Consider the following 144,179-nt stretch of genomic DNA (forward strand, 5'->3'; position numbering starts at 1 on the left):
TCTTCCAGTAGTGAGAATAGCTGCTACAAATTTCTAGGAGCCAAGGGCCCTTGAACCTATGCAACATTTTTTGGAGACATGAGAGAAGTTACTACTGGCTTTTGTACTTCACAACATTTAGGATCATATAGTGATGCCCAAATTAACAACAACAATAGATACTTGGGATCCTCACAGGGAGAGTGTGCCAATACATGCACGATTACATCATTGGTTTCTATTGTTGGGCCAACCTATGGAGCCTATATATTGAACCATTCGTTATAAATTGGGGAATGCGCTTCATGCCTAACATTCAAGTAACACATCTACACATGCAATTTTATCACCTTGGAAAGCTGTGTTTGATCCTGCTAGCTGAGAACAATTGATTGTTCATTTTATCGTACCTAATCTGATGACAGTTCTATAGGAATTTGTAATCAACCTAGCTAATCAACAACTAGACCAATGAATTGCAGTGACAAAGGCATAAAACTTGTAATTGAAGTCCCTAAGAAAAGAGATTTAGACAATGAACCATTTGAGACGGTATTGAAAAAAAGGGAAAAAAAGAAAAGATATGATCATGACCACGATAGTGAAAATAAAAACTATGGACATACTAAAATGAGTTCAAAGAAATATAATAGAAAGTCTATGAAAGATTATGATCAGAGGAATGTGATTTATGGAGGTACCAAACACGATGATATTATATATGATGTAGAAGAAAAATACAAGAACAAAGATACCGAAAAGAATTTTTCTGATTGTAGAACTAGTGAGCATCATACCTTTGTAAAAAGTCAAGATGATACATAGCCTAGAAGGATTGAGACAATGGAAGGAATAAGTAATTGGGGTAGAGATGTTGAGTGTGATAGGTGGCATTCTAGTATGTCGTATAGGCATGTGGATCGTAGACCTTGAACTTCTCATCATGGCACAAGAAGATATGAAGATAGTGGTGGGAATTCTTGTAAGACTAAATTTGATGATAGAGATTCTCGAAACCCTGACATGAGGTGACAAAAATATGACTGTAAATGATGACATTGATAAGTTATTCCATTTTTTGGAATCTAGGACTACTTTTGTATTCCACATATGTGAGACAAACAAGTGAGTTTGACCTTTGTTCTACATACATACATATATACACATATATACATACATACATACATACATACATACATCCTTTGCATGGTTTAGAGGTAATACCATTGTGGCAGAGGCTTCTGCAAGGGAATGAGCCTTGTGTGTTAACATATAATGTCTTAAAATAGTTAAGTGTTACCTAACTATGTCCAAGGTGTCTGCACATTGGAGGCATACTCCGCCTACCAAGCTGCCTACATACTCGTGTCCACGAGATCAAGACCCTTGAACTTCTCACTCTAACAAATATGAAATTATGGTTTCTAATTGTTTTGATGTAGTTGTATTCCTATAACCATTGGTGAGCTTTACTCACCTAATATAGCTCTTCGACATCATACACCCACTCAGGTGAATCATGCGATTTTCTATAACTACAATACTGTAATACTTTGGGACAACCTTTGTGTTGTAGTCTATAGTTAATGTAAGGTTAACCTATATACATCCTAACTCACTCCTTATATAGTTATGTTTAAAATCTTGTAACAATAATCAATGTGACAAAAGTGTGTTTAAAAGCACATATTCCTTTTATTAAATGTAAGGTTGATTACTTGAACATCCATACATGTATAAGCATGGTAAATTACCTAGAATGTCATGAGATCAATATTTAAAGTACCTAGAATGTCCTCATCACCTCTTGCTACTCTTATGGGAAGTTCATCTTCATTTCTCACAAGTAATTCATCACACAGGTACATCCAAGAATGTCCTCATCGCCTCCTACATAAAATGAATCCAATAGTACAAAATGCCCCTTAAGAAATAATAGTTCAAGAGAAATAAACACATGAAAAATGAGAAAGAGAAATAGGAATTTACTTACCAATTGAGTGAGTTTTATTCTTTTTTGGTTGTGCCAAGATCTCTATTTACACACCCACACACACACACACACACACACACACACACACACACACACACACATGTATATATATGTATATACATACATACATACATATACATAGATCACAAGGGCACGACAACGAAATCCTAGATCTCCACTAATCTCCACAATTCGCAAGATCTCTCTCTCTCTATATATATACATACATGCCTACATACATACATCTGCATATGCAATTTTTATCACCTTCAAAAATTGTATTTGATCCTACTATGCTAGCTAGGAACAATTGATTGTTCATTTTATTGTACCTAATTTGATGAGAGTTCTATGAAAATTTGTGATCAACCCAACTAATCAAAAACTTGACTAATTTAACTAGGTTATGGCTTGTTTCTTTCTAAAAATATTTGCTATAATATGTTTTTCTAAAATTTCTTGCGAACTCTGCCCATTTTTCCTGGTTTGTATTATTTTTATGCAAGATCTTGAGCTAAGTCACTAGCACGAGTTAAGTGAGTTTTATTGTTTTATTATTTGGATTCTAGAATATGTATGCAACTGGATCAATTTTGCTATTGTACTAATATGTAATAGCACCTTAGAAAATATTTCTTTTTATATATAAAGACTACAAGTTGTGCAATTTCTTATGTATTACATCTACATTTTCTTTTCCATTACTTATAAGAGTGTTTCAAGGTTGGGAACCACTTCAACATCTTTTGCATGCAAGTGATGCATTTGCATATGCAATTTTATCACTTTGGAAAATTGTATTTGATCCTACTAGTTGGGAACAATTGATTGTTCATTTTATTGTACCTAATCTAATGACAGTTCTACAAGAATTTGTAATCAACCCAGCTAATCAGCAACTAGACCAATTTAATTGGGTTATGGCTTGGGCATGTGTTATTCTCATTTATCATATGGTTGCAAGGTCGGAGGCAACAGTTTACCCAAAGTGGTAGCAGGTTTTGTATCATTGGCTTTGTTCATGTCCTGATTTTAATGAAGTAACAAAGTGGTTTTCAGGGTGGAAAGGACTATATAGTGAAGAGGAAACTTGAAAACTTGAATGTTGAAATGTTGAATTGAAAGCTATCAAGGACCAAACACCTACACCAGAGCTACAACACAATGTGAAGTTGATTTTAGATATAAACAAAAAAAAATACGACATAAATCATTCCCCATTTGTTTTGATTGCAGAGAACTGTGCATGAAAGAGGGTGAAGAGCTCTGAAGGAGGGTGGAGAGTTCTGAATGTTGGTAGAGATTTCATTGTTGTGCCCTTGTGATCACTACATTTCATTATCATGCCCTTATGATCTTTTCATTTTTTTGTCATGCCCTTGGTGGAGATCTATGATTTCATTGTTGTGCCCTTATGATCACTACATTTCATTGCCATGCCCTTGTGATATATGCATTTTTTTTTGTGCCCTTGTGATCTTCATGTCCTTTCTCTATGATTTTGTTGTCATGTCGTGTCATTGTGGATTTTGTGCCCTTTCCACTACAACATTTGGGGTTAAATTGCGACAACAATTTGCGACGACAGTGTAATTTGTGGTGTATTTAGGCCCAAATGTAGTAGTGCTTTCTTTGCAATTTTCTTCAAGGGGAGAAGAGGTAACTATGTAGATGTTCTTTTCTTTTCCTTCTAAACATGTATCTCTTTATATTTACCCCATCAGCTGATTAGAGAAGCTTCTCTTTATGTACATGTATGTGTATATATACATACACACACACATGTATGTGTATATACACACACACACACACATGTATGTGTATATATACATACACACACACATGTATGTGTCTATGTATGTATGTATGTATAAATACACACACACACACATATATATATATATATACATATACATATGTATATATACATACATACATTTATAGAGATCACAAGGACACGACAACGAGATGCAGAGATACATATATACATGCATATATATATATACATATGTACATACATACATACATACATCTGCATTTGCAATTTTATCACCTTATAAAATTGTATTTGATCTTTACCAAGAGATAATATAATTTTTGAGTATAGATTTCTGCATACTTAATTTGGTATGAATGGTTTCGATTGAATTCGTTTGAGGAGAGTGAGTCTACTCATGATGATAATGGTTCCATGTATTGGGTCTTTAGAGCATAGAGACTTATAAAATATTAGATGTTAATATATCCTCCTCCATATTGAATTTCTATATCATCAAATTGCTAGATACAAGTCACTGGACTTGAACTTGTGAAATGGTATGGGTTACATGGAATTGTCAAACTTGAACCGTTGAACTGTACATTCAGATTGATGAACCAACAAGGGTTGCGTGCTTTGGTGGGGTAGGAGGAAGATGGTTGTGTGAATGGCTGATCCGATAAGTTGTAGAGAATCAAGGTGTCAATTGCAAGTAGTTTCATTATTTTGATAAGGGAATCAACTTTGAAAGTGTGATGATCAAAATTGGCATGTCCATCCTTATGATAGATGTCTCTATCTCATAATAGAAAATTACCTCAAACGACAAGAGACAAGTTATTAAATGTATGGAAAATCAGAAGAATGTTCACCTATAACATTTTTGAAGGACAAAAATATAATAAAAATACAATTTGGTGGAAAAAGCCATAAGCTATGTGTCTCCACATTGTGGCTATTCCATTGTCTAGTAGTGGAAACTCTTCATATTAAATATGAAGATCTTGAAATTAAAAAAGATAACTATCAAAAATCTATATTTGTGTTTTAGTGATAACAAATATATAGTCTAATTTTAAGAAAAATAATAGTCTTAAATGTATATGATTAAATAAAATAAACAAGAGTACCTATTGTGGCTTAATGTGAATGCATCTGATCATTACCTTGACGATATTATGCACGAGATCTTTACTCAATCACCAAGAGATAATATAATTTGTAAATATATAATCTATGTGAATTGAATACATGAATGATTAATTTAATTTAGCACAAGTATTATGCAAGTGTGTATTTATGCATGTAAAGTAGTTCACATAGTGAATTGATATACATACATACATGCACATATGCATACAATCATCATGATTAGTTATTCACCAATCTGACCAAAGCTATTATATATGAACAAGAGATAAATGTTTAGAAGGAAAAAAAAAGAACTCTTGAAGAAAATTGTAGGGCAAGGGCATGAAGATCGCAAGGGCACAACACGACAACGGAATGCAACGATCACAAGGGAACAACAACAAAATCCTAGATCTCCACTGATCTCCACCGATCTCCACCAACATTTAGAGCTCTCCACCCTCGTTTGAAGCTCTACATCCTCTTTTGCGTGCAACTCTCCACAATCAATCAAAACAAATGAGGAATGATTAATGACATGTTTTCTTTCTTTTTTGTTTATAATCCACAATCCACTAAATCTCTCTGTATATACATACATACATACATACATATACATATACATATACATACATACATACATGAAAACAACAATGCACTTTCTAAGAGTATTCACAATTGTTCAACAAAATTAATGTTTTACAAGAAAATGTCATTGAAACAGTACAAAAAAAGTGCTTGACATGAGAGGTCTGCAAGTGAGGGTGTTGATCAATCTAGAAAACTTGAATGTTGAAGTGAAAGCTATGATGATCAAACACCTATGCCAGAGTTACAACCCATTATGAAGTTTGTTTTGATAAGGTAGAGCTAGATATAATGGGATCCACTGGATAGAATCCAAGAAAGTATTGCACTGGTTACTATGACATTGGAAACACTAGTTAAATTGGTCTAGTTGTTGATTAACTGGGTTGATTATTTCATTATTATATGATCCAATAGTAATGTTAGTTATTATTTTGACATACATGAAAACATTATTATTATTTATTATTATATATACATACATACATGAAAACAACAATGCACTTTCTAAGAGTTCACAATTTTTCAACAAAATTAATGTTTTACAAGAAAATGCACCTAAAGAACAGTTAGCTTAGAAGCAAGAACATGGTGTTGAAACAATACAAAAAGTGTTTGACATGAGAGGTCTGCAAGTGAGGGTGTTGACCAATCTTGAAAACTTGAATGCTGAAATGAATGCTATTGATGATCAAACAACTATGCCAGCATTGCAACACAATGTGAAGTTGATTTTAGATAAGGTAGAGACAGATATTTAGAAGTTTGATAATCAAAATTTAGGGCACAAGAGTGAATGAGAAGGAGTGGCTTTAGAAAGAGACTGCACAACAGAAACAACATCTAGACAATGTTGAGGATATTATGGGAGCCATTGGATAGAATCTAGGAAAGTGTTGCGGTAGGTATTGTGACATTGGAATCACTTGCAAGTGTCTTTGAGAATTTACAGTCCAAATATCAAATGCTTATAAGAGTGTTTCAAGTATTGGCACAGTTTCCCTTCGATGATCCCAAGTATATCAAATGCTTATAAGAGTATTTCAAAGTTGGGAACCACTTCAACATCCTTTGCATGGTTTAGAGGGAATGTCATTGTGGAAGAGGCTTCTACAAGGGAATGAGCCTCATGATTATGACATTTACATAGAAGTAGAACTTGCTTCTTCAACTCCTTACACTCAACTCTTCACTGAAGTTATTCTTCCAGCAGTGCGAATAACTTCTACAAATTCTTGGGAGCCAAGGGACCCTGAACCTATGCTACATTTTCTAGAGACATGGGAGAAGTTACTATTGGCTTCAGTACTTCATAACATTCTGGATCATATAGTGATGCCTAAATTAATAGTAGATGTAGATACTTGGGATCCTCGCAGGGAGAGTCTGCCAATATATGCATGGTTACATCCTTGGCTTCCATTTTTGGGCCAATGTATCGAGCCTTTATATCCAACCATTCGTTATAAATTGGGGAATGCGCTTCATGCCTGACATTCAAGTGATGCATCTGCATATGCAATTTTATCACCATGGAAAATTGTATTTGATCCTACTAGATGGGAACAACTGATTGTTCATTTTATTGTACCTAATATGATGACAGTTCTCAAGAATTTGTAATCAACCCGACTAATCAGCAACTAGACCCAATTTATTGGGTTATGGCTAGTTTCTTTTAAAAAATATCTACTATGATATATTTTTGTAAAATTTCTTGTGAACTCTACCCTTTTTTCCTGGTCTGCATTATTTTTGTAGATGATCTTGAGGTAAGTCACTTAGCATAGCTTGAGTGAGTTTTATTGTTATATTTGGATTCTAGAATATGTATACAACTAGATCAATTTTTCTATTGTGCTAAGATGTAATAAGCACCTTAAAAGAGATCTCTAAATATACATGTTTAGAAGGAAATATACCTATTTAGAAGGAAAATAAATGAACATTTACATAGCCCCAGAAGAAAATGATAGAGTTAGGGCATGACAACGAAATTGTCGAGCAATTGCACAACACGACAAAGAAATCACAGAGAAAGGGCACAAAGATCACAAGGGCATGACATGGCGACAAAATTGTAGAGCAAGTGCATGACAACAAAATCACAGAGTAGGGGAACGACAATGAAATACAAAGATCACAAGGGCACAACAACCAAATTGTAGAGCAAGGGCACGACAACGAACTGCAGAGATCACAACAACGAAATTGAAGAGCAAGGGAACGAAAATGAAATGTAGAGATCACAGCAATGAAATACACCAATCATAAGGGCATGACAATGTTCACAACTCTTCACCCTCGTTCGGAGCTCTTAACCCTTTTTTGTGCGCAACTCTCCACAATCAAAACAACTGGGGAATGATTTATGTCATTTTTTTTTTTAATACTCATGGTGGCGTCACAATTACAATGCCAACCTCAGTATTGTGACGACACCAAGGACAATTGCAAAAATAAAATAAAAAAATCACCACAAATTACACCACCGTCGCAAATTGTCGTCGCAATTTGACAACAAATGTTGTAGTGTGGAGAAGGCTTATCTATGAATTTGACTCACAAGTGGTGATACGACTATTGAATCAACAACATTTTGAGGCTGTCAGTTGGAAGTTAGCTTTGATTGTCAACCAGATTCATAACTTGTGTACTTCTGTGGAGTCTGTTACTTTCACTCATATTCCAGGGAATGTAAGTGTGAAGATTGTCTGGCGAAGTGGGCTTCTAAACATATGCATAATTGGAACATTGTTAATAAGTCCCAACTTCCTATGGGCTTATCCCATCATTTAGATCATTTGGTGGATCTTGATAGGGTTGTTGTAAATAATAACTAGATGCCTTCAAGAATTAACTAAAACAAATATTTCTAGATACATTTATTTGGTTATTATCAAGTCTTTTCATCAAACTATGTACCTACTGTTGCCAATTTTGTTTGATAAATATGCTGAAGAATCTACTTGATTCTTCCAAGCCCATCTAGATTATATCCTTCACTAACAAAAATAACATTCCAAACGTCTATTCTCAAAAACCAATCTGAGAGAACTTTTCAAATGAATGAAATAAATTCTCACAAGTTCTCAAATCATATCTAGCACTACTTCTTAGAGGACCGTAATGACATTCTTGTATAATTGATATTTGATTAATTTACTTTCTAAAATTTTAAGTAATTATTTAATACTTATCATTTATTTGATCAAAATATTAAATAATTAAATAATTAAAGACATGTTTAAACTTTAGAAATTAATTTATTTTTCAGACCTTTTCAAATGGGGACATTACAGACATGAGCTTCTTGTGCTTTTGTAGGTGCTCTATTATCATTAAGCTTATTATGAAAAAATGATGAACTCGTCTAGATGTGCATTATATCCAAATGGATTGACTTCCCAATTGCATGTAGGAAGACATATCAAATAGTGTAGAAGTGTAAAATTCACACGAGATCCATATGTTCTCAATGATCTTAGACAATCATGTCCCAAGACAAGTCAACATGTTACAAGGAACAATTCAAAGGTAGCAAATGAATGAACATGTCCCATTATTGCCTCTCTAATCAAAGACATATTGTTGATAAGATCTTTAGTCAAAGACATCCCAGAGAAAAAGGCATGTCACCAAAAAAAAAAAAAGCAAAAGGACATCAAACAAACAATCATCATGCTTTATGTTAGTCTGCTAATGATCAAGATATTTGATTTCAAGAATGATTCATCTTGTATAAGATAATTGATTGATCATAATAATGTCTATTGAAGATATGCAATAACTTGATAGAGATTGAGGGTAACAATATTGTAAGGTAGTTAGGTAGGTTGTTGGTTGATTCTTGTCCATAAACTGTCTTTGAGATAAATTTACTAGATGTTTATAGATTTTTAAAAAAATTAACTTTTAGTGGATTTTTTTAGGTTAATGATCTTTTAGAATTTTAAAATGTTTCGATGAACACTTATTCTCAAGCAAAATTGCATTAATTTGCCACTGATGTCTAGCAAATTATAAGACATTGTAAATGGATGCTTAAAATGAGAGGCTAGAACTGAATATGGGTAGGACCAAGAAAGTTTAAAGTAACTATCAAGGACTATCTTCCAATGGAAAAGCACGTTAATCCAAGCTAAGGGACTAAATATAGCTTTGTAAAGCCATGACATGGTGCATTTGAATGGTATGTGGTTCAAAGGAATTGACATGTAAAGAAGATTTTGAAAACATGTTTTCCATTTGATGTCCTCAACATAGAACAAAAGAATTAAGGGGAAGCTAAATGCCTCTTGTTCCATAGTTTTAAATAAATATGATTGGTGGAGATTGAAAAGGGGCGATAATTGCATTTATGAAAGAGATTTTATTTACAAATGGAGAAAGGGAAGATGGAAAGAGGAATGATGATTATTTATTTTTAGTTAGATGATAGAAAAGGTTAATAAATCATTTAAATAAATAACTGTATTTTTTAAAATAATAGAAGAAAATGAATATTGAATTAATCAAACAAATATATATAGAGAGAACTTAGTACATTTTCAGATGTATACATTTTTTCCTTCTTTGAGACAATACAACTTGTCGCATTGTTCCAAAGAATTTTTTTGATTGTTGATACACATGACTTGGTTAGACTTGGTTAGGTAATAGGTATGCCTTGATGACAAATTGGCCAAAAATAATTATATACAAAAAAATATTGGACAATGTCTAGATAGGTCATGGGTGAGATTTAATTTGGTGATGTTAGATGACTGACTAAGCTACATAAAATGCTAGAAATACTACATTGAGCAAATGCTAAGAAGTTGTACACACGATAAGTGTAACTAACCAATTGATGGAAATAATTGGCATAACCAAATAAATTGAGATGATCAAGTCGATTGGGCTAGTTGATAGTGAATTGAGCTGATAAGGCTAGGTGGTCGCCAATATGATAAATATGAGCTAGTTAATTTTTTATTGCACAAATTATGATTGATTTGTAGGCAGATAAGCTGAGATTGATGCTGACCGATTAGTTGATGCAAGATTGATTAGTTGTAGGCAAATAAGAAGAGTTGATGATTAATATTAAGGAACAAGTTTATTGGACAGATACTGATAGGATTGACATGTATCAATTAGGATGCCACAATCTAAAAATGAGATGATTATGGATGATGAAGGAAGTAGGCAAATGCAAAGTGATGGAAATAATGAAACGAGGGGAAGTGATGAGATTATGTATTGTAAGAATTTGGCTTAGGGCAGAATTCACCCAAGATCAAGGAACTCAAACACAAGCACAACAGTAGACCAAAGAGAGTATGATCAGAATGACGATATATTCATTCAATATGCCATATATGAAAGTACACTAGGAGTGCCTGTATATAAAGGCCTCTGGAGAGATTCTAGAATGCATAGAAGTCAGCATCATGATAAGTCATACAACTAGGCACATGTCCACCAAATATGGGTTATCCTCCATTAAGCACAGAAGTAAGTGTGATGATGTGAGGATAAACCTACAATGGTGTAGCACGTAAATTAGTGGTGTAGACAACATGTGCTAAATAAGAAGTACAAATAACTATGTTGTCTACATGACAACTCAGTGAATGACGCAAACTCCAGTGTTGTAGACACCATGTGCCGAACTAGAGTTGTATACTTCTATGTTGTCAACATGACAACTCATGAGAGTACACAAACTCCTAAGTGTCTCACCTAAATAAATAAGAAAATAATGAATTAACTTAAGTAAACTTAAGTAAAGTGTAAATAATAAATACGTATTTACACCAACACCCCCCCTTAAGTGCAACTTAGGGGAATGCCCTTAAGTTGACGAAATCTAGGATGAAGTGCATGATGGGTCCCAACTACTAGGCCATGTTAGGTACCCATGTACATAATGAAATGCAATCTCTCATAAAGCGGAGAAAGAGGGAAAACCCTCCCCCAAAAAGAGAGATGAAAAACACATACAATGTATGGATGGATAGAGTAATTTAGACCCCCCCATTACGACATACATCCAATATATACATAAGAGAATGATGAAAAGAGGAAGAGAGAGAATAACGCCCCCTTATTTATTCTACTTTTCTCCTTTTTCCCTTATTTTATTTTATTATTATTTTGCCTTCTATTTTCGTCACTTTCTCTCTCCACAATTTTTTTTTTTGAATTTTTAAATTTAATTTTCCCATGCAAGATGCCCCTGCATCACTCGATGAGGAGACCTGTTAAGAATGTGAGTGGCACTACTAATTGCTTCAACTTCAAGTGATGGATCTAGAGACTTGGCTTATATCATGCAACTTGCTATAGACTTAAGAGTTTGGATCCTCAATGCTACAACATATGTCTTATGCGGACTAAATGCTGGTGGAGTCTGAAGATCAATTCTCTCAAGTTTGTGAAAGTCTAAGTCTTTTGTTCACGTGTTTGCTTCCATTGTCCATTCGTAGAACTTTGACGGCTTTTCTGGATTTCTATTCAACATGAGTTTTGTAGGCTAGAAATTTGTCAAACACTTCATTCTCACTATGAAGAAAGTAGACCCAAGTGTATCTGGAAAAGTCATCAATGAAAATCAGTATGTAGAGACCCTGGCTAACTGCAAAAGGACCTGCTAATACCATGTGAACCATCTGTAGAACACTTGGTGCTCTTGAAGACTTCCCTTTCTGTAACTTCCCCTCTGGATGCATATCCACTGAATCTGTTGAACATTCACTATGGGAAAAGTTGATTTTGGGTAGACCTTTGACCATTCTATGTGTGCAAAGTTGCTAAAGATAGCAGAAGGCAAGATGTCCAAACCACTGATGCCATAATTGCGTTTGAGAATTTGATTGTGATAACAAGGCCTTTGAAGGAGACTTGGGCACAAAATGGGAGAAAGAGTACAACCTTTTGTCATGATTCACTTTCCCCACTGCAACCAAGGAGTCATCTTTTAGACTGTGCACTTGTACTGAGTCTGGAAGGAACTCAACTCTATGTCCATCTCTGAGGTGAGTGATTTGGTAGATTGATAGGAGATTTGAACTTAGATTTGGAACATAGAGAACATCTTGAAACTCTCTATTTTCCATCTCCACATTTCATTTCCCTTCAACTTCCATTTTCTTATCATCTCCCACAAAGATGTGTGGTACCTTTGACTGCTTCATTGAAGAAAAATCCTCCTTTGAAGAACCCATATGATATGAGGCACTTGAGTCAAGTATCCATTCCTTTGAAGAGTTTGAATTTGCCATGAGTGTTTGCCTTTTGCCCTTTGAATCTGAAGAAGATTCTTTCTCCTTGTAAGCATTAGGCAATGGAACATTATGTTTCTTCATGATGTTAGTCAATTCATCAATCTTTTTAAGATAACACTCATGTTCTTCATGACCCATTTTTTTGCAATAGGCACATTTTTTCTTCTCCTTATTGTTGTTGTCCCCCTTCTTGTTGGAATTTGAGGAAGACTGGCCTTGTTGATTGGATTGTGGTGTTTTCTTTTCTGCATCCTCTGATTTGTTCTTCCACTTATTTTGCTTACCCTTTCCTTTATTTGAAGACTGTCCAACTGAATTTTGAGAACCCTCATTGTTGGCCACCAATGCTTTAGACTTAGGTGATTTGAGAATCCCCATTGATTTCAACTTTTTTTCTTATGTATCCAACAGATCAACATATTCATCAAAGGAGACTTTCTTATAGGCAGACCCTAAGGTAGTCTTTGAGGTGTTATAAGAAAAAACAAATGTGGAATACTCCGATGGCAGCTTGTTATGAATAAGATAGATTAGTCTATCATCTTTGATAGAACTCCCACAATCAGTAAGCTTTGTCCTTAGTTCATTCACCTTGATGATGAAATCATGTATAGCATCAAAGATTCAAATGACTTAGGATCTAAGGAGAGAAGCTCATCTTCAATTTTGAAAACATCCTCTTCAGACACTTTACCATATAGGCTTTCGAGGGTATCCCAAGCTTCCTTGGATGTAGAACACTTCTTAATTTGATGCATGATCTTGTCATCAACCCCCAAACATATATCACCTAGGGCTTTCGTATCCATTGTCACCCAAGCTGAAATATCACTTGCTAATACATTACATTATCACCTGTTGGTTTAGGAAAAGTACCATCTACATATTGAGAAACTCCATTATGCATTAAGTGATACCACATTTTGATGGACCATGTAGCATAATTATGTGGAGTTAATTTTAGAAACTTAAAATTTTCCATAATGCAGAAAATTGCAGAAAATTGCAGAAAAGAGAGAACACAACACCAAGAACACCCCCGTGATACCACATTTTGATGGACCATGTAGCATAATTATGTGGAGTTAATTTTGAAAACTTAAAATTTCCCATAATGCAGAAAATGAAAGAAAATTGCAGAAAAGAGAGAACACAACACCAAGAACACCCCCGCCCCCCCCGCCCCCACTTTTCACTAAATCGAGAAACCCTCCAAAATAGATGCTTTTGGCACTTTATCAGTAGTGTGATTACAATAGCCACTAGCCAATTTTGGCCTTCGTGGACTTCTGATTTTGCTTGTTACAACGTTTTAATAAATTACAAATCTGAAACTTTACAATGTACAACAATTTTTAAAGAATACAAAGCAAAGAATGGCCCTAGTTTTGAAAGTGACACTTTTGTCCACACAACCCTACAATCTGATTGTAGATCTGGAAAGTAGACGAAAAATAACACACTTTCAAAAAAACAAAACTTGTTTTCAACTATAGATGTGCCCGTACAGAGCGTTTGAAGTTGCAAAATGCAAGATTATGTAAGTACAGTCACCAAAAAATGCAATTTTTGACAAATCCATGCACCAAAACTAGAAAAGAGTTGCACCACTGAAAAATTTAAGAAATTCTACCTAATTTCAAAAAATATCACACTTGATTTGGAGTTTGGATGACTGAGATATGGCCTCCCAAAGTTGGATTGCAAAATCAAAAATCAATCTGGAGAGGGGTCGCATCAGCAAAAGACGAGGTTAAATTTGATGGTCATTCGACCATCGCAGCAGTTCAAATTTTTCCTAGGATGACGATCAGACGGTTGTCAAATTTAGACTCATGGATTTGATGACATTAGTGAAAACGAGTCCCCTTGATGACATCAACGGACGTCAACTGTATGGATTATGACGTCACGTCGTTCGGAACCGTACGCAAAATGATGACGTGGTCGGGTGAGTTGGCTGCTGACTATGCAATGATTTAGCACTGACTAGATTGCACTTGTACATTGACATGGACGATAGATAGGCACTGACATGGCTCTGTGAGTATGCTGCGTGGCATGACAGCGGGCAAGCGTGGATTGGTCCACATGTCTTCCTGACTGCGCAGGGGGCTTCAGTGTCGGTAGCTTACTGGGATGACAGCTGGGTCCCCCTTGGTACTCACTGTGCAATGCCTGGGCGAGTAAAAGGTCGTCATGTGGCGGGTTCTGTAGGGTCTTTGACATGGACACTTTTGTCGATGTCGTGTGTCACTTTACTGCGCGGGTGCCGAATGTTCGTTTAGTGGGCGTCGGTTTTAATAAAACGTTATTGAAGTTTTGGTTTAAAAGTCCCACATTCGTGGGAAGTTAAGTCTGCACATTGTTTAAAACACACAACACACAGTATGGAAATAACGAAGCATGCCGAAATTGTAATGATGACAACCAGTGAATGGGAAGGTTGTCGGGTTCAATGCGCTCAGTAGTGGAAATCTTCGATCGTCGGATTTGTTGGCTTAGCCACCCGGATTTGAGATGAAGGTGCCTGCAAAATATTGAATGTTCCCTGAGAATTAATACAAAAATTTTGACGAAATTGCAGAGCTAGGTGGTGACTGCCCGGTTTTGCAAATTTTTTTTTTCCCTGCTAGCCCAACTGGGCGTAAAAGATTTCCAAATATAAAATTCAATTTTTTTTTGCAGAGATGAAATAAAAATGCAGATCTAAAAAAAAAAATCAAATTGATTAAATGACCATACCGATTGCAAATCAGTGCCTTTGGGTGTCAATTTGCAATTTTTTTTGCCTCATGATCAACTTTAACCCAACATAGACAAATTTATAGTCGATCTTCACCGAATTGACGTTCCAGACACAATGGTGACATCAGATTTGGCTCTAGACGCTCCCAATTTTTGCAGATTTTATGGATACGGGTCGAGATTTTGAAGCATGAATGGTCTCGAATGGCTATGTGTAGAGAATCTCCCTGAGAGCTCTGATACCATGTAAGAATTTGGTATAGCTCTAATACCATGTAAAAATTTGGCTTAGGAAAAAATTCACCTAAGACCAAGGAACTCAAACACAAGCATAACAGTAGACCAAAGAGAGAGTATGATCAGAATGATGATATATTCATTCAATATGCCATATATGAAAGTACACTAGAAGTGCCTATATATAGAGGCCTCTGGAGAGCTTCTAAAAATGCATAGAAGTCAACATCATGATAAGTCATACAACCAGACACATGTCCACCATATATGGGTTCTCCTCCATTAAGCATGAAAGTAAGTGCAATGATGTGAGGATAAACCTACAATGGTGTAGCACGTAAATCAGTGGTGTAGACAACATGTGTTAAATTAGGAGTGCCAATAATTGTTGTCTACATGACAAATCAGTGAATGATGCAAACTCCAGTGTTGTAGACACCATGTGTTGAATTATAGTTGTGTACTCCTGTGTTGTCAACATGACAACTCATGAGAGTACACAAACTCCTAAGTGTCTCACCTAAATAAATAATAAAATAATGCATTAACCTAAGTAAACTCAAGTAAAGTGTAAATAATAAATATGTATTTACACCAACATGTATCATGTGTAAACTGAATCAAAGAAATCTAGTCCATGTGGCTCTATACTGGTGATAGCACAACTCCTCCATCAAGATCAAGATCATGCATGGCGAGAAGAGTTTGAAACAATAAAAATGCATATTTTACACTATTATGTTCTACACATTCTAGGCATGTAAACTATTTTAAATTACATTGGGGTGTCAATACCCCTCCTAGATGCCAGCTCCTCGTACGGATGACATGTCATTTGAATGGTAACATGCCAAGTGGATGCTAGCTCAAATCGTGGAGCTCCAAGCATTACTTTAATCCTAGCAAGACCATTGGATGATAGTGCAAATCATGGGGCTTGCAAAGCTAAAACAATACTACAAATTAACTCAAAGCATTAAAATTTTAGTGTACCTCATCTGAACTCAACAAAATCCCTCATGAAGAGTAAAATATTAAATTTAGATCTTTCTTTTTATTCGAGGTTTTAAATAAGTTATTCCAGAATGGCAACGAGGGAAATTCCCAATTAACTAGCATTTCAACATCTAAATTTTCAAAAAGAAAAATTGTAGATCAATCAGATAGAACATGGGAGAGAAAAATAAAACTAGCAACTGAACCTTTTTGTGAGCCACTTGCATTTTAGAGCCATGCCCACATTCAGACACCTTCATTTGTTATTCATTACATACCAATGGATGAAGCAAATGCATCAAACTATAGTTGCGAATATTGAGTTATAGTTCTGGTAAACCATGTTAAATTTAGACTAGATTATAGCAATAACAAACCAAAGCAAAACAAAGAACCAGATGTCTGAGCATACGCTAATGCCAAGACTAAATGCAAATCACCACAAAACTCATTTGAACAAGCTCGAGCACGAAAATTTGTAGCAGGTGCGATCACAAAAGAATGAGAGAGCATTCGTTGATAAAGGAACACCAATAGAAAAAAAAAAAGAATACTCCATTCACTTCTTTTTTTAAATATATTGTCGATGAAGTTTAACATATATGAACGGTCCCCCACACAAGTGAAATACATAACGTAGGCCTTGAAGCATACGAATGCGGAAGAGTGAAGCCGTTACAAGAAAGCAGCTACATATTCATTGCCGGTGACGAGGACAAAATACTTCCACGTGGAAAGCCAACAAGGTGGAAGGAGAATAGGGCACGACGGACTATAAGGATAACTTAAAGCTGCTCCACTGTTAACTTCAACAAAATTACAAAATTTGTTAGAAGCTTGAATTCAGTATAAAATACCAAAATTGCTAGAAGATTGGCTTCGACGATGCACACCAAAAATTGCTATAAATATTAAATACTGATGACTTGTAGTAGACATAACAGAGAGAAGATCTCTCTAAGCAGCAGCTACTCCAAATTCTCAACAAACCAAAGTTGAAAAAATTTGTTACAAGATTGTCCACTAACAAATTTGCAGTGTATTACTATCATGAAACCAGAGGGAAAATCAATTGCTATTCTAGTTTAAAGGTAGAGTTTTGCAAACTTTCCTTTTGCAAAACATAGTACAATAAAATTCAAGAAAATGGGTTTGCACCAATTCTAGGTCTTCATTAAACTACGTTTGATTTTCTTAACAGACAAAAGTTAGATCTGCTGGAAGATAGCACTGCATATTAAAATTGAAGACAGAGACCTATGTCGATAATCAGTTTTATTAAATTTCTAGGTCTACAATATAGATATGTGTTCCCTGACACAGGTTCCCACATGTTTGCCAGATGCAAGGATTAAAATAAATGCATCCTTGTGATTGCCTACAAATTTAATCACAGATGACTACTTAAAAAGCATTAATTTCATGCAAAGAAACATAATATTTGTATATGGTTACATAATGGATTTATCTACAATTCGAAATTGATCTATGAATCTGAACTTTCCAAATGCTTAATTATAAATGATTTATAGGATCTTGTAGAAGTAAATTAACCTCGTTTTTTCTAATTTACTAAAAAAAAGTTTCATAGAGAGAATGTTCGTTGCAATTTCTGTTTGTAAATTGTAACCACGTGGCAAGCAACACCAGCCCGTATATATTTGAGAATTGTATTATCACTGCTAAATAGACTAAGAAAATTGTGCTAATAGACTAGATGGAATACGTTATCCACACTGACAGTGAACTGCTTTATGGATCAACTGTAATAAGCATTGCAGCAGTGTCCCACAGAGATGTGGAACATATAGATAGCCAAAATGTGTTGCCATGCATTTCACAAAATCTGATTAATTTGTTCATTCAGAAATATATTACTAAATTGAATTGTCCTTTGTTTTAACCCTTCTAATAATAGATTGAAGACAGTAATTGACAAAATTTTGGATATATAACACTTCCACATTCTTGCAGGAAGTGTGCTTGGCTCCAATAAACATTCAGATTCACCAATGCACACATCTTTATAGGGAAATCGAACTAACTTTAGCTAAGTTACAAAGATCATGAATTTTACATGTTTGCATGATCGAGGCAGCATACCTGCCTAGATAACTTCAAATATTCCAACTTGTGAGTAGACCATATCCTAACAGGTAAAATAAAAAATTAGTTTTTTATTTTATTTTAGGTGTTCGGTTAACGGGAGATGAGGTAATGCAACAACTTTAATACAAAGTGAGATAAACTCATATATTTACTATTACACCATAACCTTACTACATCACCACTAAAAAGTAAAATGATATGCTGCCTTACAGCCATGAGGAAACTGTGAACCTGGAGTTAGATCTTATGAGGGCACCCACTACCATTATGCCTTAAACAAAATTGCACAAATTTGTGCATTATTATGAATGTTGTAGATCCTTTTTGAGATTTTATATGAAAACGAGAGGAGAAAACCTAATAATTATAGAATCTACAAGTATGAAAGTGGCCTAATGATATAAATATCACAAGACCAGTATCATATCACAAGACCAGTATCTAAGTACTATGGTTTGAATTCTGTGAAAATATAGTTTGACAAGGCTAAACAAAAGTTTAGAACTCAAAAGAAAGCTTGGCTTGTGGAAACCAAAAATAGCAGAGCTCGTTAACATCTCAAGCAGACCTAAGAAAATATTAATAGCTCTAAGAAACCTCTTACCTACAATGAGTTTTGCAACCTAAGATTAAATGCTTCAACTGTTGTTAGTAAATTCTATATTGTAGCCGACAGATAGAATTGTATGCAAACGGGCGCATGATGGTTGAGTCACCCCTTTGGAAAAGTATATGTACACCATCCGAAAGGGACTTTGGAATCATCATTGTAATCATCATCATTGAAATAATATAATTAGCATATTGCATATATGAATAAAGTATTTGTTCTGTGTTATATCTTACTGTACTACATACGATAAGTATCCTTTTACCCTGTACGGTAACATTTGGTGCCACTGCCAGTCGAACCTAGAACGAAAGAAATGTTATTAAGATTAATGCCAAATTTGATTAACAATGATAGAAATAAGATAAAAGATAAGGATGAAATACGCATAGCACAAGAAGTTTTAATTTTAGCACAATAGGCAAAGCGTAGACAGAAGCCTCAGCAGATTGATGACAAACACCGAGGGGGTGAAGGGGCACAGATGGAGGGAGTGCATTCACCTAGCAGGCCGAGGAGTGCCGAGGAATTGCTAGAAGAGACTCGAAAGCGATTGAATTTGGTGGAAAAAACAAGGGAGGAGTTCCTTCACTTGTATACGCCAAGGGTAGAGCATCCAAATAGAAAGGAAACAACTTGCATGGCTTGAAGTGCCAAAGGAACACGGGCATGGAGTGAACTCTTCGTTCCCGATACACCCAATGAACGGATATAGACAGAGAATCGAACAACTTCGCTTGAGGAAGACTTTTTTTACCAGGTAATGCAGTTGTTGGAAGCAATGCGGTTGTGCAGAACAACGCGGGTGCTCAGAACAACGTGAGTGATTAGAACAATGCAGATACACACCAAGTACCACATAATCAAAAGAAAGTAGCAATGGCAAGACCAAAGGAGAAATTGCCTAAGTTTAATGGTGACAGAACAACAAATCCAATCAGACACTGCAAGACATGTGAAACAATATGGAAAAAAAATGGTGTAATAGACAAGGATGATTGGGTCTAGCAGTTTCCAGCGGCCCTGCAAGGTGTGGCAATTGATTGGTTTGCGGATGCCGACCCTCATAAATTGACTACATGGGCAGACGTCAGAAAGGAGTTCATAGCAGAGTTTCGACTGCTACAAGACGATAACGAAATTGTAGCAAAAATATACAATACAAAAAAAGGAAAGAATGAAACAATTTGTGCCTATGCAAGATGGCTGAAAGAGCTGGTGGGGAAGATGGAGAGCCAACCGGTTGACGAATTGAAGAAATGATTCTTTGTTAAGGGGCTACGATCGGCTCTAAAGAAGAAAATGAAGATTGTACCTCTAGCATCGTAAGCAGATGCATATAATTAGGTGATGGATCTGGAGAGCGAATAGAAAACAAGCAAGAAGAAGAAGCACAAATTGTTGGACTCAAATGATTCATCGACCGAAAATAGTAGCAGTAATGAAGAATCAAGCAAGAAAGTTCAAGTGTTATAGAAGGATATGTTACAGATGATGAAAGAATTAAAAAATTTGAAAAAGAATCCTGATTTGATGAAGGGGAAATTGTGGTGTACGAACTGTAAGGAGGAAGGCCACACAAAGGGCTCCTGCCCGAAAAAGCAATTCTGTGAAATCTACCAGGTTGCGGGACATTCCATAAAGGAATGTTTATTTAATATGAAGTCAGAAAGACACCGAAAAGTGTTACTGACACAAGAAGTGTCTGTCGGAACAAACACGAACAATGATGCAACCTCAGGAGGTTATTGCAACAATAACTGATGCGGAAGGGGTGGTAATAATAATAACAATAATAACAATGGAGGTCGGAGTTGGATACAATACGACGTGAATGGACAGCCAATGATACAGTATCGTACATGCAACCTCTGGGGGCACTTCGCCAAAAATTGTACCACGAAGGAGATGACACAACTGTTATGCAGATGTTGTGGTCCGAGAGACCACGAAGATTCAAAATGCTCGAAGCAAAGGGTAAATTTGTTAAGCATTGGAGCATGTGACGAGAAGATACTAGCCATTACATGTGACCAAGCTAAAAAGGCAAAATAGGGTGATGCAAAGGAAGAAAAGAAAAGGTTGCAGCAAACATGAATGGAGTTGGAAAAACAAATGGAAATAGGAAAGTTGCAAACTACCGACACCTCGAAGAGGAACTTAGCTGAACAAAACACGATAAGACAGATAATGCAAATAGAAGTCCCTATAAAATTAAATGACCTTACAATGCCTTAGCTATGGATGGCAATTCTGAATATGACATCGCTCTTGAAAGCAACAGAGGAAATAGGAAGGGACGATACTACAAAGATGGTAGCAAACCCAATGCTACTGGCACTCACAACGAGAAGGCATTTGGCAATAGTTGATATGGGTATTCTAGGAACTGTACTTACAGACACAATTGCGGATGGAGGGTCGGGCGTGAATGTGTTACCAGAAGATATATGGAAAAAGTTAGGACAACCTACACTGTGGCCACCTACATTCTAGTTACTCAAGGCAGATTAGCACGGAATCGAAACATTGTGAACCTTGATGGCACAGCTAGTAACTATTGTAACACAACCATTTTTATTAGATTTTATGGTCATTCCACTGAAAAGAAAAGGGTATGATGCTATCCTTGATGCAAATGATTCCTAATGATGCATTAGAGGCCAAACCGGGACCACTCGCACCAGGCGAACCAATGATTATGTAGTGGAAACATCTTGATACACTTGGCACCAAGACCATCGGGTAGAAAAGATCGAGACTAGATAGAGAAAATACTGACAATAGTTGGGAGGAGACTTCTTTGGAGGAAAGTGGGACCGATGGGGAGGAGGAAAAGGACGAGGAGGTAGAGGTAATTATAGCTACACCGTTGAGATTCCCACAACCTGCACTTTCAGCTACGACACATTTGACTCCTGTTGGTATACATAGCATTTTGGGTTTTGGTCAGCTCAGGTAGCCAGTAGTAATGATGCCAACTTCAGTTGCAATTCAACCTACCACATAAGTATGAGCGGAGACATGAGCTATTCCTGAGGCATTAGCAGAGGCACATCTGACACCAACAGAGACAGCCTCTTCGGAGGTAACGATGGAGCTTGCTCGTGAGGCTTTACCAGAGGTTGGGGATGAGGTACTTGTACCTGATACAGAGATGGACACAGAGATAGGCGTAATGGAGATACCGATAGATGAGGGTTTGAGGGCGTTGGGTGTCCAATTAAACATAGTAGGTTCAGATGCAATGGTTACAGTGGATACGACATTGTTATCATCACCTGAACGAAATAGAGAGAACAGAACCCAGAAGTTGAGTACATCCTTGAGTATGCGGTTCCATCGTACCCCAACACCTCGAGTGTCGTACCTGCAAACACCTACACAAGAAGTGATTCCAGAGGAAAACCCTTTGCAAGCATAGGTAGAGGAGCCGACACCGGATGAGGAACTACCGCATAGCGTTGTTGAGTGTATGGCGAAAGTAGTAGAGAGGGCTATGAGTGTGCAGTAGGAACATCTAATAGCGCCATAAGCAGTGATGAAAGAGACATTCTTCGCTAATATAGCAGCTCTAGCTACTCGGGCTCACTAGGTGGTGGCCTTTGCAAAGATTCAGGCTTTGGATTTAGTAGTGAAGGAGTTGGAGGGAGTAGTATCCTTCATGAGATTAGGATGCCCGGCTGCCTTTATAGTCTGTTTCAAGGAATGGGGATGGCCGAGTGTGGAGACTGTAGAGATGTGACATGATTGGGCCATGATGAGAGGACCTGATATGGAGAGCCAAGTAGAGGCTTTGACTCACGAGATAGTGGAGATACACAAAGAGGCATATTACACCCTTTGGAGGAGCCAGCGAGGCAGATCAAGTAGCACCTAAGAGGGCTCAGGAGGAGTCAACTGTCGTGTTAGCCACAGAGAGGGCAGCCTGGGAATCCAAGAGGGCAGCCTTGTTAGATAGACAGAGTCAGCTACAGAAATTGGCAGCGGAGAAGGAACAAATAGCAGCAGAGGAGAGAGTAGTAGATGAGGAGGAGAAAGAGCTAGGGGAGATTGCTGGGATGATGCAATCAGCTTTAGAGCTTCAGATGGAGGCAGAAGTGGAATTGAAAGTTCGGAAGGAGCAAGTCTACAAGTTGCGGGCGGAACCGAACGAACTGAGGGCACAGACGGCCACTACACTAGGGACACATCCCTCTGTTTAGTATCTATACATTGATGTAATTAATTGTTTATTTTGGATTTTGTTGTATTGTCGTTCGGAGACAGACTTTTCTTTTGAGGGGGATGATGTTGTCGATAAATTCTATATTGTAGCCAACAAGTAGAATTGTATCCAAAAGGGCGCATGACGGTTGAGTCACTCGGGAAAGTATATGTACACCGTTTGGAAGGGACTTTGGAATCATCATTGTAATCATCATCATTGGAGTAATTGTAATGAGCATATTGCATATATGAACAAAGTATCTATTCTGTGTTATATCTTACTATACTACATGCAATAAGTATCCTTTTACCCTGTACGGTAAACATCAACGACATGGCCTTTAGTGTTGCTCTGGTATTCTCTTTTGCTGAACTAGATTTGGACCTAAGAAATCAGGTCTTCTCCCATGGCCTTTAGTTTTGCTTGGTATTCTCTTTTGCTGAAGTAGATTTGGACCTAAGAAATCAGGTCTTCTCCTCTCCCATCTTTTGTCTCTTTTACCTTTTTAACATATTGACAATCTTTTATTTAGCAAAAATGGAAGAGATAATCATCCAGCATAATGCATATCCTCTTTCATCCCTTCACAAGTAATCACTAATTTCCATGTACATGGTTGTAGAGAATCAAGTTGAGCATCATGTCAAGCATCACATACAATAAACAATAGAATCCTTGAGTTTAAAGACTCTTCGTAAGTAAAAGAAAAGGCAAGAAGAAATGAGAGGCATAGACTGCATTCAATCTGTAAACCTTCGAAAATCAGCTGCCAAGCCACTACTTTGTATCTTAAGAACCCAATAGCATGAGCTCAAAATAGATTACGCTTTTTAACTCAAACTCTGTATAATAAACTCATATATATTGTACATGTACCAATGCACTGAACAATGAAAGTCTGTAGTTTTCAGTAACTGTTGTCTGTTTTCAACATAGAAGCTCTGTTCTGGGTAAACAACCAGCTAGTTAAATAATTAATTGTTTCCTGTTTTTCAGTATGTTGTGATGTGGGGTTAACATTTTGTGTTCAAATTGAACAGTGTTCACCTCCTGAGAAGAGAGAACAAAATACCAAATTTCTGCAATATTTCAGTGAAGACATCAAAAATACAGTTGTAGAGAACCCATGAAGTTGAGATTTTTCAGTGAAGCCTCTGTCATATGTCAATTATCAAACTATGAATAAAAGGACATATACATTTTGAGTCATAAAAGATATTATTTTCAAGAATCAACTCCACATTGAATGTACATCAAGGTGATAAACTTCTTTGATGGTAGATGGCATTGCATTTCGTTCCTCTCTGTAATCCACTATCAAAATTCAAGTATGTATCAAATCTACATGTATAAGGCATTGCCACTCTGAAATGTCTCAAAGTATGCAGATTAAAGAAAAAAAGTAGAGCTACCTGTAATAAGAAACCATCTCTCCTCTTCAAATGTATGTCCCATGGCACTCATTTCTCTTCTTTCTTTTCTTCTTTTGCTAGATTGGTGATATCTTCATTGGAAGGTGATTTTAAAGAATCTTTTGAATCCATTGTCTCTGCTATACCTTCTTTATAGCCTTCAATAAAATTCTTGAGGGCCTCTTTATAAGCTGATGCCCTTGTCATGTAGACTCGTTGTAGTACGGGACGCAGTGTCTCCATACCACCTCTTGCTGCCACAGCTGTTTAGCCACCAATAAAAAAACAAACTAGAGTTGTAAACACATATATAAGTGCAATATCGATTTTTACCTACCTTTACTCTGTATCTTAACTTTGTAAGTATTTCTTGTAAAAATATCAGATTTTATTATGCGCATATTTTAGAAAAGCTAGCCATTTATGGGAATTGATATTTAAAATTATAAATTGCATAGCATAGCTGCTGCTTGTCAAAATAAAACAAATTGATGCCAAAGTGATGTAATTTAAACAGTATACATCATACTCTATTTTGGGTGTTGAAAGCTACAATGCATGACAAATAAGTTCAACCCAAGCTTATTCTATTTGAATGAAAGGATTAACTTGTTCTTAGTAAATTGAAGCTCAAGAACTATATTCAGGGCAGACAAAAATAGGTAAGCTATACAGTTCTCCAAGGTATAAGGTTGCCAGCTACAAATAATCAGATGCATCCAAGAAACACCTTTCAACTCTCCCAATAAAATACAAGTAAGTTTAGTGCATTCTTTACCTATATTTTAATTCTGTTTGCATCTTGTACATATTAAATTCTCTGTAAAGGAGTGAATTAATTGATTACACTAATAGGAATATTCTGCCAGTCATTTAATCATTAAACTTGTCTCCTCCATTGGATTGAGCACTAGCAATTAAATGGGCCAATACTTCAATGCCACTTTCGTAATTGGCCACACCACACTAGGAAACTACAGTCTTGATCTCCCTATCTACAAGGAAGGGATAAAATTTATTTGTAGTTAGAACTCTGCAGTGTACCTCAGGTACATATCCCCAAGGTTTTACCGATGTACCTCCATCCAGGACATTTAAAGGACAGGAACAGAGCGTCCCTCTTTATCCTCGATCTGCAGAAATTCAGGGGAACACTGGGGACATTTCCTGAGACATCCCCTCAATGTTTCTTAACATGCCTTCCTTTGGACACTTGCTCTAGTTTTAAACAGTGAAAATAGAAAAATCCATGTAGCACCAGATGGCAATGCAATCATCAAAACTGCAAATCTTCCTACAGGTATTTGCCACTTCTTCAAACAGTTGGTGGAACATTAAATCCCTTTCAATATTTCTAACTTTTATGAGCAAGAAGAACTACAATTGCTCTTTATTCTTTATAGGCAAATTAACAAACAGTTGGTAAATAATAAATAAATCATTAAATTGTTAAGAAACAATTGGCCACCATACATACATGCATACATAGATAGATCATATTATTGCAGTGGAATGATGCTGGATAATACAAAAATATAATGTTGATCACATTCATGGCTATAGTTGTTCTTGCAGATGCAGATCCAAACGTTAAATGCCTTAGATGATGTTGATGGTAATGATATGTTATGTCCCCACCCCCAAGTAAGGAACCAGGATATGATATGAGAATGAACAATGATCGTAAACCTATTATAAAATGTAATTGAGGTAAATAATGCTGATTACGAACAGAAAGATAATTTGAAGAGATACATCCCTATTGAGAGGGTAGCCACTTTCCCAAAGGGCACCTCCCTCCAAGTAGTCACCAAGGTACATAAGGAGGAGATTCCAAAGCAGTAAAGGGCATTGAATTAGTCCGTACGCAAATAATATCAGTAGATAATATAAGTATTCATTTAGAAAGGCAAATTAATACAAGATCAATTTAAACAAGTCTAATAGCAAATAAATCAAAAGGATTAATCTTCAGATCAGGCATAATTCAGCAGTTTGTGTAATATGTGTGTGTGCATTATGCATAAATAGATAATACTTATCTCGTATGCGTATATGAACAGCACACGAGTATGCTGAGGGGGTGTGAATCAGTATAAGAACAAATTTGCCACTTTAAAACTTTTAAGTTTTAACCAAACAATTAACTTCAAATACTGAATTGAACAATAATGCACATAAACACAATAACACAAGATTTACATGAAAACCCAATGCAAGAGAAAACCACAGCAAATAAATGCTTTTTAAATAAACTTTGTTCTTTTATAATGATTTGTAAGCTACAACCTACTAAAGGCTATGACCTCTATGTTTATGAGCACTGACTCAGTGAAAGCTCCAACCCCCACACTTCGCAAGCTCCGACCTACTGGAAGCACCTACTCCCAATTTTGTCAAAAACTGAATATTCCACCTTTATGTAGTTGCTGGCTCAACCTGTTGATGGACACTGTGAAGCTTCTCCTTCAAAGTTAGTTATAATCCTCCTATTTTATGCCTTCCCGACTGTATATATACAAGTCCAAATTTTAACAATTTGAATATATATATATTTATATATATAACTTTTATTCTCTTTTTACTAAAAATAAATATAATAATCTTTTATATACACTTCGTCTTTTTGAGATGGCCAATATATTTTGCTAATATAATTTATCTTCTGGACTTTCATATATCCTTTATGTTTGATAAACATAAATATCAAAGATGAATATTTATATTTACTTTAATACAATTCTCGCTTCTTCTTTCTTCCTACTCAATCTGACCTATCAACTTCTATTTAATTCTCCATTTCACACATTCCATTTTTTATTTCAAAAAGTTTGCCCTCTTTTTATACTTGTCACTATGAGAAATTGTGACTTTGATTGGAAGGATTGCACCTCTTTAAATAAATAACACTCCTTTTTAATTGCATCTTTTCATGAATAATCATCGGTTTGTATTAGATATTTTTTATTTGCAATATCTCCCGTGATTATTAGCATTATGAAAAGGTTACCATACGAACACAAGAAAGGAGTATTGTGCAGGATGCTTAGCAATGCATTCGGACCAGTCGAACTGTTCTGACGCACACAGACCTCCGTCTTTTTATTTGTCTTGACACGGCTTATTTTATCATAGTCAGATTCGTCGATTCTTTCCTTAGAAGTTCTTCCTTTGACTATGACAGGCAACCAAGACTTGAGGATATGCCTCAAGTTTGTCAATGAAAAATTTCACAATATTCTATGGACAAGACGCATAGGACGAAAAAAATTCTATTACATTAAAGAATTTAATCCCACTTATAGTCATGATGAAAAGGCCTATATAAGAGCACCTATTAACTGGAAAGTAAAAATGTTGATGGCACAACTTAGAACTAGTTCACATCAGCTGCGATGTGAAACTGGTAGGTGGCAAGTTCCAAAGGAAGAGTGGGCAGACAGAACATGTTTATTTTGTAATATGGGAATAGTTGAGACAGAGCAGCACTTTGTCAAGGACTGTCTGGCTTACAATGACATCAGATTTGGTTATACAAAAATATTGCAGAACAAGGACTTCAAATATTTATTTGAGGAAGATCAAGTGAAGAGAGCAGCGGATTTGATTACCAAACTTCAGAGAAGGAGAGACAAGTTATCCAAAACTTTACAACTGACTAGTTCCGCTCCTGACTCGAGAGGGTGATTGCATGGGTCCCATAGACTACTTTAGTCTCGTGGACGTCATTAAAATCTATCATATCATATCATATCATTCGCAGCCTCCACTAATTCTGCTGAATCAGACAAATATGGATAAAGGGTCGATGACGCCTTTCATTCTGTTAATTATCTATGCTTCCATCCAAAACAAAGATACCTCAACAGGATGATATCAACTGCTCTTTGCGTGCATAGGATTGAACGTATAATGATTTTTATGTGTCGGTTTGTTCATATATCTTTCAGAGTGTTCGACGGAAGTATACAATTTTTCTATGCTATCCAGATACCATCGTTGTCTTCATAAATAAACTTTCATTGCTATATGCACTTCTGAATGACACTTACTATCTACGTTTTGTCAAACACACCCATCCCTATATCTTTTATCGGGCTCCATACACAACTTTTGACCATCATTTAGCCAGAGTGATCGTGACCTTAGCGTGTGCCTTTATCTTTTTAGAAGTCCGTCTGTTTTCTGACGCACCTCCATCCTACAATTGAATTTATTGAACAGCTCTTGTCAGTTCGCATGTTGCCGTGTTCTGTCACTTCATTTATGTGATCGCTGTATAATGTGGAACTTCTTTCCTTATATTATAACGCTGCCTTATAAACTTCATACTCCATAACATGGTCAAGCACGTTAGCAATCAAACTCCACGTCTAGACTTCCGTTCCTCAATCATGACTAACACATAGGAGCACGATATAATATGGTATGGCATATAATGTTATTACTGTTGCGTTGTCTTCATTACGGGCATTTACATGTTCTATTTTTCCTTACTGAGATATATCACATTGTTGTTCCATTTGAGACCTGATAAAGTTTCTGTTTTAAGTGGCTCCCCTTAACTTTCATACGCTGACTTTCTCTATGGTTGGGGACCTTCATTTTGTATGCTGCCTTTGTAAACTCATCGCTGCTGATTTGGAAACTCACGGTGACTCACCTCTCAACATAGTTGCTGTTGCTGAAGATGTAGATGTAGTGCATGATTCAAGGGTGTTGTGTAGTATATTTTTTTATGAAATCATTCTTTTAGTGTTGGCTGCATACCCACGATGTCTTTTATCTCAGTCACCCAATTATGATGACTTGGTACGACTTTACCTTGCATGGCTTCCTTACTGTTATTATTATATTGCTGCAAACTGAAAGTATAGTATATAATATATGTCTTTAGTTTTAATGTCACTCATAACTTGAAATCTTATCTTTTCACATATCGGTTACATCTTTTTCAAATACCAACATCACTTCGATATCATTGTTTACTACCTTTTATATGTCAAGTCTTTAGTTAATAACCTTTGACTTGTATATTTGCTGTGCGTGCTCAATTATTATGCCATCAATCCTCAAACATCAGAATCCACAACACTGTATATACTCTTCTATGCCCACCAAAACACCGTATATACTCTTCTATGCCCATTGCATGTATTGTATTTGATTTGTATAAATGTAATGCACAATTTTACATCCCTCTATATTTAACTTTTCAAGAAACATATAAACTTGACTTCTCTTTTGGTCCTTTTGGATCTTGGGAAGTTCTTTTGACATCAATAAATAATATTCTTTATATGCTATTGGAAGCCTTAAAACTCATCACACATCATAGCTTAGATTTCTTGTGATTTCGTGTTCATACCAATGAATGACTTCCATTAGTCTCGCGCACGCCTTTCACATAAATGACAATACTTCCATCAGTATATTCGTATGATAGAATATATAATAAACCTGCCTGTCTGATATTCATCTTGTACGAAAGATCCAAGTGTAATCACCCAAAATTGGTCTAACCTTATAATTGACCCAAACCTAAATCAGGTGATCAAAATCCTGATCAACGTAATTAAATCAAATCGATCTCAAGCTTAGCTGTGTAATTGATTTTAATTAAATTAATTGCTTAGTTGATGAATCATTAATCAAAGAACATTCATTAATTATACTTAGCTTATTAAATAAATCAAAGGTGAAAGTCAAATGGCTGGGTATATTAATTACAATTTAATTAAATGTCCTAAATATTTCATGTCACCTAAACAACTCACAGAAGAACAAAACACTTGGCACGCATCAACCAATGGGTGAAAAGCACAATAATTGGTCATTTCCCTTTGCTATCTCCACCATCTATTTCAAATGGATGAATCCTAGCCCTCCAATTCAAATTGTTTCATTTTCCCTCCAATGCAGGATCTATAAATAAACCTCAATTCCAGTCATTTATCAACTAGATCATTTGTGTATCAAGGTCGTGACAAATTGTGTTTTGAATTGCATTTTTGACTGAATTTGCATGATTCATAGCTAAATTACCTCATCTAGGTCATCATTTATACTAGAATTCAATCATGTAGTAGCATTATCATAGTATTTAGATCAGTTAATAACTTTACTAGATTTGCATCCATTAGGTCCATTAAGAGCAATTGCATCATTATCTCATCCATAGTTCAAAATCTTGTTCTCTGTCACTCATTGGCGAAGCAAAAAATAAAGTTCTCGACAAATATTGGAGATAAATCAAAGCAACTTCTCGGGAAAATGTCAGGAATTTTAAAAATGACATTGAATATAAGTAGAAATGCGTCTTTCTACAAAATTCAATAAGGATATGCATCTAATGAGTCAGTAAATGAGTGAACAAACCAATCAAGTTGATCTAAATATACATAAATGTTATTTGCAACAAAATTGCATCCTCATGTGGAATGTCGATGATTGGCAGCCATATTCAAAGACTAAACTCTAAATAAAGCATACTAGAAATAGCAAATTGTCTTTGTAAAAAGATAAGCAAATACAAATGCAAAGTACAATATGAACCTAATCTACATCATCCTCTTCCCCTTCCCACTGAAACCTAATATGAACCTAATCTACATCATCAGAGCAACTTCTTGGGAAAATGTCGGGAATTTTTAAAATGACTTGAATATAAGTAGAAATGCATCTTTTTGCGAAATTCATAAGGATATGCATCTAATGAGTCGGTAAATGAGTGAACAAATCAAACAAGTTGATCTAGATATATATAAATGTAGTATGTAACAAAATTGCATCCTCGTGTCGAATGTCGATGGCTGGCAGCCATATTCAAAGACTCTGAACACTAAATAAAGCATACTAGAAATAGCAAATTGTCTTTGTAAAAAGATAAGCAAATACAAATATCAAGTACAATATGAACCTAATCTACATCATCCTCTTCCCCAATCTAGATTTGTTTGAAGAAATCTCTTTGAATTCGCTTTGAATCCACTTCAAATCCACTTGTAATCAATCTACAAGGCTACAATTTCTTGATCACCGGAGAATTCATCTTGAAGTAGTCTACTCCCTCTGAATAACTGAATAAATATGATAAAAGTCAACTAAAGCATATTCTATGTTTGCTCCCTCTGTTATGAAAGCATACCTTGATTCATAGTAACATGAATGAATGTACTAAACTACAAAATTATCCTCAAGCTTGACAACATTAGAAATTAAGATAATGTGGTTCTCTTAAGTACATGTATCAACCTACTGACTTCTTCGTCCAAGGTAGCCTCTAATGAAATGTCAGATTCCCTCTTGATATAGAAGGATACTCATAATCTCAATCATCAAAGATATCTTGCTTTAAGAGTCTCACTTTATCTAGCATGATCATCAGATGACTTATGAATCCTAGATCAAAACTGCTTTGGACCTACTGTCATATGATTGAGTCCTGCACAATATTTGGTAGCATGCCTAATGTACCAATCTTCCTTTCCTGTAAGAACATCACTAGAGACAAAGGAAAAGATCAAGGAAATAGCTCTTTACAGTACATATAGAAATACAAATTAAAGGGAGACTACAATGAGTAGATAAACGTAATACTCAAGAACAACAAATACTTATCTGCACATCAACATCCTTGATACAAGTTGCTCCAATGAAGATCCATACGTAACAAATCCAAAAAAACACCTTCATATAAACACTTGTCAAACAATAGAAATGGAACATTGGTTATTATTCCCCCCCACAATATAACATTCTCACTAACTCCATTTCATAGAGTTTTCAGTCACTATCAAGTCCAATGAGATACAATCAATAAGAATTTGTTGCCTTTTGATATTATAAATAGTCTCTCTTAATAACCAAAATGCCATGAAAATCCTTCATATGTACTGTGAATCATCAATTGGTTTCTTATAATTGTTGCCTTAATATGTCTTTTAATTACTTGTAATCAATTAATTTATGAGTATGCATATATCTGACCCTTCAAATGATTAATCCATTGAATAACTCAAATTGATTCTTCAAACCTTCAATTGACTAATATGACCGGAAGGATCATTAAATTCCATGGCAAGCTTTTACTATCTTTTGAGACCAATCTTTATGACTAATATGACCAGAAGGAATTCCATGGCCAGCTTTTACAATCTTTTGAGACCAGCCTTTATATTCCTCATGACAATTCTTTGTGAGAGAAAAAAAATGCTAGCTGAATAACTCAATGTCATGGGCATCTAACAATTTATCAATGTAATAAATCTTATCTGTTTGTTCATATGAAAATTATTGATCATCTCAAGATGTTAGGATGACCCTGCTGCCAGACGCACACTAATTTACATTGAATGCTTCCTGCTGCTTTGAGCAGTTGATATCATCCAAAATAGCAAGTGCTTGAAAGGTTCCTGCATTCGCTTTCACCAATGACTTTCCATGTTCAACGTTTTTCACAGAGATGTTGCCTCCTAAAAGATCCTTCAAAACTTGCTCCTGGATTTTACATGTGTCATCTCCCTTAACATCAGCAACAAAACTACCATTGATATGGCCACATACCTTGGCTATGATGCATAATTATGTTTGGGCGATAGATCAAAAATAGTCTCTGCTTATTACTGTCCCTTATAATAAATGATTCTTTCTTTTTAATAAATGGTGGTACTTTGGTTTAAATGATACCTTGTAATTGAGTGGCCCCATTTACTACTAAGTTTCCCTTTTAAGTTTTTTTATCAGCCATTTTCAAATGGCTTGAATAAATGCTAGGATGGCCTACGCTGGTGCCACCCTACATACTCCATGTCCTCCCTTTGTTGTTTTTCTCCTTAGGTCTCCCCTCGATGATATCCATGTAGGGTAATGACCCATTCGAAGTTTGTGCCTAAAGTGGGTCGGACTAATGAGGAATCGTCGTCGTTTGTTTTGAGAGGTATAGACTTATTCTTTATACCACATAATCATGGGTCGATACAATCAGGTTTCTGCATTCATAGATGCTCCAATCACCCAGTGTCATGTCAAGGTATTTTGCAATTGTCATTTGATGCCCTTTCTGCCAGTGTCTACAATCATCATTTAGTGCCCTGTCTGCAATCAATATTCTTTACTCCAGCTAATCCATCATGATTTCCGTGTGTTTTCTGATCTCATTTTCAAACTCTGCAACTAGTTAATGTTGATAAGACAATTTCTCAACGAGTAGTCCAAGAATAGACAAAGGATAAAAAAAAATCTCCATATATATTTTCAATATTTATTTCCCACAGCAGGTATTATACAGATTTTTCCAGATATAATAGTCAATATGACTTTGTTCAAAATATTAATCTTGCTCGGAGTAAATTATGCAGATTTTTGTTGAAACAATAATATTTTACTTCAAGAATAAGCAGCACCAGAAAGATCCCTAAGACCAACCTGCTCTAATACCATGTTAAAATTAGAGGATTGCTGCAAATGAAATAATACTGCCCGTGATTTCTTTTCTTTTTTTTCTAAATGCAGCAATCCCCCTTGTATTTATATTGGGAATAAGATTATGAAGAGACATGTCCAATGAAGGGATGTGTCTATTCACTAATTTCATAATTAATATAATAGCAAATATATATATATATACACACACACACACACATATATACACACACACACATATATACACACACATATATACATACATATATATCATTATTAATTTATCTCATATAATAATAACCTTATATCTCATATAGAATGAACACATTATATCTCATATATAATTATTCATAGGTTTATCTGACTAAAGCTACAAACATTAACAAATAACATTTGCTATAGGAGTGCCCATACAATTTAAAAGTTGGGAGTGCCCAAGTACTCCTAACAGCCAAATAAGCCACCCTGCATACCACACTACCAAGGGCCATAATCTTAAATGCCTACCCAATAGGCTACCAGAACAATAGGCGTGGAGGCAACAACAACAACTACAAGATGCAACGAAGCTGCATCAAGTACGACACTAAGGGGCAACCAATGATATAGTGCAGGAGATGCAGTCAATATTAGAATATTATATATAAGAAGCTTTCATCTCCTATGTTTAATACAACTACAACAACATCGATTTATCATAACATGGTATCAGAAAAGGTCAATCAGATTTCATAAAATTTGGCAGATTTTTAAAGAAAAAATTGAGCCTCTTTTGATCTGGAATTTTTTTTCCAAAAAATTACTTTTTGATTTTTAGAAATAAATATCATGAAGTATTCTATGGAACTTTTGTGTTTCGTCTTCAAGGATTTTTGCTAGAAATCATAAGCCTGGTTAAGGGTTTTGATCTGGTGATTTTTTGGTTGCAGCAAGTCTATCATTATTTAGGGTTGCATGTACTCGCATGTTGCTTGCATGGGTATTTTGTTACTTGCATCTGTTGTTTTACCATGGAGTCTCATGTTTTGCTGCATGAAGGTTTTACTTGTGGGAATGCCCAAGAGGATCCTGTACCCGCCGAACCAATATTGCCCACAGTTGGGGTAGGAAGGATCCCTTTTGTGGTAGAAATGGAGATTATGGGGCATACCAATACCATCATGGATGGAGGATCTGAAGTAAATGTACTCCCAAAAGAGACATGAAAGCCACCAGACAAACCCAACATTTCTTTTGGTAGGAGAAAACCAACATGGCATAAAGCATCTTGGGATACTCATGGAGCAAAAATTGATCGTGGGAACATAATAATCTTTTCTTGACTCTGTGGTCATTAATTTGGATAAGAAGGGGTACGATGCCCTCCTCGATAGAGGTTGGGTCATCACAACAAAAGCCAATCATAACTGAAAAAAGAATACACTATCCATTGAGAGCGATTGGAAGAAATACATCACTGACCTCATAACCCAAATAGTAAGCCAAGGGTTAGCATCCAACTCCAAACCGAAGGAAGAGGAGTATGGCGAGAATGGGGGGATGGAGTCCGATGACTAGGGCATCCTAAGATTAGGAAGTTGCTCAGAAGATGAAACCAACTCCCTTAATGGGTTGTTCCATTGACAAATGGAGGATTATGAGATATTTTAACCCAATTGCCACATGTTGGAAATTATAGAAATAGAGGGGGACGGAGATACATGCCCAACAAAATATAAGGAGTATAAGGGGTAGCCAAGATGCATGATATTCCTCCCATTGATTCAAGAAGGATGAGAAAGTTAAATACAAGGAACCAAGTATAGAAAAAATAAACTTAAGAAAAAAGGAAGACTTGAAAGTGATCCTAGTGGGGGATGATTTGGAGTCTGATCCAAAGGCAGCAGTGTTTAAATTTTTTCTAGAATATATTTATGCATGTGCTTGGACATGCAAAGACTTGAAGGATGTGCCATCGGAATTGTGTATACACAAATACCCCTAGTCCCAGGAGCAAGGCAGGTATGGAAGAGGTTGTACTGTATGAATAAAAACTATGCTGCTAAGGGAAAGGAAGAAATTGCAAAGATATTGGAGGCTGGAATTATTTTTAAAGTATAGACAAGTGAGTGGGTGATGCAAGAGCATCCTGGGTGTGAGAGCAATCTTGCATCACCCAAAAATATTTTCGGTTCCTTTTTCACTAAGGCATATCTCAATGCAGCATTGCTATTTTTAAAAGCTTACTATTCTTAGTAAGTTGGTAATATGAGCCAAGAATGTTCTAATTTCTTCCTTGAAGGTTCATTTTAAATATATCAGTTTGCCAATAAAGTTTCATTGCAATATCAAGTTTATTTGTGATGTTATTGAATTTTTTTGGTATTGGCAAAAGGGTATAAAAAGTTTGAGCTTAGTTTTAAAGGTTTTAGATGCCTTGAAAAGGGGTCAAACCTCGGCTGACTCAAGCTTGAGCAAATTATGAGCTGTAAAGCAGCTCATTGCATTTTTAAAATGGGGTCATAATAGTCAATCGAAGCAACTAGCAATGAGTTATGGTCTTTAGAAGTTGTGCCATTTGAAATGGACAAAAAAGAATTTCTTTTAAAATTTCTCGAGTTTTGAAAGTTGTTGAGGCCTACTCTAATGTAATAAACTATGAACAATAATAATAATATTTCACGGTTGGTCGGCCTTAGGGTCTAGGGTTAAAATTTCTGGAACCTTGTTGGGTGGTGGAAAATTGTCTATATAAAGAAAGCCCAAAGATTTGTCTAGAAAAGTTCTGGGAGATGTGTACAATGGCTCAGACTTACATAATATTGTAAGGAGAATGCCCATGAAGCTATGCATGTTATATTTATGGAATTTGTAATTCAATACTCTTGGAGATAATTGTAGATAATAAGAAGCCAATTTTTTGTTCTTGAAACTTGTTATTTCTCTATTTTTGTTTTGTGTTTATGCCCTTTATCAATGTTGCAAGAGCACCTTAGGGTTTACTCCAACCCTAGTCTACAATTTTTGTTTTTTGGGTAGATCAGAGTCGAATAAACAGATTGATAATTACCAATCCAAGTGAATTTTTGCTGGTCGCTAATCTGATGGGTTGAGTCTATGGTGGCGATTCGATTCTGGGTGACTTTTTGGTCGGGTGTGAGACTTTTCGTAGAATGCCCCGGAACAACGACATGTGGTTGGTCATTGATCCAATGGGTTGAATCTACGGTGGCGATTTGATTCCGGGTGGCTTTTTGTTGAGCACGAGACCACCCGTAGGGTGTTCCGAAAAGTTGACACATGGTTAACTGTGGATCGCGTCATTGCCACTAAAGTTAAAGGATTGATCGTAAGGTCGTAAGAAATGCTTTCGTCATTAAGGAAATACTTCCAACAGTATGCTAGAGTGGGTGAACGAAGAAAGAATAGTTGCAGAACTAACAAGCAGTTGCAAAATTTAGTTTCACCTAATCTGAGGGAAATGTGGAGGAAGTGGATGAGCTGGGAAATTGTATAAAACCCAGTGGCATTTCTAATGCAGGGTTGGGAGTTATAATCAATAATTTTGAGCAAGTGGATTCACAAATTACAGTCCAGTTTTTAGTAGTTCTAGAATTCCTTGATTGCGTGTATGGACTAATGGATTAAAATACTCATTTTTGTGGTGGGTCCTTATTGGTCGTGTTATTACACTACTTTTTCATTCAGATTGCCAGTTTGTAGGTGTTTATTTAACTAGCTTTTGAAATTCATTTGTAAATATTTTGTGTGCTGGTCAAGTTTTGACCATCTTTGCAAGAATGGCTCCCCAATGAGTTCCTACTGTGAGTTCTTCATAGTTTTAGGGGAAATGGGAGTGGAACTAGTGTACATAATGTACATAGTTTTTTGGGGCCCTGGAGAGTTGGTTGAGCAATTCAAATGCGATGCCCTAGGCAAGTCATTGATACTTGGTTAGGCAATCACAATATTGGCAGGAAGGTTTTGGGGTTTGAATGTGAAGGATACTTCAAACCAAGAGTTGTAGAAGGGGTGAATATTGTGACTATATGCCAAAGGAGGTCTCGTAACAAGTTTTGTTGAGGGAATGATCAAGAAAGACTAAGAAATGAAGTTGGCAAGTCAGCTTGCAAAGGCATTTGGCGAAGGAAGAAGCTAAAACCATTGGTGTAAATAGGTAGTGAGTAGCTAGAGGATAGGATAGAGATCTTCTAGAGATTAGGGCACTAAAGGAAACCCTAATAGACTAAGAGAAAGCCTAAGTAAGTCATTGAGAAAGTAAGGACTAAAGAAGCAAACTACCTAACATTACATCAATCAAGTGGTGTCAGAGAAGAAGTTCTTAAGCATATAGACAGATCGTCGAACGTGAAGCAATTTGTGCCAAGACTATAGTTGTGGCTTTAAGTAAGAAGCGCGAAAATGTCTCCACGAAGGAACTGTGGTGAAAGAGCTAGAGGTGTGACGAAAGAGGGTTATAGAGCCCTCTAGAGATAACTGCATGCATTGGAGATTTGTAGAGGAATGAATAATGTGGCAAGAGATGAAAGTAATGATGAAAGTGAAGAAGGCTATGTTGATACATTGTATATCTCATATATTGGAGGGCATTTGTATGTGATGGAACTAAGTGCACCTCTTGCAAACATAATATGTCAAAGGACATTACGTCACATTGTTAATAATATCATTTGTATGGGCTTTTAAGCTATGAGTCTTTAATATGCATAATAAAATGTGTGATTCCTAAATTGAATAGGTCGTATGATTTTCAAGTTCCCTTTGCCCATTTGTGTGAAGCCTAGACATTTCATGGAAAAATTTTCCTCTAACTTTAATTTCTTTTAATCAAAAAGGCTTTAATAGAAATAGTGATTCAATTCATCCTTGTTCGTGAAAGTATTGTGTATGTTAAGCTTGTTCAACGCATATGTGAACAGGAAATAAACACATAACAAAGTAAAGTATTATTCATTCATCAAATGCTTTCGTACAAAGTAATAATATTCAATACCAACATGATGCCAATTACATAAGTGTATGCCATATTTATAACATCTGACACGGTGCCAATGAAGCGACACAATCATGCCAATACCCATAACCGTCTACCTACCCAGTTCGCCGGACAACATCAACCCCCCCAAAAAAGAAAAGTCGTCTCTTGGCAACTCAAAACTGACAAAATTAGGAGACAACATACAAATATAGAAGCAAGCATAGACTAGGGAGGAGGTTGTGTCCCTAAAGTGTTCAACAGCTAGCGCAACTCATAAACCTGATCGGTGCATATACGTAAGTCCTTTTGTGTCCGTGTGTTGACCTCCACAGCCTCCTTTAGTAAAAGTGTTGTCTCCATAGCCTGAGTCTGAACCGCCTACAATCCTTTTTCAACCTTTTCCTTGTCTTGCAAGACTGTTGCTTGCTCTACCGCCCATGTTGCCTGCTAACTAGACAATTCAGCAGCTAGCTCCTCTCAAGCCTTTGCCTCGACTGTCCTGCACCTCGCAGCTGCAACCCTCTATGCTTCTCTATCTGCCTTTGCATGTCGATGAGCATAGTAGATGTCTTTATATGCCCCTACTATCTCATGTGCCAGCTTTTCCATAGCAGTGTTGCACGGTCCCAACTCAGGTTTTGTAGTCCAATCAGCCAACATCTCTAACATTTCCACCGTTGGCCATCCTCTGGCATCAAAGCAAGAGCAAAAATGCTCCAGAAAACCCCTCTAGATATAGGCTCGGATCAACTGCAACTCCCTTCTATGAGTCAAAGCATGCTGTCCAATAATTCAACCTCTCTCTAGCACAACCTCCATGGCTCTAATGTAAGCCATGGTCCTCTCCTCATCCAACCCATAGTCTAGTCCTTCTTTAGCCTCAGCCTCGGCATCCTGCTCGGCTTGTGGGTCAGTATCCATCTCCATTCCCGCTATGGCAGCAACTGCCACCTCCGATGCAACCTCCTCCATACTAGGCACATCCTTGAATCCTCCCCCCTGGCGGTGCTGGAATGGTTGATACTCCTATCAAACCCTCTCCTCGTCCCGGGGACTCAATGGAGGAACCGACATCTGCAGGATTGAGTTGGAATTGTTGTCTCAAGAACATACTGGCTCAATCCATCACTTCAAAACCCTCATCCTCCAGCTATGCTAGCTAGGCCATTCCAACACTCTCAACCTCTGGCTGTGCTGGCTGGGCCACACTCACGAGTTCAGCCAACACGGATGAAGCTATAGTGACAACAACCTCTATGCCAATCACATCTAGTTGAACTTGAGGGTTGAGCTCTAGTGCCTGGTGCATCTCCATGAACCCTATCGTTGGAACTATAGCTACTAGATCTAGGGCAACTGAATCAACGAGGACATCCACTACTGGAGTTCCCTTAAGGGTGGCTAGCTGGGATGGCTCCTTGATAACCTCCATCTGAGTCGATACATTTGAGCTCTCTGCCATGGCCATGGGTGGAGTCATAACAATGGGAGCATGTCTCTGGCCGAATGGAGGAATAAGCGGCATGGGGTTGGTGGCTATCAAGTGTACCGAAGTTGGCAGCTGAGGAGTGAAGTGTCTTAGGTGGGGACCCTACAAGTGCCTCATCGTTCCCAACCTTTGTCGAGGTACTCTCTTCCTCTGAATCGGTCCCACTACTCTTCGTGGTATCCTCTTGTCCACTATCAGTGTCTACGTAGGCATCTAAACCTTGCACTACCCTCTTTTGGTCGACCATCGTGTCACCCGTGTCCAAATGCCTCCAGTAGAACATTTGAGGGTTCTCCTGCTGCCAATCTTCCTCTCGATGAGACTTCAAACTCATTTGTTGGAATTTGATGGAGTGTTGCTTCAAGAAACAACTCGATAGCATGGTGCAACATATAGAATGTACAATGCTGCATTGTCATGAATTCCTCCATTCTATCAGGGAGGATGGTCGCCCAATCATATACTATACCATTCATAATGCCATTCAGAAGGTGATCTGTGGCAGGGCAATATCTAAAGCCCTACTCGCCCCGGTTAACCTGCTCTTTATCATGTCCATGGCCTTCCCAAATGAAGTCCCGCCGCAGTCCTTGATTCTTAGTACCATTTATGATGGAGTCCAATTCTTCTGTAGTAAGGTCACACCACACCAACTTCACCCAGTACTCCTTTCGTTCTTGTGGAAGTTTGTGGTTCATAGTTAGCACTTTGCGGCCTCCTTGGCCAGGAATGCCAAGAACCCTAGTGAAGTCATGAGCTTTGAAGGAGATCGTGAGACGATGTTTCTTGTACACAAAGTACTTGCTCTGCTGTGCCTGTTGTATGTTTCGATCATAGTTCTTAATATTGGCTCAAACAACCGTATGGAAAACATTGAAAGTTGAGTCGCCCAGTGTACTTGCGCATGGACTAGTATTTATTTGATGATGGTTGTGTCTGTCATTTCTTGCCACCATCTACAACAATCACTGCCATTCAACCCTTCAAACTATACTGTGAGATGAGAAATGTCAGTCTTCTGTGTAGATGGCTGCACTTAGGACGCACCTTTTGCTTCTTGCTACTCGATGCTCCTGGCCTTACAACACAGACTCCTAAGGTCAATACTCTTACATTCTTGTCCATCTTGGCACTATTCTCCTTAAACTGATCCTTCCACTGTCTCTTTTTCCTTGCAGACTGCATAGTCCAACTGATTAACAATCTCTTCTTTTGTCTTTATGCACAAAACGGTTAGGTTTTCTCTTTGCAGTTGCTTCTCTTTTTACTTCTCTGCAACACGTCTTGCTTCAGCCCCTTTGGTAAATATGTCTTCCAACCCTGCGGTACCTCTTTTCTCTTCCTTCTGCGGTATGTTTTCTTCTCCCCCGGTGCCCAGGGAATGCTTCCTTCTCCTTCTCGGCGATAATGTTTCTCCGGACGACAATGGCTTTTCTTTTTATTTCTTTCTTCTTTCCCGCGACTATTCTTTACCAATAGAGTTTTGTTTCTTCTTCTCTTCACGAGATGTGCTTGTTCTTCCCTTCTTCCCCGCGGGATGTACCCGTTTCTCCTTTCTTCCCCTCGCAGAATGCAACCCTTCTCTTACCCATGGATGCTTCCCTTTGGTTTTCTTTTTATTTCCTACTCCTGCGGGACACTCTATTTTATTATTTTTTCCCTCTCCGGGACACGGCTACAATGTGTCTACGGGACACTCATGCCCGCGGTTGCAATGTGACGTGGCACGCTTTCCAAGCTTTTTTCTTTTTTCTTTTTTCTTCAACTTCCTAAGTCTAATTTTTGGCAAGTAATACCCCTTACCTCACCTTCTTGTTGTTCATGATAGATCTTCAGCTTCAATCCATTAATGGTGTCAAGAATTTCTCGCCCATCCAAGGTCTATAATTTTATAAAACTAATATCACCAACTTCTCTGATTTTATATGGTCCAAGACATTTGACCTTGAATTTCCCCGATTTTATCTCATTGCGGCCATTATACCGAAGCACCAATTGTCCTGGTTGGAACCTCGTCGTTTTCAAATATTTATTGTGCCATGCCTTGCGAAGAGTTTGCGCCACCTCTATCGCCCATTGCACTATTAATCTTCATTCATCCAATTTGTTCAATCAATATAGCCGCTCTCGTAGGCTTTCCATATCTTCGAGTCTATTTTCAATTGCAGTGCGGAGGCTCGAGACCATGAACTCAGCTGGTACCACGGCCTCTTGCCCAAGCATTAACTAGAATGGCCTCTATCTAGTTGTGACTTTGAACGTTGTGTGGTAGGCGCATAGCGCCAAAGGCAACTTTTCCTCCCTATCTGCCTATTCTACTCCTTATGATTTATATATGATAGCCACGAGGATTTTGTTTGTCACTTCCACCTGGCCATTGGCTCTTGGGTAATATGGACTTGACAATGAATGAAAAATATTGAATTCAGTTGTCAATAATCTAATGACTTGATTCACAGAGTGACCTCCTCTATCACTTGTCAACTGGATGGGTATGTTGTACCGCGTGATGATCTACTCATATAAAAACTTTGGGGTGCTTATTGTAAAGTTGTTTGGTAGTGCTTGTGTCTCTACCCTCTTTGTTAAATATTTAGTGGCCACTACCGTGTATCGGCAACGTTGGGCCCTACTAGCCTTTAGCCAACCCACGATGTCCAATGCGCAACTTTCAAACAATTCCTGAGCATGGGACGGGTTTAACGGCATGAAGTCCCGCTTAAGTAGTTTGCCAACTCTTTGACATGTATCATGGCTTAACACCCATTCTTATGCGTCATTGTAAAGTGTGGGCCACCATAATCTGGTAAGCAAGACCTTCCATACGATTGTGTCAAGTCCCATGTGGCCCCCTGCCAAACCTTCATGTGCCTCCCTCAAAACACTTTGTACTTCCTCTTCCATGACGCATCGTCTTAGTACTTGGTCTAGGCCCATCTTATACAAGAGGCCATTTATTAGTTGGAAGGTCCAGCTCCTTAACACTAGCTTTCGTCATTCACCTGGCAGCATCTCCCTCGGAAACTGGGACGTGGATAGATATTCCCCAATAGACTTATACCATCCTGGAAGGATGGCGATCATGAACAAGTGTGCATCCAAAAAATCGTCATTGACCCCTTCTGGTAGCTCTCCTGACTTGATTTGGGAGAGTTGGTTGGCAATGACGTGACTTTTCCCTCGATCGCACAATAATGGTAGAGGTGAACTCCTACAGGAGTAACAACCATCTACTAATCCTTCCTTAAATGATTGGTTTGTTCACAAGGTACATGAGTGCCTAGCGGTCCATGCAAAAGGTGAATGGTGTAGCCAAGAGGTAATGTCAAAACTTTTGTACAATGTACACCATCCTGAGGGCCTCCCTTTCAATGGTGTTGTAATTCTTCTCGGCTTTTGAAAGTACCCGGCTTGCGAAATATACTGGGTGATCAAGGCCATGGTCGCCAGTTTGTGCCAATGTTGCACCTATGGCAAAGTTAGAAGCGTCCACATGGACGTGGAACTCCTTGTCCTAGTTTGGATATGCCAACATAGGCACCCCCAACAATCTATTCTTCAACTCTTTGAAGGAAGTCTCCTAGTCGGAACTTCAGACATACGGTTCTCCCTTTCGTGTCAATTTGTCGACGGGAAGAGCAATTTAAGCATAGTTCTTTATGAACCATCTGTAGTATCCAATGTGCTTGAGAAAACATTTCACTCAAGTTGACTCCGTCAGGGCTTCCATTTCCACAATCACCCACACTTTGTCTGGTTTGGTCTTCAATCTTGTCTTGCGCACAATGTGCCCAAGTAATTTGCCTTGAACCATGAACCGACACTTTTTAGGGTTTAGTGCCAGCCATGCTCATTGACACCTTTCCATACATTCTTGGAGTGCTGCCAAGTGGTTGTCCTGTCCACTAAAGATGGACCAATCATCCAAAAATGCTCAGAAGTTGCCTACTGACATTTTGTCAAAGATGTGAAATGATTCTCTGAAATGTGGCATGTGCATTACATAATCCGAAAGGCATCAGTTGTAAGTGTATACTCCATCCTCCACTACAAAGGTAGTTTTCAATTTATCTTCTTCAGCAATGGAGATCTGGTTAGAGCTAGAGAATCCATCGATGAAGGAGTACATCTCATGTCCTGCCACTTGTTCGAGAATTGTGTCTTGGAACAAGATGGGTAAGGGATCTTTTATCGTGACAGCATTCAGGCATCGGAAGTCCACACATCTGGATTTCTTCCCATCCTTCATGGATATTACGATTGGTGACACTCACTCACTTGTTTGGACTTTGAATATTATATCGGCTTCCAACATTCATTGTATTTCCTCACCTACGTGTGCTGCGTAGTTCTTATTCATTTTGTACGATCGCTTCTGCACAGGTATGGCTCCGAGCACCAAAGGTATGCGGTAAATGCACATCTTTGGTGGGACCCCTTTTAAGTCCTTATAAGTCCAAGCAAATACTTCCTTATACTCCATGAAGATTTTAAATGCTACAGCGTTCAGTACAGGGTTTCAGTCGTCTCCAACAAGTATGTTCCTCGGGTTTTCCGTATTGCCAAGATTGATGGCCTTCACTGATGGTTTTTCATATCTAATGGCTTTCCCTTTAAAGCAATAGGCAAGACTCTCATTGATCTCTGTGTTACCTTCTTTGTATTCCACAAACTTTGGTGGAAATACCTCCTTCCCACCTTCAGGTTCCTCAATGCCAAACATGTAAGAATGGAAGAGCTCATAGTCTTCCATCCGCCAATGGAAAAGTCCATTCATTGAACTAGTCTCATCTCCTGAACATTCCTCCAATTCCAAAATGCCTTTGTCGTTCAGATCCATGTGGGCTCTTCCCTCATCCATTTGATGTTCCCCGTCTAACTCGGACTCCTATGACAACGCCATTTCTTCACTTACTATCTATGTTTAGAGATCAATGGTGAACTTCCGCCCTCCACTTTCCATAGATAAAGTGTTCTTTTTCCAATTGTGATTCACCTTGGCTGCCACCAACCATCCTCTTCCAAGAATGGCGATGTATCCCTTTTTCTTTAAGGGAATAACAATGAAATCGAGCACAAATGGTTGTCTCCCGATGGTTACCTGCTAAGCCAAAAGGGTCCCTAGTGGCTTTATCCCTTGTTGGTTGGCGCCAAGCAAGTTGAATGTGGTCGACCACAGGGTAGGCTTGCCAAGTTTCTTCCATGTCTCCTCAGAGGAAGGACGTTCACCCTAGACCCACCATCCACAATGGTGTCCGTCAGGATGGTTCCGAGGATTCCCATCTCGACCACCACCGGGTGATGATGATTGCTCACTTTCAGCAACATGGGGTTTGTGGCCGACCCTCCTGGTAAAGTCAGTTGTTCATTCTTCTCTGGTACCATTAGCAGGTTTGTGTAAGTGTTTAATAATGTCGTCCTTAATTGTGGTACTGTTTGTAAGAGGTCTTGAAGTTTGATGGGCACCTCCATTTGCAACATCTGGTTCAATAAGTTGTTCTCCACCTCTATTCATCCAGAAATGGTTCCATTGCTATCTTTTCTACCCTTCATCGCCCTTTCAATTTCTTCTCATGCCTCCCGCAGTCTTTACTTCTCGATGTGGGGATCTGGATACATTGTTTGCTTGGCTTGGTTGCGGATGAGGATGAGGACTTTCTCCTCCTCAATGTTAAGGAGGTTCACTTGTTTTGGGCAATTGGCGTCTTCATGGTCCCCTGGACCACACCATCGACATAATTTCTGAGGAGTTTGGCAAAGTGGCCCCACTGGCTACATGCACGACATTGGATTATGAGCCTTCCCTTGGAGTCATACTGTATCTAATTCCTGTTGTCATTTCCACCTCATCCCTCTCGACGATTGTTTTTGTAGCCGCCGAATGTGGCAATGCTTTTGTTCCCCTGCGTCTCGTTATTACTACTAGAGGTGGATGGTTGTTCCTGCATGAAGAGTATTTGTTGGCTTTGTGTCTTCATGTTATAAGGGCACTACTTTGTAGAATGACCCAAAACCTAACAAATATTGCACATCGCCTTCTTAGGACATGCTCCCCTCGTCTGTCCTTCCTCTTTACAATCGGTACACCATATTTCTCCCTCCTTTGTATGGCTAGTGGTTCCCTTCATGGACCTGAACTCCATCATCCGCTCCATGTCCTTTTGGAGGGCCTATACCTTCTTGTTGGGTTCTTCTTCGCTGTTTGCACTGCTTTTCTCTTCAGAGGACTCATCGCTCTCAGAGAAGGATGAGGATTTACTCTTCTTTTTCTTTTTCTTTGTCATCTTGCCCTCACTTTCCAAGTTCATGGCACGGTCGTAGGCATCTATGTACGATGTGGGCGGGACTATCTTCATCTTCCTTCTCAATGCCCCGTGGAGTCCTACGAACTACCAATTCTTTAATTCATCGGCAAGTTGAGTACCCATTCTACTAAGAAGATCCTTGAGCCTTCGATTGTAGGCTCGTATGGTTTCCTTTTTCCCTTGTTCGCAATTGTAGATCTCAATGACAACCTCGTCATCTCGTAGCAGTCGAAATTCTGCTTGAAATTATTTTTTGAGATTGTCCCATGTGTTTATCTTCTCCTTGTCTATATTAGCAAACCAATCCACCGTCATTCCTTGTAGGGTGGCTGGAAACTGTTACAGCCACTCATCCGCGTCTGTGACCAAGTTGGCGGTCCATATGGTTTCACATGTACAACAATCTTGTACAGGGTCTTCCTTCCCATCACCTGTGAACTTCAGGAGTTTTTGTTTTTGAGACGTGTTTCTTGTCCCCTAACGACCAGTTGTGTGCGTACCACTCGATTGTGTCCCGGAACTGTTAGGAATTGGTCCTGGCACTGACCACCGTGCAGTGTCCCTCCGACCCTTCCTTGTGCCTTGGTGTCCTTTGTTGGCCTCGCCTTCTTTCCTACTTCTTCACAGGTTCCCTCTCGCAGTAGTGTATGGGATGAATGTAGAAATTGTTCCCTTGTCTCCTCGAGCACAATTAATCTGTGTTGTGTTTCCTTGAGCAACTCCTTGTTGGTTCGTAACCGTTGTTCAAGTGAACTGTGGCACCCTTCGGTGGTTCCTACACCACCCGTCTGGTTGCCTTCTACCACACTTGGTGATTCTTCCAACTGCCCCATAGTCCATTCTTCAGCAAGTTGTCTTAGTCGCTGCCTTCGTTCGGCTTGGATTAAATCTCCACGCACATATTGTAATTCATCAATATCCTCCATCAAGTTCCTATTTTTTTTAAGAGGTTGGGCATTTGACATAACCATAATATTAAAAAACCAAAACATAACACTCTTTTATTTATTCAATCTACAGACATATGTGGTCCACTCATGCAAGAGTTACAGACTCTTGAGTGCTCTTGGTACCATGGCTCAAAAAGTCATGGTTCAGTTTTATGATGTCGTGCGTCTCTCTCCTCATAGAAATTCTTGAGGGTTTGTTGATGACGTTCCTCTAGTTCCACTTCTTCCCTACGTCTCTTCTGCGATAGGTATGCTTGTGCAATTAAATTGGGGAGTTGGTCTAGGAATCTATTCGTTGTTGGGCTTGCATGCCTGGCATCCCACATAGTATCCTGTGTAACCTCATTTTCCATAGCTTCTCTCCATATGAAGGTTTCGAGGCTTACACAGTACAGGATGTGGAAGTTTTGGGTGGCCTCGTGCTTGCCTTCTAGGAGTTCTGTCTCGTCCTCATCATTAGTTTTCCGGTTGTCTGGTACAGGTATTCCCATTTATCCTTGGCTTTCGATTCACTGCCACTTCGGATTTGAACTGGCAACGGCACCAAATGTTTAGCTGATATGTGAACAGGAAATAAACATATAACTTAGCAAAGTAAAGTATTATTCATTCATCAAATGCTTCCATACAAAGTAATAATATTCAATACCAACATAATGCCAATTACGTAAGTGTATGCCATATTTATAACATCTGACATGGTGCCAATGAAGCGACATAGCCGTACTCATACCCATAACCATCTAACTACGCAGTTCACTAGACAACAAAGCCACATTGTGTAATGTCAATTAGATCAAATGTGAAACATTGCATTGTGAGACCTTGTGGTTGATGTATTCTTCGAGCACATGCAATTTGTATTAACAATTGTTTTCTAATTCTATTTCTCCTGCTAGTGAGTACTTTTGGGATGGGCTTGGCAATTCAAAGCATGGTTAAAAATTTGGTTTCGGCGATACATCCGCTGGTCCAAATTTCTCGAAAACCTTGGAATTGGCAAAACTCGGCGAAAATTCGGCAATAAATCAGCACTTTTATCAAACATTTGAAAAAATACAATTTCTTCAAATATTCTTAAAAACACATACTTTCACACCAAAATTGTAAAAGTTGCATATAATAAAATACTGTAAATTAAATTTTTATTAGTAAAATTACAAATTAATTTCATTAATATAGTAAATTTTCAATTATGTTTACTAAATATTTAATAATTACTAATATACACTTAGAAGTATAAATTTATTAAACAATATAAATTTAGAAATTTTAGAAATTGTATTTATTAAATGAAACACATTGCACAGTATAAAAAAATTTAAGGAGAAAACACAGTATAATGTTTTCTTGAATTTAAACATAGTAATACTAAATACTAAACTAGCAAGCACGATATTAATTCAATAAGACTTAGAATTTAATATTGAACGACAATCACACTCGACTTACCCATGTCCAAAACCTCCTGATGACTATGGTGCTCTAAGAATGGGCTCGGGTTCTTCACAAGCTTTGTTTCTAAGAAATGTTGTGTCTGAGAAATGCTCCTTCCAATGATGCTTTAATGTTTGAAGTCTTTGTCTCTAAGAAATGCGACTCAAGCTCCTCTGGCAGAAAAAATGGCGGCAGCAAAAGTCTGTTTATGTGGCAGCACAAGTCCACTCTTTACACGGCAGAGAAGTCTTCGACTTTTCTCATTTACATCCTAGCTTCCTCTTTAGGCGATGACGTGGATGTGAAAGACTAAAACCTAAATTTGTGTTGACTAGAAGACCGAAATTTATTCATACAACTCGCATTTAGTGGCGATATATTGTGTTTTTTCCGCAGTGATATCTTTTAATATTTCGAAGTCAATTTATTGAACGATTATATCGGGAGCACTTCCAATCTGCGAAATACAGCAATATTGGTGGTATACTACCGGTTTTTTAAACTATGATTCAAAGTAAGGGGACTAAATTTCTCTTAATGGCTTTAATATAATATTGAGGTAGTTTATTTATTTGTTTTTAGTATATTTTAGGATCACTAAATTTAATCAAACTATATCAAGATCTTGTGTCTCGTATATTTCTTGAAAATCCCATCTAATCCATTTACAAGGCCATCTTTTGTATTGTAGTTTTCTCCAATAATTTTGACAAGAACGTTTGGTTTTAGGATTATTTGAGTTGGTAGAATTGTCACATGGTTGTATATTCATGTTGCATTGTATTATAATCTTCATGGTCAATTTCATCTAATATAATGAGGTTCCCAAGAACTATAGATGACATATTATTGTTGTGTGTATCAACATCGTTTCTCCTATAAAATAGGTATGGAAATGTTGGGTGAATGGGTGGTGACTGTAAGAAACTATGATTGAGGTATTGTATATCATTGATTGTTTGTAAGCCAACTCATATTCTATTGAGAATTGAGATAAATTAGCAATCCTTTTATCATATTATTGTGCTTAATAAGTAGAAATTTACATCATTTATACAACAATTGGAATGGGTGGTGACTGTAAGAAACTATGATTGAGGTATTGTATATCATTGATTGTTTGTAAGCCAACTCATATTCTATTGAGAATTGAGATAAATTAGCAATCCTTTTATCATATTATTGTGCTTAATAAGTAGAAATTTACATCATTTATACAACAATTGTTAAGCATTAATTTTGTTGCATTTTTATTGTTGATGGCAGCGGAATCGAGTATAGAGAGAGCTTGATACAAGTCCCTGCAAAAATATATATTGATGTTGTCAAAGTACAATGTACATGATTGTGTTACATCACATAATCATTTCTCAATATAGTGCAGAAATGTTGAGCATAATTGTACTACATGTAATTGATTGTCTCTGACAAACATTCTGCTCGAGCACAACTCCAAATTCAATGGTCGAAATTATGGCACTTGGAAGCAGTGGATCATCACAATTTTTGAATATTAGAACACCGATCAACTTGTTCTCGGTGTTACGAAGCATCTGACTGCTCCTGGTCTTGATTAGGATACATGGGATCTGAATAATCGGGAGGCAGTGATGTTTCTCAAGTTATCTGTGGCTGATGATCAGCTCTCTCAGATTCCATCCAGCAAGATAGCTGTCGAGATCTAGACACATCTCAAAGGTCTTCATGAGACTTCTGACAAAAGCAGAGCTTACGTTTTGAAGAACACTCTGTTTTCTATTGTCATGGATGAGTGAACCTTGCTCTAGGCACACCTGAATCGGATTCAAGAAATCCATGATCAGTTGCTTGCCATCGGTCGCAAGATGAAGGAAGAGGACATTGTGGTTATCACTCTTTGGAGTTTGCCAAAGTCCTATGAGCATTTTATTGAGACTCTCAACATCACATCTTCTGGTGTTGATTTGAAGTTCATTGATCCCTGCACAATTTAGCTTCAGCAAGATCGGTGGAAACAACAGTTCAGTAGCAGTTCCAGCTCCACCTCCATAGAACAAGCCTTTGCTGTTAAATCTTTTCAGAAGGATAAAGGCAAGTTTCAGCAGTCATCTCAACAGAAGTCTTCTGCTCCAGCATCAGATGGCTCCCGAAAGAACATTCAATGCAAATATTGCCACAAGTTTAGGCACATGAAGGTTGAATGTCGAAGACGCTTAGCCACACAATCTAAGCAATTAGGTTCGCAACCCAAAGTGAACAGTGCAGAGCACACTAAGCAAATGGAATCTTCCTTTTACGCCATCATGGCTAAAAGACCTGCAAATCATGTCAAGTCATCTGCCTAGTACATTGATTCAGGTGCCTCTCGTCACTTCACCCACTGTAGAGACTGGTTCACTAATTACCAGCCTTACACAAATTCTGTTATTTTTAGTGGCAGAGAAGAGTACACTGTTGTTAGCAAAGGCAACATTCAAATTTAGTCAGCTGGGAGGAATCTCATTTTCCTCGATGTGTACTGTGTTCCAAGGATGGAACTAAATCTACTCTCAGTCAGTCAATTATTGTGCCAATCTCCACACTTGGATGTCACCTTTAGTTCACATTAGTGCACCATCACTGATCGGGCGACTCAGTCTACTATTGCAGTGGGTCTTGAGGATCATGGTCTTTTCAAACTTACTGATTCTGGTGATTATCGAGACTTAGCTATGGCGGCTCGGTGGTCTTCTGTTAGCACACTTTGGCATTAGCGATATGGGCACTTAAATGTGCATTATCTCTCACAGCTTGCTCGGGATGAGCTTGTTTTTGGATAGCCAGAGATTCAGACTCAATAGCTTGGAGTTTGTGATGCATGCAAGGCTAGGAAACAACATCGCACACCTTTCCCCAGTGGTGATTCATGGCGAGCTTCTTAGGTACTTCAACTTGTTCATGCCGATGTCTGTGGCACTATGGGCACTCCTGTTCTTGGGTCCAAGTATTTTTTGTTTTTTGTTAATGATTTCAGTAGAAAAATGTGGGTGTATTTCCTTAAAAAGAAATCAGATGCATTTCCTATATTTCATAAGTTTAAACCTTTAGTTGAAAAAGAGTTTGGGAAATCTATTATTACTCATGGAATTTTGTTCTCAAGTTTTCTCTAGCTTCTTGGATACTCATGGCATCAAAAACCAGTTAACAACACCCCACACACCACAACAGAACAGTGTAATTGAATATCGGAACAAAACAATCACCGAGAATGCTCAATCCATGCTTGAACACAGACATGTTTCGAAGAAGTTTTGGGCAACAACAATTAACACTGCAATTTGTCTGTTGAACTGGCCAGTCAAAGGTAAAACTCTAGAAGAGGCCTAGTCAAGTCGCAAGCCCAGAACCAATCACCTGAAGGTTTTTGGCTCCCTTGCTTTTGTTTGGATCCCTAATGCGTCACGCACCAAGTTGGATGCCAAGAGTCAGAAACTCATGCTTGCTGGATACAATAGTCTTCATAAAGCCTACCACCTGGTCAATGTTGAGATATCTCGTCTCATCTACAGTCATAATGTAGTCTTTGATGAGCAACGAGGACCTTTCATGCCTATTTCTCTTGTTCTTGATCCAGCAGACCAGCCTATGAAGGCTCATGACTATTAGGCCCTTCAATTTATCTAGATCATTTTCATTGCAATTGTTGTAAATGTAGACAAGGGCTTGGTAAATAATTGGTGCAGTGAATGTCTTTTCCGTTCCGACCCCTCCTATCAAGAACAAATGCAACAAGTCTTGAGGTCTTCTAAATTTTTCATAACATGTCTTTGACAATTGCTTGTTGTTCTTTAATTAACACTCTTCTCAATTTTGTAGTAGTCATTGATGTCCATAACATATGGATGTCATGTGAAAATGAATCCTTTCGGAGGTATGTTCTTTAAGGTCTTGTGGAATGTGGCCAACATATCTTATTGAATGTCATATTGGTCTTCTTGTTTACATATTTTGTCTATCAAGTACATATTTTCAATAAATCCAGAATTTTTGTTTAGTTCAATAATTGCTTTAAAATTCTTACCTCATATAGAGTTTGTGTTATAGAAAACATTTGCGCAATTGATCTGGATTTTTTTTATGCAAATAGGCATTTTCCCAAGAGTCAAAATTGTGTTTTAGTGTGTCTTTGCTTATTATAAATGGCATGTGTAGTAATAACTACTCTCTACAATGGTTATCTAAGTCCAAGTGTTTGTTGAAGTTAACAAATCGTATACCTTTAGGTTTAGTTTTTGGGACATGCTTACTTCCATCGTTTTTACACTTGGAGACAAATTCTACAAGACACGTGTTTGAAATAATTTGCAGGAATTTTAATGAGTGGTCAATTAGATATTTGTACATTAAGTTTTTTGACTCGTTTACCTCTTTGTTTAATTATTTGATACGTTGCCATATGTAGAAACTCGATGTATGTTTTGATAGAATTTTTGGTGCCAATGAACAATTTTTATGTATGCCTTGGTTTTATTTAATTTTTCAATGAATATCATGAATACAAGGCAAATACTAAATCTAGCCAATCAGCTCCAGAATAACTCATTATTTAATTAAAGAAAATAAAGACAATATTATGAACCAAATTTCCAGAATTTGAACAATGATGGAAGCTAATTTTCTTTGTAGCACAACTCGTTGCATTTTTTGGTTGAAAAGAGAATTCGGCTTATGAGTCAGGTACGACTCCTTGACACAACACCACCGCCAACAACCTCAGTGCAAGCAAAATACACTAAAAGTCCCGTCTAATATTAAAAGAACGGCTCTCTTTTAGCAAATTGCGGCCAGAATAAGAATGGTGTCCAGGCGAATAGCAGATCATAGAATGCACCAACAAGACATGAGACAATGCAAGGGTTGGAATTGCGTTGTTTCTCCCAGCCCAATTTACCAATTCAGCAATGTTCTCCTTACAACTTGGCATCTAGTAGAGAGCAATCTAAAATGCAATCTAGTAAATAAAAACGTAATCACCAAAACCTTCAATCAATTATCAAATTGACTAGCAGATTCTAAACATTACAATCGATTTCGTTCAGAATGACAATCTCTGTAGCCACAATGATCATAGTTGGAGAATTGCGACAATTGCTTACCTCAACACAATTGCCAATGATGAATCTCAAACTTCTTCAAACCCTCTGCCGAATAATTTGAGCAAATAAATATAATATTCAAGATGATCCCTCATTCTCCAAAAAGCCATATTTATAATACAAATTTGAGCCACTTAGCTTCATGCTCACACTTTTCACTTAAAGCCAACTTTTATAATATAAAGTCATAACACTTTATATTATAAATAATAATAATGATAATAAAGTGTATCATAAATAATCATTAAACCACAATCCTCCAAATAAATATGACTTCAATGATATTTCATCGAGAGATCAAATAACGAAACCAAACGATCACCCTGCCTGAACTGCACACCCAAAATAGTAATCGTCCGAGAGTGACTTACTGAAAATAGGAAGTCCAAAAATAGCAATATCCCAACAAATACCCCCAAATCCAAACATCAACTCACAAGGGTGATGATGAGCTGACAAAACCATACTTCATAAACCTACTAAATCGGGGACATTACACCATATAAATGTACAATCGTTGTCTGATCTAGTGTCAATAAATATACAATTTCTGGAGCTGTAATTTAGTGGGAGCAAAAGAGCAAAATGAGCTGCTTGTTGAACATTTGTTGCAAGTTTAATAGAGAATTCACAAGTCTTCATACCATTTTTAGTACATCTATTTTGTCTTGTTGATGGTCTTTGTGTATTTTGTTAAATGCATTTGTCATTGAATTATCAACTTTCACCATCTAGGAGTTGCAATACATTGCTGAAGCCTAAAGAATATGCATTAAGGACAAATTGTGCATCTGCATTTGCTTTCCAATGTTGCAGAATTTTCTTTGAAAAGCTATTGTTCAATATTCGTGAAGGCTTTCTTTGGACAGAAAGGGTGGGTCTATTGATTGTTTTCCTTAAAGCCATTATTTATTCATCTCCATTCATTCCCATTTCATTTAAGAAATTTTGGAATGTAAATGTAGTATCGTGGCTTACTTTTTGAAGTTTGGGAATATTATTAACAATTGAACATACAGTTTTGGTTGTCTCAAGTAAAGTATTGTAGCTTTCCTAACTGGCAAAAATGGGAAATTGTATCTACAATCTAAATTTATTTTTTTCATGCATTGTTTTGTATGATGATGCCTATATAATATGGCTATGCTTGGTTCTAAATCTTTTGTCTCACAAGTAATGTACCTAACTAAAAAATTTATAATGCTTGTATTGTTTTGGTTTTCATAGATTGGTGCATTTTCAACCCATGTGAGAAAATGGTCAATGTTCATTTCCACGATTTTGGAATTCAGTTACCAAGAAGTAGTCTAAAACATTTCCAAATAAAGAGAGATCTGCAATTATCATTTTTTTAGTACATTTATCTTAGGTCCATAGTATTGTGCACAAGTTCAGCAAATTGTTGGGAAATGCGAGCAATGACATCATGGTTATGCTGCATCTTCTGCTGAGAAAGTTCAGCAAGCTGTTGAGAAACGCGAGAGCAGCATTGGAAATGAGGAATTTCTTTTGCAAGCAAAGGTTTTTCCAACAAAGCAATTTAGATTATAAGGGATATCATCTCCTATGGGAGTAACATGTTGTGGCCAATAGGGAATATATAGCTTTTGGGGCTCATCAATGTGCATAAAACCACAAAATTTAGGAATCAATCCAGGAATATGAGATACACCATGGGAGGTTTCTAAATCATGGGCCTCCAAAATGCAAGCTCAGAGTTAAGGAGGACGATTGTGAGTATGTATCTCTCAAAACCCTCCATATATTCTGAAGCTAAGTTGCTCGGTGGATTTTGGCTTCTATTTTGAGGGACTTTTATTTATAGTAAGTCAATGGATGATTCTAATGAGCTCAGATGGTTTAGAGGAGTTATATGATGCTTTCTAATGCTATTTCTGACTTCTAGATTGGGCTCCAAGATTGTTGGAGTGTCTATTTTAAGAAAGTCACCAAATTGGGATATTCATCATATTTCATTATCATGATCACTCTTGTGCGGTTGGATACTTCTGGTGTGGTTGGGCCATTTTCACAAAGTCAGATGCATTATTGGTTATAATTTTTTTATGTGCACTAAGGTTGCTATTTCTATTGAAATTATTTAATGAGCACTAGTGTTATAGCTTGCTGGAACAAGGATGAGAAGTTTTATATCATGGGCACATGAGACAAGGACCTTGTATGTCAAAATATCATTATATTAATGAAAAAGTCATATTTGGAGCACTGGGGGAATTTAAATTAATTAAGTGACTTTATTATATGTCAACTTTAAATTATAAAGTTGCTCTTGGAAAAAAATATAATAAATATTATATTTCAAACTTTGCAACCAAGAAGGCACATATATAAGTTGTGTGAGTTGTGTGTTGCAAGATTCTAGCTCAATTCGCATTTGAGAATTCTAAATGCATTCAATGTCATAAAAAAAAGCATTCTATTGTGCATTTGATACTACTGAATTTGTGTGGTGAGGGAATCGCAAGATTTTCAAGGAAATTGTCCTGCAGGAATTGGAAATTCTTGTTGGCGTTTAAGCACTTTGAGCCAACATTGAGTTGATGAATTGTGTCTACTGTTTTGGCCAGCATTTTGATGCACTTTGTCAGTCATTGTTCTACATTGCAAAATTGTGATCTGCATTCCAACTCCAAGGTTCTGCAATTTCCATTGGGCCGCAATTATTGTTGACACCAGCCAACGTCATCATTTTTGGCTGCCATTCTCATTTCCAAGGCTGTCATTTCTTCTTGGCTGGGCAGCGTTATTACCCAAGGGCCTGTGTTGAAGTTTGGGATCGTTTTGACATTGACAAGAGCCAAAGTTCAGCATACGTCATCCATGGCAAAGCGAAAGATTGCATTGTGGATTCCAACGCCTCAATTTAGCCTCCAAGTTCATTATATATATTGACTTAAATAAGTTGTCTCAGATTTTTTTCCATCGCTCATACAAGTGTGATCTTATTGTATGTATGAAATCAATAAGATGTATGTTCATAGTTGAATTCCATTTTAGTTTTCTTCCATTTGCAATTGTTTATACCTCAGAAAATTTCAAAAAAGCAAATATTATCAAAACACAAAAAAATATTATCAAAACACAAAAAAATACAATTTCAAAATTCAAGCAAAATAGCTTCATTAGCTAGCATTATCCGATCAAAAAGCCAGCAGGGTTCTTTACAGTGGTATCAAAGCTAGCAAGGCTTCTTACAGTGGTAGCAGAGCTTGCATGATAAGTGTTTGACAAAATGTCAAACCACTAGAATTGAAGTTAGAACCAGTTGGGGTCCTTACAATAATAAAGGCTGAATGTGGGATTTAAAAAAAAAAGGTTTTGAAACCCTTCTAAAAAAGTTGCGTTCAAAGAATTAGCCAAAGCACTGTAATTTGTATGAGCTATCGGTGTCATTCATATTTCAATTTTCAATACACTGCTCAAAGTAATAAATATGAAGCTTTTCTCTCCAATATTATTACTCCATAAATATTGAGACTTCGGTTTTCCATAAATCTACAATCTGGTTCCATTTTCAGGTTCTTGGATGCCATACTGTTCTTCAAATTCTCGAATATATCAAGACTAAAGAATGAATGTACACATACCTCACTTAGTGTCTCTGTTTTAGAGTCTAGACTAATGCCAATCCATGAAGAAGCAGCAAGAATACATACCGGTGATTTTTCATCCTCTTGTCTGGGTACCTCAATCAATGTTTAGCATCTGATTCCTCTGTTCTATAGTCAATATCTATGGAGTCATCGGACTCTTGGAGAATAAAGTGCTTATTTTCAATTTCATTAATTCAATAAGTAGTATGACAAGGGCTCCATTGATAAAAAGAACATGGTGCCCATTCAGTGTGTCAGATAGCTGGTTTACTTGCAGATTGACTAGTAATTTCTGTTAGTAAACCAGTCAGAAAACCTTTTATAAAGTCTAGCAGACAACAGTGGGACCTGAAAACTGGTGTATTCAAATTTTGGGAGGATGTCATCATAAATATATTTAAATTGATGACTATCTCTCATTTATCATTACGTATACCATCATAACACTAGTAGAAAAGTTATTATATCTGTCAAATAAAGGATGCAAAGATATAGATGGAGGAACCTGCACATAGAGGGAAAAGTAAAGAACTTTAGAGAGAAGACGTGCAAATCAATGCAACATAGAATCAGTATCTAGTGTACAGAATAGAAGGTGAATGCATAGTCCTGATTTACCCTGCTTACAATGATTAAACAGACTAGATATAAGATAAACACTCAACACATGACAAGAATCTTGAAACATGGAAGTGTTAGACATATAGACTTGTTGCTGGCATTCTTGTCATTGATGTCAAAACCTTCACATCGACATCTTGGCAGTATTGATTGGTTGTTGGCAGTTCTGGTTATGTACCTGTTAGTCATCGGGTTATGCAACAGAGATTTTGGTTATGCACAGGACAGCTTCAGTATGAACAGTTTTGGTGTTCCATGGCAGATATACTTGGTACTACTCATGACCTACATGTTTTGGTACACTTCTATAATTTCGGTAATCAGGATTGTATGAAGTTGTCTGCCGGTTCATGGTGATTACTATGTTTATACTTTCCTCCAAAGTGTCTCTAATATCTAGACAATGGTGTTGCTCATCATCTCATCATATAGTTTTTGATATATTGGCTATATCATGTTCGAGACATGTTCTAGACATATTCTATCAAGATTCATCCATCGGTGTATTCAGATATTTTGTGTATTAAGTGTTGGAATTGGTTGTGGGGCTCTGATAGCATCAGTAAATGTAATATGCATTATATACATCTTAAGTGCAACCTATTTTGTGGGTCCTGTTGTAGTATGCTACAAAGTTTTCCTAAGTGTGTCCTAGATTTACGATCGGTGGTAAAGTATAAATATAATTGTAATATTTTTATGATTTGGGGCCATCACACATTTGGTGTGGCGGACATATGTATGATCGGATATCCATATAAATAAAGAAGTTCTTTTGTATCTAGAGTATGGTATGCATGAGAGTGGATTATTGTGCGAGCATATGTAACAAAGATCTGAAGGTGATATAATGGGAGTCTATTTTGGTATATTGGGCAACAAAGTGGTTGAAGCAGAGTATTGCAAAAAGAGGGCCTTATACACTGAGTCAAGAAGATCGGTGTGCTAGCAAAGGATCTATATTGGATGTATTACAGGAAGTAATTGGTAAAATACTTACTTGTTATTAACAGTGATCAATAAATCAATATATGCAAAAGAATAAACGATGTTTCCTTAGGAAACGATCATCAAGAATAGAAACATTCTATTCTTCCTAATAGTTAACTAAGACCTAACTAAATATTAGAAAGATTCTAATATTTACAATAGATTACAATACATAACCATTAAACAGAAATAGAAACTATCTATTATCATAATACCATCTCTTAATGGTTAATCTATCCACTACACCAAGTTATCCTCTGAATTTTACAAACTTAGCTAGACCAAGATGCTTGGTGAGAATGTTTGTAGGAACATACTGCAAGTCTATTGTCTCGTCTTCAACCAACTATCGTATGTAATGGAAATGAACATCCACATGCTTGGTTTGTTCATGGAAGACTAGATTTCGTGCTAACTTGTTAATGCCTTTGTTATCAACAAAGAAAGTGGTCGAACCTGCTAGTGACATATACATATCCCTAAGCATTCGACGAAGCCAAACAACTTCACAACCTGTGTTAATTGTCCCTCTGTATTCAGTCTCTATGGAGGAGAGAGAAACAATCCATTGCTTCTTACTGGTCCATGTGATAGCACCGGATCCCAAACTAAATGCATATCCAAAAGTTGACTTTTTTTCATCAACAGAACTTGCCCAATCTGAATCTGTGAACCCATTGAGTCTAGGTTTAGAACTTTGAAAGTAAAGAAGTCTATAATCTGTAGTGCCCTTCACATAACGAAGCACTCATTTTGCTGCCATCTAAATATCAAACTTGGGAGTTGTCATAAAGCATGAGATGTACCTGACTACAAAGCTGATATTAGGTCTATAGCAGAGAGGTAGATGAGGTTGCCTACTAGTTGCCTGGAAGTAGTATTATCAATTAAGGCCACAAAGAACAAAAAATCGGAATCAAATTAGAATTAGGCAAAGCCTACTCAAATCGTGAATCGGATTTGAATCGCCTATGAATCGATGAAGTGAAAAAGACCCTTGAAATTCAAAGATTTCAACGATTTAAAACTTATTTCATGCACCTTTTATTGAATATAACTAAAACACACTATAACATCATCAAATAGAAGCTAAACCCTAACATACATAAACAATTAATCCATCACATACATAAAAACAATTGGTGATTTTTGGTATTTTTTACCAACTTGACAATTTTTTGGGCCGATTTAGGCGATTCAGACGTTTTTTGCCTCAAAAATTGGCGATTTGATTTGATGAGTCAGCAAAAATCGCCAAACCTTCCTCAAATCGCAAAATTGCCAAAATCACCTGAATCGCAATGATTCTCGTTACTCTAAATGGAGGAGAATCGGGCTTGGCTGATAACTTCAGACCTTGCCCCATGGGTGTAGATGTAGACTTGCAATCCTACATACGAAACTTGTCTAACAAAGCCCTATCATATTTGGACTACAAAATGAATATACCAGAAGACTGTTGTCAAACCTCAACACCTAGGCAATAATGCATAAGCCCAAGGTCAGTCATATCAAAAGACTAGCATAAACTCCGTTTGATTCCTTGAATCAAAGATGTCGAACTACCTGTGGTGATCAAATCATCCACGTAAATGACCAAAAGGATGATGTCACTGTCAGTAGTCTTGATGTACAAATTTGAGTATGAAGAACTCCTTTGGAAACTTTGATCACTGAGATACTTATCAAGTTTCATGTACCATGCCCTAGGGGCCTGCTTCAAACCATAGAGAGATTTCACTAGTCTAAGAACCCAGTGTTCTTTACCAGCAATCTTGAAACCAAGAGGTTGCATCATATAGACCTCTTCTTGTAGGTCACCATTCAGGAAAGCACCCTTGACGTCCATCTGACGGACCTTCTAGCCAAACTAAGTTGTCATGGCTAGTAGGACTAATCGCATAGTGCTCATCTTTGTTGTAGGAGCAAAGGTCTCCTCATAATCAATGCCTTAACATTGAGAAAAGCCCTTTGCAACTAAACGAGCTTCGTACTTATCCAAAGTGTCATCAGACTTGTATTTTATTGTAATGTCCCCTCTTTAGTTCGACATGGCATTGATCATGGATTTGCCTATTCCAGACTCTCGTAGGAAAATGGTGTGGAGAGAGAGTCAATTCTGCGGATCAGATGGTCATCTCTTGCTCTTGAAGAAGTGTTAAGAGGTTATATTTTATTATTATGTGTTATTGGGGCCTACATGTTATAATTTTAAGTTGAGTTGCACTTTTTATTTTATAAAATTACTTTATTATAAAAAGTGCATTATAATGAGATTTTATAAAGGATGTTTCTAGAAGTTCTAGCAACTTCTTAGAAAAGTGAATAAATAGAGGGCTGGGCTTCTCATTTGGACATGCTTGGATTTGAGATTTCTTCTACTTCTTCCATTGTGGAGCAAATTTGTAGTCTCTTGGGTCTGCAAATTATTATTTGATCTTTGGGAACGAATCATTCCCTTGGATTGGCGACTTTGAGGGTGTGAAATATCACTTGAATTGTTGCATTTGAGGAGTTGGTAATGCAGCCATCTCACTTGGACTTCATTGAGATTCAGTTATAAGGGTTTACTTTGGTTGGAATAAAGGTTTCAGTTTTGCCCTAGCATTTGTGGATTGATTAACAGGGTTTGAAGACACAGTTGTGCATTATTTTCAGATTGCCAGTCCAGGGTTTGGACCCACGTTTTTGCTCATAACTCCTAATTGGCTTAACGGATGAATTTCATATTTTAGGGGGTTATTCAGCAACCCTAGGCGCCCAGATTTATTGCTTTTGGAGTGACAAAAAACGCTGCAATATTTTTATCTAGCAGCCGTACCAGGCCGTACCTGTACGGCCCTGTCAGTTGGGCAGCAGCAGCAATTTTGTGAGTCGGTTTGGGGCAGATTGTGAGGTCTTCGTGTGGCATTAATCCAGCATTCATATCCGGCAAAATTGGAGCTATTCCAGGTGCACAAAATATTGATTGCCAAAATATTGCATGTTAAGGATTAGAACAGTCAGCATTGTCATTGCATAAATAGTTATTTCCAGTCATTAATAACTGTTGTAAAAGTTTCGTCATTTGCATTCCAAATCTGAACTGGGTTATTGTTCATGTCATAACATTGCATTGCCAAGAGCTTGATGTATTAGAAGTGCATAGTTGTGACAGTCTTTCATTGTAATCAGTTCTATTTGCTGTCATAAAATCAGAATTGCATTGGACTTCATATTTGAGTTTCATATTGTCATCTATCTCTTAGATTGGTAGTCTTATAATCTGGAATTGTTGTTCATACATTATTGGCATCATATATTGAGGTTTCGTTGTACAACAATTAGTAATATTGCAGCCTTATTCGGTTACATGCCCACTGTTTGACAACATTCCTAAGTCCAGTTTGAGGGTTTCAGTGGCCTTTATAGTAAGGGTCTTTACAGTGGTATCAGAGCTATAAGTCCTACCATCCTGTGGAGGTCTTATAGGGAATTTGGAACAGCTGGATAGAAGGGAAAGTGTTTGACGAAATGTCAAAACACTAAAATCAGAACATTTATGAGCATGCGACAGAGGCTTTATAATTTCCGCAATACCAAAGCAAGACAAAATAGGATTTCAGACCTGCAGAGCGAACAGTCTAGCTCATCTGTACAGGTGGAATAGAATCCAGTCATACAGACACAGGGGAGGTATTCTTTGATCAAGACTACGACTACAATATGGATAGAGGCGAGAATGCCGGTCCAGATCAGCAAGAGGAAAGATTTTTACAGTTATTAGACACCTTGGCACAGGGACAGCGATTAGCCGAACAAAGAGCACAGGAACAGAATCAGAGAATGGAGCTTATGATGCAGATGATGGCTCGTCAAATGGGGTTGAACGCTAACATAGGTGGAGGAAATAATCAGAATGATAACAATCAGAATGGGAATAATCAGGATGGGATACATAATGGAGGCGAACAAATTGGGAACAATTTCGGTCATGCACCCCAGCAAGCTAGGACAGTGAGTTCGAGACCTATGATTCCCACGTTCCTTCCTAGAGCTCCAGAGCAGCCAGTACCAGAACCCCAGATCACTGACATACAGGATCAGCTGAGGAGAGATTGGGAAGCAGGAGGTCCAGATTTTACAGCTGCAATCACCTTTAGAGAGTATATGGACACATTAGGGATCCAAACATAGGCAAGAGAGCCAAAAACCTCCAGGTGACTGATTTTGAGCTTGCGACCTAACCAAGCCTCTTTCAAAGTCTTACCTTTGACCACCACTATGGGTGACCAGTTCAAAAGGTAAACTGCAGCATTAGCTGTTTCAACCCAAAACTTCTTCGAAACATGTTTGTGTTCAGGTATGGATCAAGCAAGCCATCTCACTGATTGTTTTGTTCCAACATTCAACTACACTATTCTATTGTGGTGTGTGGGGTGTGGTTAACTACCACTTGATGCCATGAATATCAAAGAAGCTAGAGATTTCATTAGAGCAAAATTCTCCCCCATTATTTGACCTAAGAGCAATAATAGATTTCCTAGACTCTTTTTCAACTAGAGGTTTAAACTTCTAAAATACTATAAACAATTCTGATTTCTTTTTAAGAAAATAGACCCACAATTTTCTACTAAAATCATCAACAAACAACAGAAAATACCTAGATCTAAGAATAGGAGTGGTCATAGGGCCACAGATATCGGCATGAACAAGATGAAGTACTTGAGAAGCTCAGCATGAATCACCACTTTTGAAAGGTGTGGGATGTTGCTTCCTAGCATAGCATGCATCACAAACTCCAAGCTGTTGAGTCTGAATCTTTGTCAATCCAAGGAAAAGCTCTTCCCGAGCAAGTTGAGAGAGATCTTCTCGAGCACGCTGAGAGAGATAATGCACATTTAAGTTCCCATACCATTGATGCCAAAGTGAACTAACAAAAGACCGTCAAAAAGAGAATCAAAAAGTTTGAAAAGACCATAATCCTCAAGGCCTAATGCAACAATAGGCCGAGTCTCCCCATCAATGATGGTGCACTGATGTGAACTGAAGGTGACATATGATCGTAGAGAGTGTTACAGCAACTGACCAAGAGTAGATTTAGTTCCATTCCTAGAATGTAGTACACATCGAGGAAATTGAGATTCCTTGCAGCAGACTAAATCTAAATGTTGCCTTTGCTGACAATATTGTACTCTTCCCCTCCACCAAAAATAACTAAATCTAAAAAAGGTTGGTAGTTAGTGAACCAATCTCTACGATGGGAGAAATGACGAGAGGTACTTGAATCAATGTACCAAATAGACAACTTCACATGATCTACAGATCTTTAGCCATGAAGGTGCAAAAGGAAAATTTTGTCTACTTAGTGTGATTTGCACTGTTCACTTTTGGCTGCAAACCAAATTGCTTAAATTGGGCAGCTAAGCATTTTCGACATTCAACCTTCATGTGACCATACTTGTTGTAGTAGTTGCATTGAATGTTCTTTATCATGGAGCCTTCTGATGCTGGAGCAGAGGACTTTTGCTGAGAAAATTGTCATAAATGAGACTTTCCCTTATCCTTCTGAAAGGATTTAGCAGCAAAGGCTTGCTCTATAGAAGTCAAATTGGAACTGCTACCGAACTGTTGTTTTCACTGATCTTGCTGAAGCAGAAGTGTGCAAAGATTTGTGAACTTTAGATCAACACCAGTAGAAGTGATGTTGACATTCTCGATAAAATGCTCGGACTTGGGTAAACTTTTGAGGGTTATTACCACAATGTCCTCTTCCTCCATCTTGCATCCAATGGAAAACAATTGATCACAAATTTCCTAGATCTTATTCAGGTGTTCCTGAAGCAATTTTCGCTCATCCATGACAATAGAGAACAAAGTGTTCTTGAGAAAGAAGACCATACTTTTGTTTGAAGTCTCATGAAGTCTCTTGAGATGCTCCCATATCTCGGCAGTTGTCTTGCCGGATGGAATCTGAGGGAGCTGATCATTGGCTACTACTAATTTGAGAGGTATCACCGCCTCTCGATTATTCTAATCAAATGTATCCTGATCAATACTAGCTGCAATCAAGCACTGTGTAACACCTAGAACAATCTGATCTGTATTCCGATATTCAAAGATTGTTAGCTTCTGTTGCTTCCATGTCGAGAATTCCAACCATTGAATTTATGATTTTCCTCAAACAGAATATTTGTCAAAGATGCCATAGCATGTTTTTCAGTGAAAAAACATGAAAATCTGTGGAGTTGCGTATTTAAAAGCAAAATGTCGGAAGACTGAAAAAAATGAAGAGTTGCCTAGAAGAGAGATGGGAAAACCTCAAAGGAATATGTTGTCGGATTCTAGATCCCCCAGCTCAAAAATTGAGCCACGAAAATTCGAGCCACCCAAAAAAACGAACAACCCAATTGAGCTTTCAAAAAGCCCACCAAGAATTTATAGAAAAGAAATAAATTTGGTGCAAAAATTTTACAGTTTCGAATAAAATGTGAAGTCTCGAAAAAAGCTTTTAAAATGGCAGATTTTGCAAGAAAAATTGTAGATTCTAGGTGCGGATCTGATACTAAGGGTTTTAGCACCCTAGACACCTCCAAACAAGTAAAAAACAACCATGAAACAGGTAAAAATGGTCGTAGTTTTTTGCATAAAAAAAGGACCCAAGAATAGACCTAAAAAACCCACAAACAAAGCTGAAAATCTGCAAATTTTGGCGCTTGAAAGTGTCAATAGATGCGCCACTTGGACTTGCAAAAATAGAACATGAAAAGATGGAGGATTTGGTCGCCTAGTCACAAAAAACCCTTATTCAGGTTTTCCAAAAATCATAGTCCAAAAAGGTAGAGAAAAAAAATCATTTTCCAAAAAACAAGTAAAATTTTCATTCAAAATTTTTCAAAAAATCAAATTTTTTAAGTATTTGCTCTGTTACCATATTACAGGAAGTAATTGGTAAAATACTTGCTTGATATTAACAATGATCAATAGATCAATACATACAAAAGAATAATGACATTTCCTTAGGAAATGATCGTCAAGAATAGAAACATTCTATTCTACCTAACAGTTAATTAAGAGCTCACTAAATATTAGAAAGATTCCAATATTTACAATAAATTATTATAGATCACCATTAAATAGAAATAGAAACTATCTATTAATGTAATAGGATCTATGTTGTTGGTGATCTAAGAGATATCAATTAGAACCATTTCATGCATAGTTAGATGCAATTCTATCAATTCATGTTTTTCCAGTGAAATTTGTATTGGTAGTTACTCATATTCATATCTCAGAGTAGTTAGCCGGACCGACAATCGGCCAACTGGCAATGACTAGTAGTGAGCCAACTGGCAATGAGCCTTTGTAAAAATTACCTTAATCGCTATTCATTTCATGAGAATTAGCTTCTTTGTGATTTTTCCCAATTTGGCTTTCATGTAAACTAGTGTTTTTGTGCTTTCATGTTTACATTTGTGATAATTATTTGATGTGGTTACTGGTAGAACAGAAGTTAATATAGATATAATTGTTATCATTTGTATGGTTTATGAGTTTCTTGACACAGAAAAAAAAATTAGTTCAATTTAGAAAACCTAACAATCAAAGATCATGGATTAATTATGACCATGTATACTAGTTCAATCTACCTATCAAGTCTAGTTGGATAGTTATAGGAGTCGGGAATAAATTGTAATTAATCATGTCTTGGGTTTCCCATTTTTTAAATTAAAATGTGATTTTCTGATAAGACCATGAAGATGATCTTCTGCTGATAACTTAGCGATTAAATTGCAACCCGCAATGAATTTACAATTTTACATAATTATGACAAAATGATCTTTTGCTGCTAAATTAGTTATTAAATTGCAACCTGTAAGTTTTTTGCAAATTCTAAAGATATAATACTAATGGAGAATTGATACCTTGCCGCAAATCGATCTACTACAATTTTGGACTGAATGTTATTGTTTTGGAAGTCTACAATAAATTCTAGAAATTATATTTTATTTTTATACTGATTGCCAAGGAGCAAATTGCTAGAAGAGCAGACTTAATATTGTATTGTGTGTTTTCTATCCACAATCTTGCTCCTTATATATTAACCAAGGGTCTTGTCTTTTCATAAGACACAACCCCTTCTAAGTCGGCCCTCCATGAAACAACTTACTCCTCTACAAATCGGCGCCCTTGTCCATTAGCTAATAGTTAATTATTAATTAACTACAATAGTCAAATACAAGGCATATAAATATGCCTAGCAAATCGTTGATCTATTCTAGGGAGACATATTTACCATGAGGCCATATATAAAGAAATTACATGCATTTTAGATATGTCTAATCTGAAAAATCAGAACATTAATATGATCAAGTTATCAGGATTTAACACTCCCTCTTAACTTGATAATATAAATGAGAGACATATCTAGAAACATTGTTAAGCATAGATTTGTAATCTATATCTATTTGATTCTTCCAAGCATGTAGTATCATGGTACACATGGTACTTTGTCATATTACTAAACTTGTAATATGAATTATCACTAATACTTGTGATAACAGTATTACATGTGATGCAATACACAGGATAAAATCCAGAGAATGATTAAATTCTTCCTTTATCCAAATTGTGACTCATAGGCACTGACAAGCCTATATCACAATATGATCCTGAATTAAGATCTACTAGTACACAGAATAAAATCCGGAGAATGATTAAATTCTTCCTTTGTCCAAATTGTGACTCATAAGCATAAAATGTCTATGACACAATATGATCTTTAATTCATCCAGATCTGCTAGTAGTTCCCTACTATTTTAGAACATTAACTTAGAGATCGTCATCTCATATAATGTCTATTCATTATCACAGAGATCATCACCTCTTTAGATAATAAACACAAATGGTGAAGCCCATAACAGTAAATAGCCTGACAATAATAATTTAACACAAAATTATTTTATTAATAATCAAAGAATACAAATGAGATATAATTCAACTATACCAAGTCCTTTTCTGAAGTGATCTATCTTCACTCAAGAGAGAGGTTTGGTAAGAATATTTGTTTTCTGATCTGCAGTACAAATGTATCTTAAACTAACAGTATTCCTGTCTACCATATCTCTTACATAATGGTAAGATATTTCAATATGCTTGGATCTGTCATGAAAAACTAGATTCACAGAAGGTTTGATGCAACTCTGATTATCACAATGAATGATAGTGGGATTCATGGGTTGACCAAATAATCCCACAGGTAACTTTCTAACCCAAACTGCTTCCCGAGAAGCCATTGCAGCTGCAATATATATAGCTTCTATGCAACTCTATACTACTGATGCCTGCTTTCTGCATTGCCATGATATCATCGCTGAGCCTAAACTGAAAAAACATCCTGAAGTGCTTTTCCTATCAGTAACACTTCTAGCCCACTCTGAGTCTATGAATCCATATAAGTCCAAGTCAACTTTCTCATACTTGAGCCCAAGGTTAAAAGTGCCTTGTAAGTATCTCATAATGTGTTTGACTTTAACCAGGTGAATCTCCTTTGGTTCACACACAAACTGACTTAAGGCATCAACTGCATAGCAAATATTAGGTCTTGTATTTTACCAAGTACATGACAGACCCAATCATTTGTCTATAAGGAGTAGAATATACGGAGGGTGATTCTGCTGCTGCTTCCTTAAGTTTGTGTAGGTTAGTCTCCATTGGAGAAGACATAGGTTTGTAGTTCCACATTCCAAATCTCTTCAAGATGTCTAAAGTATACTTTCCTTGATTAAGTATGATGCTAGTACTCATTGTAAACCTTGGGGCTGCTTTACTTGATCACACAATTTCACATTGTTCAACATTTGAAGATTCCTTTTTCTAGGCCGTTCTGCAATGGTTGCCAACGCATCTGCAATCTCAACCTCGAAACCCTCGTTCCCTGCCGCTACCTCGATGCCTTTCCATGGCTCCCGTCGTAGTTAATCACACTGGTTACTAGGGAGACGGTGAATCTCACCTTCCGCGATTTGCCTTCCACGATTTTTATTTTTGTTTTGTTTTTCCCTTCAACGTTTTTGGTTTCGTGGGTTTCGGTTTGTAGACACTGATCCACTATATATTTTGACTACAACTATGATTTATCAACTTGTAGTTACAACTTTGAATCAGTTTGCGACTTATGGTTTTGTGGGTTTCATTTTTTGCAATTTTTTTCAACTCACTGTGATTTCGAATTGCTGTGTGGGGCGGTCATGATTTTTCAACTCAGTGCTTTGCCAAATTGTTGGGTTGGTCCTCAGTTGAGTTGTGCTATTTTGGTCACTAGTTGTGGGTTGTGATTGCTCCTCTTCTGCGACTGCTCCTTTTCTACCTCTTCTGCTGGGTCTGCAACTGCTTTTTCTCTGCTAGGTCTGCAACTGCTCTTTCTTTGTTGGGTTTTAACAAGTATTTTCTACGATTCTATTGGTCAATTGATATTTGGTTTGGTGTGGCCTTTGCCGGGTTTTGTGTGGCTTTTAGTTTCAGCAATTGTGATTGGGGTGCCCTTGCTTGATCTTGGGTAGGTTTTGCTTCAGCGTTGGCTCTTTTAACTATGGTTATGGCAAACAATATTGATTCAAGTTCAACCCATGGACAGCAACTCCTCACTTATCAAAGGTTATGTGGTAGGATTTCCAAGCTAGAATTAGACAATTTGCAGCTAAGAGAGCAGGTTACCTGTCTAATTGATATCATTACTGAACTTAAGAGTGCCACAACCTCAAATACGACTAATTTCCAAAGTTTCTCAGATAATTTTACTACCGAAACAGAAAGACTACAATCTAGTATCACCGCTATTATTTCACAACTGAAAGGACTTGATTACATCAAAGAACAACAATCCATCATTGCAACTAAACACTCCTCTCTTGTTTCTGAAACCGAATTAAAAGTCAAATCATGGGCCTCTCTTTTTAGTAACACACACTCTCAGCCTCTGGCTTATATTGACAAAATGGTACAAGGTAAGTAAGATTGAGGATGAGAGGGTGAGACGGGTTTGTGAGCTTAACTTGCGGGTTCGTGGACTTTCCTCTCGCAGTTGGACACTCTTTCCTCTGTGACCAACTTGGTCTTACTAACATCACATTGGATAGGTGCTTGTTTGGACATGGGGATGTCCTATTTATTAGATTCCTTTCACTTGCTAACAAGCTCCGACCTCTCCATGCTAAGAGGAAGTTATTTTCTCTTCCTTCCAAGATCTTCTTAGATGAAGATCTCACGAAGGCTCAGGTTATAGAGCTCAAACATGCTCGCAGTATTGTTGCTGATGCAAGGTGGGATGGTAAATGAGCAGTTATAAGGAATCTGAAAGTAGTTATTACAGATTCCCCCCCACTGGTTGGATAGAAAGACAAGGCCCCAAGGCCAAATGATGGTCCCACCAGCAGTCTGACAAGAGGGAGACCCCCACTTGCTCCCTTCTTGTTAACTATTGGAATGGTAATGGATCTTTATGGTCATAACTTGGTCTTCTTCATGATGCTGTGGGATCCATAGATATTCTTGTCATAACCAAGACTCACGAGAGTCTTGCACATCCTCTCCCAGGTGTAACCAATTTTCAGTTGTTGTCTATTTATAGAGAGGAGGTTCATGTTTCTAGCAGTGTACGGGGATCTGGTGGTGTTGCTTGTTTGATTAAGGATGACATTTTCAGTTGCACTTCTATTGTATACTCAAACACATTTGCTAGATTTATGTGGGTCCACATTGACCGTAAGTGTCACCGTCAGAGAGATCTTTATTTGGCTGCTTGCTACTTTCCACCAGCTTCTTCTCATTATGCTATTCATGCTACCGATGACGGAGACACTTTTATCGATCTTTGTGAGACTATTTCCCAATTTGTTGTTCTAGGGGATATTATTATACTTGAGGATTTCAATGTGAGAACTAGAATACTCCAGACTCCACTATATGATTGCAATTCAGATTCCATATGCTCCACTGAGATTGATCTAGCTTATTTAGGGCTTCAGAGGTGTTCCGAGGATGTTCTTGGGCCGTTATCTATTTATGGTAAACATTTGTTGCAGCTTTGTGATCTTGAACGGCCTTTCTTGTTTCCCTAATTCTAAGTTCTTCACTTGTCGGCCTCATTGTGGTGGTGCTAGTGTTGTTGATTATGCTCTTGCATGTCCCTCCTTCATCCCTTGCATTCGCGGTTTTACCATTTTGCGCCTTCCTTTGGCCGATCATGCTCTCCTTAGTATTCATTTTCGCCTCTCCCCTCTCATGTCACCTCATCATTCTTCTGTCACTGCTCACTCACCCATTCGCTTCCATTTTCTCGATGCTGATTGTGAGCTATTTTTCGCTCATCTTTCGAGACTCCTTCGCCCGTCGTGCTTCTCGGACATGAGTGAGACTGCCTCCATGTTTGACTTACTTGCATCGGCTATCCTTAAGTCTGCCACAATTTTCATTCTTCATCGTTCTCCTTTGCTCCTTCGCGGCACACATCGTAATACTTGCCCCATGAACCAGTGGTTCAATTCGATCTGCAAATCTTTTCATCATTTTATGTGCTCTACTTTTGAGGCTCACTCTACTGACTTTTCCAGTATTCGCTCATCTTACCTTTGCTTTCTTTGGAGTAAGAAGCGTAACTTTGCCGCTTCTAAGTGCAAATCTCTTTGTTCCACGCTGATCCGCAATCCCCAGTTCTTTTGGCGCACTCTTTTCCCTCATAATTCTCCTCCACCTTCCACCCTTGACTTTCACTCCCTTACCTTGCACACCATGGCTCTTTATGACATTCCGGGGCAGCCTTCCATTCGTCCCTCTTCACCTCCTTTTGTACGCCTTTTCACCCCTTCCCATATTTATGAGGCAATCAAATCCATGAAGTGTAGTAGAGCTACTGATGAAGAGGGTTTCTAGGTTGAGCTTTTCAAGTTCGGTGCCTCAGTTCTAGGCCCCTATCTCTCTATTCTTTTTAATAGAGTGATTCACACAAGGTTTCTGACCTCCTGGTCTAGGCACTTGATCTATCCCATTCACAAGACCGGCCCTATTTCGGATCCGGGGAACTATAGAACCATCATGATTGGGTACACTTTTGCCAAACTGTATGCGACAGTGCTTAATGCTATGCTATCTGTGGAGCTTGATAGAAATGGTTGTAGGGCTAGAGGGCAGGCTGGTTTTTGGGCGGATTATCAGACTATGGATCACATCTTCACACTACGGACTATTATTAAGGAAGCCAGACACAGATCAGAGAAGGTGTATTGTTGCTTTGTTGATTTCCGCAAAGCTTTTGATTCTGTTCCTAGGGTGGCTCTGTTTGAGAGACTTAGGGAGATTGGCATTTATGAGATGCTATGTATCGCTATTATGAGATTGTATGAAACTGTGGTTGGCACATTCCAGACTCCTAAGGGCTTCTCGGATCCGATCCATAGTACCATTGGGGTTAAGCAGGGTTGTCCTCTCTCTCCTACTTTATTTGGGTTATATATTGATGAGCTTGAGGACTTCCTCTTGAAGTCTTTGCTCCTGGGGGATGGTTGTTATCTTCATCAGGTTTTGATCTTCATCCTTCTTTTTGCGGATGATGTGGTTCTTCGTGCTTCCTCTCCAGACAGGTTACAAAGACTTCTTGATGGCTTGGCCTTGTTTTGTGATTAGCGACAGCTTCTGGTTAACTTGGGTAAGACTCAGGTCATGGTCTACAATTGTTTAAAGACTTCTTATCTTCACTTCATCTTTCAAGGCCAGGAGATTGAGATCACTTCATCCTACACATATCTGGGGGTTATGTTTTTTGGTCCGCGGTTCACTATGAGACCAACTATTCAGCCCAAAATTAATAAGGGTATGGGTTCTCTTGCTTTGCTTGAGAAATAGTGTTTCAGACACCACTTCCAAGATACTTCGTCTAAGCTATCTCTCTTAGATGCTCTTGTGCGGCCGATTGTTCTTTATGGATTTATGGTTTGGGGCCCTTCTCTTCTTAGCTTTGATTGGGCCTCGATTGAGAGGGTTCAGACTTTGTTCTTGAGGCGCATCATCAGATGTCATAGGTTCACTCCTCACAGTGCCATTTTTGCTGAGTTTGGGGCTCATCCTTTTAAACTCGTGGCCATTTTTTATTTGGTTTGGTTTGGTTCCTTCATCGTCTTCGTGGGTTTGTGGATACTACTATGGGTTGGAACCACTACTCCTATTTAGCTTACTATTCTTCTATTTCTATTGTGGATGTTGAGTCTAGTTCTCGCACACGATGTTGGTATGTACAGGTTTCTTCTTTGTTGTGTTCGATTAGAATTGACATTGAGTGTATCCCCCCTTTTCAGTTCTCTTTGGATGCCCCTACTCATCTTCTCCCCTCTCGGCAAGAGTAGAATGAGCATGTTCATCTTGATATCTATAGATGTTACATTACCACTACCTAGGTTAACCCTCCTAGCGGGTTACGCCCGCGCATGTCCTTTTATGTGAAGCAATTTTTGTAGATTTCTGATGGAATTATTGTCCATCCTAGCTACCTTTCACGGAGGTGGTCTCATGCCCTGCGAATCTCCTTAGAATCTTTCAGAGTTGGTTCCCACTGTCTTCAAGCTCAAACTGATCATCATATTGATAGTGAGGAGTGAATCTGTATGCTCTGTACTTTAGGGGAGGTGGAGAATGAAGCTCATTTCCTTTTCCGATGCCCTATTTCCTATGAGATCAAAGGGAATATATTTTGCCTATTCTGGGAGTGCTTTTCTCTCTATGACTTTTTCAACTATTATGACCAGAGATGCCTTGCACTTTATCTTCGTGAGGACACCACGCTCCGTGATAGCACATTCCAGTCACTATTTCCTCACCGGCTCTCATCGACTTAGCTCATTACTACCTTTTTTACACCATTATCTCCTTTGCGAGGTCTAAAAAGGCCTTCCAGTTCTACTGGATCTAATGGGCTTTCCAGATGTGTCAGACCTCGTTTTGGCTATTTGCACTAGTGACACTCCTCTGTGAGTGGCTAGAGACAGTATAGGGCCTCTACACATCGGTATGTCTATCATTCAGTGACTGATTTCTTTTTGCCCAAGAAAGACTCCTAGCGCTTTCTCTATCTCTGTTCTATGTTTGTTGTTATTGCTTCGATTGTATTCGTTTATTTTCGAACACCTTTGTGTGTTCCTGCTGGTGGCAGCCTAACTGTTGTAATCTTTCAGTCCCATAGACCTCTTTTTGGTCTTTTGTTGGACATTAATATCATTATCTTATCTTATCTTATCTTATCATACTTCCAATCCTAGGAAGTAATGAAGGAGTCCTAAATCTTTCATATCAAATTCTCTGAATAGATTTTTCTTGCATTGATGTATAAGATGATCATCACCTGTTATTAGTAAATCATTAACATATAGTATCAAAATTATCATATCATCTTTAACCTTTTTATAATAGAAATTTGAATCAACTTCGTTCTTGGAGAATCCTAAACTGGTGAGATACTTATTGATTCTTTCATACCAAGCCCTTGGAGCCTATTTAAGCCCACAAAGAGCTTTCTTGAGCCTGCAAACAAAGATTTTAAGGTTATGAGTTTCAAATCTTTCAAGTTGTTCCAAATATACTTCTTCAGTAATCTTTCCATTTAGAAATGTTGCTTTCACATCCATTTGATGTACTTTCCATCCCTTCGATGCTACAATAGCTAGGACTGTTCTTATAGAGATGTATCTGGAAAGTGGAGCAAAGGTTTCTTCATAATCAATTCCCTCCTGAGAGAATCCTCTGGCTACGAATCTGGCCTTAAATTTTTCAATGCTACTGTTAGCAGCATGCTTGATTTTAAATATCCACTTAGAAGAAACAACAAATTTTCCCTCAGGCCTTGGAACAATTTCCTAAACATCATTCTTAATAATGGATTGGTATTCTTCTATCATAGCATCCTTCCAAGCTATATGTTTAATAGCATCTAAAACATTGGTTGGTTCTGATTTAGATAAAACACTCATGTTTGTAGCATAGCTAGAGAATCTTTTGGGTCTTTTGCTTTCTTTGAAGGTTCCTTCTAGTGTAGAGAAGTCTTGTGCTTCTTCTATAGCCTTAAAGACCCAAAGTGGACTTTTCTTAGGATTTTGAGTTTCCTCGAGATTAAGATTTTGAATTTCATCTTCAATTTCTTCAATGTTCTCCTCTGAAACTCGGGTTCATGATTTGGATTTTCAGAACTTAGGGCTCTTTTGAATGCTAAATCTTCTTCAAATATTACATCGCTACTAAATTCAATGTTTCTCTGACCAGGTATGTAAACTCTATATGCTTTGGGTGTTTCACTGTATCCAACAAAAATAACTCTTCTGCCTGAAGGTTCAAGTTTAGTTCTTTTCTCTTTAGGAATATGAATGTAAATAGGACACCCAAACATTCTAATATGACTAATATTTAGTTAGAATTAGAGAAGACTTCTTTAGGAGTTTTATCTCCGAGGTGGGAGTGAGGGCATCTGTTTTGAATATAGACAGTAGTACATGTGGCTTTTGCCCAAAGATATGAACCTAAATTTTGGTCAAGTAGCATAGCTCTTGCAGCTTCCACAATTGTCCTATTTTTTCTTTCTGCTACCCCATTTTGCTAAGGATTGTAAGGAATCGTACACTCCCTCTTAATCACTACTTCTTTACAAAAATCCTTGAATAAATCTGAAGTATATTTTCCTCCATTATCAATCCTAAGAGTTTTAATTTTGTGTCCTGATAGATTTTCAGTTAAGGATTTGAATTCTTTAAATCGTTTAAGGATTTCTCCTAATTCTTTACATTTCAAGAAGTAAATCCATGTCTTCTTAGAGAAGTCATCCATAAAGAGTATATAGTACAAAAATCCTCTAAGAGAAGGAATAGGCATACATCTACATAAATCTGAGTAGACTAATTCTTAAAAATTGTTAGTTTTTCTAGTGATAATTTGAAATGGACTTTTGGTGTTCTTACCTAGGGCACATCCTTTGCATATGCTTGAATGATCTTTGTTCAACTTAGGTAAACCAATAATCATCTTCTCCATAGCTGATAAGGCTATGAAGTTTAGGTGCCCTAACCTTCTATGCAATACTTCGTTTATATCTGCAGCTTCATGAACTAAGGCTTGAATACGTTTCGAACATAGTTCATACATGTATCCCTTCCTTTGACCAATTGTTTGTAACCATATAGACCCAATAATTTAAAATTTCAATTTATGGTCTTGAACTCCTTTGAACTAAGGTTCAAAGCAGTTTGAAGTGGTTCAATTTGCTCGCACAGGTTCAATGGTTTATTCTGAGAAGTTCAGATGTATAACCCATTGAGTTGGGTTCAATAATTCATTTCCAGTTCAGAAATACAATTTGTTATAGTTCACAAATTTGAAGGCTCAGGGATGCAAAATTCATGTTTAAGGCCAAGTCCAGAGGTTCTCCCTAATACCATTAACGCAATCAGGTACAGAAGAAAAGCTCACAACTTCTCACACTTTTTGTGACTCAATTTAGATTGGTTTAAAGGTGTCAAAATGTTGTATTTCAGAAATCCAAAGCTTGCTTTTGAAGATCAAATTTCATTCAATAAGCATGATGCAATTCACCTAGTTCATATATGATTCACAAATTAAAGGAAAAGGCCAGTGGGCTCTCAAGTATTCACACATGCAGACTATGATCAAAATATCAATTTAAATGAGGCTAGTGAGTTGATCATGGAAACAAAATCTAAGCATTCGACATTGAACTTGGAAGAAGCAGAGCATACCATGCGTGCCAGCAAGGATTAAAAGCTTCAAATGGGTGAGTGTCGGTCATAATTGCTCATAGTGTCAAGAAGAAGTATGGAAGTAGAGAAGATCAAAATCCATCTTAGTTATCAATGAACAACTTGAACAATCTATAGACAAACAAAAAAAAGTGTTCTCATGCTGCATGGAAAGAGGAATTCAAGAAGCTGTTGTAATTTCTATAGCCACGAATTTGTAGGAAGCCAGAGAATTAGTCTCAGTGCGGGGGGTATAAATCCCAATCTAACCGTTGGATTATGCTTATTTTTGGATATGCTTTTTAAAACCTAACTCTACAAATCCTCTTCAAACGGTTTGTCTTGATTCATTACAAATCAAAAGTTATACATGATTGAGTGAGATACTATCAAAACTGTCAATGACAGTCACAAAATGATGATAGAAAAACAATCATATTGCAGGAGACATAACTCATAATCCAACCATTGGATCAATCTCATTTTCAAATATGTTTGAAGAAAACTAATTATCTGAATCTTCTCCAAACGGTTTTGAAATATTCCTGATGGATAGAAAGTTACGCATGTTTTAATGCAGTACTGTCAAAATCATCCATGACAACCAGAAAATGATGCCAGAAAAATAGATCCTATTTCGAGGGTCATAACTTTTAATCTAACTCTTGAATTAACTTTATTTTCAGATATGTTTTAGAAATCCTAGTTTTCTAAATCCTCCCCAAACGGTTTTTCCACATTAGTTACGGATCAAAAGTTATGGGTTTCTAAGTGCAGCACCGTCGAAAATGTCAATGACAGTAACAAATGCTGTCAACACTTCATCTCCAGCAAAGTGCCACCTGTCCCAATTTAATTTGATTGTTTGGGACTTTGGAGAGTTATATTTCCAAGTTTTTCATTTAAAAAATTATAAAGTATGTGGAGATTAAGTAAGAGATAAAGTCATCAGAGGAAAGGAAGAGATATAAGATAATTTGAATGGGTAATATTTTCAAGAATTGGTTACATAATAGACAAATCAGCAAGAATGCTATTTATTGTAAGTAGAGAGACATAGAAGGGGTTTTTTGAGTTGTTCTTTTCCCAACAGACTTTGTGCTCCAAGAAAGGGATTCTTCTCCTACAGACTTTGTGCTACAAGAAGAGGGGATTTTTCATTTTTGTTTTTATTTGCAATGTAAGGGAAAGGGCATCATACTTCTAAACAGTGATTTGAGAGAGAAGCAATAAGATCTTTGATATCTTTTTGTCTTTTCAGAGAACAGAGATGTGTGTACCAGGGCTTTGAATTTGTATGCATATCTTTGATTAGGATCAATCTTTGAATTATCTGGATTCTCTTTGAAACAATTTCTGTCAAAATTTAACTACATATCTATTTATCACTAGAACTTTGAATCCCAATTATTCATGTATTTTGAAAGAATGATAATCTTTTCTCTTATTTGCTTTCTCTATAATGTAGTATCTTAATAAATGGACGTTGTGTCATTTATTTCCTTTCAGCTACTTAGTTTTCTCTACATCTATTTCATGTTTACGGATATATGTTTGTAAACCTTTTGTGCTTTCTGGTTAAAAGCATTTGTATTTGTGTTTCTGTGAATTCATTGTAAATCATACATGGGGAGCTGTACCTAAATAAATTCAGAGGGCTTTTACGCTTTTCAATAGCAAAGTGACCCAGTTGTTAGTGCATATTCAATCTTCCTATCTGGGCTTTTGGGGTTAATTTGCATGTATTTCTTTGGAGGACAATCTGTTCACTAACACCAATCAATTTTGATTTCTTAATAGAAGAGTTTTTAGGCCAGTTCATTATCTTTCCATCCATAAATGCTACCTTATATCCATCATCCTCAAGTGTTGTGACAGAAATTAGGTTCCTCTTGATTCCGGGTACATATAGTACTCTTTTGAGGTGTAAGGAGATGCCTGATTTTAGTTTTAAGGTACAGCTTCCAACTCCTTTGATTGGATGTGCAAAACCGTCACCTATGTTAACTTCATCGGTTTCCTCCATCATTGAATCCAATACTTTTTTATACCCCGTAATGTGTCTGGATGATCCACTATCAATTACCCAAGAGTTGAGTTTGCTAGATACATCATTTGATAATGCTGAATACAATACATAATTTTCAGGATCTAGTCTTCTTTTGTCTTAGTTTTTTCTGTGAAATTTACTTGATGTTTCGTATTCTCAGGGCAATCAAACTTATAATGTCCAAGTTTCTCATATTTGAAGCATTTGACTTTAGATATGTCCCTCTTGAATTTGTTATTGCCTTGAGGGGCCTTCTTCTTAAAGTGTTTCTTCTTTCCTTTGTAGGAATTTGTGTTGAGAACATGAAGTTCTTCATCTCCAGTTTTCAATTTCAGTCCTTTCTTAAGTTGCCTAGATTCTTCTTGAAGGCAATCTCCTTTAAGTCTGTTAAAGTCTGAGAATTTATCTCTAGCACTTACTCCTTGTGAGAATGTTTCCCATGAATCCAGTAACCCATCTATAGCCATAAGTGACAGCTCTTTGTCTTTAATTATGGTCCCTATACTTGTAAGTTCATCTCTTAGACTAGCCACCCTTAGGAAGTATGAATTCATTGATTCTCCCTTCCTTATTTTTATATGATTTTGTTGCCTTTTTAGTGCAAGGGCTTTAGTTGCATTGTTAACCTCATATGCATTTAATAATGCACTCATCATATTAAATGATGTTTGACATTTTATTAGCATAGGTACTATTTCATTTTTAACTCCATCTAATATGATTTTCATGGCTTCCCTGTTTCCTTTAATCTAGTTAGTTTTATAAGGATCAGCATTAGGTTGCTTGGATTCCTTATCAACAAACTGTATTACATCATTGTCTTCAAGAGTCATCATAATTATGAATTTCCATGCAACGAAGTGTTCTTTTCCATCAAACCTGTCTTCAGGTCTGATTGCATTGGCCATTGAAGGTAGAAGGATGTTGCTTAGATATTTTCAAATTTGATTGTCAATTTGCAGAGCCTAGGTTCAATGACTCGGCTCTAATACCATGTAAGTTTTTTGCAAATTTTGAAGATACAATACTGATGGAGAATTAATATCTTGCTGCAAATTGATCTACTACAGTTCTGGACTGAATGTTATAGTTCTGGAAGTCTGCAATAAATTCTAGAAATTATATTTTATTTCTGTACTAAATCGCCAAGGAGCAGATTGCTAGAAGAGCAGACTTAATATTATATTGTGTGTTTTTTATCCACAATCTTGCTCTTACATATATATTAACCAAGGGTCTTGTCTTTCCATAAGACACAACCCCTTCTAGGTCGGCCCTCCATGAAACAACTTACTCTACAAATCGGCGCCCTTGTCCATTGACTAATAGTTAATTATTAGTTAACTACAACAGTCAAATACAAGGCATATAAATATGCCTAGCAAATCGCCGATCTGTTCTAGGGAGATGTATTTATCATGAGGCCATATATAAATAAATTACATGCATTTTAGATCTGTCTAATCTGAAAAATCAGAACATTAATATCATCAAGTTATCAAGATTTAACACAACCCACATTGAATTTGCAATCTTAAATGATTATGACCATATAGACTGGTCTGCTCTAAGTATTAGATTGGGTTGGTTATTATAAACTAGAGCTGCAGGAATCAGGAACAAATTACTATTAAACATGACTTGGCAAATTTCCCTCCGATTTGTGCAGCAGTTTGCTTTTTGACCCAAATTTTCCTGATGAATTTAAAAAGTCTTCGTCTTCGGATTGCAATAGGTTGCCTAGAATGATTTTTCCAACCAGTAGATAAAATCTATAGTTAAAAATGAGCTAATCCCCTTTATTGACACCATTTCTCCTAATAGATTGTCTTTTGACATATCAATGCATTATTTTAATATTGTTTATTTTAAAGATTCTCCACATCTGCATTTCCTACTAATTTTCAAGGCTCTGTTTCTGACACCATACCCATCCCTGATATTGAAGCCTTTCTTAAACAAAAAAGAAAAAGGAAAAAAGAATAATGAAGAAATGAAAACTAAAACTATCTAGTTGGTTATTCAAACCATGCACTTGCCAAAATGATAGCCACTTACCAATATCCTCCAATGTAGAGGGTTCCCTTTCATACCCTTCTTTCCCTTCTTTTTGCCCATTTTCAGTTTTGCCTTGTGGTGTTCTACCTTCCAAGATGTCAATTTCATCGCTTATATCACGCTTCCAGCTCTCTACATACAATCTAGATGCTTTATTTATTACCTGCAAAATAACAGTTTTATTATGTTTCATTATGCATAGTCATAAATTTATTTAACTTGGTTATTCAGGTACAGTAAATTCTATAAACTATTTATGGAATAAAACTAAAGAAAATCAAAATAAGTGTTTCCCTAGGTTCTTCGGTCCAAATTATACAAACATGTTCGTAGTGAAGGCAAACATAGTAGTTGTTATCAGAGTTAACAAAGGAACCTTTTAAAATAACGGCATGATTGTATGTATTACTGTGAAAATTTAAAAGAATTAAAGAACCAGAGAACCCTTGAAAATAAAGGCATGAGTATATGTATCACTGTAGTAAATTTTAATAGAAAACATTCAATCTCACCTCTATCCACTCTTTCAGTGTGAGCTTCCTGCGGGGTTTTATATGAGGGGGGTCGGGCAGAGAAGATGGAAATGCAATCTCCTTTAGATCGATTCTGACATAATTAGAGAATTTCCTCCAAAGTTGCTTTAATTTCACCATCCTGGGCTCAATAAAGCAAAACACAGAATCATGATTTATTTCTCAATTCATGAAAAAGTATTACAAAACAAACACTAAAAACTAGCAAATTCCAAATGTACAAAGAAACAATATACATCAAAACGTGCAAACATGCCAATAGCTTTCAGTTCCCGGATGGAATCTCCAATATCTGATGGTGTCATGATGCTAAGTTCAAGAAAATTATATGGAGTTTCAAGAAAGTATCCAGGCAAGAGACGCTAAAGTTGAGTCTCTTCTTAGCCACTTCAACGAATTCACTTGATACTATTTTTCATAGTGTTATCAATGCACTTTGAGCTTCAATTCCATTCTCTGTAACTTCACTGCGATTTTTAATTTTAAAATGTGACTTTTGTAAGTCTCAGTATTATTGATTTGGCCTAGTGGATGTTATTAAAATTGTTCATTCATTTATAGTAAGCCCACCATTTCATTCAGGGCTCTTCATATAGGTAAATATTACACCAGAGTAAGATTATTATAGGAAAATAGTAAATACCGTGGTCGATGCAGATTTGAGGAATTTATAGCAAAAGATGCAAGTGTCAGTCCACAACCATCATTGTAAAATTTAGAAGACTTTGCACGCTGATTCATGGGATTCCAACTTCTAGAAAAGCAGGTGTTTTTAGATGGATTGAACAATGAAAATTGAAGAAATATGCTATGGCTCTCATGCCAACCAACTTGAATGAGGATTCATGGACTCATGTCACCAGCTAGAGCATACGAAAAAGTTGCTCTTAAGAAAGACAAGGAGCAAGCTCCGTTATAAAATTGATAGAACCGCCATGAAAACTGCTCAGAATCAAGCATAATACAGTTTGGGCTTAAAGTTGCATGCTCCAAATCATTCAAAGATACCATTTTCTGCCCCAGAATTTCCAGAGTATGTCTATGGACACACCCAAGAAATCCCAGGACAGAAAAGCAGTATCCTAAACAATTACACAAGGTAACTACAATTTGAATTTTTTCAGATTTGTTTTGCACTCAAGTTTGACATTTCAACTTGACAATCTAACCCTAAACAGTACATTGAACCTCAGAACAATGTAAAATCAAAACAAACCCATTTATCTCATTTTTTTAAATGTAAAACAATAGACCAAACTCCCTTGCACCATGCTCATTCTTGCCTGTCATTTCACATATAGAGCTGAAGATTTGCCATTAAAAGTTCTGAAGAGTTTGACTTTGAATTGTTATTCCTATGCATGTGCAAGCCCATTTCCTGCCAAGGTGGTCATGGAGCAAAATTCTTGGATTGGAGGTAACTTCTCTTATTTTATTTTATTTATTTTTTCCGTATAAGCAGTCTTGTTTTAATTTTCAATCTTCTACCTCTGAATGAGTTAGGATCTTCTTTTCATAATTTGATTTGAATGTGTCATTTTCCAAAGTTTCTGTCATAGGGATTACAATGGCAACCAATTCTAAATTTGTGGACCAACCCCTCTTCAAAACAATCCGAAATTTACCCTTATGGAAGTACATTGACAAATAGAGCAGGTTCCAAGTGGTCAGTTATATATTTGGATTTGCAGACAGTGTGATGTGAGATATACAAGATGACCCATTTGTGTGGTATTCCCAGCATGGGCATCAAATCTTGCCTAGTAAAAAAGGATGAACATGTGTCTAAGTGTCAGAATATATCTGAGAGAAAATCAACAGTTACCTTAAGATTAGGTAATTCTTTGGCAACAAACCCCCTTTCTACACTATCTCCTAACATTCTCTCTGTTGCAATAAAAAGCCACTAGTTTTTTGCCATGTAAAAAGAGCTCAACTTACACAACAAAACATAAGAGCTATTCAGAAAGTTTGAAGTTTGATTTAAACTTTTATTTCTTAAGTTTCTATTTTACCTCTATAAGTTATTGATCATCTGCATTTGAGAGTAATTTGAATCCATTCACTTAGTAAAGCACAATTTATTGAAATAAAAAAGGTAAAAGAGTTAGTTTTTGTGTACTCCAACTCACACCTTCTTTCCCACTGGCAAGCTAACAGCAAGGAAAGAACAGTAAGTTTTGTGTACTCCAACTCACACCTTCTTTCCCACAGGCAAGCTAACAGCAAGGAAAGGGCAGTAAGATTAAAAAATGTAAAATCAAAGCAGCTTAACTTGGATACTGCCACTGCAACAATCTTAAATTTTAGAGTTAGATGTCAATAGTCAACATAGTTTCAGTGACAGTGTCAAGGGAGCTCCTTGTGATTCTTCTAATATGCCTCCCTCATCTATGGTCAATGATAGTGCCTTTTACAATGAGAAATTTTATGATGATATATGATATTATTATACAATATTGAATAGTAAATATCTGTTATTATATTCAAGTTTGACAAATGGATATCGATGCAATATATTATGACAGTTTTATTCATTCTATGCATATTATGTAGTTGACTGAATATAATTCTTGTTTTTAGGGAATTGAAAAATCCCAAGGCATGTAAAAGCAAACAAGCAGCGAACATACTAGACTTTAAACAATTTTATGAGCACAAACTGAATTTTATTTCAATCTGAAACAGAGTACAATCGAATTGAATTGTAAAATTTGTGTTTCAATATTCTTGGATGGAAGGGAGCCTCTGAATTTCATGATTTCTGACTTAATCTTGAAGCAAATATGTACCGCTGTTCTTGGAAGTATATCACAGAGGGTATGTCCAGGATCAAAGAGAGAGCTAATAGTCCTACAGTCTGATATGTCATGTTTGGAAAGTCATTTCCCTATAATTCCTTACCCTATGACTCTATGAATGCTGCAATGTTTAATCTGATTCAATCCTGCCACTACAACATACAATATCACTATGTTCAGAATGTTTGCGAAGGCCAGTACAGTTTGTGTGTCTACAAAGCAGTGACGTGGTCGAGATGACTGCATTCAGAATGCTTTCTGGTATTGTGTGATGCACAGAACTGTATCTGGCTCAATGATCATCCAAGTTTTCTTATTGCATGGCAGCACATACCTAGGGTCGGATTCAGGACTGATGTATAAGTTAAGCGCTTGATCCATGAACCCTCAGGAAGTCGCCTCTTGCAGGGAATTGGGTTATCTCCTTATGCATTTGAACCGTCAATTTGCTTACCAGAGCACTTACTCTCTGCAATCCATGTGGCTGCTGATAGAAAAAGTATCACACAACAACAAAGTCCTTGAGATGGAATCAGAATGGATATCAAACAAGTTGGCCTGCACTGAACATACTCTAGAGATTCAGTCCTCCTAGATCTGAATGAAACCTTGATTCTCAATAATCTTGTCATTAGAATCGATCCTCCTTATGATTGCAAGTTTGCCCAAAGTGACTGCAATTTTGTCTCCTGATGAGGACTTCAGAAAATTGTAAAATAACCAGCAGACTAGGGTGGTGATTAGCCACCAAAACTGCAAGGAAATCTTAATTCCAAGCCTGGAACAGAAGATGAAGCCAGGACACTGATGATCCCCAAAAGCTTCTTCTAGCACCCCTCTTTATAGAGGCTTCACAAGACTTTGCTCCAAAATTTGAATTACAAGTCGGCTCACAATGAGCAGGAAAATCAAATTAAATTGGCACCATTATAAAAATGAACTATCTCAGCAGGCCCTTAATTAATTTTTAATTTAATTATTTGCCCGCAAAAAGAGCACATTACATAAGTTTGTGTTTGTCATCTTATTGTACCTATACCGATGACCATACCTATAACTCAATTATAAAACCCCTATAAAGCACTCTAATTTGGAAAGGATAACACAATATTGTTACAAGAAAGCAACCTACTGCTACATTAAGTGTTAACAAATTAAGCTACTGAATGTTAAAGTTTAATAGCTCAAGAGACATCATTATTTGTGCTATATGGCGCTTGAATAAGTATCACATATTCTGCATGCTGTTGTGTCTCAGTTGGCTTCATCCAAGTGTCAATGGTTGTGCCGACAGTTTATTCTAATGGTTAATATTCTCCTCAGAAGTGGTTCGTTCATTTATCGAAGAAATTGGTTAACTCATTAAAGATGGCTGTTGATTCTCATACCTCTCAACGTTTGGTATTGTATGCAAGACTATGCTTTTTATTGACTCTTCATATTTGCGGATAATCTTCTGTGTTCATGCATTTCCAGTCAACATAATATTTCTGATGATTTGGCATCATGCTTGCTATCAGTTCTCTATTGACTTGACATTATACGTGTATCCTGATTATATGACCATCGAAGTATTCACTATTTTTGGGTTGGCATCTTATTAATATAGTCAACGGTTCACATTGCTCTCCTTATCGGCACTCTCTTGTTAGTGCTATTTATCTTTATATTATGAAATATATTCACCAGATGTTATTGTATATGTGAAAGATTTATCTGGCATCAAGTATTGATGATGTGGCCCATACTTCTGATGTGGTACATTAAGGGTGTGTCTTCCAGTCTTGATAACATTCCGTGTCTCTTTCATTACATTGGCAGTGACTCCTTGAATGCATTGGGTAATTTCAAGAATTTAAAAAAAAAAATATATATATATATATATATATATATATAGTTCAGAAAAAGTTCATTTGGTATGCTCCCTGTGTGATGGTGGGTGATAAGAAAAGGGTATCGACATTTCTGAAGGTGCATTGTCTGCTGGATTGTTTAGTCAGTTTTGTCTATCGCTGGTGTGAATGATTTAACAGTGATTTACATTAGACATTGCTGGGTAAAAAGTTTGCTATGACTTCTGCAGACAGTAAGTTGCACAATGTGATTATTATATGAACTATTAATTTGTATCCTAGCATCAGCAATCTTTAAATGTACTGTAGATGTCAAGCAGACTGTTTTGCTCAAGGCATATTACTGATGATTGATAAGAGTTATCAATCTTTGCGAATGATTCTTTTTCAGATTATGCTTGAGAGCATTGTGTCCAGTTTTGTGCATACAATAAAAGCAAATTTCTTTGGTGTGGCTGGGTTTTTCGCTTGAAAAGAAGGGTTTTCCCAGGGTAAATAATGTCGTCATTTGTGCATATGTTTTTCTGGTTATTTTTATATTGCATTCATATTATTCTGGTTCCTAGAATTTAGCAGTGAAGAGTCAAGGTAATGAGGCTAATGCTTGTCACATAAGAAAAGGTGGCCTCCAATGCATAGGATAATGATTTAGGGACAAGTCCAGCAGGTTGAAATGATGGATAGTTTAAGCCACATTGATGACAAAAAACAACATTTTAAGCTTCCTACAAGATATATAATAATACCCTACTTTGAGAGTGGAAAGATTAATTAAGAAACAAGTCATAGCATTAACTGGTTCGGGTAGTATGTGTAAATTTTCTACAAATTCTGTTATAAACTCAGACTTTTCAAATACCCTTGGGTTGCTGTAGATAATCTTCTTTAACTTTTGAATGTAGGAGGAGTTATCAGAATATTGAATGCTGTTCTGAATTTAATTATCTCTGCAATAAATTTGGATGGACAGTATTGCTTGAAGGAGCAGACTTGTGTTAATTGTGTGTTCTCAAACTACAATAACATCCACCCCTTATACCAAGACCAAAGGGTATGTCCCTTGAAGGGACATGACCCTCTCTAGGTCGGCCCATACAATACTTAAATAAATCAGCGCCCATAAGAAGATAACAATGATGGTAACTAACATAACAATTAGTTATGATTAGTACAAACATGTTTTTCCCCAAGGATCGTGTAATGACCCTCTCTATAAAGGCCACAGAAACCCTCAAACTAAACTTAGGAATTTTGTCAAACACTTGGCGTGTAACAGTAACAATATTCAGAATATGGTAATTTCAGATTTGATACTTTCAGAATATAATCACAGAATTACAATATATATAAAGCCATTGAACTATATTTCAATTACAATGCAATAAATTCTGAAATTATTTTATTACCAATTCTGGACTGATTATTACAATGACTGTATGACAGCAAATTTACCCAAAAATTGACATATATTTCAGAATGCAAGAACCTGGTTTGAAGAACTATAGAAGAACACCACGTTTTGCTGCAGATCGTTGATGAAGACCTCCAACCGCACCCCCAAACTGTCCTTAATTTGCTGCTGCTGCCCAAACTAGCAAGGCCGTACCAGGCCGTACCTGTACGGCTGCTGAAATAAAATAATATTAGGGTTTTGGGACCCCCAAATGCAAGGAAAATGGGCGCCTAGGGTTAGGTAGTAACCCTGTAAAACCATAAAAAATAACTCCAAGGGGTTGAGGAGATATGAGCAATTATGTGGTTCCGAACCCTGCTTTGCCAATTCTGAAAATGCACTTATTCTGTCTTCAAACTCTTGTCAAATGCTTCTCCAATGATAGGGCAAATCTGAAATCCTTATTCCAACAAAAAACAAACCCTAACAACGAATTCTCAATAAGCTCCAATGAGATGGCTGAATACCAACTCCAATTATGCAACAATTCAGGTGATATTTCACACCCTCAAAGTCGCCAATCCAAGGGAGTGATTCGTTCCCAAAGATCGAATAATTTGCAGATCCAAAGTCCACAAATGCCTTCACAATGAAGAAGTAGAAGAGTTCTCCAATCCAAGCATGTCCAAATGAGAGGCCCAGCCCTCTATTTATTCACTTTTCTAAGAAGTTGCTAGAACTTCTAGAAACATCCTTTATAATTTCTCATTATAATGCACTTTTTTATAATAAAGTAATTTTATAAAATAAAAAGTGCAACTCAAATTAAAATTATAACATGTGGGCCCCAATATCACATAATGATAAAATATAACCTCTTAACACTTCTTCAAGAGTAAGATATGACTATCTGATCCGCAGAATTGACTCTCTTTCCACACCATTTGCCTACGAGAGTCTGGAATAGGCAAATCCATGATCAATGCCATGTCGAACTAAAGAGGGGACATTACAGTCCGCCCCTCCTGAAATTGCTTGGCCTTAAGCAATCTCAACGCCGGGTGCTACAAAATAGCCTCCCCCTCCCAAGTAGCATCCTCAACAGGTAAATCTTTCCACTTAACCAAGTATTCTCTGATCACCCTTCTACGAAGCTGCTTTTCTCTGCTCTCCAGGATGGATTCTGGTACTAAAATCAATTTTCCCTCATCGTCTAAAGGAGGTAATACTGCAGAAGGCACCACATTCTGACCCAACGCCTTCTTGAGGCATGACACATGAAACACATTGTGCACTCTGCTGTCTGCGGGAAGCTCCAACTCATAAGCCACTTCACCAACTCGCCTGATAATCCTGAATGGTCCATAATAGTGTGGCTTAAGTTTCTCTGCCCCACTCTTCTTAAGAGTAGATTGCCTGTATGGCTACAACATGAGGTAAACCATATCATCTACCTCAAAACTACGCTCAGTTCTCTTCTGGTCTGCATACTGCTTCTGCTGGTTCTGAGCTCTTGCAATATTGTCTTTGAGGGTAGCAACTATATCCTTACTTTCCTGTAATAATTCACCTGCACTGGGTACCCGGCTGTCGCTCAACAACAAATCCAAGAAACTAGGTGCTTCATAACCGTAAAGTGCCATGAAGGGTGTCATCTGTATAGTCATATGATATGTAGTATTGTAGCAATACTCGCAGAGATATATCCATCTGACCCAAGCTCGCTGCTGAGCTGCCACATAATTCCTTAAATACCCTTCCACCCATTTGTTCACAATTTCTGTCTGACCATCGGTTTGTGGGTGATAGCTAGTGCTGGGTGTAAGCTCCGTGCCACATAACCGGAATACCTCCTGCCAAAAGTGACTCATGAAACGGCTATCCCTATCACTCACAATGTTCTGAGGCAAGCCGTGCAATCTAAAAACCTCCCGAAAGAAAACCTCTGCCACCTGAGCTGCTGAATGTGTAGTGGTGATAGGAAAGAAATGAGCATATTTCGTTAATCTATCTACCACCACATAAATACAATCTCGTCCTTGTACCTTGGGCAAACCTGTGATAAAGTCCATGGAGATGCATTCCCACTTCCTGTCGGGAATCGGAAGTGGCTGTAGGAGCCTTGCCGGATAGCTGTGTTCTTGTTTGTTTTGCTGGCAAACATGACACTCTCGAACATACTGCAAAACATCAGCTTTCAGCCCCTTCCAAGTGAACCGCTCTCGAACCGACTTGTAAGTCTTGAAGTACCCGGGATGGCCTGCTGTCGGTGAGTCGTGAAGTGCTCTCATAATCAGTTGCTTAACCTTCGATCCTGGGACTAGGTAAATCCTGTTCTTGTAAATGATCAAATCATCTACAAGTGTGTATCTGGTATCAATCACTGTTCCCTCTACGATATCGGAGGCCCATGTATCCCTGGCATACTCTGCTATAATCAAGTGTCGCCAATCCTCTGATATCTGAACCATAAGAGTGAGGTGTGGCCTTCGAGATAGAGCATCTGCAACAACATTCTGAGTTCCCTTGACATATGAGATGTCAAAATCATATGCCTGCAACTTACTTACCCACTTTTGTTGGCGATCATTCAGGTCCTGCTGTCTCAAGAAATGCCTCAGACTGTTATGATCAGTTTTAATACAAAACTTGCTACCCACAAGATATTGTCTGAATTTGGCCAAAGCATGCATGATGGCCAACATCTCCTTATCATATATACTGAATGAACGCTCAGGGCCTCTGAGCTTCCTGCTCTCATAAGCTATGGGGTGCTTATTCTGCATAAGTACAACACCTACTCCCTCTCCAGATGCATCACATTGAAGCTCAAATGGCTTCGTGAAATCAGGTAATGCTAGAACTAGGCACGTAGTCATTATCTCCTTAAATCTCATAAAACAGTCCTGTGCCTTCTGAGTCCACACAAATTCCCCTTTTTTCAGTAAATCTGTCATGGGAGCTGCATGTCGTGAGTAGCCACTAACAAACCTGCGATAAAAACCACATAAACCAAGGAACCCCCTCAACTGTGTAAGGTTCTCTGGTGGATGCCAATCAACAATAGCGCGAATCTTTTCAGGATCCATCCGCACTCCCTCTGCACTAATGATGTGTCCTAAATATAACAGCTCGGTCATCCCTAAGTCACATTTGGACTCCTTTGCATACAAGGACTCCTTCTGTAGAATGCTCAACACCGTCTCCAAATGCTCTAGATGCTCCTGCCATGATCGGCTATAGATCAAAATGTCATCAAAAAACACCAGCACAAATTTCCTCAACTGATGGTGGAAAACTCTGTTCATAGTGGACTGGAAAGTGGCAGGTGCATTGGTCAGGCCGAAAGGCATGACTACAAACTCAAAGTGCCCACAATGACATCTGAAAGCAGTTTTCTCAATATCCTGTTCACGGACTCTGATCTGGTGATATCCTGATCTCAAATCAATTTTCGTGAAATAACAGGCCCCATGCAATTCATCTATCAACTCATCAATGCGAGGAATAGGATACCTGTTCTTAATGGTTTTCTTATTTAATGCCCTGTAATCAATACACATCCGAAGCGTTCCATCCTTCTTTTTTACCAAAACAACAGAAGATGCAAAAGGTGACTTACTGGGTCGGATGTGCCCCATCGCTAGCAACTCCTCAATGGTCCTTTCGATCTCATCCTTGAGTCGCTTTGGATGTCGATATGGTGTGATCATGATAGGTTTAGCACCTTCCTCTAGCTCAATAATATGCTCAATGCCTCTGTCCGGTGGCCTGCCTGATGGAATCTCACTGAATACCTTTTCGTACTTAATCCTCAACTTCTGAATATCAGGATGATATTCCGCCTTATGTTGCTCCTCCTGTGTAGGTATCAAAGTACAAACTGCTGCCCACTCTATATCATTATGCCTAGTTAATCTCTCCAGCCGCCTAAATGAGATAGTCTTGATGTCTCCATTACGGATAGCCTTTAGCACATGAGTCCTACCATTCATTTCGAATTGTATCTCCATATCCTCTAATCTTAGGGTAACCACCTTCAATGAATGTAGCCACTGCATTCCAAGTACTATGTCCATGTCACCCATGTTGACCACATGATAGTCCGCCTTAAACTCATAGTTGTTCAAGCACAAAGGTAAGTCTCGTACCATCCTGTCACAACGAAGAGTGTATTCATCAGCTACCTTGACTCTTAGTCCCTCGAATTCCTCAGCAATGAGTCCACGCTTCTCTACGAATCGTGCATCAATGAAATTATGCGTGGCACCTGTGTCCAACAATGTAATAACCTTCTGTCCAGCCAAGACTCCCCGAAGTCTGAAAGATCCCTCTCTGGATACTAGATAGTCGTGCTTCCTGTAAATGTAGCTCTGTTTCCTGCCTTTGCCCTGCACTGTCTATCTCCTGCTCTCCCTCTGCTTCATCAGGATCCTCATCATGATGTTCTGAACCATCTGAATCTGAGCCTTCGTAATAAGCCCACATTGCCCGGTTAGCCTTCCCTTTTAGCCTTATAGGACAGTCATGGCCGTACTCATAGGGCCTTTGCAATAGAAGCATAGCTTCTTCCTACGCAAGTCATTAAGTGTCTCCTTGTCCAGCCTCTTACTTTCTTCCTTAGGTAGCTGTGCCTCTCTATGAAAGGGTTTCCTGTCCTTATCTTTTCCTGAAGGGAAACTCTTTGCCTGAAATTTATTTTTAGAAGCTGAAGAGGAATCCATGTCACGAGCTTTCTTAATGGCTTCCTGTAAAGTGGGAGGGTTGAGAGCTTTAATCCACCCTCTCAACGGATCAACTAACCCATCCATAAATAAAACCAATAGCCTTTGTTCAAATACATCTGTTACTAACACTGCAAGTTTCTGAAACTCTGAAATGTATGTTTCCAATGAGCCCCACTGTTTAAGCTGGGCTAATTCCTTGAAATGGAGTTCTGGATCTTTCTTATCAAAACGTTCAATCAGTCTCTCCGTAAACTCCACATATGAGGTAATGTGTGCATGACCCATAGTGATCATACCATGATGCCACCATTCGTGTGCTAACCCATCCAGGTGAATTGCTGCATACTTAATAGCTTCTTCCTCAGACATAGGGTTCAATTGAAAGTATGTGTCAAGCTTTTGAACCCAAGCTCTTGCTGTAGACTTCCCTGAGCCATCATAATATGGTAACTGTAGTTTGCCTACTTTCTTTCGTAGCTCATAGTTCTGAGTCCTGTCTTGTCCACGGGGCATATGCTTCATCCGCACATCCATATACTCTCTAAAGGTGATTGCAGCTGTAAAATCTGGACCTCCTGCTTCCCAATCTCTCCTTAGCTGATCCTGTATGTCAGTGATCTGGGGTTCTGGTACCGGCTGCTCTGGAGCTCTAGGAAGGAACGTAGGAATCATAGGCCTCGAACTCACTGTCCTAGCTTGCTGGGGGGCATGACCGAAATTGTTCCCAATTCGTTCGCCTCCATTATGTATCTCATCCTGATTATTCTCATTCTGATTGTGACCATTTTGATTATTTCCTCCACCTATGTTAGCGTTCAACCCCATTTGTCGAGCCATCATCTGCATCATAAGCTCCATTCTCTGGTTCTGTTCTCGTGCTCTCTGTTCTGCTAATCGCTGTCCCTGTGCCAAAGTGTCTAATAACTGTAAAAATCTCTCCTCTCGCTGATCTGGACCAATATTCCCACCTCTATCCATATTGTAGTCGTAGTCTTGATCAAAGAATACCTCCCCTGTGTCAGTATGACTGGATTCTATGTCCACCTGGATAGATGAGCTAGACTGTTCGCTCTGCAGGTCTGAAATCCTATCTTGTCTTGCTTTGGTATTGCGGAAATTATAAGGCCTTTGTCGCATGCTCTGATTTTAGTGTTTTGACATTTCGTCAAACACTTTCCCTCCTATCCAGCTGTTCCAAATTCCCTATAAGACCTCCACAGGATGGCAGGACTTATAGCTCTGATACCACTGTAATGACCCTCTCTATAAAGGCCACAGAAACCCTCAAACTGAACTTAGGAATTTTGTCAAACACTTGGCGTGTAACAGTAACAATATTCAGAATATGGTAATTTCAGATTTGATACTTTCAGAATATAATCACAGAATTACAATATATATAAAGCCATTGAACTATATTTCAATTACAATGCAATAAATTCTGAAATTATTTTATTACCAATTCTGGACTGATTATTACAATGATTGTATGACAGCAAATTTACCCAAAAATTGACATATATTTCAGAATGCAAGAACCTGGTTTGAAGAACTATAGAAGAACACCACGTTTTGCTGCAGATCGTTGATGAAGACCTCCAACCACACCCCCAAACTGTCCTTAATTTGCTGCTACTGCCCAAACTAGCAAGGCCGTACCAGGCCGTACCTGTACAGCTGCTGAAATAAAATAATATTAGGGTTTTGGGACTACCAAAATGCAAGGAAAATGGGCGCCTAGGGTTAGGTAGTAACCCTGTAAAACCATAAAAAATAACTCCAAGGGGTTGAGGAGATATGAGCAATTATGTGGTTCCGAACCCTGCTTTGCCAATTCTGAAAATGCACTTATTCTGTCTTCAAACTCTTGTCAAATGCTTCTCCAATGATAGGGCAAATCTGAAATCCTTATTCCAACAAAAAACAAACCCTAACAACGAATTCTCAATAAGCTCCAATGAGATGGCTGAATACCAACTCCAATTATGCAACAATTCAGGTGATATTTCACACCCTCAAAGTCGCCAATCCAAGGGAGTGATTCGTTCCCAAAGACCGAATAATTTGCAGATCCAAAGTCCACAAATGCCTTCACAATGAAGAAGTAGAAGAGTTCTCCAATCCAAGCATGTCCAAATGAGAGGCCCAGCCCTCTATTTATTCACTTTTCTAAGAAGTTGCTAGAACTTCTAGAAACATCCTTTATAATTTCTCATTATAATGCACTTTTTTATAATAAAGTAATTTTATAAAATAAAAAGTGCAACTCAAATTAAAATTATAACATGTGGGCCCCAATATCACATAATGATAAAATATAACCTCTTAACACTTCTTCAAGAGTAAGATATGACTATCTGATCCGCAGAATTGACTCTCTTTCCACACCATTTGCCTACAAGAGTCTGGAATAGGCAAATCCATGATCAATGCCATGTCGAACTAAAGAGGGGACATTACAGATCGCAGCCCTATTTATTTGTCAAGTGTAGTATATAAACTGCCTTCATATGGTATAGGGGGAGAAGATCAAGGTGTGGTCTGCACTTCTCAGACCAGTATGAATATCATGTTAAATATTTAACACTCCCTCTTAACTTGATAATCATATTGAGAGATAACATATCTAGCATCATCAATTACGATGAATAAGCATAGATTGATACTCTATATCTATCTGAATCTTCTGAGCAAATGATATCATGGAACACATGATAATGAGTCATATAACCACCTTGTGATATGACTTATCACTTATGCTAGTGATATCAATATTGCATATAATGCAATACACACAGGATAAAATCTGAAGAACGATTAAATTCTTCATTTATCCAGGTTGTGACTCATAGGAACTGGCAATCCTATATCACAACTTAATCTTGAGTATAAGATCAACCAAAACACAGGATAAAGTCTAAAGAATAAATTCTTCCTTTATCCAAGTTGTGATTCATAATCATGGAAATGCTTATGTCACAAATGATTTTGAACTCACCTAGATCTGACAGTAGTTCTATACCGTTCAACACATTATCTGAGAAATTGTCATCTCTCATAATGTCTTTTATATACAAGTATTCATTACCTCAGAGATTGTCACCTCTTAAATAATGAATACAAATGGTGGAGCCCATAACAGTCAATAGCTTGACAATAAAAAAAATTTATTATTAATTTAAAGAATACAAATGAATTACAATTCAACCATACCAAAGTCTTTTCCTAAAATGATCTATCTTCACTCTAGAGAGAGGTTTGGTGAGCATATCTACTGTTTGATCTGCGATGCAAATGTATTCTAATTTTACAGTATTCTTGTCTACCATATCTCTTACATAATGGTAAGGAATTTCGATATGCTTGGACTTGTCATGAAAAATTGGATTCACCAAAAGCTTGATAGAACTCTGATTATCACAATGAATAATCGTAGGATTCATGGCTTGCCCAAATAATCCCACAAGTAACTTTCTAAGCCAAACTGCTTCCCGAGAGGCTATTGCCACTGCAATGTATTCGGCTTCTGTGGAACTTTGTGCTACTAAAAATTGTTTTCTGCATATCCAAGATACCATTACTGATCCTAAACTGAAACAACATCCTAAAGTACTTTTTCTGTCTTTAGCACTTCCACCCCAATCTGAGTTAGTGAATCCATGTAAATCTAAGTCAACTTTCTCATATTTGGGCCCAAGATTAAGAGTGCCTTGTAAATATCTTATAATGTGTTTGACTGCAACTAGGTGAATTTCGTTTGGCTCACACATAAACTGACTTAAGGCATTAACAGCATAGCAAATATCAGGTCTTGTATTTACCAAGTACATAAGGGACCCAATCATTTGTTTGTAGAGAGCAGAATTTATAGAAGATGATTTTGTTGCTGCTTCTTTAAGTTTACGTAGATTAGTCTCCATTGGAGAAGACAAAGACTTGCAATTCCAAATTCCAAATCTCTTCAAATTATCTAATGTATAATTCCCTTGATGAAGGATAATGCTATCAGAATTGTGTCGTACTTCAAGTCCTAGGAAGTAATGGAGTCCCAAGTCTTTCATCTCGAATTCTCTAATTAGATCTTTCTTGCATTGATCTATAAAGTGATCATCACCTGTTATTAGTAAATCATCGACATACAGTATCAGAATTACCATGTCCTCTTTATCCCTTTTATAATATAGATTTGGATCGGTTTCATATTTGGAGAATCTTAAGCTGGTGAGATACTTATTAATTCTTTCATACCAAGCAAATTGGAGCCTATTTAAGCGCATAGAGAGCTTTCTTGAGCCTACAAACAAAAACGTTAGGATCACGAGTTTCAAATCCTTCAGATTGCTCCAAATATACTTCTTCTATGATCTTTCCATTTAGGAATGTTGTTTTTACATCCATCCAATGTACTTTCCATCTCTTCGATGTTGCAATGGCTAGGACTGCTCTTATAGAGGTGTATCTGGCAACAGGAGCAAAAGTTTCTTCATAATCAATCCCCTTTTTCTGAGAGAATCCCCTGGCTACAAATCTGGCTTTATATTTTTCAATGCTACCATCTACAGCATGCATTATTTTAAAAATCCACTTGGAAGAAACAACAGATTTTCTTTCAGGTCTTGGAACAATTTCCCAAACATCATTTTTCATAATAGATTGTTATTCTTTTGTCGTAGCATCTTTCCAGGCTGTACATTTAATGGCTTCTGAAACATTGGTAGATTCTGATTTAGACAATCAGTCATGTTGGCTGTATAACTAGAAAATCTTTTAGGTCTTTTGTTTTCTCTGATTGTTCTGAATGGTGCAGCAAAGTCTTGTGCTTCCTCTACTGTCTTGATGGCCCAAAGTGGTCCATTCTTAGACTCAGATTCAGTATTTCTTTTAGAACTAAGTAAAGGAGAGGGTTCTTCAGAACTTAAGGCATTTTTGAATGCCAAGTCTTCTTCAAAAATTACATCCCTACTAAGTTCAATGTTTTTCTATCCAGGTATGAAAATCCTATATGCTTTAGATGTTTCACTATACCCTACAAAAATACCTTTCCTCTCAGAGGGTTCTAACTTAGTTCTCTTTTCTTTTGGAACATGGATATATACAAGGCACCCAAAAACCTTAAGATTACTTATATTGGATTTAACCTTAGTAAAGACTTCTTCAAGAGTTTTATCTCTAAGGTAGGAGTGAGGGCTTCTATTTTGAATATAGATAGCAATACAAGAAGCTTCTTCCTAAAGATAATATTCTAGATTTTGATCAAATATCATAGCTCTTGCAGCTTCTATAACTGGTCTATTCTTCCTTCTACTACCCCGTTTTGTTGTGGGTTATAAGGAATGGTATACTCCCTCTTAATTCCTATTTCTTTACAAAACCTTTTAAACAAATCTGAGGTGTATTCCCCTCCATTATCAGTTCTAAGAGTTCTAATTTTATGTCCTGATAAGTTTTCAATTAAGGCTTTAAATTCTTTAAATCTCTTTAGGATTTCCTTTGATTCTTTGCATTTTAGGAAGTAAATCCAAGTTTTCCTAGAGAAGTCATCTATGAACAGAATATAGTACCAGAAACCTCCGAGAGAAGGAACAGACATAGATCCACATAAATCCGAGTGGATTAATTCCAAAACATTGTTAGTTTTTCTAGTGCTATCATGAAATGGACTTTTGGTGTTCTTACCCAGAGCACACCCTTTGCATATGCTTGAGTGGTCTTTACTTAGTTTAGGTAAACCAGTAACCATCTTCTCCATAGTTGATAAGGTTTTGAAATTTAGATATCTTAACCTTTTGTGCCATATTTCATTTATGTCCACAACTGCATGAATTAAGGCTTGAATAGGTCGACTAGGTTCTAAATTTAATTCATACAAATACCCTTTTCTCTGACCAATCAATTTTGCTTTTTTAATTGAGGAGTTCTTAGCCCAGGTTATTACTTTACCGTCCATGAATGCAACACTATGTCCATAATCTTCAAGTGCTGTAATTGAAATTAGATTTCTTTTTATTCCTGGTACATAGAGTACTCCTTTGAGAAGAGAATTTCCTAATTTTAGTTTCAAGGTGCAATTTCCAATTCCTTTGATGGAATGTGTTGAATTATCACTGATGGTGACTTCGCCATTAACTTTTTTTGATATAGAGTTTAGTGCTTCTTTGTATCTTGTAATATGTCTAGATGATCCACTATCAATCACTCATGCTTTATTTAAGACTTCATTTGATAGTGATGAATACAATACACGATTCTCAAAATCATAGTTATCTTCTTCCCTAGTAACATTTGTATAGTTCACTAGTTGTTTAGAATTCTCAAGGCAATTAGATCTGTAGTGTCCAAACTTTTCACATTTGAAGCACTTTATTTTGGATAGATCTTTTTTAGATTTGTCATTCTTTTGATTACCCCTTTTCTTCTTGAAATGTTTCTTCTTGCCTTTATGGGAGTTTGTATTAAGAACATGAAGTTCTTCATCTTCCGTTTTCAATTTCCCTCCTTCCTATAGTTTTCTGGATTCTTTCTGAAGACAATCTCCCTTAAGTCAATTGAAGTTAGGAAGTTATCTCTGGCACTTACTCCTTGTGTGAAAGCTTCCCATGAATCTGGTAATCCATCTATAGCCACTAGTGTTAGTTCTGTGTCACTAATGATGGGTCCTACACTTGCAAATTCATCTCTTAGGCTGGCCACCCTTAGGAAGTAAGAATTCATCGATTCTCCCTTCTTTATTTGTATGTGATTTAGTTGTCCTTTTCGTGCGAGAACTCTAGTTGCATTGTTAACCTCATATGCATTTAGTAGTGCATTCATCATAGCAAATGTTGTTTGATGTTTTGCTAGCATAGGTACGATATCATTTTTCACTCCATCTAAAATGATCTGAATGGCTTTCCTATTTCCTTTAATCCAAAAGGATTTATGAGGTTCAACTGTAGGTTGTTGGGATGTTGATTCAACAAATTGTTTTACATCATTTTCTTCAAGAATCATCATGATTATGAATTTCCAAGCATCAAAGTGTTCTTTCCCATCAAACCTATCCTCAGGTCCGATTGTGTATGTCATTGAAGATAGGAGAATGATGCTAGATATATATAAGGTCTGATTACTTATTTTGCAGAGCCTAGGTTCAACTACCAGAGCTCTGATGCCATGTAAATTTCTACAAATTCTGTTATAAAATCAGACTTTTCAAATACCCTTGGGTTGCTATAGATAATCTTCTCTAGCTTCTGAATGTAGGAGGAGTTATCAGAATATTGAATGCTGTTCTGAATTTAATTATCTCTGCAATAAATTCAGATGGACAGTATTGCTTGAAGGAGCAGACTTGTGTTGATTGTGTGTCCTCAAACTACAATAACATCCACCCCTTATACCAAGACCAAAGGGTATGTCCCTTGAAGGGACATGACCCTCTCTAGGTCGGCCCATACAATGCTTATTGTCCCTCTCTAGGTTGGCCCATACAATACTTAAATAAATCAGCGCCCATAAGAAGTTAACAATAATGGTAACTAACATAACAATTAGTTATGATTAGTACAAACATGTTTTTCCCCGAGGATCACTGCCCTATTTATTTGTCAAGTGTAGTATATAAACTGCCTTCGTATAGTATAGCGGGAGAAGATCAAGGTGTGGTCTGCACTTCTCAGACCAATATGAATATCATTTTAAATATTTAACAGTATGCATAATTTGTTGGGAATCATTCCCATATGTTGCTTGCTTGTTTCTGCTTGCCCTTATTTAAAAATTAGCAATACAAATAGAGCTAGGAAATTCATAACCAGATTCGTAGCATTCATGTTGAAGATTGGCTCATGACATAGAGTAAAATAATATATAGCATTGATATTGGCCACTAATAATGTGAAATAGTGCATGCAGTGGCTACATGGAATTGGTGAAATCCAAATTGCATTATGAAAGTTGAAGTTGACATTCATACGGATGGTAAAGAGCATGAAAGTAAAGGTTTGCAACCACCAAAATGTCCTATTATCTCATAAGATGCAAAAGCAATTCAAACATGGTACTCCAATTTACTTGTCACAACTTTACCAGCTTCCATATTTCAGCCAGTAGAGAAAAATGACAGTATGATAGAATCAAGCAGTTATTTAGTGACCTTTCAAAGGATTTCTAACCAATAAGGATTGAGAGGATATCATAGAGTCGAACTCCTCGGTATAAGACAATAACAAGAGCCCATTTGTTTCACTTGCAGTATTAGTAAGGAATTAGAATCATTATTTCCACTTTCATTCACTGTCACGCTTCAAAGAAGAGACCTATAAAGAATTAGTTTCTTAAAACAGGGGAGCTGACTTACTTGATATGTCACATTAAGCAACAGTTTCTCCAATGCTGATTCCAGATCTGGTTATCATTAGATCAGTGACATATGAAGATACACAAATGATGAAATTTGGGACTAACCATGGGTATTAAGAATTTTTATTTATGCCATTTGGACTCATGAATGTACTAATGACTCTCCTTGCCATAAACATGGTTAAAAAGGCAAAAGGTAAGTTTTAAATTCAATATAAAGCGGAACACCAATTTGATTAAGGAGTTCCCTTATATGCGCTTCAACAAGGAGATTGTTTGTTCAATTTACCTTATATGTTATTCAAATAAGTTATACAACCAACCAAACCCACCATAGTTAAACATGTCACCTGCAGTCAAGAGTACAGGTACTTCAAGCTCATCTAAAAATATATTGGTTTTCTGTCATAACATCCTTGTTTGCAGGTAGAGCTTGAAGACTTTGTAGAATGTGATACAACAGAAATATCTAATTATAGAGCCTTGCAGAAAGACTTAATAATTTCAAACATTGCTCATGGTTAAACTGTGAACTAATCAACCCGAGAGAAGCATACCGGTCAAGGGCATATCATAATTCATCTAGAAGACTTCTTATTATAACGGATTATTCTCAAAGTCATGTTTGACATGAGACGAGGATAGAACAGAAATAAAGCATAGACTTATTGCATGAGGGTAGGCAGAAAAGAAAGAATAACTATCTTCTATGATAAAAGAGAAACTATCATAAAGCAATTGCTAAATTTTTTTTTTAGAAAGAAGGGCAAACAAATTCATGCAAAGGCTAAAGATTGTTATAGGAAAATGAAGCGAGGATAAAGATTTGAAGGTGGATCTTTAGGTCTATACCTAAAATGAGGAATGTTTTTCCGTGTCTGTAAGTATATGAAAATTATTATGATAAACCAATATAGATATAGTACAAGAACCAAAATGTAAGAAGTCCAAATCACCTTGCCTTGTTCATGCGCCCAAGTTTTTTTGGCACAAACCAGAATTCTAATGCCTCTATCTCTTGAAGATTGTTGTCTTTGGGCAGAAATATTATTTCTTTGAGAATGTGCCCTTGGGAATCCTTTTTCAGTCGGATTTGGTTCTTGGCTTCTTTTAACTGATTCCGGGAGGTAAGGAAGATATTTGATATTCAAGATTGTTAAGGGCAAAAAATTTCTCTTTGAAACCAACTTTTGAACGACTCTAAAGTAGCCTCCATTAACACTCGTTCTGCAGGTATATCCATTGTGGGAAAAACAATAGTTCGACGAACGGGAGAATGAACTGATGAAATTGGAAAAGATAGATCAGAAATAGTATATTGGGAAGCAAAAGAAATTTAAGAAGACTAGGGGAAGGAATACTTTGTATGTTAGGTAGGAAAACAGAAACACATAACCTGGCGGTTCAAGAACAGAGTTCGTAACTATCTTACGCAGATTAAGCACATTTATTAAGTGAGCCTCCGAGGGGAAACCAAACTTAAATTCAGCGTAATAGCAATTTCCTTAAAAACTCGAATACGTAAGCATTCAAATTTTCATTGTTTTTTCAGCTGTTGGGCGAACGAAAAATGGTTGGAAACCAACCTCGTTCAGTCAAGAAAAATGGTATGAAACTTGCTTTTCTCCAAATGCGTAGTCAGTCGTGGATACTCTTTCAGTTGCATTGGAATGTTACCTGGTAACTCACAAACTCTCCCAATGCCGATACTGGGATTTTTCTGTTTCTCGGAGCTTTGATCAGCGGTATGGTATGATATGATATGAAATGATATGATAGATTTTAATGACGTCCACGAGACTAAAGTAGTCTATGGGACCCATGCAATCACCCTCCAGCGGAACTAGTCAGTTGTAAAGTTTTGGTTAACTTGTCTCTCTTTCTCTAAAGTTTGGTAATCAAATCTGCTGCTCTCTTCATTTGATGTTCTTCGAATAAATAGTTGAAGTCCTTGTTCTGCAGTATTTTTGTATAACCGGATTTGATGTCATTGTAAGCCAGACAGTCTTTGACAAATTGTTGCTCTGTCTCAACTATTCCCATATTACAAAATAAACATGTTCTGTATAACTAGCTTTATCTTTTGGTATTGTGTCTAGTAATTTTGATTTGTTTTAAGTCTAAAATTGGATTTTACGAGGGGCTTCCTTAAGTCTAAAATAGAGGCGATAGGTTTTTAACAATATTTAATGATGGGTAGTCTCGTGAATTTTTTTATTTGTTTGAGTTTATAAGTTTTAGCTCTTAAATTTAAGTTGGTGATTTTATAGAGTAAGAAGACATGTGACAAAAAATCTCCTAAGTTGATGGGGCTATTTTCAAACCCACCCTATCTCTATCTATTCAAATTGAGAGCGTTTGATCACATGGGAGAGGCTTCCTCAAAAATAGAGGGGGTGACTGCGAAATTTTTTTAACAATATTTCAAGGTGAGCAGTCCCTAAATTTTATAATATGTTTTAGCTTAAAATTTTCAGTTCTTGAGTTGTTGGTCCCCTAAAATGTATATTGAATATTGACTTCAAATTTTAAAATTTGTAGTGTCATAATTTATGGTGGGGTTCATTTTATTTTTGTGGGAAAATAAGAAAAAAATTAATTGGTTACATGTGACACAAATTTCTTCTAAGCTTATGAGGTTATTTTCAACCCCACCCTATTTTCACCTACTCAAATTGAGAAGGCTAAAAAATAGTAGCTTCTGTTTGAAAGAAAAGATTCCAAATAAACCTTCCTCAAAAATAGAGTCCCCTTCATGGGAACCCTATCTAAAAAGTTAGAGCTTGTATTTTGTCAAAAAACATATTCCAAATAAAACTTTATCACACCAAAAAAAAAATGATGGGCACTCCACAAAAGTAGAGCCCAAGCCCCCCACCTTTCTAATAGAGAGAAGTAATAGTAATATGAAGTGTTGCCTTATTAATGAGCACAGATTTTACCTCACTACTATTAATTACAAATTATATTAATATTGAATTTATGCTTTGAAGTACTGAGTTGATTGAATTTATCAATAAATTTTTTATAATAAATAGAACTTGAATTTTTAAAAGATAAGTAAATATAGAAATCATTCACATTGCATTATAATAGAAGTATCCTAAGCCGATGTTATAATAGAAGGATCCTAATTGTTCTAGGCAAAAAAAAAAAAAATAAAGCTAAATTCCCCCTTCACCCTTGCTTAGCAAGTATTCAAATTTCGATATCAGAAAAAATAATACAAAAATCATCTTAGCACAACAAGAAACGTTGGAATCGAGGCTATTAGGATTTCCTTGTCACAACTTACAAACACAATATTTCATACTACAAAAGCCTTAAAAGATCATTAAAATTATAGTCATTTTTCTATTTTCTATTCTATAAAGAATTAGTGACTCTGTCAATCTAACAGTACTTTCATCTTAAGCATCTGAATCCTCCATAGATTGAAGAGACTGCCAATTTTGGTGTACAGTAGCACTGAAGCATTCAAAGTAAAAGAAAAATAGTATATCAAAAAATTGCTTAGTACAAATTGCACATATTTTGCAAATTCTATGAATACAAATCTTAAATTCGCTTAACAAAGATTGTAGACAACTTCCATATTCCATGATTCAAGCTCTTGCATTTGATTAACAAAAATTGTATTGTCTACAAATTTGTATAGCATGGAAATCCATTTTTCTCCTAATCTTAGACTAGAATAGAGTGTGAGGGCTTGGGAGGTGTTATGGTAGATGCCCTCATTCTTTGTTTGCATGCCCAAAAATTTCAAAGAAGAACTATGTCAACTGAAAGATGCAAAGCCAACTTTTTTTTACAAAGTAAAAATCTCAGAATAGGGTACCCTAATTTTAAAAGGTTTGAGTGATGGATGACCTTTTTATCGAATGTTCCTGATGCAAGGACACTTATAAATTGGCGAGGTCATAAATGGAGGATCTTATTTGCAATAAAATTTAAATCTTGATGGAGAGAACAACAATACAACAATTTAACTATCACAGCATGCCATTGTTGACTTTATCTATTAGTTTTAAATTTTAAATATTTATTATTTAGTTATTCATTAATAATTTTAATATGGTATAAAAAAAAAATTATATTATAGTCTTTAAGGTATTAAATTGTTTTGTTTTTCTATAAGCAAGATGTTGAGTCCATTGATTAATTTGAAAAATAATATAACCCAAGGAGCATTGAGAGGACAGAGTTGGATAATAGTCCTTTAGTTTAGCCTCAATAGATGCATTGCAATCTTTCCAAAGCTTATTTGAAAAACTCTAAGGTTTATAGAAAACCTTAGCTTCTTCATCTCGCTATATCTCATTTCCTTTGCTCTGCCTTGGCCCAATCCACTCTGAAAAACAATATCATGACTACTAGAATACTCTATGCTAAATGTTGTTAGAATCTGAAAAGATTGATAACCCATAAAACTAGTGCAAAGAATAGATATCTAAACAATGTATGCAAATGATACAAAATCAAAATAGCAACATAGAGTTAGTCTCCAAGAGAGCAATGCAAATGCTAGAAGTAAAATAGCATTAAGAGGATGCACAAGAAATTGATCACAAATACAAGCAAGGTAGCATGCTTATATAGACTAGGAAGAGGGAGAAGGTGGCAACACCAACCAATGAGGAGCAACCATCTATCGGACTAAAGATAGCAAAGTATCTTCCTAAGATAGCTAATGGATGCTCACATGTAGGAAGATGACACCTCCCAACCACTTTCTAAATAAGACATGCTTTATTAACCTAAGCAAGATTATTAAAAGTGTAGGAAAAACTTAGCAATATAGGGAAAAATAAATAACCCACTAGGAAATAAAAAAACTAGACTAACACCCCCCTCCATAAGAAAAGCTTAGGTGGATGGAGAAATGGGTCCTGGCAAGTCAGGCCTCCAAAAGAGAGAGAAGAGACCCCCAAAAATAATCAAGACTCTGAGTGAGAGGAAGAGGCCCCCCCAAAAGATGAAGCATCCTCTACCCCCAGCAAAGCTCGCAAATGAAGGAACTTTCTCTCAGTGAAGGGTTTGGTGAAGATATCAGCAACCTATTCGAAAGTCAAACAATAGCAAAGGTCAATGACATGACCATGGATGAGCTCTTGGATGTAGTGCATGTGGATCTTGATGTGTTTGGTCCGTTGATGATGGACCAGATTCCATGAGATTTGAATGGCACTCTAGTTGTCACAAAATATGACTGATGGCCGTTTGATCTAGATACCGAACTCAGTGAGAAGATGTTGAAGCCAAATGGCCTTAGTGGCGCCATTCATAGCCCCCCGATACTCAACCTCAATAGAAGATAGAGCAATAGCAGACTGCTTCTTGCTCGACCAACAAACAGGACCAAAACCAAGTGAGAAGTTGTAACCTGAAGTAGACTTGCGATCCTAAGAATCACCTGCCCAATCTGAATCTGTGTAACCCACCAAATCAAGCTCAATACCTGCTACATAGTGAATCCCATAACTGTGAGAACCCTAAATGTAGTGAAGGATCCGCTTGGCTACTTTCTATTGCAGCTTATGAGGCTCCTGCATGAATTGAGAGACCATGCCTACAGCATATGAGATGTCAGGTCTTGTATGAGTCATATAAATGAGACTCCCAACAAGTTGGCGACTCAAGTTTGACTCCAGAAAGGAAGGGAGTCGGAGTAGGCTTATAGTCATCCATATGAAACCTTGAGATTGGAATGTGTGATGGTGATCTTGGAAGGAGACTGTAAGATCTCAATCCTGAGAAAGTAATGCAACAAGCCCAAGTCAGTCATCAAGAAACTGTCCTGAATGATAACTTTGACAGCCTTAATGGTGGGTGAAGAACTTCTTGTGATCAGCAAGTCATCAATATACAAAACCAAAAATAGGAGTGAATCACCCTATTACAAAATGTAGACATTAGGATCAAAATGACACTGAGTGAACCCAACTGATAGAAGAAAGGAGTCCATCTTTGCATACCAAGCTCGAGGAGCTTCTTTGAGGCCATAGAGAGACTTTCGAAGATGACATACAAATGAAGAATCCTAAAGGAAACCCTATGGCTACTCCATGTAGATCTCCTCATGAAGGTCACCATGAAGAAAAGCACTCTTTACATCCATTTGATGTACTTCCCAATGATTAGTTGCAGCAATGGCAAGAACAAGTCGAATGGAATTCATTCAGGCAACTGGTGCAAAAATCTCAAAGTAGTCAATCCCAAGAACCTGGGAGAATCCTTTGGTGACCAAGCGAGCCTTGTGTTTGTCAACTGACCCATCTGCTGCAAATTTTTTCTGATAGATCCACTTATATTGAACAAGTTTTCTTCCCTTAGGAAGAGGGACAAGATCCCAAGTGTGGTTCCTCATCAAGGAACTATACTCTTCCTGCATAGTTGTATACCACTCAGGAATACCAGAAGCCTCATGAAAGGACTGTGGATCTAAGGCAGTAGCAATGAAGACATGTGGAGCATCCTAGAATTGTGAACGAGTCCACCTGGTATCTGATGGATCACCAACCCAATCACCTGCAGACTACAAGGTCTATCTAGCCCAAAGTGGACCAGAAGATGGAGAATCTAGAGGAGAATCATCAACCTATGAATGATGGCTAGGAGAGGAAGGAGGTGAGTCCTCTAAATCACTCTCTACATCGAAAGTGGAGGCAAAAGACAACTCAGGTGAATCTGACTCATTAGAAGATTTGTCATGTATTCCAAGTGACTTCAATGTCAAAGTAGAAGGAGTTGGAGAAGTAATAGAAAGGGAGCTTGAAGGTCCCTCCTCAAACTAAACACTCCTCTCAATGAAAAACTCATGTGTAGTAGGGTGGAGCAATCGGTAACCCTTCACACCATCAGGATAACCTACGAATATGCAAGGTCTGCCTTGCAGATCCAAGGCCTTGCATTTCTCTGCATGAATGTGGGCCCATGTAGGAGAGCCAAAAACTCAAAAGTGCTTAACTAATGGTTTTCGACCGTTCCAAGCTTCAAAAGGAGTAACTCCCTTCAAGGCTCAGTGAGGAACACAATTTTGGATATAAAAAGCACAGTTAATGGCCTCTACCCAATACTATGGTGCTAGAGATTTGGAGTGAATCAAACAATTTTCCATTTCCTTCAAGGATCTATTCTTCCATTCTGCAACACTGTTTTGCTAAGGATTGTATGGAATTGAATGTTGTAAATCAATCCCCTTTGAAGTGCAAAATATTTCAAATCGATGGTTGACATATTCACCACCATTGTCTGTGCACAAAACTTTGATGGCTTTCCCAGATTGCTTCTCTACAAAAGTTTTGAAGTCTTGAAAATGATCAAATACCTCTAACTTCTGTTTGAGAAAGTACACCCAAGAATATCGAGAAAAGTCATCAATGAATGTGAGGACATATCAGGCCTTGCTGAAAGAAGGATGTTGAAATGGACCAGCCAAATCACTGTGAACTAACTCTAGTATCTGTGAAGCTCTTCATGCCTTACTTTTGTCAAACTTTTTCTTAGGATGCTTACCAAGAATGCAACCTTGGAAAACACTGCCTAAGAACTGAACTGAAGGCAACCCTATGACCATGCTCTTCTTGTTGAGCTGATGCAAGTAGCGAAAGTTGAGATGGCCAAACCGCACATGCCATAATTTACTCACATTATTAGAGTGAGTGAGCAAAATAGTCAAAGGAGGATCAGGAACAAAGTGAGAAAATAGATAGAATCATGACTGATGATTTGCTCTCCCAACTGCAATTATAGAATCATTGTGCAACACACGTATCTCCACTGAATCAGGAGTGAACTCAACCTGCTTGCCTAAACTTGTGTGAGTGATCTGGTATACCGATAGGAGATTAGTTGACAATGAGGGTATACAAAGAAGATCATGAAATGTGCCATCCCCCACATCAACAGACCCTCTCCCACACACCTCAATAGGAGTCTCATCACCCATCAATATGGAAGGCATAGTACACGGCTCCAAGGATGCAAGTTCTTCCTTAGATGAAGCCATGTGGTGCAAACCACTTGAATCAAGAACTCAAGTGGATGGTGAGGAAGCAACTGCAATAAGGGCCTTGCCCTTTCCTTTCCCTTTGTTGTTTTATTTTGCCTTGTTATTTGTTCTTTTCTTTTGCCTTGTTAGACCCTTCGTTCAAACTTTGTTTGATAGACTCAGGAACACTGATATTATTCTTCTAAAGAATGTGTGTCAAGTGATCAATTTGTTTCTTCAAACATTTATGTTCATCATGACCAAGTCTTTTACAATAGGCACATTGGACCTTTTCTTTCTTAGGCTTTTCGCCCTTGGAAGATGGTGTATCAATAGTTGCTTTTGAAGCAACTGGTATCTGATCCTTCTTCTCCTTGCTATTCTTTTGTTTCTTATCCTTACTATTGTTGTTACTACTTTGTCCTTTTTGTTCTTTTGTGCCTTGGTTGGTAGCCAAGGCATGTGACTTAGAGGACTTAAGAGTGCCACCTGGAGTAGCTTGTCCTATTCTCGAGTGAGATTGATAGCAAAATCATCTAAAGATGGCATGGTGAATTGAGTACCAAGTGCACCCTTAGTAGCATAGAAGGTAGAGACAAACACAGAATATTCTGAACTCAACTTAGAGAGAATATTAAGAATCAATTGTTCATCTTGCTTTTCAATTCCACATTGTTTTAACTACAACCTTAGTGACTTCAATTTAGTGAAGAAATCCTGGATTGTGTTGAAATTTTATGGACTTAGACTAATTAGTTCATTTTCCAACATATGACCCCTCATTGAGTCTTGTATGTCAAATAGTGTTTCTAGCTTTAACCATATTTCATTTGGTGTATTCAAAGATTCAATATGAAATAGCCAATTAGGAGAAACAAGCAAACACAATGTTCCATATGCCTCATCACATTTGTTAAACCACTTAGGCTTATCTTCATCTTTATAAGGTTTAGTTTCAAGTCCCATTGTTATCCTATTTAATCCAACTTTGTTTAAGTGAATTGTCATGTGTGATTTCCACTCAAAGTAATTGTATTGAGTTAGGATGGGCATATTTGTTTGATCCATGATGAAGAATTGCAAATAAAAAATGCCAAGAAAAAAAACATGACAATGCCCCCCCTTTTTACTCAATCTAAGAACCCCCCTTAAAAGAAATATTATTTAGCACTTTATTTTAGTGCATTTACAACTGCCACTAGCAAGAAATACTAAGTGGTCTTGGTTTCAATGCATTACAAAACCCTCACGAAGAGCATATGTTGAAAGTGAAACTTGGGCATTATAATCAAGAAAACAAATAGTACCATTGTGATCTATTCAAAAAATCATGCACTTTCCAAAAAAAAATGCCTCGATACAAGGTCATATGAGAAAGTTATGATCCTCCGAAGTTTCCAAAATGAGAATTGTGCACAGTCATAGCCAAGAATCTAAATTTTTTGAAGAATTTATGCATGAAAATCAAAAAACAACTCCACTAGTGGATAGAGCACAAAAAAATAGCCAAGGTCATAACAAGAGTTGTCAAAATCAGAGTTCGTATGAGCAAGAACGAGGGATTTGAAAATTACATTTAAATCTGCAACTGCCAATGGAGAGGGGTATGGTTGTAGCTTTCCATGCTCAATTCTACAAAATATACAGCTTGCATGCAAAAACTAAAAGATACCAAGATAGTTTTTTGATGCTGCAAACGAAACTCAAAAAGCATTTTTCTTGCTGATGTGCAAAAGATGTAGTTGTAGTGTAAATCAAATGCCTTTAACAATTAAAAATGGCTCCAAAAACCAAGAAATGACCCTAGCAACCAAAATATGACATGAAAATGTTGAATTATCTTCCTAATTCCATCAATGGCATGCTGGAACATGCAATACTGATTGAAAACTTCAAATATGCAAGTTGGTTGTTAGATTTGAGATTGAAACCCCAGAGATTAAAAACATTTTTGTCAAAACTTTTTTGATTCTTAAGATCATCCAAAGATGCAAGAGAAGAGCATACTTCATTTTTCAAAAAATTACAACAAGACTTATTAGCCCTCCCAAAATCTCTCAAATAAGGAAACTAAAATCTACTCCTGCACATAAAAAAGCTCTGATACCATGTTAGAATTTGAAAAGATTGATAACCCATAAAACTAGTGCAAAGAATAGATATCTAAACTATGAATGCAAATGATACAAAATCAAAATAGCAACATAGAGTTAGTCTCCAAGAGAGTAATAAAAATGCTAGAAGCAAAATAACATTAAGAGGATGTAAAAGAAATCAATCACAAATACAAGCCAAGTAGCATGCTTATATAGACTAGGAAGAGGGAGGAGGTGGCAATACCGACCAATGAGAAGCAACTATCTGCCAGACTAAAGATAGTAAAGTATCTTCCTAAGATAGCTAATGGATGCTCACATGTAGGAAGGTGACACCTCGCAACCACTTTCTAAATAAGACATGCTTTATTAACCTAAGCAAGATTATTAAAAGTGTAGGAAAAACCTAGCAATATAGGGAAAAACAAATAACCCACTAGGAAATTAAAAAACTACACTAACAAATGTTAGGAGGTTTGTGAAAAATGATTCAAATAAATTTTTCGAGAATGAAGAGCTAATTTAGTGATATAGAAAAAAGATGATAAAGTATGAAAAGAAAGAAAGAAACACCAAAATCATATAATCAACAAAGTAGATAACAAATAAAAATGGAATTTAGAATTTCATACAATTCTTGCTATTACATCACATGACAAAATCCTTCAAATGGAGTGGAGTTACAATCAAAGGAACCAATATTTAAAAATCATTGGGGATGGATTATCAATCCCCTTATTTTCAAGCACATTTGCTCTCTTGTTACCTTCTTGGTATATGTGATTAAATAATTGCTTATCAATTTATTTGCAAAGTTTCATAGCCTCTACAATCTTTGCATTTAACTTCAAATTTGTAAAGGAGCATTTTCTCATAGCATTAATAATGATAGCCGAATCACCTAATATTTTGATCTTCTTAAGTTTGAGCTCTTGATGCAGGAGCATCTAGAGGTATAAGGGCAATCCTGTGTCACCCAAAAAAATGTACTTAGACTTAGTTTCTGTTTCATGTGTTTTCATTTTTGGACACCCATTTGGGTCAAATAAAGGTTCCAACTTTCACAGTTCCACTATCAGTGTGCTAGAAAATCCCAAAAAAATAGGAGAATGTAATTGAGCTATGATTTTGGTAAACTAGAAGGTGTTAATTGGCTAGATGAATTTAATTGTGATTTAGAGCATTCCAGAAAAAGAATCAGGTCAAAAGGCCCCACGGTTTGAAAGTTATTGTAGTTTTTCGGGTTTTGGAGACCTCCTAAGAATGTTTCAAAGTCAAGTTAGGGGCATTAAATGACCTTGAAAAGGGCCAAAAAATGGGGGACAAGAAAAGCTAGTTCATTGGGCTATAGAGCTCTTCGAGAGCTTTCCAGAAATGTAAACGGTTCGTCAATCGAAGCTACGGTTCAAAAGTTATGCCTCCCGAAAGTTCGGTTACCATTTCTGGATTCTTCTAGATTTGCGTTGACTTTTAACGCAGCTTCTGGAACCTTCTATTTGGTTGGTGGATGCCTACTAGCACTTTCTAGAATGTACTCCTAGTCCTTAACCCTTCGGGGTCTATTTAAGGAGATTTCTGGCATTGTAAAAGGCAGTTCAGAGTAGAGTTTGAGAGGAGGTACTGAAAGGAGAAATTATCTCCACATTTATGCTATTGTAAGCCCTTAGGGCATGTTTTGAAGTTTATTTTCTCTATACTGCATGTACTAGCTTATTTTTTAGTTAATACAATTTCCCTTTTCTGTTGTGTCCATTCTTTTCTTGGGTCGTGTCCCCATCAAGTGGTATCAGAGCCAGTTTTCCTGAGTGTGTAGATAGAGCGCCGACTGTGAGGCATTTTGCACTAGGACTGTGTGGTTGTGGGTTTGAGTTAAGAAGATGCCTCCACGAAGAGAGCGTGGCGGAAGGGCCAAAGCTATTAATCCTGAGGAGGTTAGAGCCCTCCAAAGGCAGGTACAAGCATTGCAGGAGGAGCTCCATAGAGGAGCAACTGTGACCGCAGGTGATGAAAGTGAAGATGACAACGAAGAAGATGAAGTTGGACCAGAAGGGGAATTTGACGGGGAAGTTTTGAATCATGCAGAGGAAAGGCTTTTTAGGGCCATTACTAAGTTTGGGAAAAGACCCACAATTGAAGTGGGTGTATTTTCAGGAAATCTAAAACCAGATGAGTTGATCGATTGGATCAATGAACTGGAAGAATACTTTGAGTATGAGGATATCAGGGACCTAGATAGGGTTAAGTTTCCAAAGGCCAAACTAAAAGGCCATACCAAAATCTAGTGGCAAGAGGTTCAATTGGAAATAAATAGAAGAGGAAAGGAGAAGATCACAAGATGGGATCGCATGGTGGACAAATTGAAGAAGCAGTTCATTCCTGTGGACTATGAGCTTGATTTGTTTAAGAAGATGCATGGGTTAAAGCAAGCAGGAAGATCAGTCCAAGAATATATAGAGGAATTTTATCGACTCTTGATTAGAGTGGACCATGTAGAAGCAAATAAGGAGAAGGTTGCTCGTTATATCAGTGGGTTGCGACATAGCATCCAGGAGGAATTAAGTCTGGTAAGAATGACCAACGTTGAAGAGGCATACCAGTTTGCCCTACGAGTTGAAGAGGAGCTGAATAAAAGGTTTGAAGGAAGAAAAAGAGGGCACAGTAAAGGAGGAAGGGGAAGCGGTCGATCATCTGGAGGGCGCAATGAAACCCAAAAGAAAAATGAAGATGTGGGTACTAGCAGGAACCAGAGGAATGAGGGTTTCAACCGCTCCCACGATCAAGACTTTGGAAATCAGAGAGGAAGAGGTAGAGGATGTGGACAAGGAAGAGGAGGCTTTCGTGGTACCTGTTTCCATTGCAATGAGGAAGGTCATCGTGCCTTTAAATGCCCTCAACAACAAGGAAGGACAGATAGGAGAGCTGAGGGCCAAGCTAGGGTTGCTCGTGTGGATGAGGATGCACAATCATCACATTTAGAGGATGCAGAAAGAGGAGAGACCTTGGTAAATGAAAGAGTCCTACTAAGTGGTGAGATTGAACCAAGACAACGGAGGAGTTTGTTCCGTACGAGATGCAAGTGTGAGGATAAATGTTGTGACATGATCATTGATGGTGGTAGCATTGATAACTTGGTATCAGAAGAGATGGTCTCTAAGCTAAAGCTCAAGAGGGAGAAACATCCCCAGCCCTATCAAATTGCTTGGGTAAAAGATGATCATAAGGTCCTGGTAAGTGAACAATGTTTAGTGAAATTCAAAATTGGGAGTTACCATGATGAAGTTCTCTATGATGTTATTTCGATGGATGTTTGCCATCTATTGTTGGGTAGACCATGGCAGTTTGATAGACATGCAGTACATGATGGACATGCAAACACATACTCTCTGACAAAGGATGGAGTTCGCCACAAATTGAAGCCCATGAAAAAGGAAGGTGAAAAGGTATGTAGCAGTGTTAGGATTTGTCTTGTTGATGAAAGGAAGTTTTTAGATGGCATGAAACATCAACATATGTGCTATGCTTTGATTCCTAGGAAAGATAAAGAAGGTAGTAGTGAAATACCACTTGAAGTTTTAGATTTACTAGGGGAGTTTGGAGATATTATCTCTGATAATGTTCAAGATGGATTGCCACCAGTAAGGCAAATCAGTCATTAGATAGATCTGATTCCAGGAGCTAGTTTGCCTAACAAGGCTCCTCACAGGATGACTCCTATTGAAACAGAGGAGCTAAATAGACAGGTTCAAGAGCTGTTGAGGAAGGGCTTGATTCGAGAGAGCCTCAGTCCATGTGCAGTACCTGCAGTACTCGCACCAAACAAGGATGGAGAGTGGAGGATGTGTACAGATTCTAGAGCTATAAATAGGATAACCATCAAGTATCGGTTTCCTTTGCCAAGGATGGATGATCTTATGGACTGCTTGAGTGGAGCTCAGTACTTCACAAAGATAGATCTGAAGAGTGGTTATCACTAGATATGGATTCGAGAAGGAGATGGGTGGAAAACAACCTTCAAGACCAAGGAGGGTCTTTATGAGTGGTTAGTCATGCCCTTTGGATTGACGAACGCCCCAAGCATATTCATGCGGCTCATGAATGAGGTACTTAAGAAGTTCTTGGAAAAAATTGCTATTGTCTATTTGGATGATATTTTAATTTTCAGCAAGACTTTGGAAGAACATTTACTACATATTCGTAGTGTCCTTGAAAGGCTAAGGGAAGAGAACCTGTTAATTAATCTAAAGAAGTGTATCTTTGCAAAAAGGGAGTTAGTCTATTTGGGGTTTGTTATATCACCCGAAGGTCTCAAAATGGATCCAGAGAAGGTAAAAGCCATCTTGGAATGGCCTACTCCAAGGTCTGCTACTGAGGTAAGATCATTTCATGGTCTGGTTAGTTTCTACAGGAAGTTTATTAAGAATTCTAGTGGCATATGTGCAGCCCTAATTGATACAATAAGAGGGGATAGAAAAGAGTTCAAATGGACTGCAGCAGCTGCGAGAAGTTTTGAATTGCTAAAGAAGAAGGTAATAGAACAACCTGTGTTGGCACTTCCAGATTTTAGAAAAGTTTTCCAGGTGGATTGTGATGCCAGTGGCAGCACTATTGGGGCTGTATTAAGCCAAGAAGGTAAGCCTATTGCATATTTTAGTGAAAAATTGAATGATGCAAAGAAGAAGTATTCTGTTTATGATCAAGAGTTCTATGCAATAGTTCAGGCCTTAAAGAAATGGAGGCATTATTTATTGCCAAAGGAATTTGTTTTGTATACTGATCATCAGGCATTATAGTACCTAAATAGCCAAGGTAAATTGAATCAGAGGCATATGAAGTGGGTAGAGTTCTTGCAGAGTTATACATTTGTGTTGAAGCATAGGAGTGGAAAATCTAACAGGGTTGCAGATGCACTAAGTAGGAGACAGTTGTTGCTTACAGTAATGGAGGTTGAAGTAGTTGGGTTTGATGAACTCAAGAATTTGTACCCCGAAGATCCTGATTTTGTTGAAGCATGGAAAGCTTGTAAAGAACCTATTGTTGTAGATAAAACCAAGTGGTTAGACTATTTGATTCAGGATGGCATGTTGTTCAAGGGTAGTCAATTGTGCATTCCAAGGAGTTCCATGAGGGAAAATCTGATTAAGGAGAAATACAGTGGAGGGATGGTAGGACATTTTGGTCGAGATAAGACCATTGCCATTCTTAGAGAACATTATTTTTGGCCTCAAATTTCACAGGATGTGAAGAAGTTTGTACAGAGTTGCCAGGTTTGTCAAGTTGCGAAGGGGTTTAGTCACAATATTGGCCTATATCAGCCATTGCCTGTTCCATCAAGGCCATGGGAGGACATAAGTATGGATTTTGTTCTTGGATTGCCAAGGACACAAAGGGGTAATGACTCAGTATTCGTGGTGGTTGATAGGTTCTCCAAAATCGCACATTTCATTCCATGCCACAAAACTCATGATGTTGTCCATATTGCAGACTTGTTTTTCAAAGAGGTGGTAAGACTACATGGTCTTCCAAGGAGTATAGTTTCTGACAGAGATACTAAATTTGTGGGGTATTTCTGGAGGACATTGTGGAAAAAGTTGAGAAGAGACTTGAAATTCAGTTGCACGCATCACCCACAAACTGACGGCCAAACAGAAGTCTGGGCAATTTGCTGAGATGTTTAGTTGGGGATACGCCCAAGGGATGGGATTTGATTCTACCACAAGAAGAGTTTGCTTACAATAACTCTATAAATAGGAGTACTGGAAAATCACCATTCCAAATTGTATATGGGAATAGCCCAAGGACTGCACCAGAATTGAGGAAGATAGAGCAAGGGGAGAGGACAAGTGCTGAAGCGGAAGAATTTGCTAAACATATCAAGCATCTACATGAGGAGGTTCAGGCACACATTACCAAGATGAATCAAGAGTATAAAGCTAGGGCTGATCAAAGGAGAAGACATAAGGAATTCCAAGTAGGGGATCTAGTCATGGTGCACTTACGAAAATAAAGATTTCCAGCCAGTACTTACAACAAGCTGAAAATGAAGAAATTTGGCCCCTGCAAAATTTTGAAAAAACATGACTCAGGAAATGCATATGAGGTGGAGCTGCCAGATGGTATTCACATTTCTCCCATTTTCAACATTGTAGATTTGACAGAGTATGATGATGATGGTGCAGATGAGGAGTTGGTGTTAGAGCCATGTCTGATTCCTACCTCTAAGAAGGAGGAGATAGAAGACATTCTAGATCATCGTGTGGGTAGGAGTACCAGAAATAGGCAGTATGAAGAGTATTTGGTCAAATGGAAAGGACGACCGATCAAGGACTCAACTTGGATTTCAACAGCTGAGGTTTTCCATTTGGGATTTCCTCTACCATTCATAAAGTGACAGGGTCACTGTTCAATCTACCCTGGGTGTCTGATGCAGGAGCATCCAAAGGTATAAGGGCAATCCTGTGTCACCCAAAAAAATGTACTTAGACTTAGTTTCTGTTTCATGTGTTTTCATTTTTGGACACCCATTTGGGTCAAATAAAGGTTCCAAATCTCACAGTTCCATTATCAGTGTGCTAGAAAATCTCAAAAAAATAGGAGAATGTAATTGGGCCATCATTTTGGTAAACTAGAAGGTGTGAATTGGCCAGATGAATCTAATTGCGATTTAGAGCATTCCAGAAAAAGAATCAGGTCAAAAGGCCCCACAGTTTGAAAGTTATTGCAGTTTTTCAAGTTTTGGAGACCTCCTAAGAATGCTTCAAAGTTAGGTTAGGGGCATTAAATGACCTTGAAAAGGGTCAAAAAATGGTGGACGAGCAAAGCTAGTCCATAGGGCGATAGAGCACTTCAAGAGCTTTTCAAAAATATAAACGGTTCATCAATTGGAGCATTCTTCTAGATTTGCGTCGACTTCTAACGCAGCTTCTGAAACCTTCTATTTGGTCGATGGATGCCTACTAGCACTTTCTAGAATGTACTCCTAGTCCTTAACCCTTCGGGGTCTATTTAAGGAGATTTTGGGCATTGTAAAAGGTAGTTCGGAGTGGAGTTTGAGAGGAGGTACTGAAAGGAGAAATTATCTCCACATTTATGCTATTGTAAACCCTTAGGGCATGTTTTGAAGTTTATTTTCTCTATACTGAATGTACTAGCTTATTTTTCAGTTAATACAATTTCCCTTTTTTTTTTGTCCATTCTTTTCTTGGGTCGTGTCCCCATCAAGTGGTATCAGAGCCGATTTTCCTGAGTGTGTAGACAGAGCGCTGACTGTGAGGCAGTTTGCACCAGGACTGTGTGGTTGTGGGTTTGAGTTAAGAAGATGCCTCCATGAAGAGAGCGTGGCAAAAGGGCCAGCGCTATTAATCCTGAGGAGGTTAGAGCCCTCCAAAGGTAGGTACAAGCATTACAGGAGGAGCTCCGTAGTGGAGCAACTGTGACCGCAGGTGATGAAAGTGAAGATGACAACGGAGAAGATGAAGTTGGACCAGAAGGGGAATTTGACAGGGAAGTTTTGAATCATGCAGAGGAAAGGCTTTTTAGGGCCATTACTAAGTTTGGGAAAAGACCCACAATTGAAGTGGGTGTATTTTCAGGAAATCTGAAACTAGATGAGTTGATCGATTGGATCAATGAACTGGAAGAATACTTTGAGTATGAGGATATCAGGGACCTAGATAGGGTTAAGTTTGCAAAGGCCAAACTGAAAGGCCATGCCAAAATCTAGTGGCAAGAGGTTCAATTGGAAAGAAACAGAAGAGGAAAGGAGAAGATCACAAGATGGGATCGCATGGTGGACAAATTGAAGAAGCAGTTCATTCTTGTGGACTATGAGCTTGATTTGTTTAAGAAGATGCATGGGTTAAAGCAAGTAGGAAGATCAGTCCAAGAATATACAGAGGAATTTTACCGACTCTTAATTAGAGCGGGGCATGCAGAAGAAAATAAGGAGAAGGTTTCTCGTTATATCAATGGGTTGCAACCTAGCATCCAGGAGGAATTAAGTCTGGTAAGAATGACCAACATTGAAGAGGCATACCAGTTTTCCCTATGAGTTGAAGAGAAGTTGAATAAAAGGTTTGAAGGAAGACAAAGAGGGTGCGGTCAAGGAGGAAGGGGAAGCGGTAGATCATCTGGAGGCTGCAATGAAACCCGGTAGATCATCTGGAGGGCGCAATGAAACCCAAAAGAAAAATGAAGATGTGGGTACTAGCAGGAACCAGAGGAATGAGGGTTTCAACCGCTCCCATGATCAAGACTTTGGAAATTAGAGAGGAAGAGGTAGAGGACATGGACAAGGAAGAGGAGGCTTCCGTGGTACCTATTTCCATTGCAATGAGGAAGGTCATCGTGCCTTTGAATGCCCTCAACGACAAGGAAGGACAGATAGGACAGCTGAGGGCCAAGCTAGGGTTGCTCATGTGGATGAGAATGCACAATCATCACATTTAGAGGATGCAGAAAGAGGAGAGACCTTGGTAAATGAAAGAGTCCTACTAAGTGGTGAGATTGAACCAGGACAACAGAGGAGTTTGTTCCATACGAGATGCAAGTGTGAGGATAAATGTTGTAACGTGATCATTGATGGTGGTAGCATTGATAACTTGGTATCAGAAGAGATGGTCTCTAAGCTAAAGCTCAAGAGGGAGAAACATCCCCAACCCTATCAAATTGCTTGGGTAAAAGATGATCATAAGGTCCTGGTAAGTGAACAATGTTTAGTGAAATTCAAAATTGGGAATTACCATGATAAAGTTCTCTGTGATGTTATTTCGATGGATGTTTGCCATCTATTGTTGGGTAGACCATGGCAGTTTGATAGACATGCAGTACATGATGGACATGCAAACACATACTCTCTGACAAAGGATGGAGTTCGCCACAAATTGAAGCCCATGAAAAAGGAAGGTGAAAAGGTATGTAGCAATGCTAGGATTTGTCTTGTTGACGAAAGGAAGTTTTTAGATGGCATGAAACATCAGCATATGTGCTATGCTTTGATTCCTAGGAAAGATAAAGAAGGTAGTAGTGAAATACCACTTGAAGTTTTAGATTTACTAGGGGAGTTTGGAGATATTATCTCTGATAATGTTCCAGATGGATTGCCACTAGTATGGAAAATCAGTCATCAGATAGATCTAATTCTAGGAGCTAGTTTGCCTAACAAGGCTCCTCATAGGATGACTCCTACTGAAACAGAGGAGCTAAATGGACAGGTTCAGGAGCTGTTGAGGAAGGGCTTGATTCGAGAGAGCCTCAGTCCATGTGCAGTACCTGCAGTACTCGCACCAAACAAGGATGGAGAGTGGAGGATGTGTACAGATTATCGAGCTATAAATAGGATAACCATCAAGTACCGATTTCCTTTGCCAAGGATGGATGATCTTATGGACTGCTTGAGTGGAGCTCAGTACTTCACAAAGATAGATCTGAAGAGTGGTTATCACCAGATATGGATTCGAGAAGGAGATGAGTGGAAAACAGCCTTCAAGACCAAATAGGGTCTTTATGAGTGGTTAGTCATGCCCTTTGGATTGACGAACGCCCTAAGCACCTTCATGCGGCTCATGAATGAGGTACTTAAGAAGTTCTTGAGAAAATTTGTTATTGTCTATTTGGATGATATTTTAATTTTCAGCAAGACTTTGGAAGAACATTTACTGCATATTCATAGTGTCCTTTAAAGGCTAAGGGAAGAGAAACTGTTAATTAATTTGAAGAAGTGTATCTTTGCAAAAAGGGAGTTAGTCTATTTGGGGTTTGTTATATCACCCGAAGGTCTCAAAATGGATCCAGAGAAGGTAAAAGCCATCTTGGAATGGCCTACTCTAAGGTCTGCTACTGAGGTAAGATCATTTCATGGTCTGGTTAGTTTTTACAGGAAGTTTATTCAGAATCTCAGTGGCATATGTGCACCCCTAACTGATACAATAAGAGTTCAAATGGACTGCAGCAGCTGCGAGAAGTTTTGAATTGCTAAAGAAGAAGGTAACATAAAAACCTGTATTGGCACTTCCAGATTTTAGAAAAGTTTTCCAGGTGGATTGTGATGCCATTGGTAGCGCTATTGGGGCTGTATTTTGGATAGAAAAGAGTTCAAATGGACTGCAGCAGCTGTGAGAAGTTTTGAATTGCTAAAGAAGAAGGTAACAGAACAACCTGTATTGGCACTTCCAAATTTTAGAAAAGTTTTCCAGGTGGATTGTGATGCCATTGGCAACGCTATTGGGGCTGTATTAAGCCAAGAAGGTAAGCCTATTGCATATTTTAGTGAAAAATTGAATGATGCAAAGAAGAAGTATTTTGTTTATGATCAAGAGTTCTATGCAATAGTTCAGGCCTTAAAGAAATGGAGGCATTATTTATTGCCAAAGGAATTTGTTTTGTATACTGATCATCAGGCATTACAGTACCTAAATAGCCAAGGTAAATTGAATCAGAGGCATATGAAGTGGGTAGAGTTCTTGCAGAGTTATACATTTGTGTTGAAGCATAGAAGTGGAAAATCTAACAGGGTTGCAGATGCACTAAGTAGGAGACAGTTGTTTCTTACAGTAATGCAGGTTGAAGTAGTTGGGTTTGATGAATTCAAGAATTTGTACCCCAAAGATCCTGATTTTGCTGAAGCATGGAAAGCTTGTAAAGAACCTATTGCTGTAGATAGAACCAAGTGGTTAGACTATTTGATTCAGGATGGCATGTTGTTCAAGGGTAGTCAATTGTGCATTCCAAGGAGTTCCATGAGGGAAAATCTGATTAAGGAGAAACACAGTGGAGGGATGGTAGGACATTTTGGTCGTGATAAGACCATTGCCATTCTTAGAGAACATTATTTTTGGCCTCAAATTTCATAGGATGTGAAGAAGTTTGTACAGAGTTGCCAGGTTTGTCAATTTGCGAAGGGGTTTAGTCACAATACTGGCCTATATCAGCCATTGCCTATTCCATCAAGGCCATGGGAGGACATAAGTATGGATTTTGTTCTTGGATTGCCAAGGACACAAAGGGGTAATGAATCAGTATTCGTGGTGGTTGATAGGTTCTCCAAAATGGAACATTTCATTCCATGCCACAAAACTCATGATGCTGTCCATATTGCAGACTTGTTTTTCAAAGGGGTGGTAAGACTACATGGTCTTCCAAGGAGTATAGTTTCTGATAGAGATACTAAATTTGTGGGGTATTTCTGGAGGACATTATGGAAAAAGTTGAGAAGAGACTTGAAATTCAGTTCCACGCATCACCCACAAATTGACGGCCAAATAGAAGTCTGGGCAATTTGCTGAGATGTTTAGTTGGGGATAAGCCCAAGGGATGGGATTTGATTCTACCACAAGCAGAGGTTGCTTACAATAACTCTATAAATAGGAGTACTGGAAAATCACCATTCCAAATTGTATATGGGAATAGCCCAAGGACTGCACCAGAATTGAGGAAGATAGAGCAAGGGGAGAGGTCAAGTGCTGAAGCGGAAGAATTTGCTGAACATATCAAGCATCTACATGAGGAGGTTCAAGCACACATTACCAAGATGAATCAAGAGTATAAAGCTAGGGCTGATCAAAGGAGAAGACATAAGGAATTCCAAGTAGGGGATCTAGTCATGGTGCACTTACAAAAAGAAAGATTTCCAGCCGGTACTTACAACAAGCTGAAAATGAAGAAATTTGGCCCCTGCAAATTTTTGAAGAAACATGACTCAGGAAATGCATATGAGGTGGAGCTGCCAGATGGTATTCACATTTCTCCCATTTTCAACATTGCAGATTTGACAGAGTATGATGATGATGGTGCAGATGAGGAGTTGGTGTTAGAGCCATGTCTGATTCCTGCCTCTAAGAAGGAGGAGATAGAAGACATTCTAGATCATCGTGTGGGTAGGAGTACCAGAAATAGGCAGTATGAAGAGTATTTGGTCAAATGGAAAGGACGATCGATCGAGGACTCTACTTGGATTTCAGTAGCTAAGGTTTCCCATTTGGGATTTCCTCTACCATTCATAAAGTGACAGGGTCACTTTTCAATCTACCCTGGGTGTCTGATGCAGGAGCATCCAGAGGTATAAGGGCAATCCTGTGTCACCCAAAAAAATGTACTTAGACTTAGTTTCTGTTTCATGTGTTTTCATTTTTGGACACCCATTTGGGTCAAATAAAGGTTCCAATTCTCACAGTTCCACTATTAATGTGCTAGAAAATCTCAAAAAAATAGGAGAATGTAATTGGGCCATCATTTTGGTAAACTAGAAGGTGTGAATTGGCTAGATGAATATAATTGTGATTTAGAGCATTCCAGAAAAATAATCAGGTCAAAAGGCCCCACGATTTGAAAGTTATTGCAATTTTTTGAGTTTTGGAGACCTCCTAAGAATGCTTCAAAGTCAAGTTAGGGGCATTAAATGACCTCAAAAAGGGTCAAAAAATGGGGGATGAGCAAAGCTAGTCCATAGGTCTATAGAGCACTTCAAGAGCTTTCCAAAAATGTAAACGGTTCGTCAATCGGTGCTACGGTTCAAAAGTTATGCCTCCCAGAAGTTCGGTTACCATTTCTGGATTCTTCTAGATTTGCGTTGACTTCTAACGCAGCTTCTGAAACCTTCTATTTGGTCGGTGGATGCCTACTAGCACTTTCTAGAATGTACTCCTAGTCCTTAACCCTTTGGGGTCTATTTAAGGAGATTTTTGGCATTGTAAAAGGTAGTTCGGAGTGGAGTTTGAGAGGAGGTACTGAAAGGAGAAATTATCTCCACATTTATGCTATTGTAAGCCCTTAGGGCATGTTTTGAAGTTTATTTTCTCTGTACTGAATGTACTAGCTTATTTTTCAGTTAATACAATTTCCCTTTTCTGTTGTGTCCATTCTTTTCTTGGGTCGTGTCCCCATCAGCTCTTTACATAGAGCAAGTCCTTCCACCAAAGTTGAGACTTTTGCCCAATTGTTAGTAGCTTCATCAATATCTTTTGCTATTGTTGTAAGCTCCTTCCCTACATCATCATGTATATTTCACCCAATTCTTTCCTTACATGAATTCCCTCTCGAGGCACAATCAAAATTTAACTTATACCATTCCTTCTTTGGCACTTTTCGTATGCACTCTTTTCTTTTGTCTGGTCCTTGAGCACCCGCCTTACCAATAAAGGAAGGAATTTTTAGGCTCGTCCATCAACCTCACATCTTCTCATTCCAATGAGACATAATTGTTGGTCTAATATTTAACTTTGATAATCTATTTTTGATCAATTAAATAATGGAGACCTCTATTTTATTAACGAATTGTTAAACCTCCATCTTCATATCTTGGGAGATTCTTCTATTTCTCCCCTTCCATAGTTCCAAAATAACTATGAAGGGAGAGGAGATCCATAAGTGGTGGAAGATCCTATCATATTGTAAGAAGGGCCGAGCCATGAGAAAACTAATAATAGAATTTGGGAGAGTTGAGCTCCAACCTAACTAGGAACACATCCATTGCCAACAATGATTGGAACGAGGACAATTAAGGAAGAGATGAATGTACGTCTCCTCCTCTGACTCGCATAGTTGGCATCTACTTGGTCTTTGGAAGCTCATTCTTCTTTCTATTGTGAGGAATCTCTTATGGAGGACAATCCAAGTAAACACGAGCTTTTGGTAGGAAAAACTTCTCCCAACATAATTTTAATGGAAGATGGCTCTTCACATGACCCTGAGAGGACCTTAACAAATTGTAACCTTGCTTGGATTTGTATTCCCCACTAATACTTCTATCCTAGATAAGGACATCCTTAACACCCTTGAATGAGACTTTCCTGGAATGAAGTAATTTGTATAGAAGTTCCCTATCTCTTGAGGGGATATCCTCTCCATCTAAATCTTTCCAATGTCATCTAAGTCTATCAACATAAAAAACCACATAATCTTTGACCTTTAATCCCCATCTTGCCTCTAAATACTCCATAGAATTAGTGAGAGAAGGGAATTTATTTAGGGACATAACCCCCCCCCCCCGTCCGCCCACAAAAAAAGGAAAAAAATCATGCTACAAGGAGGCATCCTCCCTATTTACCAAGTTTAAAGTGAGTTTAACTTGGATGATAGATCTACATTTTATCATAAAATTCAAGAATCTTGAACCCCTTGGAGGGTTGGCTTCCTTGAAGAAATTAATCGAGTTAGGGGAAGACAAGCATTTGTGGGTCAAAATCCCAACCCACTTTAGATTTGGGTATTTCAGCATTCTCCAAACTAAATTGGCCCCTAAAGATAGCCCTTGCAATTTAATATCCTTGATACCTGCCCACCCCTCGCCAACCCCCCCCCCCCCCCCCCCGCCCCCCCCCACAAAATCTTTAGATCTATAAACCCAATCCCAAGCTGAAAGGAGGAACTTTCTTTTCTCAGCACTACCTTGCTAGAAGAATTTCCTCAAGTGTCCATTAATTTCATTAAGTTCACAACTTGGAAGGTCAATACAAGAAAGTTGATATATAGGTTGGGAAGATAGAACTGTTTGAACCAAAGTCTTCCTTTGAGCTGCATAAAGTCATTTCCCTTTCCAATGTGTGAGTGTTTTCTTCAATTTGTCTATAATCGAGTTCCAAACAAGGATAAATTTAGTGGCTAATATTTGCCAATTTTCTTATCTCACTCATCAGGGACCCCAAATTTGGCTAATTTTTTGACACTTTTGGGGTGGCCATGTCACCTACACTTTACAAAAATTTGGTCCAATGCTTAGGCCAATCGCTAATAATAATACAAAAGTATTTGTAATTTAGTGATGACTTCACTAGTGCAATCTTTTTTTTTCACATGGTAAATTATATATATTCACCTACAATTTATAATTCTTATCTTAATTGATGTCATATTAGCCAATATTTGGTAAAAATTGAATGTAGATTTGACATGCATCTCTATTCCAAAGACTTTCCTTGAAACTTCTTATCCTTTCTCACTTTGGTCCATAATAGATTTGATTGGGAACACGTGCCTTTACTTTTGGGACTTCTTTAAAATTTGGTATTCATTTAAAAGTTTTGCTAGAAATAGGATTCAGGTCATTGATTTAGGATCTTCTAATGATCATGAATAATAGGGATGTTGCCTACATACAACCATTCAATAATTTGGAGAGAAACTATAATGATAAAAGTGGGATAAATTTAACCTTCAAGTTTGATAATCAATTAGGATCCATATAATAATAATAATTGTACACAGTGTAAACGTGTATTCATGAAACCTTAGTGTAGAATGCAAATGGACTGCCGACGAACTAAACTAAACCAAGATATCATCATCAGAATGTAATCTCTACAAGCATCTCATGTTTCCCTAACTACAACTACTAAAGTAGCTCTCAGATCAACATCTTAGTGACATTCCTAGAATGGGAGAATGCTGAAAAATAAATATGCAATGAACTAACAAGTGATAAATGATGCTAAATAACACAAAATAATGCTAAAATGCTATGAAAATGCTACAATAAGAATGCTAGATGATGAATCAAAATGTGTCTATAGTGCAAATGCCTAAGACTTGGGTCCTTTTGCTCTTGAATTCTCCTTCTATTTATAGGATTTTAGAAGGGGTTGGGGTAAGAATTTGGGTTTTACCTTTTCACTTGGTGGGTAGAAGTGAAATTGAAAAGGAGCTCAAAAGTCTTAATCGGAGGCTCCATGTGGTTTTCATGTCAACAAAAATGTCTCATGAGAGACAAGAAAAGGAGCTCAAAAGTCATGATTTGTGGCTAAATATGACTTTTATTTTCAACAAAAATGTCTCATGAGAGACAAGAGAAGGAGCCCAAAAGTCATTATTTTTGGCTAAATATGACTTTTATTTCAACAAAAATCTCTCATGAGAGACAAGAGGAGGAGCCCAAAAGTCATGATTTGTGGCTAAATATGACTTTTATTTTCAACAAAAATGTCTCATGAGAGACAAGAGGAGGAGCCCAAAAAATCATGATTTGTGGCTAAATTTGGATTTCTTTTAATTCTTTATATAAAAGGAGGATTTTCATTTTGTGAGAATAAATGGATTTATTGATTTAATAAAAGTTTCATTTATTCTCAAAAATTTGTCTTTTCCCTCTCCTTTTTTTTGAATTTCATTTTATGATGTTGAATTGCTTCTCTCCTCTTTTGAAGTTAATTTAGGTCTTATTAAATTGATAGATGATTTTCTATTTAACTTGCGCTAATTGATCATAATTGCGCGATTTAAGTCTTTGCCAATTTTTGGGTGTCTACAATAATAATAAAATCATGGTTTCTAGGTATGTGTACTTATGTCCATGATTTTCATCAATAATGAAAGATTTGCCAGGATCTTATAGAATTTTCATACAGTTGAAAAAATATCGCCAATAAAATTAAAAATTACTCTACTCAAAAAAATTAATTCGCCAAAATTTTACACATTTGTCCAAAGGGGGGTTTCTTAAAATTATCCTTGGTTCCAAAGCTTTGAAGTTTGTTGCCCAACATCTAGAGGTAACCACAAATATTTACAAGGAAGAGAACCTTAATTGAAATCAAAACTTGCACAAATTTGCCCCTCCATAATAGGATCAGTATTAAAAAATAAGATATTTGATTTCTCTTTATTGATTTCTTAACCCAAAGCTAGAGAGTATTGTGTCAGAATATTACTCAGAGTGGTGGCCTTGTCAATTGTAGTATCTCTGTAAAGCATAGTATTATCTACAAAATGTTGGTGTGTAGTTGGATCAAGAATACTAGTGATGGGAATGACCTTAACAACCCCTAAGGATCTAGCTTGTTAGAGTAATGAGATATTGCCTTATTAATTAAATCATTTTGATTTAATTATTAACTCACTTATTATCTCTAGTTTACTTAAGCTAAACTTTAGGCATATTATAATTAATTATTTTATTAATTATTATCATGCAACCTAGGTTTTACTTGTGAGAGTTTTGATCTCCTTTATAAGGATGATCTCTTTTTGTAATTTATTTCATTCACTTTTGATAATAGCAATTTCTTTTTCTACTCATCAAAAATGTCTCATCTATGGATCTGACAATTCTAGCCTCCATAGTTTTTCCTTCTCTCTTTCTGTGATAGGTGTTTGAATGCAAGTGATTCTTGGGAGCTATAGGGTTGATATTTATCAACTTCAACATGGTATCAGAGCCAAATATATTGTAGCTTGTTTAGTATTTGGAGAAAAAAGAGAAAGAGGGTTTAACAGAACAGGTTTGACATTTTTCAAGCATTTTTGGAGGTGCAACGATAACGATTCAAAAAAATAATTATAGAGGTGATTTTCAAACACTGATATCTCACTCATACGGACTCCTTTTTCCAAGCAATTTTTTTTAATTTTGGGGTAGAATTTCGTGATCTACACATTGGTGCAGTTGTTTGCGATCTTTGTTTCTTAATTTTTCAAAAAATCACAAATCCCAAATTTTGCAACTTCAAAGGCTTCGTTCAAGCTCATATGGATACATATTCATGTGCTTTTTTTTTTTAAAGTGTGTGATTAATTGTCTACTTTCCAGATTTGGTATCATTTTGGAGTAATATTGAGTGGACATAACACTTTTAGCATTTGGTCATTTTTTGGCCTACAAAAAATAAGTATTTGTGATTCATACCTGGAGTTTTTTCGCTCTTCTCTCATTTACGTGTTCCTTCTAGCAGTTGGGGTTTGGTTTTTTGCATTGTGGGGGGTGTTTTGTCATATTGTTTCTACTATTTACTTATGTAAACCAAAACTACATTAAAAAATAATTCAACACCTTCTAAAACGATGGTCGAGACCTCTTCTTTTCTAGAAATTTTGACCCTTCATAATTATCACACATGGACGACCTTAATGACACAACTTCTCTGGTCAAAAAGATTGTAGTCTTGTTTAGATGCAGTTTAGCCAGTTTTGCAGAGGCCTTCTGAGGTCATGCAACATGGGAACAAGATGGATGAGGCAATAGGATTAATTACCTTACACGTCTCCAATAGTCTACAATTTCATCTTGATGGGTGTAATACTCTTCTAGCTATGTGGACCAAGCTTAAAGGCTTGCTTGGTATAGTGAATGAGTTCAAGGCACTTCAAATTGAGGCAAAGCTTACCTCTTTTGTACTAGATTCTTTTCCTTCCATTGAGGACTTCTTGATAAAGTTTAATCAATAAAGATCTTTATTGCAGGGTTGTGGAAAGATGAAGACTGACACTGAGTGTATATACCTAATTCTTTCTAAGCTTTGTGGAAACTTTCAAATTTTTTCTTCTACCTTATATTCTACCAAAGATGCTCTAGGTAATAGATTTTCCATGCCATCCTTTAAGATTTTTGGTGATCGTTTGACTCGAGAGCAAGCTAAGCTCTCTTAGTTGGATTCTCTCACAGGCTCATAGACTCATGAATTGGTAGCTCGACCATCTTCAGGGATGAAGAAGAAAACTCAAAAAATCATTCTATAGAGTCTCATATTGATTACAACACTCACAGTTCATTAGGGTGACCTCCTCCTAAGGTGGGTAAATCAAAGCTAGAAAAACCAAAGTGTGCTTATTGTAATAAGCCTAATCATGATGAGTCACATTGATATGAGAAGAAGTTAGATGGCTATGCCAAACTGATTTCAGATTTGACATCTCTCCTTCAGAAGAGCAACATTGATATTCTATCTACTTCTCATATATCTTGTTCATCATCATCGTTTCAATTAGATGGTAAAGATACATGAAAGGGTCATGCACTATGTGCAACAACTATTCCTCATTCTTCTATATGGTTGTTGGATTTAGGTGCTTCACACCATATGGATTCTTCTTAGGATTTCTTCTCTTCTTTTGAGGCTTCTCCTACTACACACATTTTGATGGGGAACAACATTATTATGCCTGTATGTGGGAATGTTCTATTGACATTGATGATGGTACATTTTATGATGTACTTTGTGTTCCATCTTTGTCCTCTAACCTTCTCTCTATTTATCAAAATAGACATAGTGGGATAGGGAAGACAATTGAGTTCGTACAAGATTCAGTGTACATAAGAGATAGTGAGACAACCAATATTATTGCTACAGAGACTGTTGATCATGCTTCCCACCTATATTCCTTCTCACATTTTGGTCCACCATCTCCACTATCGGAGACTCACTCTCTTTTTTCAAGAGAGTCTATTGAGGTGAAGTCAGGGTGCTTGAACTTATGTGTTGTTCTTGAGACCAATGTTGTGACTTCTAGCCTCCACCTCCTATTCAAATTCAATCTCTTGCACATGATTACTCTTCAGCATTGCCTACTATTGCAGCTCCAATCATCAAGCCACCTACTACATTTGTTGAAGATATATTAGAGGACACACATCTCCTCTCAGATGATAGATTCAATACACCTATTATTCCACTTCCATTGGAGATTCCATTTTAGGATTCTCATGCTTCCTCCTTTGAGCATCAACCAGACTTCTAGTTGTACCTTACATACATGGGTTTTATCATCCTTGTCCATTTCCTTTATTTCCTTCAGATTGGAGACACATTGGTATGTTCATTGACGTAGGAGTTTTGCCATTCTAGAGGGCTTATGGAGTCTCAGGCTTCTATTATGGAGGCTTTCATTGTACTTATGGTCTTGAGAGATTCTCTTGAGATGTTTCATTTGTGCATTTTTTTCTATCTCTTTTTGGAGTAGAGTTTATCCTACTAGGTTTTATCTATTTCTCCATTTCATAAATATTTGATTGTGATTGGGTACCTCATCAAGCCTTGTTGTCAAGACCCAAGTTCGCTTTCCGCATTGCATTGTAGTTTCTTTACTCTTTCTGCATTGTTTGTAGCTGTATTATTGCTCATCTTAAGGGGCGATGTTAACTTTAATTTAATTTATTAAATTACCTTTTCTCCCTTCTTAAGATTTCACTTTATGCACCTTTTGCATTCTCATTTAATAATTAATTAGTAATTATTAAATTGTAACACCCTGCTCGGAAACTCAAAAGAAATAAACCTAATATGTTACAAGGTTTACTGAATTATTTTTAAAAAAAAGTTTAAACAACATCAAAGTAACAATAATGCGGAAGCAATATATACATACACATCAAGAACATGTAATCAATTACAAATACAATTTCAATTCCTCAAGGGTTCCTTCATGTTGAGTCACATTTAATAAAGTTTTACTAATAAGTTTAAGTCTCAATTACAATGTCCATAACTATAAAATGAATAAAAAACATACATAGTCATATAAGCAAATGCATAAGTACAACTAATAATATGAAAGCACATCTAATGAATAATATCCATTGCACATGTTACAGGGCATGTGAAAATAGATATAAGTACATCAATATAAAATACAATATCTTGTAGAATCTCAAAACACATGATACATAGATACATCAAATGAATAGAAGTTTTCAAGATAAGAGGAAGAATGATAATGCTACCACTGTATCAAGGATGTGTTTAGAAATAAAGTAATAATATACATATTAATATAAATTTTTATGCTAATATACTTATATAAAATAATAAGTATTTAAATATCCAATTCTTTTGTGCATATAAAATATCATGCAATATTATCATGTTATTAATTTAAATAATCATAAATCATAAATGATTTAATTAATAACATAAATGTATATTAATAGATTTAAATATTGATATCAATTTCATTTCTAAAATATTAATTTGACTTCTATTTAAGTCCAATATTAACATAAATTTAATCAATATAGTAAATTAATAAGCATTATGCAAGCACACAGGAAGACACGAAGTAGACATATCTTTCAATAAAATTCTACAATGGGTTTTCAAACCCTACCTCAAAACCACAACTAAAATTTGAAACAATCCGTGAATGCATGCAAATCCAACCCCTATAAAACTCTCAACAATTTTTTTGATCCAATTCTCAATTTTCGTTCCCAAAACCTCAAAAACACAGCTAAAATATGAGATAATCTATCAACACATGCAAATCTTGACCCCTTGAAACTTTCAACAATTCTTTTGATCCAATTCCGAGTTTTGCTCCCCCAAAACCTGTATAATTACAAAATGAGCTCTAGATCTCTGATAAAGAGTTCTCTCTTAAATTGGGGCTCTGATTGTGCAATCATGAGAGGGAACTCATTGATCAATTACTATTTATTACTTCATTACATTTTACCTTTTCATGCACAACTTTTTTAGATATTTAATTATAAAATATCTTAATTTAATTTTTAAAGCATTTTTAATAATATATTTATTAATTTAATTAATAACATCATTTAGAGTTTATTATTAAAATAAAACTCCTAAATAATTATCATTAAATTAAATAAATATAAGTACGTCACAAATAAAAACATAGCTTTATCTTTAAATTTCATTATTTTATATTTTATTTCCTCCAGTTTATTAATTAGTGCAAGTACTAATTAAATTATAGTTTATTATTTAAATTAATAATAATAATCAAAGCTCATTATTTAAATGCAACTCTAATTTAATTATTATTAAATAAATAATTATAATAAAGCAATATTAAAACATTAATATTTTAATTCTCTTTTTATCCAAGTTCTTAAATTAGATTTTTAAATTAAATCTTTTAAACTAAAGTACATGTTTAATTAATTAATAATTAATTAAATATCATCATATTATAATTTCTCTTTAACCAATTTTTTAAATTAAGACTTTTAAATTAAAGCACATATTTAATTAGTTTTTAAATTAATTAAATATTCTCATACTTCAATATTTTCTTTTTAGTCAAATAATATTTAATAATTCTCAATATTATATAACTAACCCAAATATTATAATTAAACCATTTACCAAATAAATCATATAGCGAAATCCACATAAAAGTAACATTACCAAAACAGACCAAAGCTCAAAATCAAACAACACAGACAAAGATAAACTCACAGGTTTAAAAAAGAGTGGAAAGTCAATTACGAGTCCTCCTTGCAAGACAAGTATTTAGGCTATGGCTGGGATTGAACCTAAACATTATCTTTCTATTCTTACCATTGAGTTTTTGTGATAGGGCACACTCATCCAGGCAATTTAGGAAAGTCAATGCTCGATACCTACATTCTACATAAAAGACAAGCATATACATGTATATAAATATATCTAAACTAAACAAGCAATAGCAGGGAGTGGTACATCGTGTAGATCTCAACTAGCAGGTGACTATGACTCCCTCCCTTAACCACATCAGACATGTCAGATAGAAAAGTAAAACAAACATGCACACCATACACATGTAAGTATGAGGTAAGTACTATAATACTTATAAGTCAAACATCAAATGCGTAGATAAAATAATGCATCATTACAAATATAAAATAATCATCATTAAAGCATCATTTGACATTGCTATGAAAGAAATCATATTTATTAACTATGAATCATTAAAGCATCATAAATGCACTAGTAACCATAATCATTAAACAACACATGAAATATAGTCAACTAAGTGATCATTGTTGATATATCTCTAGTCCAAGTTATGAAATAATATCCTTGAAACTAACACATCCATAAAATAAACATAAAGAGTTTGGTAAATATAATGGAAAAGCAAAAAACTTAGAGATAAATAGTTCAGTAAACTTTGTAACATATTAGGTTTGTTTCTTTTGGGTTCCCGAGCGAGGTGTTACACCTAGTATCAGAGCCTGAGTTTCAACATTGGAAACTCTGGCATAATTTAATTTTTAAATTTTTTAATTTAAAAATAATATTAATAATGTATTAATTTTTAAAATTAAATAAATATTATCCATTTAGTTATAAAGTGAATGTTAGTATTGTAATCACCTAAAAATGGTCATCTAGACTATTAGCCCCCTTTTCAACATTTTGGCTAAATTAATTTAATCATTTATCTAGACCAAATTGCTAATAATCAATTTATTTGATTATAACCTATAGTTTGACGATGCTATCCTAAGTTCATTATTTGATTAAAAGAACATGTCCCCTTTTAATTAAATAAAAGACCCCATTCTTCTAACCCACTTAAAGTGCACACATAAAATCCTTTTTCTGTTTTGCAATTAAAAGAAAAGGCTTTGTGACTTTTGTCTTATATGACAAGTCAACTTATATTCTATTGGTTGACTTGTGTGTGCACATGGATCACTCCTCTTTTTGAATTCCACCATTGATCATCCACCATCTTCATCTTGATCTCTACCGCCCATACATCTTTAAAAGGGAGAGAGCTTTCCCCCTCAATCAATCCTCATTTTGAATATTGTTATGCTACAGGTTTTCTATCAGGTTTCTTTGGAGCTTTGTGGAGAACTTCTATTTCTTGTCTACATTCTCTCATACCATAGCATTTTAGCTTAGATTCATGTTGCATGTTAGTTTAGCTTCTATTTTGCAATAATCTATCTCACATAGCTTAATATTTGGATTGTAACACTCTCATACATGTTTTAGCATAGCTCCACTTTGCATCTCATTCTAGCTTAATTTTCATTTGCATTGCATCCTTGAGGAACTCCTTGGGACATTTGCATTCTTGCATCTTGTCTTTGGAACCTCCCATTGCATGGTTTACTAGCAAGAAGAGTATCTCTAAGGCTCATTTGAGAGCCCTTTAACTTGAAATACACTCTCTTGCACTTTGTGGATAAGGAGCTCTAAGTCGGCATTCGAACATTCCAAACTTATGGAATCATTTGGGTAGAAGGGTTTAGAGTGGGACACTTTCGAGTGTACATTTTTGGTGCCAACCGTGGGGCTTGAATCAAGTTCTAGCTCCATTTGCTTTAATTTCTTATCTTTGGTTTTTTACAGTAGCATATTGGATCTAATCAAGTGCTTTTTTAGAATTATCACTTTGGATTTAAGGCCAACCCATAAGTAGATTGGTTTGAAGGCCAAAAACATAGTTGGTTTAAAGATTTGATCATATCTTTTAAACCGCTTGGATTTTGGTTCTGAATTTTTTTTTTTCAAATTGGGTATGTGTTCAAAATGTTTTAGTCCAATTTTCAAAGCATTTTGACATGATTTGCGAGAGTTATGATTTTTTCTTTGTTTTTCATAAAAATCCATTTTTGATCCCAAATCAGTGCATTTTTAAGAAAAACTTACATTTTCAGAAAGATTTTTGAATTTTAAGAGGGGTACTCTCTTTGTGTTTTGACTTTTGAGATCATATTAGAGATCAAAAACTCGATTTGATAAATTTGGCCTGTTTTGACAAAATTGATCTCTAGGGAGCAAATGAAGAGGATTTTTTGAATTTCTTATATTTTTGAAAAGCTCTCTGATTTTTAGTAGGGGTTTCTTCTTTTCATTTCTATTTTTGGATCCGAAATCATAGCAAACAAGTCCAATCTTGTTGACTAGGTCAAAATCAAAGAGTAAAAATGAGAGCATTTGTGATTAACTTGCACTTTCTTTGCATGCACTTGGTTGGAAGATAAATTGGATTTTTGAGGCAACTAACCACTTTTTATTGCAAATTTTTATGTTATTTCACACTAACTTTTGGTGCTAACAAGTTGTGATTACAGGTTGCCATCCTTATGAAAAAAACTAAAACATTGCATAAAAAGAACACATGTCAAAGCTTCAAATGCGCAAGGGCTACTAACATTGTTTGTAGGGCTACCCAAAGCATAAAAACCTAAAATTTCTTGCTTTTTTGTTTTCATGTGTGGCATTAACTAATTTTTTATTTTTTATAGGCACATAAAACTAGTGATTGGAGTCTTTTGGTAATAGGAGAGTATGCTCTTCACCCTTGTGGTGAATCAAAAAATTTGACTTGCCATTTGGTTTCAAAAGCAAGGGGTAACTGAATCTTCCTGGTGTGTTTGGGAAAAAATGATTGGAATAGGAGAGTATGCTCTTCACCCTTGTGGTGAATCAGAAATCTTGACTTCTAAAAGTTGATCCACTCTTTGTGTAGTTAGAATCCTTTAGAGGGCCTGCTCTCGGACAACCTAAGAGGAACGACCCAAGTGGGGACAAGCAGATTACCTGGCTCTTCCAACCCACTATAAACTCAAGGCTATCAAGGACACAAAACCTTGGTAGACATAGTGTTTGTCTTCACCTAGTGTGATTGCTTATGGGATTTCGACCATAGGGAGATCACTAGGCAAGAATGCTTAAGGTACTCTTGTGGTCACGAGATCGGTTACTCATCACAAGGTGAGGTGTCCCATAATTGGGAGCAAGAGGAACACTATGAACGAAAGCCCTATCTAAACACCCTAAGTTAGTAACTACCTTTTTTAGCCGCTCAACTTCTTGGTGCAAGGATCGATCCTAGTGGACTACCCAGATCACCCCAAGATTTTACACTCACCATTTGTGTTCCCTTGGTTATGCTTATGGCATTTCCATGACAAAGCCAATATCTCTTGTGAGAAACCACTTGGTGTGAGGCGAAGGAGCATCAAGCGTGTGCCAAGTTGTTGAGTAATGAACCATGACTTCTAGGTAGATATTTCTTGATGTGTTCTTGAATGTGCTAGACCAGTGAAAATATTTTGAACATACACATGACAATAGTTCTAGGGATTTCTTTTAAGACCTCACATATGCTTGTATCATGCAAGGTTTTTTTGTCCCTTGCTTGATTGTTTGAAGACTACTTCATGTGTCACTATCTTGCTTGGAAAGAAATTATTTTTGAACATCAAACTTGCTATGCTATCAACTATTGTCAAACTTTGTCAACCAAGTCAAAACATCAAATGCAAACATTTTCTTGTGTTGCTTGCTAAGGGGAGTCTCATCATTTGATTTTTATTTTCTATGTATCTAGTTCTTGAACATTATTAAAGTGACTCTTTGGTCTTGGTGTTCTTGGTCTTTCTATCTTCATGGTCTATCTCCACTTGCTAGTTATATTTTTGCTGAAATGGTTGCCTTGATTTCTTGACTACACTCTTGGGTTGGAGAGTTGTTCACTTGTCACCCTGCTTGCTCTATCTATTTAGCTATTTGGGCATCTTGCCTAGCTATTGACTTGAGTCATTCATGTCGTAAGTTTCTTGGACATATTGTTTGACAAGTCGCTTTAATCTCTCTCTACTATCTTGGCAAGTGAACACTCTACCTCCTATAGTTTCAACATCAAGTTATCTTCTAGACTATTTAATGCTTGGCTTTGCATCTAAAACTATGGGATCTAAACCTTGTGCTACCAAACTTCAACAAAATCTAGATGATCATGATATCCTCCATGTCACTAAAGAGTTTCAAGATCTATATGCACAATACAAAGAACTAGAAGAGACAAATGATCTTTCTTACCTTCATCTCTCTAAGCGCATGACAGAAATGAAGTCTAAACTTGAGAAAAGGTTAGAGGAGAAGATTGCATCATTACATGAATCTTCCTTAAGGTCTTTACATGCATGTGAGTCACCTTCTTTGAGGTCATCCTCTTCTTCTAGGTCTACATGCTCTACTTTAAGACATCAAATGTCTTCTTCTTCTAGATCTAAAGACCTCTTTAGAGAAAAAGCAAGTGATACCTCCTTTGAGCCTATGCTAAAATTTCATGATGGACCTATCTTTGACCAAGATAATAATGAAGACATGGATGCATTCTATTCACTTGAGAAACAACCAAAGGACTCTAGACATACTTTTGAGAGAAATTTTACTCCCTTGGGGAATTCTTATAATGACATTTTGAGAAAACTTCTTAGCAATAAGATCATCATGTTACCAAAGTCTAGCTCATATGGAAACCCATTCTTGGATATCTATTGTGCTTATCATCAACATAATGAGCATAGTACTTTGAGTTGCATTGAGCTAAAAAATAAAAATCAAGATCTTATTGATAATGGAATTATTGATACCTCTAATGATTCATGTGATGAGGATACTTTTCTTGAGAAAGATCATATTAATGAACCTATGTCTAGTGATGGTTTCCTTGATACCTCCACTTCTTCCAACACTCATGCATCTCCCAACACTTCAAATCTTTCCAACATGCCTCTATCAAAAAAGGAACCTAATGCTTTCCACATTGACTACGTGTATCCTCAAGGGCTACCTCTAAAAGAAACTTAAGCTAACCTTCACTTGGTTGCAAACCTTTTCCATGCTACTAATCCTAAACATCCTCAACCTTCATCCAGTACTATGCCTAATCTAAACACTACTCCATTCACTCTTCATTCTCCCTTGTCCTTAGAAGTGGCTCCATGTCAAGAGGACTCTCAAAAAGAAAAAGCTATAAATTTCAAGAAAGATCAAGATCAAGCACCCTTTCATCTCTTTCAATATTTTTCCCCTCCATATCCTATATCTTGTCCACCTCCTAAGTATGATGAAGATAACACTTCCATTATCTCCCTTGAGCTTACTGAAAATTATGAGAAAAGTTCTCTTCATATGCTATCCAAGGCTACTTGTCAAGATCAAAGCATCCCCTCATGTTCTACTTCTCCATATCCACTTCAAAATTTTACTCAAGCTTCAAGTGCTCCTATTAAAAATGTTGCTCCTGTCAAAGCTACTCATGAGTCTATTGATGGCTTTGACCACGTTGCTCACTCTAAAGATGTTGATATCCCTTCCCACTATCCCTTTGCATCTTCTAAATCTATCATTGGTCCTTATCCATCTAAGCTAAAGCATTCAAACCTTCCATACATATTGGGGCCTTATGTTCCTCCATCTCCTACATTCACTCCTAGCTCATTCCCTAGCTCTCCTATAATACCTCAAGATCAACAAAGACACTCATCCTTGATGAATTTACACCCATCTATACACCTAAACCAGTCATATCAGCCTTATTCATCCACAAATCCCAAGTCCTTTGGAAGTGAGAATAAACATAAGAATCCATTGAAAAATGAAGATCACTATGTCCCATCTAATCGACATGTGAATGCTAAGAAGGAGAATGCACAAAAGCGACTACAAAGGTTCACTATTAAAAAAGCTAAATCAAAGAAAATATGGGTTCCTAAACCCATTATTGAAGAAATGTGTTTTGAAGTATCCAAAGGAAAATCTAAAGCTATATGGATTCCCAAGTCTCTTTTAAAAGACTTGAACTTTGAAAATACTTCAAAGTTGACATTCAAGCTTCCAAAGGCTTCCATTCCATCTTCTTCCAAAAATCTTCCTAAAATTATTCCAAAGCCTTCCACTCCACTTTTTTACAAATCTCTTCTACCACCTCATACATCTAAACCTCAAGCTACTTCATCCATGATTCCTCCATCATTCCAATACCCTTCAAGGTGTGTGTCAATGTTGATCTTGTACAATATTTCAAACTACCCTCATGAAATCCTCTAAAGCTTACACTAACTTTCTATACATGAACTGTTATCCTCCATATACTCTTCCTACTACCATTTCTCTTTCATCACCCTATCTACATCTTTGAGTATACCTTTCTATGGTCTTGGCTTATCATGACTTATCTTTTCTATAGGAGCATTATCTACATTCAAACAGCTTCAACTCTTTCTAAAAATAAATTAAAAAAAGAAGAAAAAATAGAAAAAATGAAAAAAATTGAAAACCACATCTTGTGGCACCTTGGTAGCAAAAGTAAAGAGAAATAAATTTATCCTATGGTGAAAACTACTTCTTGTGGCACCTTGGATAAGTACCATGATGAAAACCTGGCAAACAGGCATCATGCGTAATTCTTCCATCATCCATCTATCCCCTTTTCTCTCTTTGATCTTGACAATGTTGAGCTATCTTTTCATATTGGCTATCTTATCCACCAAATTTTCTATTGTGCTCTCCCATTCACTCATAGCCTCTATCTTGAGCTTTATTCTTATTGCTCTATCCCATTGCTATACTATCTAGTTGACCCCTTGGTCTTGATCATAATAAATGAAACATGGTTCTCATAGGTCTCTTGACATGGCTACTCTTTTGGACTACACACTTCATGCTATCTCACTTGTTGGCTTCATTGCTTATCCTACATGCTATCTTTCTCATTACTTCCATTGCTTATCCAAAATATGTTTCATATGACTATTTCACCTCTTTCCCTAGCTTGGGTACTCTTGAGAAGTCAATCCTTGAGGATCACTTTCACTTGCTTCATACTCTTTTTTCATCCATCTTTGCTTATCCACTGGCTCATTGCCCCATCATATCCTATACCTTGCTAGACATTGGGATAAAATGATGTGATCTTGCTTGAGAACTAGTGATATCTAAAACCTTCTAAAAAATTCTAAAAAAAATCATATATGATCCTGAAAAAAATCTTAAAAATCAGAAAATGTCTTGAAAAAAAGATCTTCTTAGTGAAAACCTAGCAATAGGCACTTTGATGTATCACCAAAAAAAAAAAAAAAATTAAAAATACAAAAATAATGAAAAAAGTCCTGAAAAAATCTGTCAAGTGGTGAAAATCTGGAAACAAGCACTACTTGAGACCCTCGCACCTATGTCTATCAATCTCAATCATCCATTTCACTACACATTTCCTGGCTTGGAATTGTTTCGTGTCCTCATCTTGAGGGCATAGCTACTTTTCCTATTGAGGTATTCTTGTGCATTACGGTTTCTTTGACAACTCACAAAATAGTGTTTCTAAACACTTCCCCCACCTTGACATCAAGTGTTTTTCAACACTTTTCAGATAGTTTACCTACAGTCTCCGATGTCGCAATATTTCTCACTATCAAAATCAAGTCTTGAAGAAATGGCCAAGTGACTTACACACACACACTTTAACACTTAAACAACTAAGCTATGCTGATCTTTATCTACTTTGTGTGTTGTCTATGATGATTTATTTACTATATGTTCCATCCCTAATAGTCTTTCAAGGATGTCATTGACTAGAAGACTGGGGGCATGGGGCCTGCTTTTTTGATTTCTGCTTGTGGGTATACTTTGTTTGTCTATAGTGTTGTAAGCATTTATGCTTGACCTATTCAACATTTTGACTTACAAATGTATCATCCTTGACTATTCTGCAAGATCACACTTGGGGTTTATCCTGATGCTTATGCCTTGATACAGGTGTAATCTTGCTAAATTAAACTTAGGGAATCTAATTGCGTAGTTATCTTGACTTACATGTCTATGATGCTTAGATTGGATTTCCACATACCTATCTGATATAGATCATATTCATATCCTCATAGTTATACTAGTGATGGTTCTATGATCTCATGATGTCCCTAATAAATGCTCAATGATGAAATTAAGAGTCTAAATGTTATGCACTTCTTGCTGGTAAACCACTTTGCATATTAGCTTGCATTTTAGGTTCATTTTCTAGCTTAGTCTTGCATTCTTGCATATGGGGAGAGCTCTCTCTTCATCTTTTTGTGGACATATCAACTAACTCCTTTCATATATTTCTTTACTTTCTTCTTGTTCATGTATTTTCACCTTCTTAATCTTTCACTTCATCTCTTTTCTATCTTATCATCATATTATATAAACTTTTGGCCTCTTAAATAATTTCAATGTCCTAGATTCATTTTTGAGATTGAAATCCAAATTCGAGTTCATCTTGATGGTCAAAATTGTCTTTTAAAATTCTACTTTCTTCTGAGCAGTTAGCTGACCTTTTGAGGTCTAATCTCTAAATCATCACCGGGGCATCTTCATTTCTTCATGTCTTCATCATTTCCATACTTCATATCTACTTCAATTCACTGTTTCATGTCTAAAATCATCTTTCTACTCATTTTGACCTAATTTTTATGCTATATCCTTCAAGGTCAACTCTAGTCAAACTGGGGCATTTTATCAATTTCTTATAGTCATTCTTGGGTTCTAATCATCTATCTGTCATCTTGGACATTGCTATATTCTAATTTTCTCATGTCTAGTTGATTTTTGCATCCCCTTACCTCATTTCAATTTCGATCCCGAGGGGGCAGAAATACTCTATCACTGATTGCTACAACTATCTATTTCTTAGGAGCATTTGTTTGATCTTCTCACTTGTTCTCGATCTATCTACTTTGCTAAGTGTTAGCATTCTTCTTGAATTCTGACATCATCTTTTCCTAGTGTTCAGTACTACCACTATCAGGCTATACATTTAGGACTTGCTATCTTTTTCTACATTTCGTTCTTCAAAATCAGATATCTATATCTATCATCGCCTACTTGGCTTCGATTTTCTTTGACATAATGTGTTCCTCGATCGATTACGCATTAAGTCAAAGAGGGGCAAATGTAATCACCTAAAAATGGTCATCTAGACTATTAGCCCCCTTTTCAACATTTTGGCTAAATTAATTTAATCATTTATCTAGACCAAATTGCTAATAATCAATTTATTTGATTATAACCTATAGTTTGACTATGCTATCCTAAGTTCATTATTTGATTAAAAGAACATGTCCCCTTTTAATTAAATAAAAGACCCCATTCTTCTAACCCACTTAAAGTGCACACATAAAGTCCTTTTTCTATTTTGTAATTAAAAGAAAAGGCTTTGTGACTTTTTTCTTATATGACAAGTCAACTTATATTCTATTGGTTGACTTGTGTGTGCACATGGATCACTCCTCTTTTTGAATTCCACCGTTGATCATCCACCATCTTCATCTTGATCTCTACCATCCATACATCTTTAAAAGGGAGAGAGCTTTCCCCCTCAATCAATCCTCATTTTGAATATTGTTATGCTGCAAGTTTTTTAAATGGTTTCTTTGGAGCTTTGTGGAGAACTTCTATTTCTTGTCTACATTCTCTCATACCATAGCATTTTAGCTTAGATTCATGTTGCATGTTAGTTTAGTTTCTATTTTGCAATAATCTATCTCACATAGCTTAATATTTGGATTGTAACGCTCTCATACATGTTTTAGCATAGCTCCACTTTGCATCTCATTCTAGCTTAATTTTCATTTGCATTGCATCCTTGAGGGACTCCTTGGGACATTTGCATTCTTGCATCTTGTCTTTGGAACCTCCCATTGCATGGTTTACTAGCAAGAAGAGTATCTCTAAGGCTCATCTGAGAGCCTTCTTATTCTTGAAATATACTCTCTTGCACTTCGTGGATAGGGAGCTCTAAGCCGGCATCCAAGCATTCCAAACTCATGGAATTGTTTGGATAGAAGGGTTTAGAGTGTGACACACTTTCTAGTGTACAAGTATTATCGATTCTTTAAGTCTAATTAAAATCTTAGTTGCATATAGATGATTTTATAATTATTAATGCAAGAGGGAAGTTAATAAATAAATATTTATAATTATTCGATAGGCTATTATATGTGGGCTTTTCACCAAAACCTATTTGTTCAACCACATACCATTGATTGTTTTAGTGTTCATTGAAAACTACTCATCGAGTAATAAATTAAGATCCTGTGCAATCTCATATAAAATCTACCACATTAAAGCTAGAAAGATCTCAACTAATCTTTCCATGATCACTAAAATCTTTAAATGGATTTTCTTTAAGGACAATATTTCTAATTAGGTACAATATTAAATAGATTTTTGGGTATTTGCACCTTCACTCCCACCGCCTTGATTTTGATTATATAGAGTTGTTGGTTTCAATCTTTCCAGATTGTTTTTTTCTTAGGCTATTGTTTACTTGAGGAAACTCTTTGGTGCATCGATAGAGGGGGTGTTGAACTTAGAACGAACAAAGCTACAGTTACAACAATC

The 144,179-nt window shown here is 36.9% G+C and overlaps 1 protein-coding gene across 8 annotated transcripts; it reads right to left on the reverse strand.

The window, feature by feature from the left end:
- Positions 1–17,238: 17,238 nt before the first annotated feature.
- On the reverse strand, positions 17,239–103,285 carry EMB2735 (embryo defective 2735). 8 transcript variants are annotated; one of them, XM_089789000.1, is made up of 5 exons: positions 103,162–103,285; positions 82,350–82,491; positions 81,838–82,000; positions 25,044–25,306; positions 17,239–17,508 (listed from the first exon to the last, which is right to left on the reverse strand). In XM_089789000.1, the coding sequence occupies exons 2-4, from the start codon at positions 82,488–82,490 to the stop codon at positions 25,092–25,094; spliced, it is 519 nt and encodes a 172-aa protein (XP_089645126.1). In that variant the 5' UTR covers position 82,491; positions 103,162–103,285; the 3' UTR covers positions 17,239–17,508; positions 25,044–25,091. The 8 variants fall into 8 exon arrangements, with proteins under 8 accessions (XP_089645126.1, XP_089645125.1, XP_089645123.1 ...); XM_089788999.1 differs by having other exon boundaries at positions 103,071–103,246; XM_089788997.1 differs by having other exon boundaries at positions 17,239–17,501; positions 102,441–103,246.
- Between the last annotated feature and the right edge of the window lie 40,894 nt (positions 103,286–144,179).

Source organism: Cupressus sempervirens, chromosome 6 (genome assembly GCF_028749045.1).
Source record: "Cupressus sempervirens isolate cs-2001-9-10 chromosome 6, ASM2874904v1, whole genome shotgun sequence".
Classification (NCBI taxonomy): domain Eukaryota; kingdom Viridiplantae; phylum Streptophyta; class Pinopsida; order Cupressales; family Cupressaceae; genus Cupressus; species Cupressus sempervirens.

What these genes read in the sequence shown, in the direction of transcription:
- EMB2735 (XM_089788997.1), bottom strand. An exon ending in CACTGAAAGAGTGGATAGAG is followed by an intron (nt 82,001 to 82,349) that starts GTGAGATTGAAT and finishes GTTATTTTGCAG; the next exon opens with GTAATAAATAAAGCATCTAG. An exon ending in CTCTACATTGGAGGATATTG is followed by an intron (nt 25,307 to 81,837) that starts GTAAGTGGCTAT and finishes GTGGCTAAACAG; the next exon opens with CTGTGGCAGCAAGAGGTGGT.